The sequence below is a fragment of the Petaurus breviceps genome, unplaced genomic scaffold, assembly GCF_028583685.1.
Source record: "Petaurus breviceps papuanus isolate PSGF00001 unplaced genomic scaffold, PetGlider_PUasm1.0 90769, whole genome shotgun sequence".
Lineage (NCBI taxonomy): Eukaryota > Metazoa > Chordata > Mammalia > Diprotodontia > Petauridae > Petaurus > Petaurus breviceps.
Genome location: NW_027187341.1, coordinates 13,138,336 through 13,282,514, shown reverse-complemented (window position 1 = coordinate 13,282,514; position 144,179 = coordinate 13,138,336). Strand labels below are relative to the sequence as shown.

The window sequence follows — 144,179 nt, the reverse complement described above, 5'->3', positions numbered from 1 at the left end:
AGTGCAGCCACTTTGGTGTCTTAGAAAACACAGATAGAGTTAGTCACCCTCTTTCCTTGAAGGCTGTAGGACTCATTCAAATGCAGAGAATAAGCTACAGTGTTGGGGGAGGGGGGTTGTTTGTTTGGGGATCACAAAGATACTGAACCTATTTCCAAAATATTTAATACAGAAGGTAAAGAATTGATGGAACAAAGAAACAAACAACTCAATTACAGCAATAATATTTTATTGAAAAACCAGCAGAGAAACTGTCAAAAGCGAATAAAAACTATTGAAGGAGGGGGCAACAGATAACAAATAGCCTAGGAAAAGATGGAAATTCCACCAAAAAATTCTGGTCATATGAAAACATTACAATAAGTTCAATGATGCCCCATAAATGATGATGGAAAAAACTATTAAGACCTTCTACATTGGTTCAGAGGAGCAATAAAAGAATTAAGTGAACGTTCATCAAAGGGAAAAAGAGAAAGTGGTGATTTCATGGAAGAAATCATAGTGGATAGTTCAGGACTTGGAGTCAGGAAAATATGAGTTGAAATCTGGCTACACTAATTATGTGACCCAGTCACCCTTAATTAAGTCAGTATCTCCCTGTGTCTCTTCCTCCTCTGTACAATAAAGGTGTTGAACTGATGACCCCTGAGGACCCCTCTAGCTCTAAATCTGGGATTGTGTAAGTCTGATAAAAAAGCAAAGAAATTAGAATGACACACTCACCCAAAACACTATATTTAGTGAAAAACAGAACAAAATTGTAACCACAAAACAAAAATATAGAGCCTGGAGAATTAAGTGGAAGAAAGCAAAAGAACAAACCTGAAAGAACACATCAGAAATATACAAAATAAGGCTACTAAATGTGAAGGTAGGATATGAAGAGATAATCTGATCTAGGGATTATGCATTCATCCTACTGTTAAAACAAGATTAAAAAAAAATCTTTGGAAAATAATATGAGGCTACTGCCCAGAAATAATGGAAGCTGATGGTAAGAAACACACAAATTGAGAGGAGACCATAAACAGAAAGAATTGTCAAGTTTAATTCCCCCAAGAAATGTTGGTGTCAAATATCAGGATTGCAATAAAAAAACAACAAATATTACAGACATTTAAGGGAGAAAAAAATTTTCCAAGACAGTCACTCAGATAATGCAGGAACTTTCCTCACTTGTGAGAAATCAAAGAAAAATTTGAAATGTGATATTTCACAAAGCAGAGATTAATTTGCTCCCCAGAGTAGTATATACAGCAAAATTTAGCCTAATTATCAATGAAAACATCTTGCATATTCATCAAAATAGAAGAATTATTATCATTCCTCTTAAAGTATAGGTGGTAGGATATTCAATATGAAAAACGTAAAAAAGTAAGCAGATTCAGATAGTGAATAATGGAAAAAAGAAGAGACTATTTTCATATGTCTAGGGGTAGGCATGGCCATGAGTGTTGGAGTTCAGTTGTTTGTTTATTTTTAATATCCTTAAAAATTATTTTCACATTGTCTTTAGACATTGAGAAAATGGAAAGTACCTGTAGGCAAATGATTATAAAAAGCAAAAGACATAAGGTGGTTAAATAAAAGGAAAAGCATAGTAAATAAATACCTTTGTTGTTGGGAAAATACAAAAGAATTCTAACAAAACAGAGTGTGGAGGAACAGGAAGGGGGGAAGATAAGGGAAGAATCAAATCTTTCCAGTGGAGGAAGGATGCGTATTCAGTTTGACAAAGGGAGAAGATGGAAGGGACCAGAGGTCCTGCGGGCAAACTTCGTTTGGGGGTTGGAACACTTAAACAAAAATGCTTCTCCAAGCACGGCTTGTGCTATCTCCTGAGTGGGGAGAGGGAGGAATGGTTGGAACCCTTGAAGAATATGGCTTCACGGAACAGGGTCTAGGTATCCTGAGAACTTAACAAGTTCCTGGCTCTAGGTGGGAGCTTAACAAATGCTTGTTGATTGACTGAAGGAGGATATTTAACACAAAAATGGACCAATGATGATACAATGAATGGGAAAGGGACAGAAGCCATCTATCCTTGACTTGGGTTATAGAGCACTCCTCACCGAATCCCTCTGCTTCCTTTAATATACTTGGGAAAGGGGGCAGCTAGGTGTCACAGTGAATAGATTGCCAGCCCTGGAATCAGGAGGACCTGAGTTCAAATCTGGCCTCAGGCACTTAACACAGAAACTAGTCATGTGACCTTGGGCAAGTCACATAACACCAATTGCCCTGCCTTCCCTCCTCCAAAAAGACACACACACACACACACACACACACACACACACACACACACACACACACACAAAGAATGGAGTCACAAGGAAGAATTGCTGCTCCTAATCTGATGTGGGCAAGACAAGGGTGGAAGATTAATAAATTCAAAAACTGATATGCAAGCTGACTACAACAGGTGACATAAAAACAAAATTAGGGAATAACAGAAAGAGAAACATTTCATAGAAACACAGAAAGATTCAAATAAAATAATTTTGTGAAGTAAGCAAAATCAGAAGAACAATATGCATAGTGACTATAATAATATAAATGAAATGAACATTGAAAGGAATTCAAATTCTGGGTAGTTGTAATAACTAATCTTTGTCCCAGAAAGTCAATAATGAAACATATCTTACTTCTCTTATAGGGAGATGGGGAACTGTGGAATATAGTAATTATGGACCCTAAGAACCATTCTGCAGCTAATATTATACTTCTTGAAAATAGATGATCTGCCTTTCAGTCAGTCAGAGCAGGCAAAATTGAAAAATATCAAATAGGATGTTGGCGTCTGACTCAAGAAGGTTGCAGACTGCCAAGGTTAAAAAAAAAAAAAGCAGAGATAGTGGGGCACCAAGTGGTTGGAATCCAGATGTTTATAAGATTAATTTATTTTATTAATAATTTATTAATATTATATATCATTATATTGTATGACCCAGTCACAATTAAGTATCTCCCTGAGTGTATATATAGTAAATATATATTACACAATAATATATTGTAATTTATATTAATTTATGATTCAGTATTATCAAAAATGAAAATCAGTCCCAGGCATGCCAATCTCATGAACAAGTCAATGGTGCAGGACACAATTAGATGGAGCAGAGATAAACATAGTTTGAGCATATTACTAGAATGAGACAATATAATGCAAAATATGCAAATGTGCAAAATAAATATAAGGTGACTTTTAAAAACTTATTTTGACCAAGGCAAAAATGATTTTATCCTTATTTAAACTGAGAAGCTAATATTCTTTTACTTGGTAGAGAACATTTGCTTCTCTTCTTCTCTTCTTTGCTTCTCTTCTAATGTGTTCCAAACAGCTCCACTGTTGGTCAGGCTTCTTTGAGTCTATACAGGGCCACTCTGCTGCTAAGCTGGGTGTAATGGAAATGTAAATTTTAAAGATCTTCCCTGCCCCTAGGCTAATGTGCACCTGAAGCCTGGGGTGGGAGGCTTGTTTTTCAGTAGATACTTCTTGATTGGCCAGTGAGTCAATAAGGTTGTTACATTCTCTGAGCCAGGAGAAGGCTATATAAGCCCTGATGTGTAGCTTTGTTTTGGGACTCACTTTGAGAAGTGTTTTATGATTTGATCTGAATTCTGGGAAGCCGTTGTTGAGAGTCCCCCGGCTTTGAAAAACCCAGAATGTGGAAACCCAGATGTTGACTGGGTATGGATGTAATGGTTGGACAGTTTGGAAATCTGTCTACTTGATGTTTCTGTCTTGATAATTATGCCTGTATACTTTGAGGTTCAGGGTGCTGACCTTTTCTCCTGAACAAGGTAAACGATATATGTCTGACTGATTAAAGTAAGCTTGTTAACCCATTTTGAGTTGCTTTCCTTTAACAAAGCAGATCCAAGAACCTGTGTGAGCAGGCACCCTGCTGCAGGGCAACTCTGATCCTTTGTTGGGCTGGCCCTATACTATCAGGTAGTGCTGTGCTTTTCCATGAAGGACAGAGTCCTTTAGCCTGGGACTTGCAGACACTTCTCTAGTTCCAGTCTCTTAGCTTGACTTGAGCAGGGTTTTTACCTTCCAGGAAGCAGGTGATTATACTGAGAGGTATAGCCTTCTTTTTCTCCAGACTCAGGTCTTTTCTTTGTTCAGGGCTGAACAAAATCAGGGCTGAATTCCCTCAGTGAGAGATCTCACTCTAACTTACAGTGAACAACCAGTCCCTTCAATAAATCTTTAACTGTATAGGCTAGCCAAAATGAAGTGATTGCCATTTGTCCATCATAAAATAGTTCTGGGGCTCAGGGTTACCATTTAAAGCCAAGCACCAGCAACTTTCCAGATAAATACTATTGTGAACAGCTTTTAAGGTTTTGATTACATAGTATAGTGAACACTCTATTCCATAACAAATCAGAGCGAAAACATTCACAGTAAATCAAGGTACAGCATTCACAATGCTATAACTTATCACAGAAAATCAAAATACAGCATTCACCCCAACTTATCACAGAAAATGGCCACATAGTTTTTACCACAGAGGTCACAAAGTTTTGAACAAAGAACAATCATTTAGTAACTCAATCATTCAATCATCCTTAAGGAGGTTTGCCTCCTTAAGGGACACAAAGTACAATAGTCAAAATTCTCCATTCATGGGGCACACTAAGTTAACCCAATCAGTCACTTATTCAGTCACTTATTTACTATTCAATCATCAGAAAATACAAAAGTTTTCCACCCCTAGGTCACTAGTAAATTACAATTTCTCAGTCAGTATACAGTATCCAAGTAAAGTCTTCTTTCAGCTTGACTCAGTGTGGTCTCTCTCAGATTCCTTGGATCCCCTTCCATGGTCCCAGATCCTACCTGGATTCACCAAACTGTCACCTTAGGCAGCTCTGGCTGGCCCTTGGACTCAGCAGAAGTTTCAGCTGGTTCCCAGAATCAAAATCACTTCACCCAGATTCCCAAAATCAAAATCATTCTCTCCAGCCTGGGGGGGGGGGGGGCGTTCCCATTATGTGCTAGGCACTGCTCTAAACACTTTTTACAAATATTATCATATTGGATCTAATATAAGTTCTAAATGGAGGCAGCTAGGTGGTGCAGTGGATAGACTGCTAAAGTCAGAAAGACCTGAGTTCAAATCTAGCCCTCAGATAATTACCTATGTGACCCTAGACAAGTAACTTAACCCTCTTTGCCTCAGTTTCTTCATCTGTAAAATGAGCTTGAGAAGGAAATGGCAAACGATTCTAGTATCTTTACCAGGAAAACCCAAAAAGGGGCCACAAAGAGTCAGATATGACTGAAAATAGATAAACAACAAGGTCTAAGTATGGTCCAATTTAAGGGCTACAGACTTAACACTAAAGCATATGAAAAATACTGATAATTTTTTTTAAGTTTAAGTATTTGGGAGAGTTTGAAAATAAAGAGTTAGGCCTCAAAGGAAACAACAAGAAAAAGTAATTGAAATCCTTTGAGGTTTCCTAACTGACAACTATAAAATAACTTTAATTTTGAATGTGGATGTTCATTGGTTCAATGAATACACACACACACACACACACACACACATATATAAATATGTCAACAGTAAGTGAACTCTAGACAAAATATATACAGTATAAAAATGGAATGTTTATTCAGCATAGTCAAGATATAAATAGTAAAGCCTCACTTGTTCAGAGGTTACCAATCCAATTATCTCAACTATTTGAAATACCACCCAGAAGCTGAAAGTCAGCATTAAAAGGACTCCGAGCAGCCAAAATAGATGTCACAAAGTTCCTGAGCTGAAATTCATGTATTTTATTCAGAGGAGAACCCCCAAGGCCTTCATTCTGAACCCATTGTCTTGTACTTTACATATCATTCTAAGGAGCTTGTGTAGCCTTTCTGCTATTTTAATTAGTCAATCAATAAACATTTATTAAATGTCTACTATGTTTCAGGCACTGTGCTAAGCTATAGGAATAAAAATATAATTATAAAAAAGATTCCCCACCCTTAAGGAGCTTACATTCTAATGGAACCTAGCTTTTTTTTTAATGTAAATAGTAATTTTTTTCCAATTACACGTAAAGACAATTTTCAACATTCATTTTTAATAAAATTTTAAGTTCCAAATTTTTCTCCTTCCTCTCTCCCCTCCCCTTTCTCCAAGATGGCAAGCAGTTTGATATACATTCTACATGTACAATCATGCAAAATGTGTTTCCACATTAGTCATGTTGTGAAAGAAAATAGAACAGGAGGCCCAGACAGCAACAAGTTGTGGAGAGGCCTGGAGGAGGCCCAGTCAATGTGGCAGCAAGTTGATCCACTAACCTCAAGGGCCATTCCCAGGACTATCACTGCAGGGCTGGGATCTAATAGAGCTGGGTAAGAGACAAATGCAGGGTCCATGGCAGTGACAGCAGATACTCCTGGGACTACCAAACCACAACCTTGGTCCAGGGACCAAGATGACAAAGTGAACCCTGGCTGCTCCAATCCCCTCCTCTGACCCTGCAAACACAGTAATTATTGCCCAAGAGCAAAACTTTAAAGAGTAAGGGCATGGGAACCCTTGAGGAAGGGCGTGGCTAAGGCCCTGCTTCAAAATGGGAAAAAAAAACAGAATGCAAAGACAAAGACTCTAGAACCCTATTATTATGAGAGGGAGGAACCAAATTCAGAAGGAGACAGTATTAACTCCACAGCCAAAGCTGAAGCCTTAATAGGGAATATGAACTGGTCTCAAGCACAGAAAGCATTCTTAAATGACCTCAAAAAGAACTTTGAAAACCAAATTAGAGAGGTAGAAGATAAAATGAACAATTCTTTTAAAATCAAAATTGTGAAATTAGAAAAACATTACAATGAAGAAAACAGCTCCTTAAAAAGAAAAATATGTGAACTAAAAATGATATCTGAACATATGGAAAAGGAGCTTCAAAAATTATCTGAGGAAAATAATTTGCTAAAAATTAGAATAAACCAAACTGAAGCTAATGACTCCATGAGGCACCAAGAATAAATTAAACAAAACATCAAGAATGAAAAATTAGAAAAAAGAGGTAAAATATCTCAATGGAAAAAATAACTGACCTGGAAAACAGATCCAGGAGAGACAATCTGAGAATTATTGGTCTACCAAAAAATGATGATGAAAAAATGAGCCTGGACAACATCTTCCAAGAGCTCATCAAGGAAAATTGCCCTGAGATCCTAGAACAAGAGGATAAAATAGAAATCGAGAGAATACACAGGTCCTGAAAGAGATCCCAAATTGAAAAGGGCTATATATAAGTACATACTCTTTGACCCAGCAATACCACTTCTAGGGTTATATCCCAAAGAGATCAGAGAAGTGGGAGGAGGACCTGTATGTACAAAAATATTTGTAGTGGCTCTTTTTGTTGTGGCAAAGAAATGGAAATCCAGGGGATGCTCATCAATTGGGAATGACTGAACAAGTTGTGGTATATGAATGTAATGGAATACTACTGTGTTATAAGAAATGAGGAGCAGACTGACTTCAAAGTAACCTGGAGAGACATATAAACTGATGCTGAGTGAGAAGAGCAGAACCAGAAGAAATCTGTACACAATCCCAGACACAACGTATGTGTGACGACTAACTTCAATAGACTGGGCTCCTCTCAGCAATGTAAGGGTATAAGATAACTCCAAAAAACTCATGGTCAAAAGAGCTATCGTATCCACATCCAGAGAAAGAGATGTGGAGTCTGACTGCAGATTGAAACTAACTACTTGCTGTGTTTTTCTTGCTTTGTTTTGTTTCCTCTTTCCCATGGATCATTCCATCAGTTATAATCCTTCTTTACAACTTGACTAATGATTAATGTGAAAATATTTGTAGATCCTGTATTTGAGTGCATGTTGACATGATGGGGGGGTGGAGAGGGAGGGGAAGAAATTTTGAAACTCAAGGGACTGTGGAATTGAATGTTGTAAACTAAAAGTAAATAAACAAATCAATTTTTAAAAATAGAAGAAACAGAACAAAAGGAAAAAAATAAAACAGAAATATGGATAGCATTTTCCATCATGAATCCTTTGGAATTGTCTTGGATCATTGTCTTCCTTAGAAGAACTAAGTCAATCATAGTTCACCATTGAACAATGCTGCTGTTCCTGTGTTCTCCTGGTTCTGCTCACTTCACTCCGCATCAGTTCATTTAAGTCTTTCCAGGTTTTTCTGAAACCATCCTGAGGAACCTACCTTCTAATGAAAGAAGATAACATATTCAGGGAAGTTGGAAATTAATGGTGAACTGGAGCAGAAGGGTACCAAAGCAGGGCAAGGTTGTTGGGAAGAAGATTGAAAAGTCTGGGTAGTGGAGCTAACAATGAATGAACTGGGACCCTTGTGAAATGATGACTCACTACCTGCCAATCAGACGAGAGGGCTACAGTTGTGAACCCATCTCTAGGGTTCCATATCTGTATATTACAAACCATTTATTCTTTCTCCCTTCTGCAGCCCTCTCCCCCATTGGAAAATCAAGTGGCTCAGAGCAATATCTGTTACAGTTAGAGGATTTTATCTAGCTAGGAGAAAATCAAACAACTCAAAGAAAAATTGGGAAGAAACTTCACTAACAGAATAAGCTTTTGAAATCAATTTCTGTCCCTCTCAGAAAGGCAAAGAGGATGGGGAAATGTCAAACACTTCAGCATGATCTTCTATGGCTAGGAGAAAATTCCCACCACCAGATTGCTCCATTGTTCACGTGAATAGAGGTGGCAGTCACAGAGTTCACGGGGATGCCGGGGTGGGGGGGTGAGGGGGTAGTAAATCAGTATCTCAGATGCCTTGCTCATGATTTCTAGTCTCTAGCCCAAACTTCCATTCCATCTCCTTCTTGTTTTAATTTTTTTGTTGTTGTTTTGGAGGGCAATTGGGGTTAAGTGACTTGCCCAAGGTCACACGGCTAGTTTTTGTGTTAAGTGTCTGCCACCTAGCTACCCCTCCATCCCTTTCTTCATTCAAAATTAAGTGAATCCCCATGGTCTCCTCTCAATCCTTTATGTCTTTGCACAGTTGCCATTAGGATAGTTTCATCTCTGCCTGCCCTGGAACTACATCTCCCAGAAAGCCAGACAACCAGACTGAAAACTTCCCTTCTACCCACAGAATCTACCTCCAAAAGCTCCTTACTGGCATATGCTGGTTGTTCCACTTTACAGTGGATAGAAAGCACCAATCACTAAAAGCTAATTTAGGCAAAGAAAGGCTGTTAGGCAAAAACATGGAAAGTAGAAATAAGAGAAAAGCTAAAGAAAAAAAAGGCTGACAGTAAGGAAAGAGAAAGAAAAATAACTACATAAAACAACCTAACTAAATGGGTCCATTTAGTGCAACAATAAACAGTACTATATATTTGAGGACATATTCATGTCTATGAGAACATAGTTGCATCACAACATGAAATAATTTATTGGTATTTTTAATGATGATCCTGAGTCATCAAAAATAAGCCAAATTATTTCCAAATCTATAATTTTAGTTATGTTTAAACAGACCCTGTTTAAACAGTCAGTAAAGTCTGTGATATATTTTTGAAAGGTTCCCCTCAAAAATGGTTTAAATAAAATTTTGTCACTTAAAGGGTAAGGCTTCAATTATCTGGAAAATTTAATTATGTGGAATATCTCCTTTCTGGCAGTGTTAGATAAATGAGGTGTCATTGGAACTATTTTCCCTACACCATTGTTCATTAGCTATTTATTCACTTTTCTACAATCATAGCACTGTGGTATTTCTATTGCGTTTGGGTTATGTTTAGCAACAGCATTCTGCAAAATTGTGAAGTCAGCAATGTTTTTCTTCAGGGTCTCTCATTTCCCATTTTATTCGGCTCCATCCCCTTTCTAAATGCCTTTCCCTTCAGCACTGAGTGCCCTTATGCACCTGGTCCATTCAGCCAAGAGAAAATGGTCAAACAAATGCATTCACAACACAGTATGGAGACTGAATGTGTTACCTTGCATGGGAGTGTTTGGATTTTTTAAAGAAATGCTCCATAAAGAGTAATGCACAATCGTCTGTTAAACTCCAGTGTTAACCACTCCAAGAGGGTAAAGCCAGTCCCAATGTACCTAACCCAAAGTAAAGGGAAGAGCTGACACCTGAATACTTTAAGCTGTGTAGAGAAATAGATGATTTACAAGCCAGAAAAGCCACCTCAATCACTACTCGTTGACAAATGCATTAACTGAATAATTGTTAAATCCCTCCTTTACTTTGTACAGTGTAGACATTATTTTAACCTCAGATATGCTAAGGCCATGAAATTACCAGCTTCCTCCCACTCTTTCAGACACACTGAACTGCTTTATAAAGAGGAAATAGAGCTGAGGAATGTTTTCAGTTAGAATTTCTAGCCTCACGGGAAGATTAAAAAAACAAAGAAATGGACCTAAAACGAAGCCACCGGGAGTCTGAGCAGAAGGAAATCCAGCCAAACAAGATCGTGTTTTCATTTTTTTTTTTTAATCTTTAACATGTATTTTCAACTGACTGCCTGCCAAACCATTGGCAAGCTTGCATTGGCCTGTGACAAAGGCAGTAAAGGAAAAACTCTTCATGGTGGTGTCCACTGTCTAATCGTGGGAAATGGGTCTTCTACATCATGTAGATTTGTCTAATGGCCACCCAGAGCAACATCTGCAGCTCAGGTGCCAGCTAGAGATAATCCCATGAAAGAAAAGCTGGCAATGCCACACACCCGGTCCCTTCTAAAGCCAATTTACATTTTGTGCTTTTGTCATCCTGAGCCAAAACAAAATGAACAGTGCCAAACCTGGTTTTCTGATTATTTTCAGGCTGATTGAATCTGGCACATGACATGGGTTTATCTAATTAACCCACATGTGGTACAAAACAAAACAAATTTAAAATGGAAAGCTCTTTCTGCCTTTATTGAAAGACTGAGGGGGAATATATAATTATTTTGTCCTCTTCTCCTGGCCAGATTTATAGTTGGTAGAGGGAGGTCTCTTAATAGCAGATAGAAAAACAACTCCTATACTATTACCTCCATAATATTATTATAATTAAAATTTATTACAGGTTATCCATTTTCCCATATCGATTCTCCCTCCCTCTCCTCTCCTCTTGTTTTTCTTTCTCTCTCTCCTTCCTCTCTCCTCTCTTCTCCCCTCTCTTTCTCTCTCTTCCCCCTTTCTCTCCCACTCTCCTCCTCTCTCTGTCTCTTTCCCAACCTCACCCCCATAAGGCAAGGCTAAATGCCAAAAAGCCATATTTCTAATAAGCCCATTAGCTGTTTGACAAAGTTTGTGGGACAAAATGTGCTGCTACCCAGCTCAAGACGTGAATAATCAGACTTTTAGAACTATTTGGACACTTAGGAGCGCAGCTCCCCTCCTGGGGTAACTAGCTATTCTTTTATGGCAGCTGTTAGCGTCCCTAGGTCTCTCTGGGAGCCACAACAGTTAGGTGACTTCTAGACTCTCAGGATTTCTGCACCACACCCAGGACAGTGGGATGGAGTTGGTTACATTCGATAAGATTCTTCTTATTCACAATGCCAATGCTGTTAAGAGTGGGAAGGAGCACATGTGATGAAAGGAAGGAAACTTCTTTGGATTGACCTTTAAAAAAAAAAAAAGCCCTAGTTTTGTTGCCAATAGCATCAGGATTTTCTCTTTATGAAATTTTCAGATCCAGAATTTTTTTTTGTTTGTTTTGCTTTTTGGAGGGAAATTGGGGTTAAGTGATTTGCTCAACATCACACGGCTAGTTTTTGTGTTAAGTGTCTGAGGCTGGATTTGAACTCAGGTCCTCCTGACTCCAGGGCCGGTGCTAGATCCAGAATTTTTGAGGAAAAAAAAAGAGAAGCAATTTGTACTGGAATGTACTACTGCGTATACCTCAGACAGTTTCTAATAGGACTTAACATCTATTTCTAGTCTGACCCCTGTCTCCTGGAGGCTTACTTCCTTTGGTCTGACTTTTTTTTTTTTTTTTTTACCAATCGGGGTTAAGTAACTTGCTCAAGGTTACACGGCCAGTTATTTCTGGGTGTGGTGCTGAGTGTCTGAGCCCAGGATTCGATCTCCAGGTCTTCTGGACACTGGAGCTGGTGCTCTTACTTGCTGTGCTACCTGGCCGCCCCTGGTCTGACTTTCACTACTATGGGTAGGCCCTCCAGAGGTGCAGATCATAACCCATCAAGGCCATCTCATCTTGTGCCACTCTTGTCTATGTTCTCCCATAAATTCTCCTCAGGGGGTCCATCCAGCATAACGGGATGGGGGAAGGTCTTGCTTTAAGTCTCTTAACACAGTACATATACCAACACATCACATAGACTATTAACCTTCATCCTTTCTGCATAATCTGGACACCTTCTTTTCTAGTCCATTATTTCTATACATTTATGTCATTGGATTCTGTGTGCACAGTTGGCCATTGGTAGCATGCTTGCTATGAGTCTCCCCATTTCCCTTTTTTTGTGTGTCTTAATAGTTTTGTTTTTCTGTGATTAATGTCCACATACCATGCCCAGAAGCCATAAAGCATCACTGGTAGCTTATATAATGACAGTTTACACAAATATAGACCTTCAAAGTGTATTTTACTCATAATTATTCCATGAGGACATGACATCATGGGATTTAGAAATGGAACTGGAAAGAGTCATAGAAACAATCCATTCCAACCTTCTATTTATTTTTAATTAAAAAAAAATGATTGCTATCTTTTTTTGTTAAACCACTTTCACTTCCAAATATGTTCCTCCTCTCTCCCTTGCCCAGTGAGCCATTTTAACAAAGAATAAAAAGAGACTAAAAGCAGTCCAGCTAAGCCAAGCAACACATCAACCAAATCTGGCAGGATAGGTAATATTCTACATCCATAGTTCCCAGCCCTTGCAAAGAAAGAAGGGGGACATGCTTTTTCAGCACATCTTCATAACCAAGCTTGGTCATTAATTATAACTGCAGTGTTCTTTTCCCCCCTTTTTTTGTCATTCTTAACATTTGAATTGTTGTAGTCATCGTATATGTTGTTTTGTTCTTTACTCTGCTCAAATTCCTGTAAGTCTGCCCATGTATCTCTGAATTCATCAGAGAACTCATGGAGGCAGCTAGTGCAGTGGACAGAGGGTTGGATGTGGAGTCAGGAAGGCCTGGGTTCAAAGGTGACCTCACATACTTACCAGGTGTGTGATCCTGGACAAGTCATTTAATTTCTGTCTGCCTCAGTTTCTCTATTTGTAAAATGGAGATAATAATAGTACCTACCTTTAGGATTGTTATGAGGATAAAATGAGACAATATTTTCAAAGCACTTTGCAAACCAGGAAGCACTGTATGAATGCTAGATATTATTGTTTTATCTAGCATTTCTTATGGCATAATAATATTCCATTAATTAATGTTCCAATATAGTCATTCCCAAATCAATGGGCACCTACTTTGTTTTCAGTTCTTTACTACAACAAAAACTCCTGCTACAAATATTTTGGAACATATGAGATATTTCTTTCGTTGACCTCTTTAGAGTATGTGACTAGCAGTAGGCTCCAGAATTGGATTGCTTTCCAGAATGGTTGGACCAATTCACAGTGCCAGTAAAAGTGTTTTAGTACTACTATCTTCCTGATGGCTCTCCAACATGGACTATTTAAATCTTTTCTCATTTTCTGCCTGAGTTAAAACCTCATCTTTTAAAAAATGTGCCTTCCTTTTAATATTAGTGTTTCGGATTGATTTTTCATTTGTTATAAAACTTATTTATTCATTTTGCTTTTTTTTGGAGGGCAAGTGGGGTTAAGTGACTTGCCCAAAGTCACATGGCTAGCAAGTATGTCAAATGTCTGAGGTCAGATTTGAACTCAGGTCCTCCTGACTCCAGGGCCTGTGCTCTTTCACCAGACCACCTAGCCAACCCATAAAAATTGTTTTTAATTCTTTTGAGAACAGTCTATTTATGGCTTTTGACCAGCTATCCTTTGGAAATTGTTCTATATGTTTGTTTTTACTTGACTTTTTGAAAACATTCTTTAGTTTTGTTGCCAGTAATCAGGCTTTTCTCTTTATGAGACTGACTTTTTTGAGGAAAAAAAGAAGCATCTTGTAGTAAAGTGAACTACTTGGTGAGCTTCAAACAATTTTTTTGTAATACATCTATTACCTATATCTGCATCTACAACTATATATCATCTGTATCTGTCTTTTCTATGTCAGACTCTTATCAAACATAGTTGATTCAAAAAATGTCCCAATTGGCAGATGCCTTTCTTATCTTAGCTATGTTGATTTTGTTTGTGCAAACGCTTTTCAATTGTATGCAGTCAAAATCATCTGTTTAACCTTTTCTGATCTCTCCGTGTTTGGGGAGCCATAACTGTCAAATGTGCCTGCAACCTTACTGTTTTAACAGATGAAGAAACAGACACAAGGTCAGACAGAAAGTAAGTGGCAGATTTCCATTATATAGGTCTTATAAATACTATCACCCTTCTCTTATGGAAGAAGAAACAAACTTAGAAAAGAGGGCGAGTTGTCCATAGTCCCACACCTGGTAATTATCAGAATTAGGTTTTTCTTTTTTACTCCAAGTTCTGTCCTCTTTCTCCCATATCAGAGCTACAAGTCACAAAACAATAATTGTTCAAATCTATACAGAACCTTAAGGTTTACAAAGCATTTTTCTTAAAAAAAACTGTGGGAGATGAAGCATATACACTTTGTCTGCCATATTACATATGAATAAATTGAGACTTAGAAAGATTAAATGACTAGTAAAGTCAGAACTCACACCCAGAACCCCTGGCTGTAAGTTTAGTATTCTTTTTTCACTGTCTGATTTTATTTTTATATTTTTTCAATCCGTGACCTCTTCTGGAGATTTTCTATTTCTTAAAATGATAATATTTGAAAAGGTAAAACTGATGTCTTCATCTATCCTCAGATACTAACAATGTATGAAAGTAAAATCAGATGTTATTTTCTTTATGCTTTAACTGTAGATAGTTTATAGTGTTTCCTTTTCCAGCCCTATTAAGTCAGCAACTCAGAACCTTCTGACTATATAAATACCTAAATTATGCAAAAGTTTATCAATGAAACTCAGCAGTATAATGGATGCATTGCACAGGAAAATAAAAGACACTAGCCATGTGTAGCAACAGACACCAATTAAACACTTGAAGAATATTATTGGATCTATTTTTATAACAAATATTAAAGAGTTGTTCAGTTTCAGTACCTTGCCTCTGGTTTTTTTTTAATCCTTATCTCTACATTTTCTAGCTGTAATTAAATATTTCCTGCCATCAAAAGATCTCTGAATCCAAACAAGAATAATTAAAGTAACACTTCACCTTTATTCTGCAGTTTTCCCTCTAGGGACCAGTGAAATTTCATTTCTTTGGCATCATGATTTCTTAAAAAACATTGCTGTCAGCCCTTTCAAGCATTCTTTCACCACAACAAGGCATTCCTGATGGAATACAGCATCTTGTTTGAAGGATAGACTGCCAATGATACCCACGAACCAATCAATCCATCACAAGTAATGACAGGACACGTTTGATGGGTCCATTTACTCCCCATGTGGGTTATAAGCTCAGGTTTAGCATCCCATAATTTCAAAGAGATTTTCTTGGATTAAAATATGAAAAAGAATAATAACTTTAGGATCTAAGGCTTTAAACTAGAGAAAAATAATGGAGAAGTTCAGCCATTGAAGAATAAAAAGTATTTGTATATTCATGTGGGTTAAAATTTTGCCTTTAGTTTTAACTGAGTTAATTGGTGATGCACATGTTTTGAAGAATGTGAAGTAGTTATGACAAAAGTTGCCATCTGTGTAGCAGCAAGCACTCCAAGCATCCTCAGGGTTCGATGCCAATACAGGTTCTTGGATATGCTTTGATAAAGGAAAGCAACTCAAAATGGGTTAACAAGCTTACTTTAATCAGTCAAACATGTATCGTTTACCTAGTTCAGGGGAAAGAGGTCAGCACCCGGAACTTCAGAATATACAGACAGAATTATCAAGACAGAAACAGATCAAGTAGACAGATTTCCAAACTGTCCAACCATTACATCCATACCAAACAACATCTAGGTTTCAACATCTGGGTTTCAAAGGGGGGGGGCGCATTCTGGACAACAGCTTTCCAGAATCCAGATCAAATCACAGAACACTTCTCAAAGTGAGCCCCCAAAACAAAGCTACACATCAGGGCTTATATAGCTTTCTCCTGGCTCAGAGAATGTAACAACCTTATTGACTCACTGGCCAATCAAGAAGTATCTACTGAAAAACAAGCCTCCCACCCGAGGCTCCAGGTGCACTTTAGCCTAAGGGCAGGGAAGATCTTCAAAATTTACATTCCCATTACAATCTGTAGGATCATCTTAACCTGATCTTTGTCTTGGTCTGATAATTAAATGCCTGGTACATGCTGTCCTTCTTGTCTAGATTTTCATTTTGTTATTTATACCTCTTAGCAAAAGATAACCAGGGAACAAAATCCGTGTGTGTGTGTGTGTGTGTGTGTGTGTGTATTACAATACCCAGTTTCTAGTTTCATGCCTTAGATGTCACTGAGATTAGAACACTGAGATATTCTTGGGAGCATCTATATGCTTTAAAAACAACAATAACAAGGGGTTGCCAGGTAGCACAGTGAATAAGAGCAGGGGCCCCAGAGTCGGGATAACCTGGGATCGAATCAGAAACTTAGCACCCACCCAGAAACACCTGGCTGTGCAACCTTAAGCAAGTTACTTAACCCCAATTGTTTAAAAAAAAAAACAACAATAACAAAAACAGGACCACAGTCTCAAGAATAAGCAGTCTGCCGATGCACTGCACAATGGATGTGAGCCTTTTACATCATCAAAGATGCTTTCTCAAAGTATTGTTGTTTTAAGAAACTGCCCTTTCATTTGGAGTACCTTATGCTAAAAAGGAGAGAAAAGGTACTTTTTGATAAACAAAAAGTTAAATCTACTTGTAAAGGATATAAAATATATCTCTTTCATAGATGAGATTTGATGCCTGAAAGGTATAGGAAAAGAACTTTGTTTTAATAAAAACTGCTAAAATATGTGTAAAGAAATAATTTTCTCCTGGGATTTGAACAGTTTGGGGTGATAAATGAACTGCTGCTTAAATATAGAGACTTAAATCATCTTGTAGAGGATGTAGGATAATGCTTTATATGTGAACAAGATTTAAAAAGATAGAGAAAGAACTTTTATTTATTAAAAGAAAACTGATAAAATGTAAGTATAAAGGAACACATTTTTTATGGACAGAGATTGAGATGGAAGAACATTTTGAGAACTGAGCGTGGCAGAGCTTCATTGTCACCCAGCTCATTTGCATATAATTATTTTAAGACATAAGAAGGTAAATTTCACAAAGTGGAAAATAATACCTATTAGAGTCTGAGGGATAATTATATAAGGGGAAGAGTAATTGATTTCAGAGGAGAAATTTGGCGATTTGTTACATAAGTGGAAGGTGAATCATTGAGTATCAAGGGGCTCTGATTTAATTTATTTAGGCCAGAGGCTGGGATAGAGATTCAAGTATAAGTGGTAAAGAGATTGAAAAGCTTGGTACCTGATTGAAAAGGAGGCCAGCTTTGTCAGAGCTGATTGAAGAAGCCAGCAGTAGGAACAGTTAGCTATTATCAAGACTTTAGTTGTTAGTTCCTGATTAGTTGATTATTATTAATAGCTCATTAAAACTGGGGCTGGAAAACTACAGCCTCTGGGCCAAATCCAGTCCACTACCTGTTTCTCACTCATGAGCTAAGAATGTTGTTTTGTTTTTACTTTTTTTTTTTTTGGAGGGGGGAAGGGATTAAGTGACTTGCCCAAAGTCACATGGCTAGTAAAGTGTTAAGTATCTGAGGTCAAATTTGAACTCAGGTCCTCCTGACTCCAGAGCTGGTGCTCTATAACCGCCTTACATTTTTAAATACAATTAGATTTTATGTAAAAAATGTAAAAACCATTCTCAGCTTACACAAAAACAAGCAATGGAATGGATTTGGCTTGTAGGTCTTAGTTTGCTGGCCTCACACTTGTGGGTGGTTGCTGCTGAACAGAATAGACTAGAGACGGGAGAGTCAGGAATAAAACAGAAGTTTAATTTTAATGTAATTGAAGAAGTTTAATTTCAAAGTGAGGGAAATGGCTTGCAAGCAAGGACATGTGCCAGGGTTCCACCCCTAGTGGGGGTGATGAGGTATGGGCTCTGGGAGCCCCCTAGAGCTCTTCTTGAGTCTTTGAGGTACAGGCTCTGGGAACCTCCCTTGAACTCTTGATTAAATCATCCCATTTGAGGAGGCATTTGCATGAGGCAATAAGCCTTACTTTGTGGCTGGGCCCAGACCTCTAGCCTAGTTACTAACTACTAACTCTAGCCTAGTTACTAGCCTATCCCTTCATTGTTCATCTACTTCTCTCCCTTGAGTCTAGCAAAATGTCAGTATACCCTTGAACTGGCCTAGCCCACCATTGTCTGTAGCCTCCAGCTACTTCCTAACCTTAATTGACCTCATTAACTCCTCCTGAAGACCCTCCCCAAACTCCTCCCCTACACCACCCCTAGATTCCTCCCACAACTTTCTGTATATAAGACCCCATCCTGTCTTCATGTTTATGAGATTGCCATAGAATGCCATGTGGGTGAGAGCGCCATGGAAGAGTGAGAATGCCATAGAATGCCATATAATACATGAGAGCACCATAGAATGACCTAGCACAGACTTCCTCTGTGTCTAATACAAGCAAACTTTTAATAAACTTTACTTTTCTTTGGCTGAGAAGACTTTAGTCAATTTCATTAGGCAGGACCAGGTGGTTCTTCACACTCAGGTCCTGGTTCTGCACTGAAAGCTCCTTTACTGCCAAGCAAAGACGCTCCAAGGCATTTTCCCTCCTTTTTTAATATATAAAAATTTTTATTTATATAATTTTTATATTTAATTTATATTTTTATTATTTATTATATTTTAAATTTATATTAATTTAATAAAATATATTTATATAATATATTATATATAAATCTATATATATAAATTTTAAAATATGTATTATATATGTATAAATACCCTCCTCGTATTTTGGGGTCTCCAGAGCAGCCCTAATCCTCTTAGTGGGTACCCTCTTCAGGGGGATCTGAGGCAGTGTGGGGAGATCTCAAAACTTAGACCAATGGTTGTGAAGTGAGCTGTAGCTGTGACAATGAGGGGTAACAGCAACAACAAGACAAGTTTGATTCATACCAGGGATCATGACTGAAACATGGGTGCTTGTCTGAGCTCAGAGAACACCTGGTACAGGTCAAAGCAATTCAATAATTATGTGGTTTTACTAGAGGGTGAGATCATCCAGAGGTTGAGCATAAAGGATCATGGTTATGCTAAGCTCAGGGTCCAGCTTGCTTCCTGGGTCTTAGCTCTGGAAAATAGGGTGTCTCCTAATATCTTCACATATTTAAAATTTAGAATTGTTAGTGACTGACAAATGAAACCTTATGGGGGAAATCAAGAACTAGCATAGTGAGTAGGGGGATTATATCCTGCCATATCAGGATGATGTTTAGGACTTTGCAATTTTGAGTATAACCTTGTTGAAGCTGGCCTTTCCTTGGGAACTTAGACATGAGTGTGAGAACAGGTTGGAGTTAATGATTCAGTCCAGAGAGTGAGTAGGTGTCCATACATCCATATACAAGGTGTAAGACACAAGGTTTAGTGTCTTCTGTTGTGTTTCCTACAATAGAAATTAGTTTTTCCTAAATACAACCAAGTTATTCCTGGGAAATGATTGATCCCTGCCTCCCTTGATGCAACTTGGTTATCTAAAGGAATCGGGGCCTACTTGGGTGTCTTGTCATCTGCTCTGAGCTCCCATGAGTTTCTCTGTCTCTTTCTCTTCCTCTTCCTCTTTCTCTCTCTCTCTCCCTCCCTCTCTCTCCCTCCTCACACCACACCCACATCTTGAAATCTTGGGTTGTTTTTTTTTTTTTTTATTATTTTTGCCCTGGGAACAATAATCAAACCAATTCTCTTTATAGAGGAAAAGGCATGACAATCACCTGTCCTATGCCTCCACTCACAATCTGACTCCTCACACCAAAACTCCCTTCCCTGCCAGCACTCCCTATTTAATCTGTCCCTGTTAGACTGTAAATACCTCAAGGGCAGGGATTATTTCACTTTTGTGTCTGTATCTCCATTGCCCACCATGTACTTGGGACCTAGGAGGCACTAAACAAATTATTTTTATATTCATTCATTCATTGCTACTCTGCAAGGAAGGACTTCCAGGGGATCAACATCTTTATTCTAGTACTAGATGGAGACTAAAAACAGGTGCTAGGGATAGACTATTGGTTGTGGTATGTCTGATGAAAACTGTCAACATTGCCTTATTTTTCTACTTGCAGGGGATGGATAAAACTCCATCATTTCTGTAATGTCAGAGTATTCAAAGGCCCAGAGCAGCTGCACCCGAAGTTAGAGGCTGGACCTTTCCAGGACACATTTCAGTGTGGTTAGACTGTGTCCATGGAACATACCTGTAAATAGGGCTAATGGTATTTCCTGAACTAGAAAACTAGAAAGAGTGACTTTGGTGATTAAATATTCAGGTAGGGTACTGTTGAAAGGAAAATTTGAAGAATTTTCCTTTCAAAAGTACCACCAAAGTGGGAAGACTGTGGAAAGTCTGAAATATCACTGCTCCTTGAAGAAATTTACCTGACTATGGGGAAGGCTGTCCCAGGAGAAACCCTTTTGGTGATCCCCTTACCACTTATCAGGCCTTTAGGAGTTCCCCTAGAGGTCGGGGACATTCCTTCTACCTTTCAGCCAGAACAAGGCCAGCAACAATTTAAAAGAATGAGTGAGTCGCCTTCAAACAATGATAGGACTGAGAAGTCCTGGCCTGACTTTATCCAGAGGATTTTAATTAACAAAGGAGGAACTTCAGCTCCCTTTGTGGAGTTGGGAAATGTCAGCAGAATATTTTCAATATTCCTCTTGTTTGGAAGGCTCAGATCTGGCAGTCAGGAACACCTCCTTATCTTTCAATTCCTAAATAGAACCTTCTATTATTTTAACATTTGAAAAATAAAATGCCTTTTAAAAAATCCATATAAAACTTGCATATGAGAGACAGAGTAGATATGGCTTAAACATCAGGAAGACTTGAGTTTCTCCTCCTTCTTGACCTCTGAAGCCTTTTGACACTGCTGATCACCCTCTTTTCCTTGATATTCTCTTTGCTTTTGTTTTTTTGAGGCATTGATCTCTTCTTGTCTTCCTCCAAGCTGTCTGACCATTCCTTTTCAGTCTTCTTTGCTGGTTCTTCATCCAGATTTTGTGGGGCAGCTATGGATAGAGCACCAGGTCTGGATTCAGAAAGATCTGGATTTAAATCTGGCCTCAGACACTTACTAACTGTGTGACCCTGGGTAAGTCATCCCCTGTTTGCCTCAGTTCTGTATCTGTAAAATGGGAAAGAAATGGCAAACCACTCCAGTATCTTTGCCAAGACTTTGTCCATGAGGACATGTGTGAATGGCAATGAAAACATCTAGGATATGCCTGCTAACTGTGGGGGTCCACTGAAGATCCATCCTGGGTTCTTTCCTCTTCCCCCACATAATTTTTTTTCTTGGGAAATCTCATCAGCTCCCATGGATTCAATTATAACCTCTATGTAGATGAACTTTGAATCTATTCATGAATCCCTAAAACCTCTCTCCAGTCTTGCAGCTCCAACTGTCTATTGGATACCTAGAGCCTGATGTTCCTTAAACAGAAAAAACTCTAGATCTAAAGGAAACTGAATTCTTTATCTTCTTTTTTTTCCCCAAGCCCTCTCTTCTTCCTAACTTTCCTATTATTGAAGAGAGGTTCCTATAGGTCCCATCTTCCTAGTTATCATCCTTGACTTTTCACTCTCTCATCTCTCCATAGCCTATCATACACTCCCTGTTATGTCCTTTGGTATTTCCATTTTCCTACTGCAGGAGAATTATGTCATGCTTGGACTAATGCCTTAGCCTTCTGATGGTTCTCTCTGCCCCATATCTCTAACCTCTCCAGTTCATCCTCCATCGAGCTCTCACACAAAATGATCTTCTTAGAGCCCAGGTCTGAGCATATTTCTTCCCACCAGCCCTTTTCAATCCCTTTAAACTCTAGTGACTCCCTATTGCTTTTAGGATTAAATATAAAATCCTCCCTTTAGTTTTTAAAGCCCTTCATAATCTGGTCTCTCACTAAGTTCCCAGACTCTTTACCTTTCATTCCTCTTCATGTATTCTGCGATCTAGTAACAGTGACTTCCTTGCTGTTTTTGCACAAAACATTACATTTCCTCCCATTTCTGGGCATTTACCATGGCTGTCTCCGACACCTAGAATGCCCTCCCTCCTAGTCTCTGCCTCCTAGCTTCTCCGGCTTTTCTCAAATCTCTGCTAAAATTTCACATTTTGCAATATTTTTCCAGTTCCCTTTAATACTATTGCTTTCCCGCTGAGATAACCTTCAAGAAATCATTTTTTGTAGTTGTTCAGATATGTCTAACTCAGTGACCCCATTTGTTTTTTTTTTTTTTGGCAAAGATACTAGAATGTTTTGCCATTTCCTTCTCCAGCTCATTTTATAGATGAGGAAACAGAGGCAAACAGGGCTAAGTGACTTGCCCAAAGTCACACAGCTAGTGTCTAAAATCAGATTTGAACTAGTTTTCCTGACTCTAGGCCCACTGTGCACTATAGTGCCACCTAGTGCTCACATTATCCTTTATATATTTTGTTTGTACATAGCTGTTTACACGTATCTCCCATTAGACTGTAAGCTTCTTGGGGGCAGAGACTGTATTTTGCTTTTCTCTATAAAAACAGTAAGTATTTAATAAATGCTTGTTGATTTGAATTCAAGTTCCACTTCTGTCTCATGCTGTGTTACCCTCATTAAGTCATTCTGTTTCCCAGGCATGTCTCCAAGAATTCAAGTCTGAGCACAGCACTTTAGAACAAGATGAAATCACAGCTTGGGTTAAAAAAAAAAGAATATTCTTTATATTGATACAATCAATCAATTAACACTGTATTCTAGTACTAATCTAAGTGCTAGAGATACAAAGAAAAGACAAACCACCACATTGAGAAGTTGCATAATTCATTTTTACAACAGAGACCAATTGATCACAATGATATGTCACAATATCAGGTAAGTGTTTTGTTAGCTGTTATTGTCAAAACAGAAAAAAAAAAAAAACACTTTTAGAATCTTTTTCTTATTCCTGGATCTATTATTTCATCTTTGAAGGGAATTCTTAGGAAACTCCCTCTACCCTTGCAGAGATGCTTCTTTGCCCTATTTATGGGCTTAGAAAGGGTCTCTCCCCGCCCCCACAGAGGCTTAAGGGATTTAGTGAAGTCACTCAGCCAGTATGTGGCACAGCTGAGACCTGAACCCAGCTTTGCCTTACCCTGAGGCCAGTTCTGCATTCACTATGCCACACCAGATTGAGGATGAGGAAATAATATTTAGCATCACGTTAGGAAATAATGATATATTGAAAAAATTCCAAATTTAAATTCTTGCCTTCTTTCAAACAAAAGATACTTGAACTATTTCAAAAGAATGCTTGGGAAATTGCAAAATGCTATTCTGCTTATGTTAGCAGCTTGATGACTGAGTGGATAGAATGCTGGACTTCAGGAAGATCTAAGTTCAAATAGGACCTCAGACACTTACTAACTGTGTGACCCTGGGCAAATCACTTAACCCTGTTTGCTTCAGTTTCCTCATCCATAAAATGAGCTACAGAAGAAAATGGCAAACCATTTCAGTCTCTGCCAAGAAAACCTCAAATGTGGTTAAGAAGAAAATTCAGGTATGACTGAACAACAACAATCTGCCTACATAGGGAACATCTGAAAACACAGCAAAGATAAGAATGGGACTTTACATAACTTTTATGGCTAAAGAAAAAAAAGTAAAATAGATTTTACAAATTATTTTAATTAATTTTATTATTATTCCTTTTTCTGTTATAGAATCAACTCATACAGAAACCTGGTCAATCTAATTAAGCCAATTCACACTAAGATGTAGATGATTAATGGTTTGCCCAAGGGTATTTGGATTTTAAAAGAGCATTAATAAGCCCTTTTCCCCCAAATCCATAATTAGTATAATTTCAGGCAAAGGGAAGTGAGGGTTGTTGACCTTTTAAATCAAAGACTCAGCCTGCTGGCTGTAATATTCTTAAGTGTATTGGGGGGAGGGGAGAAAGAGGAGGGAGGAACCAGATTAAAATGTAATTGGGAAATATTTACAAAAAATATTAATCAACATAGATACTACATGTTTTTCTAAGTCAATATATGCATCTTTTAAGGATCCTTATAGTTTAGTTTCTATTTGAGTTTGACACTGTCTTCAATCATAAAGTAAGGAAATTAATGATCTGGTTATAAATTGGATTACATATGTGCATACGCATACAAACATTTATGACATTCATTGTTTATTAGGATTGATTCTACTCTTGAAAAACTGGCAATCTACTTGGTATTATAAAAGAGCGTGAAATGAGTGACAGTACAAAGTCTACTCCCGATGACAAGGGTTGTCTCATAAGACAGTGAGCTCTCTGTCTCTGGAAATGTGTTCAAATGAAGGCTAGATGAGCCCTTACCAGGTATATTGTAGAGGGGATTCCTGCATTGGGTGCAATTATTTGAACTCAAAGATATCTTCTCCCTCTAAGATTCAACAATTCAATAAAAATTGAGGGGATACCCATCAACTGGGGAATGACTGAACAAGTTGTGATATATGAATGTAATGGAATACTATTGTGCTCTAAAAATGAGGAGCAAGCAGATTTCAGAAAAAAAAACTTGGAAAGACTTACATGAACTGATGTTTAGTGAAGTGAGTACAACGAGGAGAACATTGTACACGGTAACTGCAACATTTTGCAAGGATCAACTATGGTTGCCTTAGTTCTTCTCAGCAAGACAATGATCCAAAACAATTCTAGAAGATTCATGATGGAAAATGCTAGAACTATGGAGTCTGAATACAGATCAAAGTATACTATTTTCACTTTTTGGGGTATTTTGTAGCTTTTCCCTTTTGTTCTGTTTCTTCTTTCACAATATGACTAAGGTGGAAATATGTTTACATGATTGTACACCTATAAGCTATATCAGATTTCTTGCCATCTCGGGGAGGGAGGAAATTGGTAGGGAGGCATCAAAAAATTTGAAACTCAAAATTTTATGAAAAAATGAATTTCAAAAATTATCTTCACATGTAATTAGAAAAATATTATTTCCCCCCCAAATTCTACAATTTGATCTGATCTGGAGTTGGTTGAAATTATCTCCTATAGTAAGTTGAGTTTATTGAGGGCCAACTGTGTGGCAACAATGTGGTAAGCACTGGGGAGATAAAGAAAGGCCAAAGACAGTACCACCTGTTCTCCAGGAGTTCACAGGCTAATGATGCCTAGGAAGCCACATCAGAATCAGAGGGCGCTAAGGGTCAGACCAATCACAAGAACTACAGATTTGTTGTTGTTGCTTTAGTTCCTTTTATTTATTTATAAGATGAAGTGCTACTAAAACTAAATTCAGGAACATCTGTGAAGCATTTGCTACATTCAAGACACTATTTACATTGCAAACTAAGTTTGTTCCTGAAAAATGCTTTTAGATGTTTAACTACCTGTTTAGAATTGGTTTTCCCCTAACTTTCTCTGAGAGTCTTAAGCTGTAACTCATTACTAAAATCTTTGAAACAAAAGTCCCTCTAATATGTTTTTGGGGCTTTTCTAAATAAAGGAGATATTGAATAGGTAGGTCCCAGAGAAAGATTTGTGATACCATGTCTGGGGAACTAATAGGGGCTGCTTGCTCCCTCTTGGAATAAGCTTTGGTCTTGAAAAATAAGTGAAAGTTACTGAAACAGGCCATGTGAGAGGGTTGAAATAGAATATAATGCAACCTCTCCAGTTCTGTAAAAGATTGTCCCAAACAGGGGAGAGATTGCATGCTTAGATGAACTCCAAATCCTCCTTCCTTAAGGCTTTATTTTCCAATAAACTGAAAGTGTGGTCTGGCTCTGAGACTTAACTCCATCTGCCAATAACCCTTACACAGATCGAAGGTTAAAATAACCTCAAGGACTTGGATGGATTTGTCTGGTTTTTCAAAATGCTGTCACTAAGCCTGTCCAGTGTCTCTAGTGGACAAACTCAGAGACAGTAGGCTCTTGGAATTACAGAATTTGGAAGAGAACTCAGAGGTCATCTAGTTCAATTGGACCTGGAAAAGAATCCCACCCCAACACACCCAATAATTAGTCATCCAACCTTTGCTTAAAGACTTTAGCAAAGAGGAGCTCAGTAATTCCCAAGGAAGTCCACTTTGGGGTAGTGACAATTGTTTTTTTCAATTCACTCAGTATGATAGGGAGTTATGCTAAAGCAAAGTCAGTCCCTGCCCACAAGGAGTTTACATCCTTTTTTTTTTTTTTTTTGAGGGGGGAAGATAGGGCAATTGAAGTTAAGTGACTTGCCCAAGGTCACATAGCTAGGTTTTGTGTTAAGTGTCTGAGGAAAGATTTGACCTTAGGTCCTCCTGATTCCAGAACTGGTGCTCTGGAAGAGGTGAAGCTGGAGGGGTGAAAAAGGTACCTGCAATCAACTTTCAACAAAATGTGGGTGAAGCTAAAACACAAGTGTTCTGGGTGGACCCCCAATAAGATCTGGGTGGGGTTTAAACATTCCCAGCCAGAGATCCCCACTTCCCCTGGAAGGTCCTTAAGGTTTGAATGACCCATACCTCACAATGTGGGTCAAACTATATCCAACTATACAAACCTCGGTTTAAACCGTATCAATAAATGATAAAGTATTGTCCCCATAAGGTCAAGTGACTATAGTACAGAGTCACACAGGGGGCTCTGGGTAAATGACAAAGCCTGTGTTCTAACCTAGGTCCTCTGATTCCAAATCCAATTCTCTTTCTACAGCACCTTTGTAATAACTTGAGGATGATCCCCCTGGAGACCTGGAGTGGCAAATACCTCACAGGGGTCTTGATCCCTAACTATTATTTTCCTTCTAGCTTTACAGACTTGACAGACTTGAGCTTGTATACACACACACACACACACACACACACACACACACACACACACACTCCAAGTTTTAATTCCGAGATTTTTTTTTCATTGTATTGTTATTTAATTGATTCTTATTTAGCCCCACTCGGCTGAGATGGGACTGGGTTCCTGCCCTCAAAGCACTTACAGCATATATGAGGATAAGGCATATACAAATAGCTATAATACAAAATTGTTCACAAGAAAATTTATGGTTTCATGGAAATGATGCATCTACACTGTGGTCTAGAGCTCAAAAACTCTGATCAGCACAGTCACCATTATTCCAGTGGTCCCATAATGACACTTCCAGATCAAGTGACAAACTCAGTGTACACAATGAGATATACAGTTTGGAGCATAACCAAAATGGGAATTTGCTTTTGCTGACTATGCAGATTTGTGGTTTTTTTTCCTTTTTCAGTGGGTGTGAGATAAGAGATGGGTGGGAAGGACAGAAAAAAAATTCCATTAATTGAAAAAATTAAATTAAATTAAATTTAAAAAACCCAAGACTTTGGGATCAGAGGACCTGGGTTTGAATCTGCCCTTTGTTAATCACTCCATATGTGACCTTGGAGAAATTTGGGCCTCAGCTTCTGCATCTTCTAAATGAGAGGGTTAGGGGGAGATCCCTTCCAGTCACTAGAAAAATGAAGAGCAATTACTACAAGGTTATTAGCAGATAATAATAAGATAACATTTCTATAGTACTTTAAAATCTGCTAAGCACTTTACATAGATTGTCTTTCTTTGTCTTCACCACAACCTAGGGACCAGGGCACAGTTATTATCTCCATTTTTGAGTTGAGGAACTGAGGCAGATGAGGTTAAGTTATTTCAGTTCTCAGACAAATAAAACTCTTGGTTTCCTGATTTCGAGTGTAGAGCTCTAGACAGAAGGAAAACCCCAAAATGAAATCAGAAAACAAAGAAAACTTTAAACATTGTGAGTCCTTGAAAATGAATCCTGGTGGCATCCCTAATCTCATTGAGAGGATTTCTTTGCCATCTCTGTGTCCCTCTTAGGTTTTGTGTTATATAGAATATAATTTTTTTTCTGTCTCCCTCTTGTTTTGTGTGAATATATATGTATATATATATAATTTTTTTCTACTTTTGTCCAAAAAGAGAGCTCCATGAAGTAAGCCGGCACTTAAAAAAGCAAGGGATAAAAAGTAAGGCAGTATTTTAAATGATTGCAATTTCGAGTCTAGAATCCTTTCTCTTAAAGGTTTATCTTTTCTGTGGCCTAATGGTTCATTATGTTTCTAGGTAGCCTGAACTTCTAAAATTAGGGCTGGGCGGTCTAACTAACTAACTAAAACTAACTAACCAACCAACCCTTTTTCTCTTTCCTTTCTTTGCCCCCCTCACCTTCCCCAATTAATCTTCCTTCTTCCTACTATTAAGGACCACCGTGTGCCCCACGGTGGGGAGTGGGAGTGAGGCTGTCAGTCGGTGTGGCTAGACACCCGTGAATGTTTGACTCTACAGGTGAATGTTTTTTTGGCAATAACAATGACCATTTGAGAACTGGATCTCTGCGGTGAGGTACTTTTGAGATATGCCCTGGACAATCTGAGTACTTAAGGCAGGTGGAATCGATCAGTTAGAGGTTAGTTAGTTTGTTGCCACAGGCAGCCCTCAACAGAAGCTCGGGGAGGTTCACACCTGGAGGAAGGGGGCGGGAGGAAGCTGTTGCCTGGTCCCTGGTCCAGAGTCCGGGGGTTGGGGGCAGCGCCTCTGGTAGGGAGAGCGGAAGAAAATCAGGAGCGCTGAGTAAGCCTTTGGGGTGTGAAGTGGCGGTGGAGAAATAGAAACTTAAGAGTGGGGTTTTCCCGGACACTTTCGTTTTTCCTCGAGACCCGAGAGCCCCTCGAGAGCCAGCGGCCAGCTGCCTCGGAGACCTGCTCGCCGACAGCTGCATGTGCTGCGCGCCTGAGCGTTGCGCCCCTGCCCTCCACGGACACCCACTGACCATGTACAGCCGAACCAGGGCTCCTTTCTCTTCTCCTGCTGCTTGGGATTCAGCTGGGAGGCGGCCGGAGCCGGGCTTGCTGCCAGTCCGGAGGCCGGGTCCTGGGGCTTCCCATGAAGACCAGTCGCTGGAGAGCTCCCGACCGGGACACCGGACCCAAGCGCAGTAAGTCTTAAGTGAGCTGGGTCCACTGCCCGCGGCACCTCCTCTCTGCTTAGGTTTTACCTCATAGGTGACTGTCCACATCTGGGCAGTCTAATCTTTAAAAATACCGGTGTGAATCCTCATGAGGTCCAAGTTCTTTTCAAGTCCCTGAACCTTCTTGGTGCTCAGTTTACAAAATGAAGGAGTTGCACCGGATGTCCTTTGATGATCCCAGACAGCTCTTGCTGTAAGGGCCTGCAGGATCACAAAACTTAATAGAACACTCTCTTTACACTGCTCCTTCCCCTTTCCAGTTGAGGGAGCATCTCTCCTCCCTAACTCAGTTCTTTAAAAAGAAACTGAACTTGACCTCAGGTGAACAGCCAGACACCTGTGAAAGGCCAGGGGTGTAGGCGGGTGGCTTTATAAAGGATTTTCTGTGCCCATAGAGGCTATGTGCCATAGCCAAAGCTGAAACCTAAACTGAAGGGCAAAATAGAGTGAAACTTTTTTTTTTTAGCAACATCTCAAAGTACTTTGTACATAGTAGGCATTTTATGAGTTTGCCCTGTAGGGACAAACTGAAAGGCGGGAGTTAGGGAGAGAAGAAAGAAATAGTATATGAGGGTCTAGGACCCCCAAATCGGTTGAAAGTGACCTTTCCCTCAAATTTCTTATAGCTCCGGCCTTTATCTCTCTTCAGTCTTTCTGAATCTTTCTGTCCCCTTCCTGAGAGTGGACTCTGATGTTGCTTAGCATTTAGTTAAGTACTTAACTGAATGGAAAGCCTAACCTCGAGAAATCTTTTACAGACCAACTAGACTGCTAAGTAAGGGGCTTTCAAATACTTAAAGGGCTGGTATGGAAGAGTTTGCCTTCTTTTGTATGGCACCAGAGGGCAAAACCTAGACCAACCCAAGGAAAAAATTTGGGATCAATCAGTCTTTATCTGAATAGAAAGAAGGATCTGCCAACAATTAGAATGAGTTTTTGGGTTTCCTGAACCCCAGGTGTTCAAGGAGAGGTTTCACAACTAGCTTTTTTCTTAGTAGCAATAAAATAGCGTGGTCCAACAGGATAGAGAAAACTAGACACTTATTTTAGAATCTCAGATTCTGTTTTGCCTCATCTTGACTTTTCTGTCTTTATATTAGAGGCAGCAGTGTGGAGTGGTGGGTAGAGAGGTAGCCAGAAAGACTTAGATTCAAATCCTTCCTGACACACATTGGCTATGGGACCATGGGGAAGTCACTTAACTTCCCTGTGCTTTAGGGAGTTTTCTCACACTATAAAGTGCAGAAAAGGTGTTTACCTGTATGGGTACAGAAGTTTCCAGTACCACTCGAATCACAGTCCTGTCTCTATTTCTTCTAGGGGATAAATGAACTCTTTTGAGTGAGGTGATGTGCAGTTTAATCAAAAGCAGAAACCTGGGTAGATTTAACTGCTAATGCTTATTAGGTATTCTTGAATAAAAGGCTAAGAGCTTTTTTTAGAAGAAAAATTACATGTAATATGCATTCATATAATGAATATTCAGCCATAGGCCTGTGACCTGTTAGGACTAAGTGCTGAGGAATCTAGATTTGTGGGTTACTGAAAATTAATGAGGTCTTACTGTTGCATGACTTCTATTATCCTGAAGACAAGAGAAATGTAGAAATCCCTATTTGAAGTTACCCAGATCACCCTTCCAAGGGAATCCTAAACTGGATAATTTTCAAAGTTGGGTGTGTGTACATTCCTTCAGAAAGCACAGGATGAAATCAAACAGACTTTACTGGCCACCAGGTGCGTGTGTGTTTCTTAGCAACCTGTCTTCAGCTTTCAAGTATTTAGAAGTTTCTGATGGTAGGGAAAAGTGAAAATGAAACTATTTGTAAGGGTTTTTAAATTACATCCACCTTTTGGAAAGCAAGAACAACAGTACAATGCATACTATTGTCATTTAAAGCCTACTTCCAACCGGTGGGAGGGGAGGATTGATGTCACTTCCCCATGGTGTAAATTATACTGCTCTGATAATGCGGGCCCACATACCTGAGGGCCCATTAACCCCAAATGGCCAATGTTTGTGGTCACTCCACCCTTTCGGCTCCATCCCCTCTTTCTGGTCCTGATCTTCAAGTACCGGAAGGCATGTGGCATGTTGACCCTAAGATTCATTCTGACTTCCATTAGTAAGTACTGAGTGAGGTTGGCTGATTAGGTGATTAGAAGATTCAAGGTCAGTGATTTGTGTCAATACATGTCTCATTGACTGTTCTGTTGTGCTGCTATGAATCCATCAAGTTTGATGAGTTGTGGCAGTAACTTCACTATTTACTTGGGACACCTTAAGAAGAGGTAGGTGACGGTTTGTTCCCATCTGAAAGTTCGACTTTACCAATGAAACCCTAGCATTTCACTTTGTACTTTACTATCCTGTGGAATTTGGCCTTTTGTTTGTGGTTGCTATAAAAATCTAAGTTCTGACAGTCTATTAGTTAGTAGAGGAAACTGTGCCCTTTAGTTCTTTTTCCCCACTCCCATCCCCAGAATTTAGTCAAAACTAGCTTTTAGCTTCAAGTGGGAACACTATAGTTCAGGTTCCTGAGACAGAAAGACTGACTCTGGGAAGAGGCTGACCTATAGAGAAACCAGTAAGACTTAGGGGAATTTCCCTTTGAGTGATATTGGGGATTTTCATTCTTCTGACTGAGCTATTTTCTTCCCTGTGAAATAACACATTGATCTTGTATATTGTCAGTATATTCTTATTGGTATAATTTATCTGATTTCTCTTTGCTATCAGCTTGGATAAACATTTTTTAAAGAACTTAATAAATTTGTCTGTGATAGATTCATACCAAACAAGCAGAGGATGCTGGTTTTCTTTCGTAGAATGTATGTATATTCCAGGTACTAGGTAGTGTAGTGGTTAGAGTGCTGGGCCTGAACTCATCTTCCTAAGTTCAAATCTGACCGCTGAGATTTATTTAGTTGGGTGACCTTGTCCAAGTCACTTAACCCTATTTGCCTCAGTTTCCTCATCTGTAAAATGAGCTAGAGTAGGAATTAGTAAATTACTCCAAGATCTTTGCCAAAAAACTTCCAAATTCTCACAGATGATTAGATGTGACTGAAAAATGACTCAACAACAAATGTGTTTTATGTCATCCCCAATAGAATATAAACTCCTTGAGGGCAGGGATTTTTCATTTGTCTCTGAATCCCCAACGCCTGTTGCAATAAATGCTTGTTTATTAAAATTATGTTTGTCAGTTGGATTTGGGTCAAGTGGAATCTCAATTGTTTTTAAGATCTATTTTTCTCATTTTTTTTCACATACTGGCTTTTCACCTTTCAAGAATTGTCTATTTCATCAAGAATTGCCTATCTTTTAACCAACTATCCATTAGGTAATTGCTCTTTTTCTGAAATTTGTGTCAGTTCCTTATATTCTTTAGCTGTCACACTTTTATTTGACAAATAGAATCCACTTTTCAAATTTCTTTCCTCATTCTGGATGAATTGTTTTTTGTTGTGCTATTTTTATCTCCTATAATTGTCTCTGGTCAAAAGATAAATTCTTAAAACTATGATTTGGAGGAAATTTATCTATCCCCTCTTCATCATTGTGAATGTAATAAATTATTCATTTTGTTACATATGCATATTAATATATCTAGATAGTCGATCCATTTGGAACTTATTTTGATTTGTTTCCGTTATTTTGTCAGGGTGTTACCTAGCCTGCACAACAATTATTTTGGAATGGGTGTTTTATAATTTTAGGTTTAGCAAACGCCAGACTACTAGGCAATGTTTCCCTCTCCGTCTTTTTTTTTTAACTTTCCCTTGATATTCTTGACCTTTTGTTATTTTGTATGAATTTTATTTTTCTAGTTCTATGGAATATGCCATTGACTTTTGATCTGTACAATCAAACCCAGAATTAATTTGAGAAGTATTATCTTTGCTTGTGGCAGCTAGTGGACCCCCACAAAAGATATGCTAAGTTCAAGACACTTGGAGTTAGCACCCACTCCTCCCACTGGTGTTTACTTTTACCTGTCCACCATCTGAGAAATTAATTTATGCAACAAACACTGTAGCAAATAAAGTGATAAAAGATTTCATACACATGTGGGACGTTTCCTCACAGGTTAACATACCACCATTGAGAGGGTACATCTGCAAAGAATACATATAACCAGGACACATTCTTAGAAGGCACATACATGGAAGAACATATATGACCAGAATTCACGAATAATCATAAAAGCTAACATTTGGAGTGTGCTTTAAGATTTGCTAGCAACCTTGGGAGGTGAAACTGAGGTAGTTATGTGATTTGCCCAGGGTTACAAAGCAAGTGTCTGATAGTGGATTCAAATTTGGATCTTTCTGACTGCCTCCTATAATCCCTCCCCTGTGCTGTCTAGTTGCCTATGTGAAAAGATTCACATCATCTACTGTATTGGCAAGCATCCCAGCGTCCCCCAGGGTAGCTGCCAATACAGGTTCTTGGATCTGCTTTGATAAAGGAAAGCAACTGAAATTTGGTTAACAAGCTTACTTTAATCAGTCAAACATACATAGTTTGCCTAGTTCAGGGGAAAAAAGTCAGCACCCCAAACTTCAGAGTATACAGACAGAATTATCAAGACAGAGAAACAGATCAAGCAGACAGGTTTCCAAACTGTCCAACCATTACATCCATACCAAATCACAGTTTCCATCAACATCTGGGTTTTTCAAAGCTGGGGGGGTGGGTGGGAGTGGCTCTCAGCCACGCTTCCCAGAGTCTCATCTGATCAAATCACTGCACTTCTCAAAGTGAGCCTCAAAACAAAGCCTCAAATCAGGGCTTATATAAGCTTCTCCTGGTTCAGAGAATGTAGCAACCTTCTTAACCCACTGCCCAATCAAAAAATATCTACTGAAAAACAAGCCTCCCACCACAGGTTCCAGGTGCACTTTAGCCTAGGGGCAGGGAAGATCTTAAAAATTTACATTCCCATCACATCTACCCACTTAGAAAGGATACAAAAACAGGGGAAAATGTGGCCTGGGCAAAACTGCAATTCTAATATTGCTCCTTTGACCACTAATCAATTGGAAAATGGCTTTGATGAATTTGTATCAATTCCTTTTATATTCTAGAAATCTACATTTATCCATACTTACTAAAAGTGTTCAAAGTGAACATGGTCTCAATTTTTCCATCATTTGTAATACTGGCTCTTTCCTTTAAGTAAATTATTTTTATCATGTAAAATAAGACTATATTCCATTCTTTACTTTTTAATAACACAAAATACCATTTCAAAAAAATCATCCTTTTTTGCATGTTTATATGAACTCATGACTCCTATTTTTAATATGAATTTGAAAATTTTAGCTCTTTTCCTAAAACTGAACAACTACTCTTGCAGTCCTAGTTTCCCCCCTTGTAACCTTTCGATTTATTGCTGTGTTTTATTTGCCAGTATATCATTAATATGAATAATCATTATTGACCTATAGTTCTTTCTTTGCCATAGGATTATAAATCTAGACCTAGAAGGAACCACAGAAGTCTAGTCTGACTCCCTCATTTCAGAGATGAGGAACCTCAAGTCTAGAGAATCTAAATGACTAGTCTAAGAGTCACTTCTGACCCTCAACCAGCAGTCTTGCTTTTTCCTTCCTTGGTTGGGGATCAGACTCAAAAAATTTTGCAGAGTGCAAGCTTTTTTTTTTTTTTTTTAAAGTTTACATATTTAGGGGATGATTTGTTTCTTTCTTTTTTTCTATAACCCTGAACTCTAGGCCTGCCTTGACTGTATAGTGACCATCTCCAGATAAATGTCCCCTAGGCATCTCAAACTCAGCGGATCCTAAAACTGAACTCATTATTTTTGACCCTCCCAAGCTTTCCTTTTTTTTTTTTCTAACTTCTCCATTCCTGTGGAATAAAGAACCACCATCCTTCCAGTTACCAGATGCACAGCCTTGATGTCGTCTCACTTTTATGCCTTCATCAGCCAGATTTGTCGTGTCGTGTTCTATGTGATGTTCATGTCAAGACTTTTCTTTTTATTGATACAGCTACTACCCTAGTTCAGATGTTTATCACTTCCTGCCTCAACTACTACGATAATTTACTAATAGGTCTCCCGGACACCAATCCATCCTCCACAAAGTTGCCAAACTAATACCATGAAAACTCACTCGGGGCTATGCTGCTTGTTTGTTCAAGAAACCCAAGAGGTTTCCTCTCGAAATTTCTTTGCACTTAAGAGCCATGTCCCTGTTCTGTCTCCAAGTTACCTTTCCAGGTTTATTGCTTTCTAAATTCCAGACAGGCTAGTATGCTTGTTATAGGTCCTTCCATTTCCATTTTGTGTGCCTTTATTCGAGGTATAACTTCTATCTTCTCTCTTCATTTCTACCTCATAGAATTCCTAACTTTCTTAATTACCTTTTTTTTTTGGTAGGCAAATGGATTAAGTGACTTGCCCAAGGTCACAAGTGTCTGAGGCCAGATTTGCACTCAGGTCCTCCAGACTCTAGGGTCAGTGCTTTATCTACTTTGCTACCATGGGTCTCCCATTGCATCCTGGGCCATCTCCAATCATCCTCATGAATATCTGGCTATTGGATCCAGATGGCTCTGGAGGAGAAAGTACAGCTGGTGACCTTGCACAACCTTCCCTCACTCAGATCAAAGTCAACTGCAAGTCATGTCATCATCTCCCTGATGCCATGGTCCTCTTCCAGAAGGACAAACACACCCAACTTCACCTCCCTCCTAACTTTTTTTAAAAGCTCAAATCATATTCCATCTCCTCTCTTGATTTACTGACTTCTCCTCAAAAAGAACATTGTACAAATTTTGTATTTAATTTTCTGTGTAGGTGTTTTTTCTCCCTGGTAGAATATTGGGGCAGCAACTTCCATTTTTGTTTTTCTAGCAACCTAAAAGAGGGCCTAGCATGTAGTAGGTGCTTAATAAATGCTTATTGTTGACTTGAATTATCTCCCTTAATAGTTCCATCGAAGTTTACTTTGACATTGACCTTATCGTGATTCCACCTCCTAATTTTCTAGAGTCAAGCAAAGCATATTTTTTCTCCTAACTTCTCACTTTAAGCCTATAAATATCTTCCTTTCTTAGCTGCATTTCTTTTAAGCAAAATATTGTTGGGTCTTATCACTATACATTTTGTAACCTTTTTATTTGTAGGTAAATTCAACCATTAATATCCAGAGTTATAATTTAATAGATACTAGTTATTAATTTCTCTTTTTGATCTTATTGGACACTCTGCCAATAAGTCTCTCGGTTCAGTTTTGCTTATGAAACTTCCCTTTCCTCTTTTTGTGTTTGTACTATAATTTTTATTACTATATATATTTATTGTGGTTGTATTTTTAAGCTTTTTTGACAAATTCTTTTCCTTTTTTATGCATTATTCTTTTCCTTGTCAATATGTTTTTATTCTTGGTTCTTTTATTTTTGACATATTTGCAGCAATTTTTGAAGGGATATAATAGAGCTTGGGTCATTCATTTTCACTCTACCATCGTTTAGAAAGGTCCCAGTTAATCTTCCTTTCTCCAGGCCCATTTTTTGCTTTTTTTTGTGTGTGTTCTCAATTTTTTGTTTAACTAGTCATAATTGTGAAAGACAACTTCATTTTTTTTTTTTAAAACAGGGCATTTTATAACATCCTCCAATTTTTAACATGACTTGGCTTTTTTATTTGTCAAGGTGTCCATTTGGAACTCATAGTGTAATGTGAGCAATGGGTCTAAACCTATTTGCTGCCTTCTAAGTTCCCCATCTGTCCTTGTCAAATAGTTCTTCTCTAAGTGGTTAGTTTTAAACTTTATTAAACACTAAAGCTGTTGAGCCTGTTTCTGATTCTTATTTATCTAATTGAATCCCCTGTCTTTTCTATTTATAATGTGTACCAAAAAATTTTGGTGATTAATGATTTATAATTTGGGATCTAGCAATTCTATTTTACTTTTATTCCTACTTTTCCCATAATTTCTTTTGAAATTCTAGACCTTTTGTTCTTCTAAACAAATTATTATTTTGGCTAGCTCTATAGAGCTGGCCTCAGAGCCAGGATGATCTGGGTTCAAATCTTGCCTATGACATAAGTTGACCATATGACTCTCTGTAAATCACATAATCTTTGCGTGCATCAGACATTTCTTTCTTTCTTTTTTTTTTTTTTTTGCTTTTTGGGGAGGGCAATTGGGGTTAAGTGACTTGCCCAAGGTCACACGGTTAGTTTTTGTGTTAAGTGTCTGAGGCCAGATTTGAACTCAGGTCTTTCTGACTCCAGGGCTGGTGCTCTATTCACTGTGCCACCTAGCTGCCACGGAGACATTTCTTTAAGATTATAAGTTGCAGAGAAGGTGACTTGCATAAGAGAGTTTTCTCATCTGGGACTTCTCTGCACCAATGAAATCACAAGTTCAGTCATTATCCTGACCTATAAATCCCTCCCTTGGTAATTTTGCCTGGCATTAAATCCATAAAATAATTTAGGCAAGTATTTTATTGTGAGACCCAGATAAAAAATCATGAACAATAATGTTCCTTTAATTATTTGTCTTTCTTTATTTAAAGACTGCTTTGTAATTGCATTCCTATAAGTTATAAACTTGTCTTAGTAGAATGATTTCAAAATGCTCTGAACATTTTGTGGTTACCTTGAATGTGATGTCTTTTTGTATAATTTCTTTCTGATTTTTGCAATTGCTATGTAGAAATGCTGACAATTTGAAAATATTTGCATCCTGTTACTTGTATTTTTTGTTGTGGAGTTGTTATTAGTCATGTCTGACTCTTTGACCCTATTTGGGGTTTTCTTGGCAAAGAACTGGAGGGGTTTTCTATTTCCTTCTCCAGCTCATTTTGTTATTGTTGTTTGTTTGTTTCTTCATTCTGGAAGAGGACCGCAACGTCAGGAAGATGATGCCATGACTTGCAAGTGAATTGGTTTTAAGTAAGGGAGGGCTGTGTGCATGGTCACCAGCCTCACTTTCTCCTCTGGAACCATTTAGGTCCAGTGGGAAGATATAGATCAGGATAACTGGACGTGGCCCCCAGCCCATTTTACAGATGAGGAACTGAGGCAGAGAGGATGAAGAGACTTGCCCATGGTCACACAGCTAGTAAGTGTCTGAGGCTGGATTTGAACTCAGGAAGATGAGTCTTCCTCACTCCAGGTCCATCACTCTGTGCACTCTGGCGCCACCTAGCTGTTCTTACCATAGTTATGTTTTTTGTTTGGTTGGTTTTTTCCCCCTTGAGATGGACCAAGAGTCCGCTAAAGGGTTAGGGTTCCTGCAGTCACTCATGAACTAATCTGTTCCTCATGAAAAAGAACTCATTTCCCCCTTTTTAACTTGGTCTTATTAATAGACTGTTAAGAATGCATTCTATGAACAGGGTTGAAAGGTAACAGTACTGATAAAGATGGCAGTTAATATAATTTGGAGTCACCCAGGGTTTCCAGGGAAGCATATGTACCTATAAACTGAAGGACAAATTCCAACCTATCACTTCCCTTTTAGCTATTTATTCCCAACCTAGGAGTACCCAAAGACCTGAAATTAGAGGGGGCTATCTACCCACAGGCTAATATTACTCAATCTAATTTAAACACAATCTAATTTAAGAATTTTGACCTTGAAATATATTTGTAGAACCCATAAACACTAGTTTTGTGAGAGGCATTACTGAATATGGGAAATCTTGGGATAACATGAGAAATTAAACCTATTTTTAAAACTGAAAATTCACTATCATTTTAGATACACATATTTTATACCAATAGTTTCACATTACACATTCAGCAGAGAAAATATAAGCATTAATATTTTCTCACAAAACATGTCTTCAGATCCTACGATATGCTAAGTTTTTGTAGAAAGACTGTTCTAGGGTATTCCCAATCATACCTTGAATGCTGGAGTATTTTGCCTATTGGCTTAAAAGATCCTGGCATCCCATGGCAACGTCTATTGAGTAAGGGAAAGGTGACTATGGCAACTTCTTTGCTGCCCCACTCATTCTCCTGTGCCCTCACAGAAATAAGGAAATGAAGACATGGTCCAGCATTTACAAAAGATGACCAGTTTCTAATATGTGAAAAAGGTACTTCAAGAAAAATTAATGCTGGGAAAACACTGCTCTGGGGATAGAATGCACCCCAACCTATAGCCTGGTTAAGTTTTATACCTGATTCCTTGTTTAAATCTTTGAACCTATTAAATGCATCTGAGGAGTAGTGAGGTGTCTTTTAATAGATAGAAGGAGGAATAGAAAAAAATTAATTAAATTCATTCCTAATTTACTCTGTTTACAAGTACTGAATTGTATGAGTGGACTAGTTATGTATCTTCTGGTAGATGGGGGGGAGTCAGACCACTCTGAGGTCCTTGTCAGCTCTGAAATAGTACCTCAGTATCCTGAAAGAAAAGAGATTTTCTTTTTGTGTGATGGAGGAGGTATTGCTAGTGAGAATGAGTGATTGGGGGAACCCTAGTCCTTTGATGATGGGAAAAAGTTAAAATACCTTAGACCTCCTTTCTAGAGGATCAGTAAAAATAATTCTTTACATTTAACAACTAAGTTGTGTGATTCAATGAGTTAAAAAGGATGCAGAGTATTGATATTAACTCTGAGATCAGTTTGGTGCCCTGGTTTATAGAGTTCTGGACTTGGAATTAGGAAGACCTGAATCCTACCTTGGATACTTATTAGTTGGGTGACCCTGAGCAAGTCACAGACCTTTTTTTTTTTTTTTTGCCTCAATTTTATCATCTGTAAAATGGGGATGATAATAGCATATACCCCCCAGGGTTAGGGTGAGGATCTAACAGGGTAACATGTCAAATGTTTTGCAAGCCTTGAAATGCTATATAAATGCTAGCTGCTATAATATCATAATCATTTATTATTGTTATTATAATATGAATGATTCTTTTCCTGCTCTATTCTTCACATGGAGATGTGGTAAACTAATGAGATATGAGGGTAAATGAGGAAGTACTATAGTTGGTGAAATAGATTAGTTAATATTGTGGTTCTTCGGGACCTGCAGATAACCTGGAAAGGGGGCTGGATTTGGAATCAGAGGGAATCACTACCAAATCTTACATTTACCTTGTGCAAGTCACTTAACTTTATTTTTCTTTTTGGAGGGGGGAAGGCAGGGCAGTTGGGCTTAAGTGACTTGTTCAAGGTCATACGGCTAGTAAATGTTAAGTGTCTGAAGTTGGATTTGAATTCAGGTCCACCTGACTCTAGGGTCAGTGCTCTATTCACTGCATCACCTAGCTGCCCCCCAAATCACAACTTTTCTGGGACTCATTTCCTTATCTGAAAAATGATGGGACTGGACTAAGTGACCTTTACGTTTCTTTCTAGTTTAAGTCTGTGTTTCTAAGCCATATCCCTCAGAGATTAAAACTAGATAAGGGGGCTTACCTGTTTTTGTACCATTTGAGAAAGTAGAAATTCTTTAGTATATTGAAATAAGTGATACTGAAAGAATAAAATACTACTGGTATTGACATATCTCAGAACACCTATTCCCATTTTATGTGATATGTATTTATGTGGCTTAATTAAAAAAAAAACCCTGGGGAGTTATTACTCAAATTATTTTTCTAGAACAGTATGGCGAAGGTTCTATAGTGAGAATCCACTTAGAAATAATGGTGGACAGACTGCTTGGTACATTCTTATTGTCTTTAGCTCTGTATAGCCTTAATAGCCAAAGGAATTAAGTGACAGATTTCTGGGAGGGGAGCATTATCAATCAGCTTTCTATTATATTCTATTAAATCCATAAGCCCCATATGGGGGGAGGGGCAGAATATCTTTCCTATTTGGAGTGAAGTTTTAGCATTTTCCGACATTTCATTTCAATAGTAGGGCTTACAGTTGTGCTCATCCAAGATTCCAGGAGCAATCATTTCAGTTCAAATACAATATCAAAGAAAATGAGTGGGCATTTTATTTTTGAGAAGTCAGTGACAGCTGAAACAGTAAAACAATAAATCAACGGGATGATGAAAGCCTGAAAACGCTTAATACCTATAATAATCAGTTGAGGCCTACCAGAATTGAGAAGGGGGAAAAACTTAGTTCAATTACACAGTGAGGTTACTTACTGAAAAGTCTGTAGAGTATTGTAAGGTTATATGCATTGTTAAGGTTAATTGCATCTATTCAGAATGTATTTGAATCTGAAACAAGAGATTAAAGTAGGAAAAAAAGAATCCAAAGGAGTCGGCTGACAGTGAAGGCACTGGCTGTATCTGGGAATCGCCTGCCCATGGGTGCTTTGTTCAGTCTGGGGCTCTTGTTTTTAATTTTAATTTGAGAAGGATTAAAAGACTTTAATAGAAAGTCCTGTGGTATGACTGTAGAAACTATAATCATAAAAATTCAAGGGCAAACTTACTCTATACCATGTTATGGAAAGTGAAGTCCCAGTCTCTCCAATTTGGAAAGGAAATGTCTTAGCGGTCTGCATTCAGAAGTCTTATTTTTTTTAGGTGTAGTTTATTTGTTCATCTTACTTTGTCTCTTCAGAATAAATAAGAAAGCTTTAGAACTGCAATGATCTTTAGTCTCCCCAAAAATGTTAGTTGTAGAAATGAGTTACTTTATGCTTCTAATCTGTGATTTTTCTTTAAAGAAATGTTATTTGACACTTTCATGTATAGCTAAATTTGATTTGTGAAAAACAATAAATGCATTGAGAGAAGTTGGTCAATGTTCCTCCAAAATGGATTTCAGAAAGTTGATTTTTTTGGGGGGGTGTAGCAGCAAGCACCCCAAGCGTCCTCAGGGTTTGCAGCTACCACAGGTTCTTGGATCTGCTTTGCTAAAGGAAAGCAACTCAAAATGGGTTAACAAGCTTACTTTAATCAGTCAGACATATATCATTTACCTTGTTCAGGGGAAAAAGGTCAGCACCCCGAACTTCAAAGCATACAGGCAGAATTATCAAGACAGAAACAGATCAAGTAGACAGATTTCCAAACTATCCAACCATTACATCCATACCCAGTCAACATCTGGGTTTCCACATCTGGGTTTTTCAAAGCCGGGGGACTCTCAACAACGGCTTCCCAGAATTCAGATCAAATCACAGAACACTTCTCAAAGTGAGTCCCAAAACAAAGCTACACATCAGGGCTTATATAGCCTTCTCCTGGCTCAGAGAATGTAACAACCTTATTGACCCACTGGCCAATCAAAAAGTATCTACTGAAAAACAAGCCTCCCACCCCAGGCTCCAGGTGCACGTTAGCCTAGGGGCAGGGAAGATCTTTAAATCTGCATTTCCATTACAGGGGGGGAGGGGATTGGTGGAGACAGAGAGTGGGTAAGAAGAACTAAAGGAGAATGTAAAAGAAGGATAATAATAGCATTTATACAATGCTTTAAGGTTTGCCGAGCACTTTACATATGTTATATCACTTAATTTTCACTATCACTTTGTTTGACCGATACAGGAAACTGAGACTGAGACATTAAATGATTTAACCAAGGTGACATAGTAAGTGGGTATGGGTGTTTGTAACTGGATTTGAACTCAATCTTCCTGACTCCAAGTGTAGCCTTCTCATTATCCACTGTTCCATTTAACTGCCTCTAAGAAGGATAGATTCAAAAATGCATTATTGCTTCTAAAGAAGAAAATCTGGTAGGTTGATTTTTATTAGTAAAGCCCCAGTTCCTTCAAGGGGTCTTATCACATATAGACTAAGAGGAAGAATCCAGAATTAGAGGACATATCATGGTAGCAGAGATAAGTAGAATTTGGAGGGAATGAATAAAAGGGACAGGAGTCCAGTTGTATTTAAAGGTGAGATTTTTTAAAATGGAGGGTACAACTGGCCACATCATTAAAACAAAAATGTATTTCGAGAATGAGTAAGGGAAAAAAGACATGCAAAATAAAATTGTTGTTTAATGAAATTGAAATCTATTTTAAAATTCCGTCTCATTAAAAAAGTCCTAGGGAGGAGCCAAGTTGAGGCCTAGTTCATTCAGTAAGTGTGGTAGAACATGTGGGTTTAGAGTCAGAGGTGTTGGGTTGAAATTCCAGCTTGATTGATGCTTGCCATCTTCGACTTAGGGTTAATAGTCTCCTTACTCTGTTTATCTGTAAATGAGCGTTCTGGATTTATGCGCCTGTGATTTCTTTTTGCAATAAATACTATTTTAAGTGTCAGCGGCTATTTTTTCCTCTGTTAAGCCTTTATCTAGGATGTTGGTAGAATGCTAGAATGCTGCCTCTTTCATGGAACCAAAGATTTAGAGTTAGGAGGGACCTTGGGGCCTTCCAGTTCAATCATCTATCTGTACCGATGAAGAAACAGGTTCAGATGTGGCTAAATGTGGCCCAAGGCCGCACAGCAAGGGAGGGAGGCAGGGAATAAACCCACGGTCTCTGATGCCAAATCTAGTCCTGCTTACATTGCACCATGTTCTAAGTGGTGCTGTGGAGGGTCCTAGGAGTGTCTGTATCTTACTTTGATTGTATGTTCCCTAAGGGTAGAGGTTAAGGGATGCTATGACATGCATCAATTTGAGGCCATTAAAATGTTAGGTAAAAACTCATGGTTTATATGTATTATGTTTATTGAGAGTCAGAATGACAATGGGCAAGGAATGCCAATGTTCCAACTCTGCATTTCTTTTATGGAGAATGAAATTGGTAATACTTTCCTGGAGTTGTTTTGAGGAAAGCAGTATGTAAATTTTAAATGGTTTTGTAAAGATGAAAAATGATTATAACTATGTTGTTTTCTCTATAGTCATCTTTGAGAAGGGTGTCCATTCTAGTGGTGACCACATCCTTAAGAGTATACAAATGTCAGGGGTGGCCAGGTGGCTCAGCGAGTAAGAACATAGGCTCCAGTGTCGGGATGACCTGGAGATCGAATCCCGGGCTCAGATACTCAGCACCGCAGCCAGAAATAACTGGCCATGTAACCTTGAGCAAGTTACTTAACCCCGATTGCTTAAAAAAAAAAAAAGATAACAAAGAGTGTACAAATGTCTTAAAATGGCTTATTGCAATTGAATGACCCACTTGTTTGAGATTTATTCCTTTACTGTCCAAAAAAGATTTAAAGTAGCAAGCACCCTGATAGTTTTAAACTTCTGCCGAGTCTTCACCCATCCTTTTGTTGTCGTACAGTACTTTTTAAAGTTGTGTCCAGCTCTTCATGACCCCATTTGGGTTTTTTTTTAGCAGAGATACTAGAGTGGTTTGCCATTTTCTTCTCCAGCTCATTTTACAGATGAGAAAACTGAGGTAAAAAAAGGTGAAGTGACTTGCCCAGCATCACACGGTTAGTGTCTGAGGCTGGATTTGAAAACAGGAACACGAGTCTTCCTCACTAGAGACCTTATACTCTATCCACTGTGCTACCTAGCTGCCCCTTCACCCATCCTAGCCCCTTGTAATTTAAACCCACTTGTGATCTGTCTTCATTGTCTGTCTCTTTAAACAGTTGCTATGAATTTTATTTAATATGAATGTGTACTGTGATAGGAGCTTTTTTTTTTCCCCAACCAATGAACATTTTTATGGGCTAGCACAAGAAGACAAGGATGAAATCAGTTCTTGCCCTTGGGGCACTTATAGTTTAGCTATGTAGACATGTACATACGAAGTGATTTGGGGAGGAGGGATCAGGAAAGTCTTCATGTATCAAGAGACATGAGCTGAGCCTTCAAGAAAACCAAGGATTCTAAGAGATAGGGTGAGTAGGGGGTGAATACCAAGTATGGGGGAGAGCTGGTGAAGAGGATCAGGAGTGGGAGCTAGAGTTCTGCATATGAGGAATAATGAGGACAGTTTTTATGGATGGTGTATGTAGCAGGGAAATAATATATATAATATGGCTGGAAAGCTAGTTTGGAGCCAGATTGTGAAGGGCTTTTAATGCCAAATGGAGGATTTTATTTTTTATCCTAGAGGCACAGTAGGGAATTACTGGAGTTTTGTTTTGTAGTGGAATGACCTAGTTAGACTTGTACTTTAGGAACATTGGTCTGACAGTTGTATGGGATCTGGATGGGAAAACAAAGAAGCTTGAGGTAGGGAGATCAATTAGGAGGCTAATTGAATAGTTAAAGGGAGAGGAGATGAAGGTCTGAACTGAGGTGATGGATGTGTATGTACGTGGAGAGAAAAGGACATATGAGAGAAATCTTGAGGCAGCTGAGTGGCTAGGTGGGGTGAGACTGAGGATTGGAGCATTGATGCCAAGGATGAACCTGGGTGGTTGGGATGGTCACGGTACTAATGACAGAACTAAGGAAGTTCATAAGAGGGTTTTTCTGTAAAGTCGACAAGCATTTATTGAACATTTACTTTGTGCCAGACACTGTGCCATTCACTTGGGGATTCAAAGAAGGGCATGGGATGCGTCATGAAAATCATTGTAGGAAATGATATTGATTTAAATTGGATAATGACTTGGGGGAAATTGATCACCAGCCTGACATATGAGGCACGATCAAATAATGTACAGTGGAGCATTTCAACAATCCACATATCTGTGGAAATTCATTACCTGTTGGAATCCTTTCTTTGGGAAAAATAGAAACAACAAAGTTCTTGGCCTCCCTACATGATCATTTAATTCTTAGCCAGTGTCTTGATCAAGCATGATTGAGATCACTAAAGCAGAACTGGTTGGTAAAGTAGAAATGATTTAAAACTTGGGTAACAGCGAACATAACATTTTAGGCAAGGAGGAGAAAGATTGTTATAAACTTATGTATTGCTTAAATTTAGAAAAAGATTTCAATGGGTTCAGAAAGATGAAAGCCTGTAATTCTTACAGGGAAGGTAGCTTAAACTTGAGATACTTTCAAGAATGAAATTTTAGGGGCGGCTAGGTGGCTCAGTGAATAGAGAGCACTGGCCCTGGAGTCAGGAGGACCCGAGTTCAAATTTGACCTCAGACACTTACTAGCTGTGTGACCCTGGGCCAGTCATTTAACCCTGTTTGCCTCAGCTTCCTCATCTGTAAAATGAACTGGAGAAGGAAATGGAAAATCATTCCAATATCTCTGCCAAGAAAACCCCAAATGGGGCCACAAAGCGTCAGGCATGACTGAAACATGACTTACCAACAAGATTATTATCGTCACCATTATTCTTATATTATTATTGTCACTGTTACTGCTAAGGGTCACGCAATTAAATGTTAGAGCCAGGATTTGCATCAGAATGTTAGAGTTGGGGCCTCAGAAATCAACACGTGTACAGGGTGTTGCCAAAGTCTTAGTGTGGTTTTAAGCCTAACCTGAAACTGCACTGAAGCTTTGGGGATGCCCTGTGTATCTGAGTGAGAATACTTTCCTTCTACAATACTCCCTCCTCCAGCAAGTGGTTATTCAGCCTTTGCTTGAAGATCTGAAATGAGTGGCAGCTCAGCTACCTACCTCATCCTCTTTCCCTTCTGACCAGTCCCAAATTGTTAGGAAGCTTTTCCTTGCACCAAAAAGAATTATGCCTCTGCAAATTCCATCCATTGTTCCCAGTTCTGTCAATGGGGTTCAAGTAAGACAAGTTTAATCCCTTTTCCATGTAACAGCCTTCCAGTAACTGCTATGGAGTTTTACCCCAAGTCTTCTCTTCATGAAGATAAACATTCTCAGTCTTCTTGACTTCAAGTCCAATGTGTGTTTTTTCCCGTGTTCCTGTGAGACAGTGATGTGAATGCATGAGAAACTTTAGCAACTAACTTAAATGAAAAAGGAAAGAAAATCCCTTCTGAAATATGGAAGCAATGAGGCTATCAGAAATGAACATAAGAAGTGGCATTGTCAGAAGTGTCAGGGACACTGACACTCAGAATCAGCTCAAGTTGGCCGTGTGCTCTGAAGACCCCAACAAAGGACTTTTACACATCTTATGTGGTAAGAAAGAGGGGAGCAAGATCAAAAAAGGGTTGGAGTCTTACTTTTGGGGCAGGTAGATAGTCAGAAACCATTGAGGCAAGAGATTAGTAGAGACAAGGCAGAGCTACCCGTTTTGTTTCTGGACAGATCTTCAGACTGGGAAGGAAATGACAAAGAAGGATAATGGTGTCAGGACCTATTAGAAGAGAGCTCTGGAATAAGCTCACCTAGCCCAGTCACATTCCATCCTAGGGTAGTTAAAGGACTTGGCTGTAGGATTGCCATGTGGTCAACGATCTTTGATAAATTGTAGAGAATAGGAGAAATTCTGTAGGAATGGATATGCGCAAATGTACTGATTTTCAAATAAGAGAGCAGATTCTATAAAAGATAGGCCTGTGAGCCTAACCTTGACCCTAAGAAAATGATAGAACATACTATTAAATGATGGTTTGTGAGTGCTGATAACTCACATTTTATGCAGTGCTTTAGGATTTGTGAAACACTTTGCTTACCATCTTCCATTGAGGGTATGGAGTGCAATTATGACCTCTACTCCACAGAAAACTATGGACTGAAATTGAGGCTCATTCATGGGAAATCCAAATGGAAAAATCTTGCCTTGGCGATTGCTAAGTGTATGACTATGGGTAGCTGAACCTCTGAGTCAGGAGCTTTTTGCTGTACCACATATCTCACTAGGCTAAGAGCCAACATGTTTCAAGAATGTCAAGTGAGAAGAGATCCATTTCTTTTCTTGTCAAGGTTAATAGATTAGTAATTCAATGGAATGCTTTAGACAGAGTATGCTTGGGCATCAGAAGGCACCTGACAAAAAGACTCCCAAGATTATTAGTTGGAGAGACATGTCCTAGATGATAGTAGATTGGCAAAATGATCAGACCCAAAGGATAGATTACTCTCAGCCTAGAGGGATGTCTTCCAGGGCCCTTTGGCCATGTTTTCTTTAATATTTTTTTATCAATGATGAGGTTGAAGGCATGCTTATCAAATCTGCAAATAAAACCAAAGTGGGAGAGCTAGTTGACCTGTTGAATGATCATGGAATTATGGTCTAATAAAATATCATCAGCCTTGAATGATGACCAAATTCGTTATAGGGATAACTGTAAGGCCTTAAGCTTGGGGTTCAAAATGTCAACTTTGCAAGTCCAAGGTGGGGACTTCTGTTGGTAGACAGAAGCTTTTCTGAAAAGGACCTGGGTTGAGGTGAAGGGACAGTGTTAGTGGTTTGAGTGCTCATTAGGAGACAATGGTATGGCTAATTTGTGTGGTCATAGTCTTCACTGAGAGCAGGATAGGGTCTAAGATACTTTGCTCTGGTCATACTACATCTTCAATGCTGTGTTCAGTTCTGGGTGCCACTTTTTATCAAAAATACCAGTTAACTAGACAATATTCAGAAGAGGGAAGCCTGCATGATGCCATGTGAACATCTGCATGTTAAAGGTACTAGAAGTATTTAGCCTAGAAGGCCTGAAGGGCAGAAACAGGATACAAGTTGTGAGGTAGGTTTTATGTTACAGAAGGAAAAACATCATAGCAGAGCTGTCTAAAGAGAGAATGATCTGCTCTGGGGGGTAGTGAACTGAATGAACATCAGTGCTTTTCAAGTGGAGTTCAGATGGACATGTGTCAAGAATGTTTTAGAGGGGATTACTGCTTTAGGAGTGGGTTGGTCTAGATTGTATCTGACATCCTTCCAACACTGAGATTCTAGGAACTAAATTCCCACCCAAGGGGAGAATTTCCTGGGATGGTGAGGGCCTCAAAGTATTTGAATTTTAAAAAAATTTCTAAATTTAATGAACACTAAAAGGGAGAGAGAGAGACAGAGACAGAGAGAGACAGAGAGAGAGAGAGACAGAGAGAGACAGACGGATGGACAGAGAGGGAGAGAGACTGACTGACTTCCCATGTAGAAAGTAAAATGGAAAGGGAAGATTATGTGAAACTGAATTTTTATGTACAGCTTCTTTTTTCAGAGCATATAATAAATTCATTATATTATTTTCAGAGGTGTCCTGCTTGTCTTTTTCCCTCTGCACTGTCTTCTGTTCCCCTTTGTGCATTTTTAAGACACTTCACTATTGTTTGTTTGTTTTCAGTCACATCCAACTCTTTATGATTCCATTTGGAGTTATCTTGGTGGAGATACTGCAGTGGTTTGCCATTTCCTTCTCCAATTCATTTCACAGATGAGGAAATTGAGGCAAACAGGGTTAAGTGACTTGCTCAGGGTTACATAGCTAATAAGTGTTTGAGGTCAGATTTGAACTCGGGAAGATGTCTTCCTTCCTCAAGAATTGACACTCTATTCATTTCGGCACATAGCTGCTCTAATAATAAGATGTTCCAATAATCCTCTTTGTTTTTTATTATTTTTGCAACACTATAAATACTACTCTCTCCCCCCACAAAAAAGGGAAAAACACAATCCTTGTAACAAGCATAGTCGAGCAAAACAAATCTATGTATTTGCCATGTCTAAAAATGTGTCTCTCTTCCCCTTGGGTCCCAAACTATTTTTTAAAAGAAATTTATACTGAATGCATACCTCTTCTTTTGAATTCTCCTTTCCTACAGATGAATATTTAATCCTTCTTCTCCTATTTTGTTGGATATTTGCTTTTGATAGGCCAGTGTTTTTCCTAATTAGGAATTTAAATAGCATCTGGTACTGCATGCTCACACAGGGGAGTATGTTTATGTAATACTTGGAGCCTGTCAAGATGTTTTTCACCACTACCACAGAAAATTTTTCCTAGATACCCTATTCATGACAAGTTCTGAAAATCATACAAAAATTTCTCTGAAGGAAACCAATCTCCATGGCCCAGGGAGACCTCCAAGAGTATATTAAAAAGAAAAATCTCTCTTTTGGGGTGGGGAAGGTGGTATTCTTTTGGGGAGAGAGAAACGTTGAACAACAGAAAACTTGTCTCCTTTCATAAAGTCTTCCTTAGTTAATCTCATTGATGTGTGCTATTGGGAAGTTAAAATAATCTTCCAAATTGGGATATTTCATTAAATTTCAATGAGGTAATTAAGGAAACTCATTTTCAAAGATACACATTTATTTCGGTAGCTTGGATTTTGCTTAATCAGGAAACTGACTGGAATGCTAAGTATAGCTATATTGGGCTTTTTGGGATCAGAAGCTTTGTGAGAGGTTGTTGAAATGGATGATATGTGGGTTAAAACAACAGAGGCCACTTAACTGTGGGTAAGAACTAATTGGCTGAAAAACATGAATAAGTAACATTGGTATTCATGTCAAGAGATAGCCAAGATAGAAGAGATGGAAATATACAGAGACATTATCCTGTACACTGCACAATATTGTTAGAAATGGAAGGCAGCTCCTTAGATTTAAATTACACTCTTAGAACAGGCTAGAAGAATACAAACTGAATTACGTAGGAGCGTATTTTCTTCCTGATCATATGGAATATCTTAGATTTAGTTCTTATTGATGGTAAAATATTGCTGATGATGGTTGTCCCACAGATTTCTGAACCTATAATATGCTATTGCTGATGACTGCCCCTGCTCCTTTCTCTGTCCCTGAATCTAGAGGTTAACAGTGCTTGCAACTGAGTACCCAGAAATGATTGTTTGTTACATTTTTGAAGACTGCAGAACTGAGTTGTCACCTCCTTGTCTTCTCTTCTGTTTCCTATCATTTTCATACAGTCTAACCATCTAACAGTTTAACCACCAGTATAACTGGTTACAGTTATAACCATCATATTGGTTATAACCTAGGTTGAACCTATTTCCTAAAATAAAAATATTTATATTTTGATAGGCCTCAACTTTTTATTAGCTAAGCAATAACTTTCTTCTTAAAAATATTTTTTTTATTTCATTTTGAGTTTCAAGTTGTCTTCATCCCTCCCAACCCCGTGTTAGAGGAGGTTAACGTTTGATATAGATGTGGAACCATACAATACATACTTTTGTATATCAGTTCTTTCTCTGGAGGTAGATAGCATTTCCCTTCATAAATTCTTTGTACTTGATTTGAATGTCCATACTACTCAAAATAGCTTGACCATTTGCAGTTAATCTTCAAAAACATTGCTGTTACTGTATACAATGTTCTCTTGGTTCTGCTGGTTTTCACTCTACATTACTTCATGGAAGTCTTTCCATGGTTTTCTAACCTGCTTATCATTTCTTAAAGCACAATAATATTTCATTACAATCATGTGCCCCAAGTTATTCAGCCACTTACCAATTGATGGGCATCTTCCCTCTTTCTAGTTCTTTGCCATCACAAAGAGAGCTGCTATTAATATTTTAGAACATACAGTTTCTTTCCCCTTTTTCACTTCTCATCTTGGGTAACAGACCTAATAGTGGTATTGTTGGATCCAAGAGTATAACTAACCCCTGGAACAATTTAAGCAACAACTTTCAAAAATGGTAAATGTAATCATTGATCCTTTAAAAAAATCATTATGCATCATGGATTTTAAAATTGAAGAAACCTTAGAGACCAGTAAGATCAATTCCTTCATTTGACAGATGAAGAAATTGAGACCTTAGAGTGGTTAAGTGACTTACCCAAGGTCACAAACACACTGAGAATTTAAGCCCAGATGCTCTGACTTCAAATCCAGGGATCTTTTTATTTTATTAGGCTGTCTCTCAAACTGCTACTTATGTAAATCAAAGGCATACAATGAAATTGGAGAATAGGTGCATTTCTATACTAGAATCTGAGTCCAAATGCATCCATGAAACTGAAAATTCATGAATAGCACCTCCACAGTATAGCTTTGAAGCATGGCTAATCTACTACCATAAGAAAGACTTGTTTGGGTCATGCTTGTCTTGAATTGTGGGCTATGCAAGGCCAAGGGAGTTCTGGCAGAGGTATTGTGTTAATATGTCTGCTTCTTCAATTCAACAAATATATACTGCCTACTCTACTCAAGTTGCTGTGCTAGGCATTATTCCTACTCCTAAGGAGCATGCAATATAATAAGATAATGAGACACAAATTCAAAACAAAATTATACTGTAAGTTAGGAGATGATTCAGTACATAGGAAAGGGAAAGCCAGGGCAGGGGGCATTGAGGGAAGGATCATCTCTATCTGGGTGGGGTGATGTCAGGAGTGGTAACAGGGATGAGGTGTTAACCTTCAAGCTGGGTCTTAGAGAGGAAGGATATTGGATGGAGATGGGGAGCTGATGAAATCAATATCAAACATGGGAGAAGGAAGAAATGATATGTGTAAAGAAGGGGTATAGAATCAGGAAAGGCTAAGATGAGATCTGAGCACTGAAACTGCAGGTTAAATACTTCGGCCACATGATGACAAGACAGGACTCATTGGAAGAGACTCTGCTGGGAAAAATTTGAAGGCAAAAGGAGAAGGGGATGGCAGAGGATGTGATGGGTGAATAGTGTCATCGAAGCATCAAACATGAACTTGGACAGATATTGGGAAATAGTGGAGGACAGAAGGGCTTGGTGTGTTGTAGTCCATGGGATCCCAAAGAGTTAGATACAGTTGAACAACAATAAGATAAGATCAGGAGATGATGAATAACCCAGATTAGCTCAGACATAGGATGGACAAAGGGGAATATGGTGGAATAAGACTGGAAAAATAGAATGAAACCTGATTGTGGACGATCTCAAATTTCAGTCTAGAGTTTTAATTTTGATAAGCAATGTAGTGCCATTGAAGTCTTTTTTTATTTTGTTTTTTGATGACAGGAGGGATCTGAGCAAACCTACATATACATTAGGTTACTTTGGCTGTATTATCAAGGATGATTTTGAAACGGGGAGAGACTAGGGACAACTTGTGCTTCTTTGTATGCCTGACTTGTCTTCATCTTCTCCGATTCATACTTCCTAGTGTTGTGGTGGAAGTAGATGAAGAAAGGAAGGGATGGATAGAAGGGATACTTCAGAGGAAAATCTGTAGGTCAAACCTCAGTCATGAGCTCCTGGAGAGTCTTTGTCATGCTTAATATTTTCTAGACACTGTGTGTCCTTGGGCAAGTCACTTAACCCTATTTGTCTCAGTTTCCTCATATGTAAAATGAGCTGGAGAAAGAAATGACAAACCACTCCAGTGTCTTTGCCAAGAAAACCCCAACTGGCATCATAAAGAGTCGGACATGACTGAAAACAACTGAACCACATTTCTTAAGACTGCCTATCTAACTTTGTGCTGAGATGATAATATACAAATGTGTTAGATTAACTGGCATCCTTTCACCATGTGTAATGGGAATGCAAATTTGGAAGATCTTCCCTGCCCCTAGGCTAAAATGCACCTGAAGCCTGGGGAGGGAGGCTTGTTTTTCAGTAGATACTTCTCGATTGGCCAGTGAGTCAATAAGGTTGTTACATTCTCTGAGCCAGGAGAAGGCTATGTAAGCCCTGATGTGTAGCTTTGTTTTGGGACTCACTTTGAGAAGTGTTCTGTGATTTGATCTGAATTTTGGGAAGCCGTTGTTGAGAGTCCCCCGGCTTTGAAAAACCCAGATGTGGAAACCCAGATGTTGACTGGGTATGGATGTAATGGTTGGACAGTTTGGAAATCTGTCTACTTGATCTGTTTCTGTCTTGATAATTCTGCCTGTATGCTTTGAAGTTCGGGGCGCTGACCTTTTTCCCCTGAACAAGGTAAACGATATATGTCTGACTGATTAAAGTAAGCTTGTTAACCCATTTTGAGTTGCTTTCCTTTAACAAAGCAGATCCAAGAACCTGTGGTAGCTGCAAACCCTGAGGACGCTTGGGGTGCTTGCTGCTACACCATGCCAGAGCAGAAGGACAAAGGTGAAACCCGTAGGATGGGTTTTCCTATTCTAGTGAAAGCTCCAATATAAATCACTACGTGCCAGGAAAATGAGATGATCTCCGGGATGCCATAGCAGTACTTCACGGGAGTTGGTCACAAGAACTGCTAAGTGTGGCAGAAGACAAAGGTTCTTGTTTCTAGGAAGTATGGAGTGCAGAGAGAATTTTGCAGTGACCTCCAAAGGCATGAAATTTGTCTTTCTGACATGTTTAGTAATCATTACCCGTGCATACAATGTCAACTGGTCTTCCTCCTAGAAGAAAGACTTTGAGTAGCATGTACCTCCCTACTCCTCAGGCTATCAAGAAAGAAGAAAGGAAATAAGCTTGAATTGAGCACCTTCTGGGTGCCAGACACTGTGCTAAGTGCTTTACAAATATAATCTTCATTTGTTCCTCATTAATAACGCTGGGAAATAGATGTTATTATTATACCCATTTTACATTTGAGGAAACTGAGCCAGATAGTGATTAAGTGGCTTCCCCAGGGTCTCACAGCTAGTAAGTATATGAGGCCACATTTGAATTCTGGTCTTTTTGATTCCCGGCTGTAAGGGTTATGGGATTTAAAGATCTTCCATGCCCCATTGGACTTGCTGACGTAGCAGGAAGGGGTGGAGCAAGAGGAAGCGGAAGCCAAGCTATAGTTCCTGTGGTAGCTAGCAGTGGCAGCAATGGAGGCAGCAGTAGCAGAGGCTGTGGCAGCGGAAGTGCGAACGCCTTCTTGAGTCAGCCAGAATTTCTGCTCAGGACTCCTGCTGAGGACTGCCAGGGGCCGGAGCTGCAGGGAGCACGCTTCCTGGACGCTGGGTGGTTGCTGTGAGTGGGGAGAGGAGGACCTTTGCCTGAGGTAGCCTGTTCTGTTTTAAAGGCTTGAGAATGTGGGTGCTTTCTACTTTATCTACCTGTGCCAATTTCATAACTACTCTGATGGCTTTGACTTTCTGGTTTTGGGACTCAATCTTTTGGTATTTTAATAAATGTTCTCTCTTTATCACCCATATAGAAAGCCTGATATATTTTGTGATTGATACTACATCAGCATATCTGTAATTGTTGTAGGCATTGTGAATATTACATTGCTGATATACTGGTCTATCCTGTTTCTACTGTGTTTGGTTGCTTCCCTGTTGGAGAGGAATCTAGTTCTAAAAATAAACATGCAAAAAAAAAAAAACTTAAAAAACACAACAACACCAAACCAGCAACCAAGAAAAAGTCTGTACTGTCAAAACAAAGAAGAAAAATTATGTGAAGAGGCAGAGGGGAATCCTGTACCATTTTTAGGAGGTGGGAAAATTGTCACACATAGGTGAAAAGGGAATAAGGATGATTGAATACTTGGACCTAAGTAGCAGATACTGTGTGAGTTTCTTCCTCAAGAGGCTAGAACTGGACCCTTTGAGAGGGAAGCAGCTAAATATGTCCTTCAAAGAATGATGATATAGACTCAGAAGTGCCTTCAGATGACAGATCTCCTTGTTAGGGTCAGGGAAAGAAGAGAATGGTGGTGGTTGATTCCCTGCTGAGAGTTACAGCTGAAGCATCAATTTGTGGACTTGGTAACAGAGAAGTCTGTCTTCCCAGGGTGCACATATGCAGGACAGAGAACCTCCTCAAACTTGTCAGACAGAAGAAGGAAATGAAAAACTCATTAGACGATAAGTGTCTGATAAGGGAATTTGGATTTCTGAGGCACAGCTCAGTATATAAGGATAATGGACTCTTGGCCTGTGATGGAGTATACCTCACAAGGGCTGGTAAAAATGTATTTGCCGTGTCTTGCAAATCTAATTCTAAAGGTTTTAAAGTGGAGAGGAAGGGGGAGGGAGAAAGTTTTTTCTCTCTCCATCTAGCTAGGATTTATATCTGCCAAGATCTCCTATCCATATTCACTCTTCTACACACTTTGGGTACACACACACCCACACACCCAGCATATGGGTAACAAGCAAGATGAACTTGAAAGTCTTTTTTTTTTTTTTTTTTAAGCAATTGGGATTAAGTAACTTGCTCAAGGTTACATGGCCAGTTATTATTTCTGGGTGTGGTGCTGAGTATCTGAGCCCGGATTTGATCCAGGTCATCCTGACACTGGGGGCTGGTGCTCTTACTCGCTGAGCCACCTGGCCGCCCCTAAGCAATTGGGGTTAAGTAACTTGCTCAAGGTTACACGGCTAGGTGTTTCTGGGTGGGTGCTAAGTGTCTGAGCCCGGGATTCGATCTCCAGGTGTTCTCAACACTGGAGCCGGTGCTCTTACTCGCGCTGTGCTACCTGGCCGCCCCGAACTTGAAAGTCTTAATGTAAGAAGGAAAACTTAACTCTTTATAGCTGATATTGAAACTTAATAGAGAAAGGACCCATGACTACAATATTATTCTAAAGGGGTATGCCTTTTTTTCTCAAAATAAATAGGTAGGTAAAGGGAGAGACTGGTACAGAGTATTATTAATTTTAAGATAAAACCTTTTTAAGAAATCCAGAAATGGGGGATAGAGGTGGGAGAAGGGCATCAATAGTAGAGACCATTTGGATTAAGCAATGGAAGCTAATACTGAAGCAATACATTAGAGAATACTATAGACCATCTAGAGGGGCAGATAGGTGGTACAGTGGATAGAGTGCCTGGAGTCAGGCATGTTCATCTTCCTGAGTTCAAATCTGACTTCAGACACCTGATAGCTGTGTGTCCTTGGGCAAGTCACTTAGCCCTGTTTGCCTCAGTTTCCTCATCTATAAAATGAGCTGGAGAAGTAAATGGCAAACAACTCCAGTATCTTTACCAAGAAACCCCCAGTGGGGTCACAAAGAGTCAGACATGACTGAGACCAACTAAACAACAACAATAATAACATCAACAAAATAGACAGCCTAAACAGAAGGAAGAAGTGGATGAGGAAGCATTCAGAAACAGATCACAAGTTTTGTAAGGACTCATGATATAATACTGACTTCAGTCTTCTTGACCTCGGCTGGAGTTTTCTCTCTGCTCCAAGTAGAGCAGCTAATAATTTCTTTATTTCATCCCTCCAAATATACCAGAACCAGGTAGGGCATATTCTAGGTCCAAATCTCTTGGTGGTAGTGGTGGAGGGGGAGAGGGGAGACAGCCATTCCTTGTTAGCATTTGTGATGGAGGAGAGGAAAGCTGAGTGTAGTCTGACGTGGACCTTGGTTTTGGGAAAGCATATTTTGAAGGGTTCAATTAGAACTTCATAGACTAAAACTCTGCAGGGGAGATCAGAGTAGGAAGGATGGGAAGCTCTCAGGAATGAAATTCTGAAGACATGAAAGGAGGACCAGGAAGAGAATGAGGTATCTAAAGAAGTGAATGTGGATATACAGGAACTTAAAAAAAGTATAGAAGATGAAAGCAAAGTCAAGGAGACTAAATACAAAATTCCATTAAGGTCTCAAAGAATAATGGCAGGAATGCTAGAGCTCAGTATGAGCTGAGGCTGACAAAGAAATATGAAGACAGAGAAGAGGGTTGCTCTCTTTCTTTCTTTTCCTTTCCTTTCCCATCCTCCTCTACCTCCCTCTCTTTCTCTTTTCTCTCCCTTCTTTCTTTCTTCCTTTCCTCCTTTTTCCCCCAGTCCCTTCCCTCCTTCCTTTTACTCCCTCCTTTTCTACTTTTCTCCTTTCTTCCTTCCTTCTTTCCTTCCCTCCCTCCATTGGAGAAAAGGAGATCAAAGAACGGATTGTTGCTTTGCTTGACAGGTCAATAATGGACACAAAAGAGAGAAGACAGAGCCATTCTAGTGTGATATTGCTTTTGTTTTTCCTGACAAGGAAAATAATATTTAGGTTTAGAGGGACAGAACAAAAAATAGCTAATAGGAAGGTGATACCCCAAAGAAATACAGAGGTAGTTGATCTTCATGAGTTTACCTGGTCAAGGTGGACTACATTCTTGGATTCTGAAAGGATTTGTGGATATTGATCACTGAATTTCTGTTGATTTTCTTTGAAAGATCATGGAGAAGGGGAACAGGTGTACCAGGACTAGAAAAGGTTCTCCCAACTTTCCAAAAAGGAGAAGAGAGTAGAGTCTGCAAAGTGTAGGCCAGTGAATTAGACTTTGATTCCTGATAAATTATAGAATCTATTGAGAAAAGAAATATTAGTGAATTTCTAGAAAAAGAAATATTGATTATAAGGAACCAGTGTGGTTTCATCAAGGATATGTCATGCAGACTAATGTTATGGGTTTTTTTTTTGACTTTGTGTTTTTTTTTTTTTTTGACAGGATTACTAGAGTTGTAAATCAGGAGAACATTTGATATGGTTTACCTATATTTTAAAAAAGCAGTGTTTCCTGTGCTATGCCCATGGAAAATGGGATTAAAAAATAGTATCATTTTGTAGTGTCAGAACTATGTTCCTGGGCCCAAAATATAGCCATTAGTCATTCGATTTAAATTTTAAAAGAGGGGCTCTAGTGAAGTATGCCAGGGATCTTTGTCCATATATTATTGGAAGGTTTGGATAAAAGCATAGATGATATGCTTATCTGATGTTAGATAGCAGGAATTAAAAGATCTTGACAAGCTAATATATTGGGCCGAATCTAAAAGATATAATTTAATAGGGATAAATATAAAGCATTACATTTAGGTTTTTAGAAAATTAGATACAAGATGGAATAAGTAAGGCCAGATTGCAGTTTATCTGAAAAAGGGAGTTTTAGGGCAATATAAGTTCAACATGGGTCAACAGGATACTATAATGTAAGTCTTGAAAAAAAAGAAATACCATTAGTCTGCATGATATTCTCGATGAACCCAAACTGACTCCTTATAATCAATGTTTCTTTTTTTTATTAGTAGATTCTAGAATTTATCAGGGATCAAAGTCAAATTTGCTGGTTTATACTTTGCAGACTCTTCTCTTTTTTATAAAGTTGGGTGAACCTTTTCTAGCTTTCATTAAACATTTGCTACCTGCCAAGTTCTAGGCCAAGTGCAGGGGATATAAATAACAAAACTGAGATAGTCTGTGCCCTCAAGGAACTTTTATTCTAATGGGAGACACTATGATGATATATGCGTGCAAGTGTGTGTATCTGTGCTTCTAATCTCCATATACATCTGGGAATGGTGGCCAAGAAGGGGCGTTATGGATTGGTAAGTCAAAAAGATGACCAGTGGAATGATAAAACAGTTCTTTTAGTACATCCTTTCCAGAGGCAATGGAAAGGGTGTGTGTGTGTGTGTGTGTGTGTGTGTGTAGTGTAGTATAGTGTGTGTAGTGTAGTAATGGTGGTGGGACCTGCAGGGTACATAATGGGTCAAAGTGAAGATGAGGAGGTCTAGCCTTAGAAAGTGTGGAGTTCAATGGCTTAGCTCCCAGGAACATGGCCTCTGGTGGTCAGATTTAGAGGGAGGAGCTTAATTTGCATGTGTGTTGGTTTTATTTAGGCCGCATTTGGAGACTTTATCTTTTCAATGCCCATCCTAAAATAGAATTCCCAGAACTGGAGGGCAAACAGGCTAGTGAAGGGCCTTGAAATCATGAATCTGGGCCAGAGAAGAGAAAGAAGCCTCGGAGACATTAGGATAACGATGTTCAAGTGTTCAAGTTGTCATGTGGAAAAGGAATTAAACGTCTGCTCTTGGCCCCAAAGCTTTAACCAGAAGCAGTAGAGTAGAAGTTGAAAAGATGCACATTTGGGCACTATCAGGGAAAAATTTCCTAATAATAATGTTATAATAATTAAAAATAATAATAAATGGCTAACATTTTATAGTTTTTTAAAGTTTATAAAGTGCTTTACAAACACAATTTCATTTGATCCTCAACTATCCTGGGAAGTAGGTGTTACTATTATCCCCATTTTATACTTAAAGAAACTGAGGCAAACAGAGGGTAAAGGACTTACCCAGGGTCATACTGCTAGTAATTGTCTGAGGCTGGATTTTCCATTGGGCAATGTCACAGCTATCTACAAGTGGAATGTGTTACTTTAGATCTTTGTGGCTTTCTCCTAGGACACTAGATATCTTCTGACAAAAGCTGGATGATCACTTTTCAGTATGTTATTGAGACAGCCAATAGGGCAGTGGACAACCTACTAGGCCTGGAGTCAGGAAGATCTGAGTTCAAATCCACCTCAGACACTAATTAGTTGTGTGACCCTAGGCAAGTCACTTTGTTTGTCTCTGCTTCCTCATCTGTTAAAAAAAGAAGAATAAGAATAGCATCTATCTACCAGGGTTGTTGTAAGGATCAAATGAGATCATTTTGTAAAATACTTAGCACAGTACCTGGTATACAGTGGGCACTATATAAATGCTTATTCCCTTCTCTGCTCTCCTTCTCCCTCGCCATCTTATTATGTTGGAGTTAGAGTTTCTCTGAGGTCTCTTCCTCCTCACACAGTCCCTTAATTTGTGATACTGAAATATTTGGGCCTAGAGCAAAGTACCTAATTCATAATAACTGCTTAAAAATTCTTTCTGACTTTACTAGATTTGGAAGCTCATGCAGTATTAGGAAAGGACCTGCCATGTCTTGACTCTTCAAACCAGAGCCTGCATCTTTGTCTGATTGGGTCCTATGGTGTTTGACCATATTCAGGACTTTAAGCTTTCTAGTCAAAATTGCAGCAGCCAAGATCTTCTGAAGTCGTGGCAATCGAGGAATGAAAAATCTTCCTTCTGAGTGAACAAAGACTGTAATGGACAAGGGATTAATTTTCAGCAACAGCTTCCTAATTTTGTATTCATAACCCTGGGTGCACACTGGGCTTCACGTGCACCTTCTGCTGATGTATGTTGGGTAATTGGGTCTCCAGCAGCCCAATTTGCATGCAGCGGTGGTTGTCTACCTAACATTCACGTGCCTAAAATTACAGGCTGGTTTGAAGTTGGCTGAAACCTTGCTGCTAGGTAAGTAATGAGATAAGGAAGAAATGGTTTCTGTTAATCAACCCTTTTGGCCTCTGCTGTTCAACCTTTGCTAATTTGTTCTTTGAAGCGACACATTTCCTTGTTGAATAAAGAGTCGTCTAAAGAGTAATTAGTGGTTTAAAAATCCATATGTGCAAACCGTGATTGTGTTGATCCACAGTATTTTCCTTGTATCCCACATACTCATGAGATCCAATCTGTTTCTGTATGTTTTCTTGGTTCTGTTTGGTGTCAAATACCTAGATTCTTCTGCAAAGGTCTTCATAATCATATTTGAAATTTTTTTATCCATCAATAAGCTTTTTTTTCTCCCTCCATCCCCACTGAGAAAGGGAAAAAGAAAAACAGAACCTTTATAATGAGTATAGTCAAGCCAGATAAATTCTAACATTGACCATGTCAAAGATGTATGTCTCATTGTGCGTAATGCATCCATCTTTGATGTCAAGTGGTACGTAGCATTCTTCCTCAGTCTGGTGCATGCAGTTGTGGGTGATGGTTATTGCATAGATCATAGTTTTTAAGCCCATTTCAAAACTGGTGGTTGTTGTTTTTACACTTCTTTCTCCTCATTCTGTTTCTCAAGTGTGTATTTGTTTGGGGGTTGTTTTCTGCCCCCCCCCTTGTGATTTATTGAGTGTTGGGAAGTCTTGGTGGGGGTGGATTTTTTATTGATACAGATCCTAACTCATTTATCCCAGAGCTTTCTGTGTGTGTGGGGGGGGTACTGAACAGTTAAGTGACTTGTTCGTGGTTATACAGATCATAAATAAAGTCAAAAGCAGAACTAGAACACAGCTTTTCCTAGTTCCAAGTCCAGCCCTCTTTCTACTATATACTCCCTAACTCTTAAATTTGCCATGTGGTGGCTGATAGAAAAACAGTTCAAAGCATACACCCTACTGACTGTTTCAGTCAAGAGGCCCATTTAAAATCCCTTCCCATCTCTTCTGCTTTTGAGCTGGCATAGCTATCATCAGGAACCACTCCTTTAGCAATCATCATACGCCATCACTTTTTCATGTATATATGCTCCATCTCCTCAGTCAGCCAGTTTACACTGGGGGTTAGGGCCATTTTGTATATTTGTTTCTTTCCTTTAGAGATCCTAGAAGAATGTTTGTGCACAGAAGCTGCTCAGTGAATATTGTTGATCAAAATGATGGATAGACATTCTCAAGAGGAAGCAATTCCAAATGATTTTTAAAATAAATGATTACTTTTGCATGGCAATGTAATGGAGGCTATCCCCGGAAGCATGTCCTTACATAATGTTTTTTCCCTCTATTTTAGCATGGCTGGGTTTACTGTGATAGCTCCAGATCAAATCCGAAGAGACAAGATAACAAGCAGTATGTATATTCAGTTATTCTGTGCTCTTGGCTTTGCTTTGATTCTGGGGGTTTTCTGGTGTGTGGGTGTACTTCATAGATCTAATGAGTATCACTGGCTTTTGATGCTTTTATTGTTTTTAACCATTTCTTTTAAAAAAAATTGTTCCACTAAGAAGAGTTGTAAATAATTGATCTATATTAAAAGACATGCTGTTGGTATGTACTTAGAACCTTATCATAAGCTAGAATTCCCATAAAACTGAAATATTTTTATGTATACCACCAGGGAAAACACTTCCCACCCACCCCATCTCCCTGCCTAAAATCTTCATGGAGTTTTCTTTTTTTCTTTTTTCTTTTTTTTGCTTCATGGGTGTCTGCTTTTACTTTTATATAAATGTACAGTATTTCCCCCCAACAGACTGTAAGCTCTTTGGGGGCAGGGAATGTTTTGTCCTTTATATCCCTGGTGCTTACCATAGTGTCTCTCCCATAGACATGTCTTAATAAATATATGGCTGTTGATTGACATTTTTCCCCCGTGTTGTTAGGCCAAATTCTTTAAAATGATGATGGGATGTCATTTAGGAAACTCTACACAGATTCAGGGTTTAATGTTATCTACCCACGGGAATATCTAAAGAATTTATCTTTTCACTGGCCATTCTCCATGTCCATGGCCAACTTCAGCAGGTAGACTTCTCCTGCATTCATGCCTCCATGGTAGTTGTAATGAGAAGACACTTAAAACCCTAAGTTTCATCCTTCAGGGAATTTTATGATGTTAACATGTACATGGAAGACCCCTTATTGGAAAATAGTCTTTAAGGGGGGGCATTTGGCTCTATTGAGTCAGCATATTTATAGGAAAAAAATAAGCTTGATGGTGTTTTATATTCTCTGAACCATTAGTAATTACAGTAGGCTAGAATTTATATAAGCACTTCAAGGTTTGCAGAGTGCTTTACACAGGTTATCTCATTTGATCCCTACAAGAACCCTGGGAGGCAAGTGTTATTATTATCTCCATTTTGGAGATGAGGAAAGTATGACTGATAAAAGTTAAGTTTGCCCAGGGTCACATAATTAGAAATTGTCTGAAGGATCATTTGGATTAGGGGCTTCCTGACTCCAAGTCCAACATTCTATTCACAGTACCACTTAGATGGCTAGTAAATTGGGTCATTTAGATGAGTAAATTGGGTAATTCAGTAAATTGGGTAATTAAGATTTGAGCTACCATAGAATGCTATTTGTGAAAGTTTGTTTCTTTTTATAACTTAATTCAGGTATGCATCTGAAGATTATTGTCATGCAGATTTTATAGAGATGGGGGTAAAAAGGGCACTCTGCTACTTACTAATATTTCCTCAAGGACCTTTTTTCTTTAATATTGTCTACACTTTTCTAAACCTCTGACATCCTTCCCTTTTGCAAGTATCTTAAGGATTCATTTCCCAAGGTGAGTTGCTTTTTGTATAAATGTCTTTTGTGTATATGTTGTCTGGTTGTACCCTTCTTCCCTTCCTTTTTTTCCTTCACTATCAATTCTTCTATCCCATACTGTCAATCATGGACTATATGACAGTCAAATCTAGGTGATTTCACTACCACTGATAGAGGAAGAGTTCATTATAGAAACCTGAACAGATCTTTTCCATTTTTGTTGTCTTCTCTTCTAGATATATTATTAAATGTGCGTTAGGTGAGTTGACTTGAATCTCCTAGCAAGATTTCTTGTTTTTCCCTCCTCTATTTCTTGCTATTTTGGGGGACCTCACAAATCCTTCATAAATCTGTAAGATTAAAATCTCACACATTTTTCTCTCTAAAATTTGACAAATGATCTGATATCACAAATCAGGATATCATTTTTTCCAACTTGCATAAAGTTCAAGCTTCTCAATTTCTCTGTTATGATGATGGATTTAAATCTATTCAATTAGAAAATGGTGGGTGGGTAGGTGGCGCAGTGAATAAAGTGCCCGCCTTGGAGTCAGGAGAAGCTGAGTTTGGTTCCAGCCTCAGACACTTAACACTCACACAAAAAAACTAGCCGTGTAACCTCTGGCAAGTTACTTAACCCCAATTGCCCTCCAAAAGGCAAAAAAAAAGAAGGAAAATAGTGACTTTTAAATCCAATTCTCATTTTAAAAAAATATCAATAGCTTATTTTCATAGGTCATATTGGAGTTGCCTCAATTGCATGCCATATCCCCTTATTTTTATTTTTCTAATTTGGTTTTAATTTTGATCTCTTTTCTATTGTTTCCCTGATACTACACAGACAGCTGATTCAGAAATGACTCTCACATTGGTAACCAGTAATAGCTTTTTCTTTAAAATAGATTTCTTTTTTGTGTATTGCTATTTGGTATCATTAATGTTCCAGAACCTCCCAGTATTTTTTTTTACAAGAATAAAGTCTTTATGATATTTAGGCATGAGGCTTCTGTATAGTTTACAACAGTGGTCTCAAAGTCAAATGTAAACTGGAGAGACCACTAAAACCTACTTAAGAATCCCTCTGGGTTGCATATTGACTTAGCAACCTGCATGTTAGCATTTTCTTCTGTTATGTTTTTATATATTTTGTTAAATATTTCCCAATTACATTTTAATCTGGTTCCTGTTGTACTGGGGAATGTTGCAGCCTTAGTGGGCTATGTGTTTGATACCTATTTTACAAGCCTTTGGTCTCTCATTTCCTACTCCTGATTTATGCTAGTCATCATCTTTTTTCCCCCATTCTCCCCATGCCTACTTTTATATTAAAGTCACAAAATGTTGTAGTCAGTGTAATTTGATTTGGAAAACCTTAAATTCTTCTCAGACCTGCTCTACCTCTTCAACCCCACCAACCAATCTTGGTACCTAGGCTGCAATTATCTTGATCATGGTTTGTTTGTAACTGCTTATTTTAGGTGCTGCAATATAGAATGACCAGGAGTTCCAAGAAATGTCTTTTTGTTCCTTTTGTATGCACAATAAAGCCAACTTTTACCTCCTTCCTTAGCCTCTTCATGGAGAGTTTGTGTCATCATTTAAATACAACTTCCATTTGTTACTGGGTTTATTTATAGCACAAATACCAAATCAATATGATTTAATTTTTTCCAGTAGTATGCCCCTTGGTTGGTCACTGGATAAGGATCTCTTATTTAGAATGATGGTAGCTTTTAATATATATAGATAAACTAGGGTGTGATTCTTGGCAACCTCTGCCACCATCACTAAAAAAAAAAAAGCATGATGGAACTTCACAGGACCAAGGACCATTTTGTAATTTTTGATTTATCTGTTGTCATGATTGAGAAACTTACCAGTTGGCACAGCCTGTCCACAATCCATTTCTCTGTACTTAGGCCAGCCCTTAGTATGACTCCATTCTTCGTCTTTCTAGTGTGGTAGTCCCTGACAGAGTTTGTGCTCCACTGATTGAACCTTCAAGAACTCAGAATTACTTCTACATTGTGTGTCTCTTCTGAGACATTAGAGCATGACTTTTTGAACCATTAAAAACTGGGAAGAAATAATTTCAAAAGAAATTATATTAAAAATAAAAAAAACCACAATCTTTAGCAGGTTTTAAATACCTACAATATTTTAAAAACATCATTTTAAGTCTATTTGGAATGCATTTATTAAAAATACAATTCTCCTAATTTTTTCTGTTGATTCTGTAATCGACTTTTGAGGGTTGATAAATTTAGGAGGAAAAACTAAGTTCCTGCATTTCAGTTAATGAAGCAAAATGTGGTTATTTAATTTGTTCCTCTTAAAATGGGACTCATATTGAAACTGTGATGCCAGAGTGACTGTGAGTTTCAGGTTCATTCCGGGGCATGAACAAGAATTAGAAGCTAGACCCTCCCTTGTTATATTCTTTACTACCTCATACACTTAGAAATCACTGCCTTCAATTTTTTTCTTGGTGTTCAGAAATAACTTATTTTTTCCCTTTAACTTCCATTAATTTCTTTCATCTTTCCCATCTGGCTTAGTTGCTAAGAAAGAATTGGAAGATTTGGAGAAATGGAAACAGCAACAACGATCTAGGCCAATCCACACAAAGCCAAATAAACTAGGTAAGAAAATAGAACAATTAAGAGAGGGAAAACAGAAGAGTTCTTCCTCTAATGGCTTCAGCTGAAACCCTACCCACCTAAAGACCAACAGGCTCCTCTTCCCTAACAGTGTCCCCTGAGGATCCTTGAATCTTGCTATTGGTCTCTCCCTTGATATCTAAGGTGTTTTCTGTACCCTCTGCTGTTCAACTTTCCAGTGTTTGTGGTCTCTCCCAATTAGAATGTGAGCTTTCTGAGAGTAGGCATATTCCTATTGCCTTGAACATCCCCATGTAGAAAGGACTTTTAAATGTCTTTCCATTCCATTCCAGAGGTGGTCTTAACATTGCTTTCAGTTAATTCTTTAACTGCCTGCTGTGTGCAGAGTATTGTTCTACTGTGAGAGATATAAAGATGAAATAACACTGTGACCTCCTTGAAGGCAGGGTCTGTTTAGTGAAGTAGTCCTTAAGCTTTTTTTGTGGGTGTGTCATGGATCCTTTTGGCAATCTGATGAAGACTACAAATCCCTTCTTAGAATATGATTCTTTTATAAATAATTTAAGGAAATACTAAATTTCAGTTAGAGGTTAGTGAAAATAAAGATGTAATTTTTTTCTTATCCCAGATCCCCTGAAATCTATCTACAGATTCCCTTGGGGGTCTCTGGACCCAGGTTTATTGGAAGAGATAATATAGACATATGTACAATAGAGAAGCTGAGAATGGATAAAGAGATTAAAAAAACTGTAAAAGAGTCAAAGTGGGAGTAATAACTTTTTTTTCCCTGAGGGAATTGAAGAAGGTTTCGTGTACTACATGGCACTTGAAGTGGACCTTGAAGAATGAAAATAGCTAGGGTTGTGACCCTAAGCAATGGAAGTTTATGAGTTTTCCTAGCTAAGTACCTTTTATTGGTCTCCCTTAGGAGCACTCACTGTGGGTAGTCCATCTTTGTAACGTCTGAGATGGAGTATGGTTTTAAGTAAACACATTTCTTGTCTCAGTAGAAATCTCTCAGTTACTTTACCCAAAGCATCGAATGGATGATGCCGTGGTTGTCTAGTGAACGCCAGGGTACTTTTAAGTTGCCAGGGAATGGAATGGAGGCTTAATCATCAAAGCATTTAGACCCCTCCATAAATGATTGCACTCTGAAGAAAAGAGCCTACCTGGGGAACAAGAGTGACTCCCTGGTAGCACAAGTCAAGTTGTGAGCGAAAGACTCTGAGCATTTTAATCACAGGAGGGGAATACTAATCTGTGTGGAAATGAAGGCAGAGGAGATTGTGAATGTGAAGTGAAGGTGAGCCAGTGACACAGGGGTAGGTGTGAAGAGAAATGTCATCTCTGTTTTCATGGCTAAGGAGAGAGACCTTTGATCCTCAGGAGGGCATGCTGCCAGGGTGATGAATTGCCTTGTCCTAGCTCTTCTGAGAGCCTGAATCATTCAAAAGGGAGGCCACTTAATGTGAATCTTTTAAATCATCTTTCCTTCCCATCTGGTGTGAGAACAGAAAGGAAGGGACACACACTGTTGTCTTAGACCTGGTTAATACAGAGGAATCTAGAGGAAATAAACTTCAAATTAAAGTGGCAATTTTGGAAGAAAATATCCCCTTCCCTTTACCCTGTCCCCCAGGAGGTGGAAGATAAACCTAATTTGGAAAAAAAAATAGTTTGTAAGTAGAAGTAATGTGAAGATTGCATAAGAAGGCTAATGAAAGTCAACAAATGGGAGAACTTTCCATTCCACTGTCAAAGTGGTTAGACCAAGCATAAGAAAGACAAATTATTAGAATATGTAGAATTAAACTTTGGGAAAGTTTTGGTGGAAAACCTCACTAATACTAGACCAGTACCTGTCACTTCTACGCGCCCCCCCCAACACTGTATTAGAATAATTTTTCTCCTTTCCATAAAATGGGAGCAACTTTAGATCAGAATCTTCAAGTTACTTTTTCTCCCCATCATCTCTCTTCTCCCACTTCCCCACCCTCTTTTACAGTGTGTGTCCCTTCCTCCCACCCCCCCAAAAAAGGACAGGGAGAAGTCCAAGTGATATCTTTAGTAGCTTAATTATAGAAGCTCCCCAGAATACTAATTGTTTTATGCTTTTTTTGTGAGAGTGAATCTTTCAGAGAACTGAAATTTCTTTCAGAAATCTTTCAGTGCTGGGCCTGAAGTCAGGAAGACTCATCTTCCCAAGTTCAAATCTGGACCCAGACACTTAACAAGCTGCATGACTCTGGACAAGTCATTTAGCCCTGTTTGCCCTAGTTTCACGTCTGTAAGATGAGTTGGAGAAGGAAATGGAAAACCACTAGTATTTTTGCCAAGAAAACCCCAAATGGGGTCATGAAGAGGTGGACAGGACTGAAATGACTGACCAATAACAGCATGCTATGCAAACCAAGATCGAATAAACATTGAGAATCTCAAATCGCCAGTTCTTAAAACAATTATTGGGCAGTCAGAGTTTTTTGGTACTAAATTATTTTTGTGTACAGCTAAGAGCTAGCAAATAATCTGACTTCCATGTTTCTTGACTAACAGGGGGAAAGAACATCAAATTGTGCGGGTTTATAAGGAATAAATCTTGCTGGAAAATTTCCTTTGCTTTTATTTATATCCACATAAAATGAATTGAACTTTGGGATTTGAGAGTTTCCCATTTTAATACAGGGTAGTAGGATGCACAAAAGAGAGAAGAAAGCAGTAGTTACTCCCCAACAGAGATGTATTGGGTCACAGAAAATCTAGGAGGAAGAGGTGTTTTAGAATTTAAGTTCCTGGAAGACAGGAACTGAATATTTATTATTGAGTATAGGCACTCAGATATTATTTGATGGTGGATAGAAACTAGAAGATCTGAATAATTAAAATTAGAGCAAAATGTTAGAAATCTATTTAAGTAGAATAGCTTAGTCAGGAATCTTAAAACACATAGAAACCCTTATTCTTTAATGTCTTATTAAGGAATTCAGTTTTATTTTAATGTCCATGAGCATTAAACCATTAATAAGTAAAACCTTGTTGCAAACTATGCCTTAACTCTCTTTGATGGCTGACATTTGAGTTAAACATTCCTAGTTTTATTTATTGGTTCCTTGTCTCTAACTCTCGTTTTTTTTTTAAGGTGGAAACCAATCAGAGGCTGAAGCTAGGAAGAAACAACAATGTCAACTCTTACAGTCTAAATACCAGCAAAAGGTCAGAAAGAACCCATCCTATCTAGTTAATTTTATCAAGGAATTTTTTTTTTGCTTTTGAATATCAGTGCTTTTAATGAATGATGAAAAAATCATGCAATTGCTTTATCAATGTCATGAAGTTTCAAATTAATTCCAAGTCAAAATTAGAGAACTAAAAAAATGGAATGTCAGCAAATATCCCTATCCAATTTGAATAGAAATCTATGGGATATTACATTCTGGGAATATTACCTTGGCCAGTCTCTTAAAAGGCCTCTCTGATGCTACTTTAAAATGCCTCTGGTCCAGAGACCCAGCTAAGCCTATTTCATCCTACACTACTTTGTGGAAATAGGAAATACTTTCCATAAAATGGTCAGTGTTTGAGGGAGATGCCTCAGCTGTTCTTTGCTTTCTAAGGAACTTGGGATAACAACTGCTGATCATGTTGAGGCTTAGTACAAATTATACTGTAATTTGGCTTTTTTCATAATTCTGCATTTGAGGTTGACTAAAAAAAACCTAACTTTTTTTTAAACTGTCCTCCCAAAATTGATTTAGCTAAAAAGACAAGAATGTATTAGACTCCAGAAGGAAGTGGAAGAAGCAAAGCTCCAAGCCACAAAGGCAACTCAGAGAGAAAAGGTGAGATAAAGTTTCAATGCAGAAACAGGACAGTGTGGTACAATGGTAAGAGGAAGGCTTGGGGCTTAGAGGACCTGAATTTAAAGCCCTCATCCGAAGCTTGTTCTTGCTGTAGTGGTTCTTGTTTGTCCTTTGTTCTCAAAGGGAACCATGACATCAGGAAAGTGATGCCATGACTTGCAAATGAATTGGATTCAAGTGAGGCAGGGCTGTGCAAAGTCACCCACCTCACTTTATCCTCTGGATCCATGTGGGTCCAGTGGCAAGACACAGATCAGAACGACTGGAGCTGGCCTTGGATGTGGTGGGGGACCGTGGCCTGTTAAGCCAACATCTTTCCCAGGTCTCTGAAGCTTAGCACTTATGTAAATGGCGGCAAGTCCCTGAACTTTCCTGTCCCTTCAGCTTCCTCATCTGTGTCCCTGCTGGCTTTAAATCAGTAATCCTATGACCAGAAGACATTAACCTAAACATTGTAGTTTTCAGGCAGTAGTGATAGGTTCAGGTTTTCATTGTTTCCCACTTGGGTTATTGCAAGCACCTTCTGGCTGGTCTTCCTTCCTCAAGTCTCTCTCCTCCAGTCCATTCTTCACTCAGGTGCCAAATGATTTACCTAAGGTACAGATCTAAATGTGTCACTCCTCCGTTTAACACATTCCAATGGCTCCCTGTTACCTATAGAATCGAATATAGAATCCTCTGTTTGCCTTTAAAATCCCTTCCTGCCTTCTCCAGTTTTCTTACACTTCTCCCCTCCCCCCATATACCCTCTAATTCAGTTTTCTTCCTATATAATACTCCTAATCTGGTGCTTTTGAATTAGCTTCTATCCTTGGAGTAAATGGTTTATATCCTTCGTGATTCTGCTCAAATTCCATCTTCTGCAAGACACCTTTCCCAGTCCCCCGTCCCTTCTGAGATTATCTCCCACTTATACTGCCTTTGTCTTGCAAGGTACAAGGTTAGTTATGCATGTATTTGTGTGTGACCTCTTGAGAGCAGGGACCATCCTTCTGCCCTTCTTTTTTATTCCTAGTGCTTAGCGCAGCACCCAGCACCTCTATGGGCAGTGCTTAATAAAAGCTCATTGTTGTAGTCCAGCTTCTTACTCCAACTTCTCTGTTTAAATTACTCTGTCATCAGTGACTACTTAATTAATCCAATGCCCTTTTCTCAGTCCTCTCTGCAGTTTTTGACAATAGTGAACAGCACTTCCTATTGGAAAATACTGTTTGTTTCATGTGACAGTTGTCCTGCCTGGGTACCTCTGAATTTATTTTCATTTTCTGGTATGTGATTTTCTTTTGTTATACTGATGCTTTTTCTTTTCTTTCTTTTTTTTTTTTTGCATCTCTATCATCTTCCAATAACTTCTCTCTCATAATAATTCATTATACTGACACAAGTTAAATGAATGCGTTGGCCATATCTGAGGTCATATGATGTCTCATTCTGCACTTCTAGTCTCAGTCTTCTGAAATCATGGTTGACCACTGTGTTAATGAAAATTCTGAAACCTTTCAAAGGGTTGGTTTTTTGTTTTGATTTTTTTTGCTTCATTGGAATTTATTGGTTCTAGTTACTAATTTTACTTTCCATGTTCATGAATCTTCCCAAGTTTCTCTGAATTCTTCATAGTCATTACTATTTTTACAATGAAATAATATTATGTTACGTTCATATGCTACAATTTGTTCAGCAGTTTCTTCAATTGATAGCCACCAAACTTTGTTTCCAGGTTTTTGCTACAACAATAACAACAAACCACTGTTAGTTCTTACTCTTGAGCATAAATTGTGCTGACTGGCTCTGTAAGTTTGGGGAGAGGATCTTGGAAGACCTTGTCTTGGTGGGGTAGAAGCATAGGTCTATAGTCTTTCCTTTCCCCAAGCCATAAGACATATATTCCACTTTGGCTTTCTGTTTCTGTTCTGCTGTCCCTGACTGCCAGAGCATCTGTGTATAGCACCTGCTGGAGATTTAAATGGAGAAGAAAACAAAATTTTATTCTCTGAGGATGTCTTTCTTTTCCTCCTCCCTCCCTTTTTTCATTTTAAGTAATTTATTTTTGGGCAGAACCTAGCCCTGGCTACCAAGCAACAGATATGTTTTTATAGGAAAATGTAAATGTAGCCAAAAGCTAGACTAATTGCTTATGGTACCTATGAAATATTCACAAGATATTTGTGCTTTCTCTTGTAATATTTTTAGTTTCAATGAATCAGTTTCCATTTGATGTTGGTCACTGTGTATTCTTTAGATGATTTTAGTGAGAGCTTCTAAAATTCTTTTTCTTCATTTGTTGTTCCCTTTTTCCTTTATGGGGAGGAGGGTGCACCTTCCTGCCTCTCATTTCATTGGCAGGTGGGCCCAGTGCCATCAGGAACACTTGACCTGGTAGGTATCCTTTTGGACATAGCCTCTTAATTTTGTCAAACAAAGCCACAGCAAGACCCCCATCTGTGGTCAGCTAGAGACCAGCTAAAGTCACCATCTCTTTTCCTTTAGTCAATTTAATTAACATCAAACATCTATAATAAACCACACTGTTGTCCACTCTTAGACTGTTTCTTCAGGGGCCATGAGCCTCTGAATCTGTTTTATGTTTAACATTTGTAGTAAATACAAAATGGGAAGGAGCTTTTCTTTGCCTTTCCACCCCTTTGATTCATGTATCACAATCCTTAGCATATGGTAGTAGGTACTTAATATATGCTTATCAATTAAATTCTACCTTCAGATTTGAGAGTGACCGTTGCTGAGTGTGAGGGGTGGGGGCGGGGTTGCATAACCTGGTATCAAGTTTCCCTTTACTCACAGGGAAAATTGCTGTTTCTTCCTCCCTGGCAGATGAGTTTAAAACCAGGAGATTATCTACCTACCTATCGTGTTTCCCCGATAATAAGACCTATCCCGAAAATAAGCCCTCCCCTTACTGTGTAAGATTCCTCTAAAATAAGCCCTCCCCAAAAAATAAGCCCTATTGAGATTGCTATTGTAGTGAACGTGATCCCCTGCTCTACATGCTACATTACGGTACCGTCACCCCCCCTCCGTGAAACGCACGCTGCGCTCCGAGCTGCATCCAATCAGAGCTGCAGCAGTGAGCGTGTCATCCTGTTCTTCCCCAGTGATTTGCTTATTGAATAAAGGTACATTTTTTTTGTTCACATTTACCTGTTTGTTAAAATTGCTGTCAATGTTCATTAAAATAAGCCCTCCCCTGAAAATAAGCCCTCTGGTGTTTTTCTGTCCAAAAAAAATAATAAGACAGTGTCTTATTATCGGGGAAACACGGTACCTACCTACCTACCTACCTACCTGTTTGTCTGTCTCCTGGTTTTATATAATTTATGTGTGTGTGTGTATGTATGTATGTATATGTGTATATATGTAGGTATATAGAAAATATATTTATAGATTATATTAATTGTTATATTTTATTATATTTAATGTTATATAGAAATGATACATATTTTACACATGATTATGTAATTTATAGTATATTTATATATAAACACATATGTATGTATACATACACATATATGTATGCACAAATATATTGATATATGTGCATGTATATGTGTATATATAATATGTATGTAAAGTATTATCATATATATTCAATATATTATATACATATACTTTGTCCCTAGGTGTCATTGGGACTGTTTTATATCCCTTCCTCTATGGCTTTTAAAAAAAAAAAATCACACATAATGGAAATGGGTAAATATGTGGGTAGGTTGTGACAGATTGGAGAACAGTTGACATGCCAAGTGTGAAAATGGCTCCTATAAATGAGGGGTTTTGTTTTGCCAGTTTGAATATGTCTGCATCGGGTCCTAACGGCTGTGCTTATAGAGCACTCATCCTTTTAAGTGCAAGATGGACATAGATGTGCACTGATGGCAGTGTGCGGAGTCTGCTAAACCAGAGAGGAGTTGACCATCCTTCTGTTTGGCTGAGAACCAAATAAAATCCAGGCAGGTCAGGCCCTGGGCTACCATCCGTGACTGCCTCTGCAGAGCAGTGCAAAGAATATCATTTCCTTCCTTCAGTGAACTGAGATCTCCTTAATCACATCTTCTCTTCCAGTTTCCTATGTCAGAAGACTGTCACCAGAGGTCACCAGCCCAATGTTATTAGTTGTCCTCTGGTATTTGATGCAGAAAGCTGAGAAATTGATTTCTGGTGTACGTTTAATTATCAGGAAACTCCGGAGGGGGCCAGGCCCCCCCCCCAGCTTAATATCCTTCTCTATACAGATGTAGGCTGAGGAGGGGAAATACACCAATCTTGCATATCCATTGCGAGGTCTAGGAGGAGACCAACTTATGCCTTGAAGAACTTTTGCCAAAGAACATAATCTTAGAGCAGAAGGCAGTTTAAGTCACATTTGAAACAGGAGATCCAAGTAGTGGAGAGGGGAAGGAGACAGGTAGGTGACACAGTAGATGGAACACTGGGCCTGGAGTCAGGAAGACCTGAGTTCCAATCCAGCCTCAGACACTCATTTGGGCAAGTCACTTTACCTTGTTTGCCTTAGTTTCCTTATCTGTAAAATGAGCTAGAGATGGAAATGGTGAACTACTTTGCCACAGAAATCCCAAATGGGGTCACGAAGAGTCAGATATGACTGAAACAACTGAACAGAGAGGTATAATCCCAAATCAGAATCAAAAGTAACCTCACAGAACATCTATGCCAACCTGTCCCTGAGCATGAATCTCTTCTCTAATATACCTCCAGATCAGTCATCCAGACTCTGATTGGAGACCTTCAAGGAAGGGAGATCACCCTTCCTCGTAGTAGATGGAAGTTCATTCTACTTTTGGTCAGCTCTAACCATTTGTTTTCCCGATGACAAGCCCCAAGGGGTGACTGAGAGAATATTCCCCCACCCCTTCCATTCCAAAACCTCAGAAAGATTAGGACTATAAAAGAACAAAGCCCCTGTGATCAATTTTGAGATAATACTTGTCTGTCTGCTCTATCATTAAAAACAGATGATTACCCGTAGTGTAATAATGGTGAGCTAACATTTCCTACATGTGGTGCTCTATAAAGCAGAGAAAATTTGACTGAGATATTAAAGCTTCAGATTGAAAGGAGAAGGCGAAAAGGCACTGTACGATATTAGTGGATGCAAATAACCTTAATACTATTCTCTGTTTCGGAATAATGAGGCCCATTTTCAGAAATCCCTTTTAAACCTCAAGACTTTCTTCTAAATTCAATTAAAGAAAGAAATGCATTTAGATGCAAACAAGCTTTTTACATTTTGATTGGAGCTGTAAGTTCCAACTGGACCTTGCTCAGTTTTTATAATATCCTCACACCTGATAGAGAGTTAAAAACTTCTACTTTCATGAGTAAAGTTCTGGTATGTTATACATCAGTGGAACACTGGGTCAAATTATATCTCCTTTGCAAAAAAGAAAAGTGATATATGAGACATTAAGACTCTGGATAGTCAGAGGTATGGAAATGGAGTAGGATCCCTGCTGCTGCTAATGGCAGGGGATACAGACAAATACCTCATTGCATCATGGAAAGCCTGTAACGTGGGTGGCTGATTCTCTTCCCTGGCATTACTATTTTAATGGAACCCTGTTGTATTTGAATGCCTAGTGCCCCATAGAGATTTCTTGTAGGTTTATGAGTAGAATTTTTTGAAGAATTGCATAATTTGAGTTAAAGGGCACCTCAACCTCTATCTAGGCATGAAAATTATCCCAATTATAACATATCCCCCCCCCCAAAGTCATCTAGACATTGTTTGAAGACCTCCAAGGAACTCCCTCCCCCTACTTCTCAAGGCAGGCTATTCCATTTCTGGACAGCCCTGTGCTAGGAAATTTATCCTGACATGGAGTATCATTTGGTCTCTTTGTAAATTACCAGCACTCTATTCACTGTGCCACCTAGCTGCCCAATAATAATTGTTCAGTCATGCTTGACTCTTGATGATCCTATCTGGGGTTTTCTTGGCAAAGATACTGGAGTGGTTTGCCATTTCCTTCTCATTTTACAGATGAGGAAACTGGGGCAAATGGGGCTAAGTGACTTGACCAGGCTTACAAAGCTACTAAGTGTCTGAGGCTGGATTTGAACTCGGATCTTCCTGACTCCAGGCCCAGTGCTCTATCCATTGAGCCACCCAGCTGCTTATTTACTTACTGTGTCATTTGTCACCCCAAACTTTGTTGATGAACATGCCATCTATGCTTTATGAGAGTCATTGATAAGTGTGTTAGCACGGTCCAAGCCCAGTTTCCCTAGCCTGTTTTGCATATGCCCCCTTCTCTTCTCTGACACTGCCACCATCTTGATATAGTCCCTTACCACCTCATGCCTGGACTATAAGACTTCTGGTTGCTTTCCCTGCCTGAAGTCTCTCCCTATACCAGTGAGTTTCCCCCACTTTATTAGCAGAGTGATCTTTCTCTAAGTGCAGGTCTGATCATGTCATCCATCTATTCAATAAAATTCCCTATTGCCTTCAAGATCAACTTGTAAAACCCCCTTATTGGCTTTTAAAGCCTTTCATCTCCTGACCTCTTCCTACCTTTCCAGTCTTCCCACACTCTAATTTCCCCTTATGCATTCTATAATCTAGTGATGCTAACTAACCCCCTTGCTGTTCCTCACACATGATACTCTATTTCCTAACTAAATATTTTCACGAAGTATTCCTGAAGCCTGGAATATTTTACTTTTCATCTCCATCTTCTGACTTCCCTGCTTTCCTTCAAGTCTCAGCAAAAGTCCCATCTTCTTTAAGAAGCATTTCCCCTCTTAAGATTTAACTTAATTTATATTTATTTTTAAAAAAATTATATTTATTTAAAATCTATATTTATTTGATATTTATTTTAATGCTATTTCCTTTCCTCAGAGAGTCTTTCCAGTTTACCCTATGTATCTTGGATGTACATAGGTGTGCAGATACCATCTTCCTCATTGGAATGTTGAACTCCTTAAGAACAGAAACTCATTTTGCCTTTTTTTCTTTTTCTTAAATGCTTAACACAGGGTCTGGCATACAGTAGGCACTTAACAAGTGCTTATTGACATAAGTTGACTACTACATTATAACTTTAGCTACATCTTCTTCACCATGAAAGCTTTTCTGGTTTCTTCTCCCCTCACTCCCATCTCCTAATTCTCATACTTCCCTCTCAAACTACCTAATATTTGACCATAATCTGCTGCAGCTTTACAATAGGAGAGGAGAAAGAGAAACTGGAGAGGGTCATAAAGAGTTGGACATAACGAAATGACTAAACAACAAACTTTTATGGGGCAGCTACATGGTGTATTGGATAGAGCACTGGGCCTGGAGTCAGGAATATATGAGTTCAAATTTGACTTCAGACACTAGCTATGTGATTGTGGGCAAGTCAGTTAACCTCTACTCGTCTCAGTTCCTTATCTGTAAAATAGGGATGCATTGAAGAAGAGAATGACAAACTACTTCAGTATCGTTGCCAAGAAAATCCAATGGGCAAAGTCCATGAGGTTATATAGAGTAAGACATGACTGAATGACTGAGCAGCAACTATAATAATGCATTAACAAGGAGGGAGGTTAGTAGCTCACTTTTCATAATAGTTTAAAACTTATAAAATTATTTTCTCCCAACTCTATGATATATGGGAGTGGAAACAGTGGTAGCCCATTATACAGATGAGTAAGTTGAGATTCAGAGAAAGTGAGTGAATTTACCACATTCACATTACTAGTAAGTTACAGGGTAAGGATTAGAACTCAGAGTTTCTTATTCCTAGTTCACTGTTCTGTTTTATCACCCTGGCCTCTTTAGCATCTATGAGTAGAAGTATTGTTAATTTACCTCCTCCCTCTCCAGATTCTCTTTCCTCTCCTATTGGAAATCTGTAGCCAGATTATGGTCAGAAGTTCTAACTTTGGTTATTCTTCTCTCTCCCACTTCCCTGCTGGGCAAATCCAGGGCTTCACATCACAGCAAATACTACTGCTTACTTTGTCATTGCCATTCATTTAAAACTTCATGCCTTTCTTGTCTTGGAGAACTTGTCTAAACCCTCTCTTGTGTTTGTGGCTCAAATGTTCAATCTGTCTTTCATAAGAAAATTTCCAAGCAACTGCTGCATCATAATAGTTGGTCAATATTATCCATGGTTGTCCTATGTTGGGTTTAGAATCTGCCAGACTGTATGATGACAACAGGATTTGTGTAAATATGAATTCCTTTATCTCTGGGATGTCTTTGTAACCAACTCTTGAAAAACACACTTTTTTTGTAGATAAGTTAATAACTTGCTTTATGGCATGTTCTGTTAAATCTCTTAACTGATGTAAGTATTAGATTTTAAGACAAAGGTCAATTAAGTCTTTTTTTTTGAAAGTCATCCCTTCTTTCGTGATGGGTTTTCTTTTTTTGGTTTATTGCCTACATGAAATGACAGGGCCAGTGAGGAAAGGAAAACAAGGTAGCATTTCCTTAATATGCTCTTAGATATGTAATCTCAATGGTGTGAGTTCTTTCCCCCCAACTCTACCCCATATGTCATTGACCATTTGATGTCACTTGTTCACATTCTTTTGTAAATCCATCATGAGGAGTTGATTGACTGTGCTGCAGGAGGTAACAGGAGAGGGGTTGATGGTGGTGGTTCCTTCTGCATTTTTGACATTTTGTGCCCACGAAAGGAGCTTATAGCATATCCATTGACCATCTCTTGCTATGTGGGGGTCTGATCTTTTCCAATCATCTATTATCTTTCATCTAACTTCCTCTGAACAGTTCCTTGTTTGCAATGTGATTTAGCCTGCCAGCACTCACCATGTCCCTCTCTTTTACCCTTTAAATGATCCCCAGCTTAATTCCTCAGAGTAGTATTTTATGATTTCTATTTCTATTATTAAAAAATCATTAAATACTGGTATGAAAACCTTTTTTTTCTGGAAGAATTTTCAGGATATTTTTAAAACACACACACACAGAGCAAAAATTTCTACAAGTAATACAACCTGTTCTCCTCTTTCAATTCTGGGTCCAGCTTCAAGCTTAATGTTCATTTGAAGGCTCTTTCGTGTGTGTGTGTGTGTGTGTGTGTGTGTGTGTGTGTGTGTGTGTGTGTACATATGCTAGTGGACAAGCCCTATGACTGATTATTCAGTTACATATCATAAGCTGGACAAAAAAAGGCATTATTCATCCATTTGGTTTTTCCTGTTAGGCTGAACTATTTTGATTTTATATAGAAGATTTCCTACTACATTCACTATAAATTATTTGACTTAATCAATCAGAAACTTTTTTTTTCTTTTTGAGGGTTTTAGAAATACTTGCTTAGTAGAATATAGTAGTATTATCATTTCTGTCTTAAAGCTGGAATAGCTGAAATACTGATGGAGTCTGTGATTTACCCAAAGCAAGCCAAGAAGGTGAAGGTGCAAAGTGGTTATTGTATATTTGGCCTGGCATGCCAGGCATGAGGTATGGTAGTTTTGCTTAGCTCTGAGCAGGAGTCCATGCCAAAGCATGTTCTGAGACATTCTGTGTGAACTAAATTGGGCTCCAAAGGTCCATCTGTATGTTGTGTCTTAGGTAATTGTGCAATTATTCTTTTTTTGTCTAAAGTATGCCTAGTAGATTGATTTTGGGTATGTTTGAAACTTCAGAGCAATAAATTGGAGGAAAAAAGAAGGCTTCAAGAGAAGCAAAGGAGAGAAGCATTTAATGATCAACCTCCCTGGTAAGTTAAAGTTGAGTATTTGTAAGAGTTCACATGAAAATCAAATTGCTTTTCAGTCAATCAACAAGCATTTATCAAATATTTACTGTGTTCTGGGCACTGAGAATACTTTGGTTTGTGGAAAGTTGGTCATTTCCTCATTATATTTCCCGGATGATGAGGGACTCAGAATAGGCTTACCAAAATGGGATCTGGTGTTTTGAACTGAAGACTGCCATACATTGGTTCTGAAATGGAACTTTGATGTGGCCATAACTAGGGTAAGACCACTGGAGCTTTGATCCAGGTGCAGCAAAGAAGTTGGTCCTTTCACTTGACTGAATTTATCCTTATTACATCTTGTATTATTTTCACGTCACTATTTCTAAAGTTGAATTGAGGACACATTTTGGGCAGCCTGCTCTGGGTACCAAAATTGCTGGTTATGGCTTTGAACTCTGGCATAATCAAGTCTGACTGTCTGAAGTTATCTGTTCTAGTATTCTAAGTGATACATCTTTACTCTTGTACAGTCCTTAAGATTCTATGTTCTTCCTCTGAATCATCTCTGGCAGAAGACCACCTATATTTCTAAAAAACTACCATGGAAGGGGTAGAGGGAGGGAGGTAAGTAACTGAAACCAACTAGTATAAAATTATGAAAGTACTTGGTGGGATAGTAGATAGAGCACCGGGCCTGGAGTCAGGAAGACCTGAGTTCTAATATAGCCTCTGACATTTACTAACCATATGATTCTGCACAAGTGACTTAACTTCTGCTGCCTCACTTTCCTGAACTGTAAATAAGGATAGTAACAGCATCTACCTCACGGAGTTGTTGTGAAGATCAGATGAGTTAGTGTATGCAGAAAAAAAACCACAACACTTAGCACAGTATCTGGCAAATGGTAGGTATTATATAGATGCTTAGTTCCCTTGCCCTCATGAATAAGCAGGATTTGTTATCCCAAAGGACTAGGGAATTAGCCTGATGGACTTCAGGTGGGGTAGGTTGTATATACTTCTCATACTTTTTGCGTAAACTCTAGAGTGGAGTTCAAAACTTCCCTGCTGTCCCTTGGGGAATTCCTGGCTAGTTTGGCTTCGTGAGATTTTGCCTGGTATGTGCTGAATTATTTACACATCCCCTGTACAGGCTCCATATCAAGGATAATGCCCAGCCCCCACATTATCAACCTAGTGTTTTAACAAAGTATTTAGTTTCAGACAACAAACCCATTGACCTCCTGAGTCAGCTTCCGGACATCACAGTACCCATGCACCTAATGTAGTCATGATCTTTGCAAGAAGATTGAGAAGCACATTACATAGGAAAAAGAGTTCTGGAGCTTATCATGGTGCCTGACACACAGTAGGTCCTTAATAAATGAATGTGGACTGACTAACTGGAACTAAGAGTCAGGAGACCTGCATGACCTTGGGCAAACCACTTTCTTTCCCTGTTTTTCCTCATCTGTAAAGTGCGGATAATCATGTTTGAGCTACTTTGCCAGGTTTTGTTTTGGAGTAAAGTTTGGTATGTTGTAAAACACTGTGGACATAAATGTGAGCTGCTGCTGTGAATGTGGGAGGAGTCACCCCTCATGAAGTGACTTGAGATTCTCCTGACATGCTGCATACCTGAAAGGGAAGACAGTCCCTGTTTTAGCTAATAGGGAGACAGCCTTATCACAAAAGACCAAGCTCCCTCAGCCCTATGTCAATACATGTGTTTGATTGGAAACAAGAAGGGACAACTTTGCACAAACTCAGAGATAACCCTGGTCATAAGTGTGTAAAGTCTATTGTCAGGCAAATGACAACCACTCTGGACCATAGCCTCATCTGTAAAATGAGGGTGTTGGATTAAATGGTCTCTAAAGGTCCCTTCCATCAGAAACATATTTGAATCCGATTGTTCTTAGCTTGACTAGATTTTTCCAAAGCCTGCCACATGGAGAAAAGCAAAACAAATGTAAACCAATTTTTTTTAGATTAGTCAATGGCTCCTGTCTTGGCAGTACCCGTCCCCAGCATCTATAATGTGTGGTTTCCCGGCAAGTTAGTAACACATTGCCTTTTCTTTAGGGAAAGGCATCCCCAGCTCTGTGTTTGCTTAAGAAAGTACTCAGAGTTGCTGAGTGGGGCCACAACTGTGCATCCTCGTCTATACACTCTCGACACCATGTTCCTGACTTTGTTCATTTGCTTCTGATTATTTTTAGTGTTGTCAATTATTTAGCTAACAGGCAGAAAACTAGGCTTTTATTGACATCCAAAGGGACTCTCCTGAGTGTAATAACAGAGGCAGTTTATTGAATGCCTGTGAGGTTGCTTTCTAATTGTACACATTAATCTGCCCATGCAAGCTGGCTGAAAATACACAAGCAGATTGCACATGCAGATGGAGCACACAGGACGGTTTTTATGAAAAGACCTCTGGAATGCACTTCTGCAGTATGGCCGTTTCCTTTAAAGACAACAGCAAAGTGGATAGCAGTGACAGTTTCAATGGGAAGCTGGGAGCAGGCCAGGCTTATGGTCTGTCAAGCTTAGAGTCCTGCCTTGGTTGGGGACAGACCTTAAATCTCATCATGGAGAGTTACTTGGTGTTGGGATGCTGAGCAATGACATGAAGATCGAGAGGCATGGCGGGCAACAGATGTAAACCCAATCTTGGTACTTCTGAAGGTTATATTTAGTCCCTAAATCATCCCAGCCCTTTTCAAGTCCAAATGTGATCTTTTTCAGGATGGCTTTATGTAGCAGTGAATTTCACTGCAGAGATACTACCGCACAAAATAACAATATTGTCTTAATATCCCTTCTAAAGGGAAAGAAGCAGTATAGATTATTGAGATTAGTAAGCATGACTTTTTAAAATCTTAAGTGTAGGAGTGGCTAGGTGGCACAGTGAATATAGCACAGGCCCTGGAGTCAGGAGGACCCGAGTTCAAATCTGGCCTCAGACACTTAACACTTACTAGCCATGTGACCTTGGGCAAGTCACTTAACCCCAATTGCCCTGCCTTCCCCCTTCCAAAAAAGAAAAAAAAAAGTCAAGTGTATTATGGATCTTTGGAGGTGCCCATATATGTACACATGTAGATATGTAAGTGCCTACACACATAGATATGTTTACATGTACATATTTTAGATATAGCTACAAATCTAGATATATATATACCACCACATGAATATGCAGATATGATTACACATTATCTGTATTTATTTTCATGTGTATATGCATATATTTACACACATTTACAAATATATACATATGTGTATATGGACTTAGAAATTTCAAACTAGTTTTAAAAACGTTCCTAGGGAAATTTTAAGATAGAGACAGTGAAACAAGAAGTCCAACAACCTGTTTAGCCCAGGAAGGGGCTATTCTTGAATTAAACCTTTGTAACTATGCCCAAAGGGCTATTTAACTGTGCATACCCTTTGATACAGCAATACCATTGCTAGGTCAATATCCTAAAGACATAAAAAAGGGAAAAGGACCTATTTGTACAAAAATATTTATAGAGGCTCTTTTTGTGATCTCAAAGAATTGGAAATGGATGGGATGCCTATCAGCTGGGAAATGGATATGCAGACTGTGGTATATGATTATAATGGAATATTATTGTGCTATAAGAAATGATGAGTAGGCAGATTTCAGAAAAACCTGGAAACACTTACATGAACTGATGCAAAGTGAACAGAACCAGGAGAACATTGTACACAGTAACAGCAATATTGTTCAATGAAGAACTGTGAATAACTTGGATCGTCATATTGGGAAGAATATTTAAGACAATCCTAAAGGACTCATGATGAGGCATACTATCCACCTCCATAGAAAAAACTGATATTGTTTGAAAACAGACTGAAGCATGTTATTTTTCTCTTTCTTTCACTTTTTTCTTTTATTCAAGTTTTCTTGTACAAAATGACTAATATAGAAATGTTTTACATGATTGTGCAAGAATAATCTATATTGCATTGCTTATCATCTCAGGGAGGGGGGAAAGTAGGAGAGGGAGGGAAGAATAGAGTTTGGAATTCAAAACTTTAAAAAATCCCAAATGTCAAAAAATTGTTTTAATGTAATTGGGGGAACATAAATGTATAAATGTGCATGTGTGTATACACATATATATGTATGAATATAATAATATAATGTGATATACATATTAAAAATTTGTTATAGATGACTGAGAATTGGCAACCTAAAGGAATGGAAATATGCTGGTCTTCAAGTCATAAGACCCATACCAAAATTCTATATAAGCCACTTACTGTCTAACTTCACTGAATCTTAATTTCCTCATTATGTAATAATAATGATTATTTTTCCTGCCTCCACAGTATTGATGGAAGCATCAAATGAGTCAGTAGAAGCAAAAGTGCCCTTTATAAACTTTAAAAGTACCATGAAAAATGTTTTTTTAAATAAAATTTTCCCCTATCTAGACCTATGATTTAATTGGGGTTGAAACTCCCTTTACTGATAAAGATCCTTGACTAATCTATAATTTATCCTTAGAGAATTTCCTAGATCCAGTAAGAGATTAAGTGACTTGTTCATGTTTACCCAACTAATATGTGTCAATCAAGACCTGAACTGAGGTCTGCCTGAGGTTGAGGTAGGTTTCCTTTATCTTCTCACCATATTACCTCTCCTAAATAAGTGTATGGCAGTATTGTTATTTTTTTTTTAAATGATTGAATGTTACTTGTAATCAGTAACCCATATTTTGGGAGTTTGCTAACAGGGATTTATAGGGTTTTTAGTATCCTCCAAAATGTCAAATATCCTTTTGACTAGATAAGCTTAGTTCTTACAACTTTTTCCCTTGTATGATATAGCAAATACAGCCACCTCTTAATAGTCTGTGTCTAGCTTATTTGCAGGCAGGTGGGGAGGTCCCACCTGGGTTGCAAGCTAGTATTGTGAAATCACAAATAACAGAAATTTGACAGCATATAAATAGCCTAATCATCCATCTGTGGATCTTTTTCAATCTCCTTTTGGGAAAAGGTGATCATGGCTGCACATGGGACTCCCAGCAAGGGTTGAGAACGTTCTTATCAATTTAAAATAGAATTGGGGGTCTCTTCTAACTTTTCATGCAGGGCTGAGCAGTGTAGCTACTCTGGAGACATCCTCTTGTTGAGTAATAAATGACCTTTTTCCCAAGCCTGGGCTTAATTCTCTCATTTGATCAGATAACTTGTAACTAAGTAGGAAAGAAAGTCACACAAGTAAGATCAAAATTAATTTTTTTCATTTTCTTAATCTTTCCTGAATAAAAATGATTGATATGGAATACTTGGGAAGAATTTTTTTTTTGGTGAAGGACACTACAAACTTATGATTTCATCAGTGTCAGGAACTTAGAGACACCATAATGGATATACTCAAATGGATCTCAGTGGTTTGGGAGTTCCGTACAATGATACAGATCACTTGATAACCCATCTATGCCTGCTTTTCCTTTGTTACTCTTTTTTTTTTTTTTGAGGGGGGAAGGCAGGGCAGCTGGGGTTAAGTTGCTTGCCCAAGGTCACACAGCTAGTTAAGTGTTAAGTGTTAAGTGTCTGAGGCCACATTTGAACTCAGGTCCTCCTGACTCCAGAGCCGGTGCTCTATTCATTGCTCCACCTAGTTGCCCCTCCTTTTGTTACCCTTGTCCATATCCTTCCCTAACTTTGCCATAGGAGGTCCTTCCTACATTCTAGAGAACTTGCTTACTTTCTCCTGGTATTTCAGGGGGACCAGTGGAATACTTTGACTCTTTGCCTGACATGTCCCTATCTGTTGCCCTCTGTGAAATTTTTTAATTCTTTCATGCCAGTTGTATTCTACATCTCATGCCTGATAGCAACGCTTGTAGAATGTTAGTTTTAAAAGGTGTCCTTTTGCTTTCATGCGAAACTTGTTGTTTGTAAGAGAACTTTGCTATTTCCCTAAATAATCTAGCCTGTTTTCTTCCTCCTTCTGGACCCAACTCACTGCCATCTGTACTGTTTGTCCCATATATACTTGTAGAAAGAGTTGGAGCATGCATAGTAATGGGTCTGTAGAAGCCATTCCAGGGAGCACGTACCAGAGGTCCCCTGGGAACTTCTAGAGATTTCAGGGACACATATGACTCAATGCTAAAGAGTTGCTTGCTTTTCAGTTATGAAGTAATCCCTGAATTGACCACTTGAGCAAAAAGAACAAATGATACAGTGAAAATGACCCCTGACCCATGCTCTGTAGGAAGCTAGGAATTCAATGAGGCAGAGGTGAGGAAAAAGAACATTCCAGACACAATGGGGACCACCTGTGCCGAGCCAGGAAATGGAATGTTGTCTTTATATGGCCAGTCTGCCTAGGACAGTGAGTTTATGAAGGGGAGTGCTGATTCTGCTGATTCATTTCATATATCTCTTACATATAATCATGTTGTCTCTAATAATAGAGGGTGTGTGATTAGGGATTTCTTTTTAAAGAGGCCGGTTTTTCTAGTGGGGATGGACAAGCAAAACTCTTTTGAATCATGTGAGATTCTTGCAGGAGGCTTTGTTGTATTCTGGGCTTGCGGCAGTCAGTACAATGTCACCTGCAAATAGGAGCAAATGGAGGACCTCTTCAGCTACTTTGACGCGGTGCTGATTCTCTTCCATCTCAGTGGCAAATACCTTTGGCAAGCATACATCTCCTTATTTTATGACTTGCTTGATGTCTGCTATCAGGGTCATTGAACAGGGTTATTTCTGTCATATTTTCTAAGGAATATTGAATGATCTTATATATGGATGAGAAACATGGCATTTTCTTCTGCTGAAGCAAATGCTTTTCTATAATCTACTAACATCTATTATAGTATTTTATGTTCTTTATATTTTTCAGTTAATGATAAACTGATCACATGGTATGGTACATAGAGTGAAATAATCGTAAATGGATATAAAATAAATATTGCAGCATTTAATGTACCATTTATAACATTTTTTTTCCTTGTGGAAAAAATGTGTTGAGTCCCCAGCAACTGATTTACAAATGAATTTTTGGAACATACTATTGGACTTGGGTGTGAGGCTGATCTGAATTTAAACACTGCCTTAAATACCACTCACTGTATCACTTAACTGACAGCTAGCTGTATCATTTAACTGCTCTGGGCCTGTTTTCTTATCTGCAAAGTGGGGCTAATAGTATCTCAAACACTTACACACCCCCACACTGAAGGATGCGATCTCTGGGCTGTTCATCTGTGTCATAATCTGGACAACAGGCATCCTTTATCAACTTGTTTTTTCCTGTGTAGATGGTTAGGCCAAACTCTACTGAGGGGTCATCAATCTTTTCCAGGAGGCTCTATGGTGTCTGGGGGCTTGATCCGATCATCTTGGTGTTGTCCAAAACTGAGAACATCTGGAAAACCTCAAGATCTGTAGATAATTCCTCTTCAACTTGAATTTTTTTCCAGTAGGTTCTATAGTGTCTGGTTTGATCTAGCTAACCTGATGTTGAAAAATGAGAATATTGGAGGACCTCAAAATCTATAAATATTCCCTTTTCAACTTGAATCCTGCAGTGGATTCCCCTATTACAGTGGTGAACACCTTTGGGGAGCATAAGTTTCTGAGTTTTATTGCTCGCCTGCTGTCAATGATATGTTATAACTTTCAAGGAATCTTGAATAATTTTGCTACGTGTGTGGGAGAAACCTTATTGGAAGAGAGCTTTTAAAGTGATGTTTTGCTCTACTGAACTAGTCTATTTTTTTTGCCTTTTTTTTTTTGGAGGGCAATTGGGGTTAAGTAACTTGCCCAAAGTCACATGGCTAGTAAGCGTGTTAAGTGTCTGAGGTCGGATTTGAATTCAGGTCCTCCTGACTTCAGGGCGGGTGCTCTATTCACTGCATCACCTAGCCACCTCTGAACCAGTCTATTTTTGTATCAAGTGAATCAGTTCAGTGGGAGCTTGATTTACCTCTTTTGATTGATTTGTGTGATGGCAAAGGTGTGATCCTGTTCCCACTAATACCCTCGTGAAGGATACTCTCAATGCATATGTGGAACTTATGGGGGCATATATGGAATTGATGGCATAAACAAGAGTTTCCTAAAACTTTTTTTATGGACAGAAAATGGGTCTAAGTAAAGACTCATCCTTCTCCCATTATGTATGGCTCAGAAGGCAATGGAGAGTGGTGTGGTGGCTGTTATGCATAACAAAGAAAGAACTATTAAAAACTAGAATAAAGGAAGGATGTTGTCGAAGAGATGCATGAACACAAAAGATGGGCTGCCCATTGGGTAAGAGTGAGGATAGTGGGTTACCCAAGTACTCCACTGGTATCCTGGAGATGACAAGGGAAATCAAAGGATGCTGCTAGCACCTTGGGTAGACCCATTGTGGTGAGCTCATGAGAAGGCATGGGTAGCACAGAAATGAATGGGTTGTGATATGCATTGTTGGCAGAAGCATCCATATGTGAGTCCACAGGTCCATTTAAGTATTATTTTTATTTTGTCTGGACCAGTTATTTCATCATTATAGGAACTCCCAGTGTGAAAACTACCTCCACCATTAGAGAATGGTAACTCATCTGTAACTTAGGCTCTTAGAGAGTTGTCTAGGGGCACTGAAAGATTATGACTTGTCTGTGGTCACATTCCTAGTGTATTTCAGAAACAAGACTTGAACCTAGGTCTTTCTAAGCCCAAGGTTAGGCCCTATTGCTTTTGCCATGCCATGTATCATGATGACAAAAGTTATTAGTATTGCAAGTATATGATTGCTAGCATTTTCTTGGTGTAGAGATGGTTGTATTAGGGTTGTCGAGTTGTCTAACCCCTCAAACAAGGCTTCCTTTTCACTCATGTAGGTTGATAGCACTTGCTGAAACTTTCTCCATGTCAGTTGTCTTTGCTGAGCAAGTCCCCTTTATTTCCATTTGAATAATTAGATGATTAGCTTAGATCAGGTTCTCATCTATTTTGGTTTCCTTGAACTCTTGAGTCCAGCAAGTTCTGCTGAATATGCATAGTGGTTGCCAAATTTTGTCTTCAGATATGCTCACAAAACTTATATTACCCTTCATGGGAGCTTCCTGAAAGTACTTAAGGGCTAAATTGATCCCTTATCCATATGTTAAGCTTGAATCCAATCTCACATTTTATAATTCTCAGAAATAAGGTGAGTGGAAAGTCAGACTATTTATAACTTTCTCTACTCTGCTAATGAAACCACTGACCTCTTTTATGTTTCACTCAGAGTGGTTTTATTGAGAACACCTCTGCACCTCCCATAAGAAAAATGGGTCCAGGGACTTAAATCTCAATCTCAGCAGCCCGCATGCTGACATGTTGATGTTCTTAGCCAAATTGTCCAACCTTGCTAATTCTGCCTTCTAAAGGTCTCTGGAATATTTGCATCTCCACTGTCCTCACCCTAGTATAGGTTCTTACTGCCTCCTACATAGATTATTACAGAGACCATCTAATTCAATTTTTAATGTTTTAAGCCATCCCATCTGCAGGGTCTTGTGCTATGTATGTGAGTTAAAACACAGCTATTGTCCTCAAGTTTACATTCTTGCTCTCCTTACTTTGGTCTGTGCTTTTGACATGGTCTTCTTTCTGAACTTATTGCCTCCACGATCTACCCCTCACTGCCAGATTCATCTTCCCTAAAGTGGCACTTTTCATTCTCTGCACAGAAACCTTCAATGGCTCCCCATTACTTATAAGTGACAGTCTCCTAAGTCTGTCATTCAAGGTCTACCATAATGAAGTTTGGAGTCCTCAAGGTGGCTTTCAAGGCCTTTCAGTATCAGACACCACCTTACCTTGTCTCTTTGTCTTATAAGCATAAACCTTCTGAATCAGTCAAAGGAGCCTCTTTCCATGAAACGCAACTTTTGCATCCTCATGCCAATACTTTTGTCCTTTCCATACCTAGAATGTTCTAGCTTTTGCTCTTGGAGCTCTATTCAGCTTCATACTGTTTGTCTTTGTAGCCTGCCTTATAACTCCACTATATGAAGCCTTTTTGGGGCAGCTAGTTGGCACAGTGGATAGAGTGCTGCTTCGGAAGTCATCTTCCTAAGTTCAAATCTGGCCTCAGACCCTTATTAGCTGTGTGAACCTGAGCAAGTCACTTAACCTTGTTTGCCTCAGTTTCCTCATCTGTAAAATGAGCCAGAGAAGGAAGGCAAACCACTCCAGTATCTCTGCCAAAAAAATCCCAGATGAAGAGGTGGACATGATTGAATACCAACAGCACTAAGCTTTTGCTTTCATTGTTCCCTCTTACCTGGAATGACCCTTTTCTCCTCTTGATCAATAACAATACCTTTCAAGTATATGGTGTAGCTCCCTGATTGAAGAGAACTATCTTCACCACCCCCTTGTGAATATATGGCATAAATATAATTATCCCCATTTTATAGGTGAGGCTTCCAGAGGGTAAATACACTCTGACAATCCAGAATGTCAGAATGGAGACTTGAACGCAGATCACCTGACTCAGACCAGTGGCACTTTCCTAATGCCACAGTTTCCCTAAGCAAAACCCAGCCATCCTTCAGGCCCCAACTCTGATCTCTCCCTTCCTCTATGAAGTCTTCCTCGACTACTTCACCCTTCAATGATCTCAATACTGTTTTAACACTTAGGGCCAGCCCTACTTAATAATATCTTACTTGTACTGTTATTGTATGTTTGTATTTTGTGAGGTTTGGATTCAGTCAAAGGGCTGCACTATCAATCCACAGATTCCCCAACCCTGTTCTAGAGGGTGGGGACCATTTCACAGATTACTCTTCAGTCTTCCTGTCAGGGAACATTCTTTGCCTTGGTGGTAGTTATCTGTATGCCCTTTTTCTTGATCCTAAAAAAACTACTGCAAAGAGGAAAAAAAAAGTAATAATATGACTATTGGAAAGCATCATTCCCTTGGGGATAGTTGAGTCAATGAGGTCCTTTGTAGCTAAGGAAATGAATGGGTCTTTTACCTTGAACATAGGCAGGCATATGTGAGTTTTTTTTAATATATTATTTTTGATGAATGATGTTTACCTTTGCTTTGTGGAGTTGTTGGAAAGCAGAAGAGCTAAGCGATGTTGGATTCTGTATTTGAAGAAAGTACATTTTAAAATGGCATCACAAGAACCTTCTTTTGGCTTCAGAAAATGACCATTGTGGATAATCGGATGCAGACTGCCTACCACCTAATGGACTGGTCTGAGGGGTAGCATGGAAAGAACCCTGGGTTGGAAATCAGAAGGTTAAATCTGCATTGGGTTCAAACTTCATTGCCATTTACCACCTGGGTGACTTTGGGCAAGTCATGTCAACTCTGTGGGCCTCATTTTACTCTTCTGGAAACTAAAAAGGGCAAGGTTGGACTTGACCTCTTATTCCTCTTCTAGCTCAAAGAATCTATGATCTAGTGAGGGCTCTGCTAGTTACTATACTTCTAAGTCTTGTTTTCCACTTGATAATTCTTCCTTCAATACCTTACAATCCAAGGTCCAGTGTTTTGTCTTTTTTTGTTGAATAGAGAATATTCAGTATCTGTCTGGAGTTCTGTGCTGCTTGACCAAGGAAGCATCTTATCCTTGGGCTTCAGGAGTTCATTTTTCACAAGCATTTTTTTTTCCTAACAGCTGATTTTTTTCTGTTGATTTATCTCAGTTAAGGCATGATGATTTAGTGCAAAAAGAGGAGCCTATCAGGAAGATCTGGATATACAGCCTTGGCTGTATACATGCATACATGCCTACATACATACATACCAGCTCTGTGACTATGGGCAAGTCATGCAATTCATGTTGCTGCTCTGAACTGATGAAATGTGTTTCCATGTTAGGAGTTCCCTACTTTGCTGAAATCCTAAGTTTAGACCAAAAAACAGACCAAAACGAAATCATGAAGTAACCCCAAATAAATTTCAAGTGAAAGATAAAAATCATTCCTATTCTGATATTAAGATCATCTTTCACTTGATTTCTCTAAGCGTTTCTAAGCTATTTTCTCAAGAACTCTTACAAGGTCATTTTGTTGTTTTTCAGTTGTGTCCAACTCTTCATGACCCTGTTTGGGGTTTTCTTAGCATAAATAGTTCAGTGGTTGCCATTTCTTTCTGCAGCTCATTTTATAGATGAGGGAACTGAGACAAACAGGGCTCAATGATTTGCCCAGGGTCACATAGATAGTTAGTGTCTGAGGCCAGATTTGAGCTTGGGAGGGTCAGTCTTCCTGACTCCAGCCTGGCACTGTATCCACTGTGCCACCTAGCTACTCTCTGAAAAAGGCATATCTGCTATATTAGGTACCCCCAAATAACATGCTAATTTTAGGGAAAAAGCCCTAACTTTGAGTATCTCAGGGTGTTACTTATAACTGCAGCTCCTGTTTGTGAAATGATCAGAATGCACGTGTTTCTTCAGAGCTCACGATGTTGCTTGCTTGGATAGCACCTGGGCCCCCTAAAATAGCAACCTCATTTTCAAGGTATTATTTTCCCATTTACTCAAAACAATAGTTCACAGAACCCCACTGACTTGTTTATGCTATTTTTTTTCCTCATAAGGCGGAGGCTTGATTTAACCCTTTCTGATAGTTAAAAAGCAAAGTCATTTGTTGAAATAGGAAAGAGTCAACTTCTCTACAAAATAATTCTTCCCACAAGCCCTATGACATATTCATCCACAAATATTCCTGTCATCAGAGAGGTGAGTGACTCAGCATGGGAGTGGGGGAGGAGGTGCACCTAGAGAATACATGCAGAGGGTCAACACATACCTCCCATGCTATAAGACCTGGTGTGTCATCTTCTCCTCTTCCTGGGACAGCTCCCCATTGGGAATGTTTTTCCACTGGGCTTTATTGGTCTCATTGTGTAGTCTCCATTGGTCCTTTGTTCCTCTGGCACTGGATTCATCTCTCTTGCACCACCTGAACCATCTCAGCTCCAGTTTGCATGGATCTCATGGCTAGAACCTCTCCCCAATATGGGCAGGTTCATGGCTCTTTAGTCAAAACCACCACATCCAACCAAGAAAAGCTAGGCACAGTGTCTTCAGACTAACAGTAGGACTCTTACTTTTGATCTCCATATCTGGATGTTACTCAAAGGCCAAGTGTTAGATGCTTTTTAGATATTCTCTCTGGGATGGAGAACTGGGCCTGAATTTTAACTAAAACAAAAGATAGACTTGTAGGACGCCAGGTAGGTGTTATCTATCTACTCAGTCTACATTCCTGTCTTTATTATGTATATGTGTGCATTGATCAGAGTTCTAGTCTTTCAGAGTTGATTTTCTTTATAATGTTTTTATTGTAAGAATTGCTTTCCTACTTATTCTTACTTCACTCTCGTTAGCTCAGAGAGGGCTTCTCATTTTCCTCTGGAATGCTTCATTTTTGCCATTTCTTATTGTGCAATAATATTCCACTCCATCCACATACCACAATTTGTTTGGCCATTCCCCAATGGGTGACTATTCCTTAGGTTTACAGTTTTTTTTTCTACCAAACTAGAGCTACTATGAAAATTTGTTTTCCTTTTTTCTTTGACATCTTTGAGTATGTAACCTTAATAGTACTATCACTGGATAAAAGAAGATGAAGAATATATTGACTTTTGAAGCATAGTTTAAAATCACTTTCCAAAATGACAGAGCCAATTCACAGCCTCACTAATAACACACTAATAATGTGCCTGCTTTCCCACAAACCCTCCAATACCTGTTATTTTTTTTCTTTTATCTTTGCCAATCTGAGTTGCTTTAATTTTCATTTCACTAATCATTAGTGATTTGGAGCATTTTCATATGGTTATTGGTAACTTAGATTTCTTCCTTTGAAAATTGCTTTCTTATATCTTTTGATCATTTATCTGTTTGTGACCCCACCCACCTTTTCTACCTCCATATTTCCAGAGGAGAATTGGGACACTTGTATTGAGACCATTGCACCAGCTAACCCACCTATTAGAAGGTAGTGTGGAGAGGCGGCTAGGTGATGCAGTGAATAGAACACAGGCCCTGGAGTCAGGAGGACCTGAGTTCAAATCCGGCTTCAGACACTTAACACAAAATTAGCCGTGTGACCTTGGGCAAATCACTTAACCCCAATTGCCCTACCTTCTCCCCTCCAATAAGCAAAAAAAAAAAAAATCTACAAAAAAAAGGTAGTGTGGAGCCTGCTTACGTGCTACCTTATAGTAATTTCCCTTCAGCCTTACAGGTTCAAGCTTTTACCCAGTGTTTCTCATGGGATTACAGTCATCCTGAAATTCAGCAGTATGGCCCAGGGCAGTGTCATTAGAGCAAACACTAAAGGTTCTCTACCCATTCAGTGGCTTCTCAGTAGCAAAAAAATCCTTGTCCCAGGGGGTTGCTGGGATGTTTGACTTGGTCTGGGGTTCCTTTCTTGATTATTATTGAATTTCTTCCCTATTATTTTCTCTCTTGGTCTGTACTGAACTAAGGACAGTCAGTCAACAATCTCATTGCAAAGCTCTTTGAAGAAAAAAAAAATCAAACCAAAAAAAGCTTTTGAATGATGACTTCATAAAATCCTAGACAGTGGGGCAGCTTCCTGACTCCGAAACTCCATTTGTCTCCTTGTCTATCCTGGATGAGATAAGTAATCATAGACAAACGGAAAGGCTGCTGGTCTCAGCCGACTTATCCTTATGTTCTTCACAGACATGTACTTCCTTTCACTATTAGTTCCCCCCATAGCTCAATCCTTTTACCTTGTTTGAATGTCACCTTCCCGTTAATTATTTGGACTGATGCTGGCACTTCATTTTATTTCTAATTTCTCGTTTGCTTTTAACAAGCTATTTTGTGCTTGTTTTTGGATTTTTTTTCTTTTATCACTTGAGAGGGTAAGACCTTTATATTAGTCTGCAACATTAAAGAGGAAAAAAAGGAAGAATGAAACCTAGGAAGCTGATAAGGAACAGGTTGGAGCAGCTTGAACACAAGATGAAGAATGCATGGATATAGGAATTGAAGAATGGGGTGAATTCATGGATGATAAATCCTATTGCCTCTGCTTTTCTTTCTGTTAGTGATAAAGAATGATAATAATAGTGATGATGATGTTAGTAGCTGTCATTTATATAGTGCTTTAAGGGTTATAAAGTTTCTTTGTATTATCTCATTTAATTCCCATGGCAATCCTATGAAATAAGTGCTATTATCACCATTTTATAGATGAGGAGACTAAAACTGACTTTAAAAATATGTTTAACTTTAAAATTACTTGTGCAGAATCACATAGTTAACAAATCCTGAGGCAGGATTTGAACTCTTGTCTTAATAATAATTCAGATTCAGCGCTCTTACCCACTCTGTTGTTTAAGGAAGTGGAATCGGGGGCTTGAAGTAACAACTAGAAGCCCATTTCATTTGACTTGACAAAATAAGGGAAATGAGAGAGTGAAAAGGCAATGAGTGTGGAGAGAAAGAACAGGTCTCCTAAACCAATTGTAATCCAATTCAACAAATGTTCAAGTGCCTTTTCTGTGCAGAGGCCTTTTAGTATGAAAGAAAGAGTCATCAGTGTATATCCTAAAGAGATCATACAAACGGGAAAAGGAAGTACATCTACAAAAATATTTATAGCAGTTCTTTTTATGGTGGCCAAGAATTGGAGACTGAGGGGATGCCCATCAATTGGGGAATGGCTGAACAAGTTGTGGTGTGTGAATGTACTGGAATACTATTGTGCTGTAAGAAATGATGAGTAGGCAGACTTCAGAAAAACCTGGAAAAACTTATAGCAACTGATGCTGAGTGAAGTGAGCAGAACCAGGAGAACTTTGTACACAGTTACAGCCACATTGTGCGATGACTAACTTTCTTCTTTCTTGTGGTTCATTCCACTGTCTATAATTCTTTACAACACGACCAATGTGAAAATATGTTTAATAGGAAATTTATATAGAGAGCCTATATCAGATTTTACCCTGTCTTGGGGAAGGGATGAGAAGGGAGGAGGAGAAAATTTAAAATTCAAACTTATTCAAATATTGGAAACTAAAAATAAATAAATTTGAGAAAGAGGCAGAGACAGCCTCAGAATCAGGAAGGCCTGAATTAAATTCTCCTTTCTGACACATCCTGGCTCTTTAACCATGGGCAAGTCACTTCTTTGTGCCCTTGGCAATTATGTAAGACCGTAAATTGAGAAAGTGAAAATCTGCTTTGGAGGGTACAGTTCTTATCTCCTAGTCTGCCATGTTCAAGGCACTGCCAGGTCCTAGGGATAAAAAGATGAAATAAGACAATGCTTCCTGTCCTATATTTTAGGGGGAGAAGGGAGATAAGGTAGGAAAAATCTGATTTGTAAACAGGTAAGTAGATGTGTATAGTAATTTGAGGAATGAGAGAATAATAAAGAGCTTATTAAAACTGAGGATACTCAGGGGTGAACCTGCGGACTTCAAGGCCACATGTGGCCCTCTACGCCCTCGGCTGTGGCCCTGTGACTGAATCCAAATTTTGAAGAACAAATCCCCTTAATAAAAGGATTTGTTCTGTGAAACTTGAACTCGGTCAGAAAGCCTCACGCAAGGACCTAGAAGGCCACATGTGTCCTTGAGGTCACGGATTCCCCACCCCTGCAAATGGAAGTATGAAAGATAGAAAATTATGCTCTTACAATGGTAATAGGTGGGTCTGTAGAACAATAATAGATATCCTGACAACAGAGCTAGCTATTCCTGCTTTGGATAGGGGTTGGATACTTAACCTTTTACTTTACTTTTTACTTTACCTTTTATTTTACTTTATAATTTCCTTTACCTTCTTCTTCTCCTTTCCTTTACCTTTCTTTTCCCTTTCCCTTCCCCTTTACTTTACATTTTACTTTACTTTTACTTTACCTTTACTTTACATTTTACTTTGCCTTCTCCTTTTCCTTTCCCTTTTACTTTATTTTACATTTTACTTTCCTTTACCTTTTCCTTTACTTTAACTTTACATTTTACTTTACTTTTTTCCTTTACCTTCTCCTTTTCCTTTTCCCTTCCTTTTCTTTTCCCTTTCCCTTTCCCTTACCTTTTATTTTACTTTACCTTTTCCTTTACTTAAACATTTCAACACTGAGAGGCAGAGGTGAAATACCATAGGAGGAAAAGTGGCCCCAGGCAGGTAACATGATGCTTACTAGAAAACCTGAGTTGGAATAGTAGATTCATCTCTCTCTCCAGATGACATGGAAGTCTGAGTGCCTGGTTTTGTGTGCATATAGGAAATCAGGTACCATGATGAGGAGAACCAGAAAGAATGTTAATCTCCACATCAGCAACACAAAATTGAAGATACTGGAATAATCATAGGTTCACAAATCACTAAACAAGCACTGGAAATTTCAAACTAAGCATCCTCAAGAACAACTTATGATCACAACATTGCCATGTTTTGATTTTCTATTTTACTCTGTTCTCAGCATAACCTTTTTTCCTGCCTGTGATATTTCTCTTTTTTTAGTCACCACTCAATAAAAGTTCAGGCTGAGATCCAAAGGTATAATAAAAATGTGTTGGTGTTTTCTCTTTCCCTCCCCTTAAAAGAACTAACAAATCCATTTATATTGTCAGCAAATCCTCTGAATTCTTGAGTAACCTGGAACCAAAGGGCCCTACCAGAAGCTCCCATCAAACTTCTTGTCTTGACACACAATACACAACATGGGTAAGTGGGTTGTAGCATCACAGGCAAGTGAGTCTGTGCTGATTAGGGATCGTTCCCTGGTTGAACTGTGGAGAGGCAGGATGCTTGGCTTTGAGCGTTGGAGGACTTAGGTAGGATGTTGGATGATGAGGTCTTAAACTGGAATCCTCAAGGAATTTTATTTTCTCTGTTTCTTCCCTTACAAATTGGGCTTCAAAATACCTCACTGATATTTGTGGTCAATTTGCAGTAACTGTAAAGTACCCTAAGTTTACTTTTTGGAAATAGCTTTTAGTTGGGTGTGATTCTGGGCAGGTCTTGTACTGAATCCCAAAGTGCCACCCTCATAACTGGAGAGTGAAATGATCTTTTGGAGAATTCATTTCCTAGTTAAGTAGCCTTCTGACCTGTCACTTTGTTTTGGTCATGATATACTGAAAGCAACAACCTTTTTGGTGCTAGAGCCCCCAAGAGAATATTTCTGGTCTCTAATGATACAGTTGTTATCAACAGTTCCATGGCCATGGCTGAGATTGACTGGTCTATCCATAGAGACATGATTTTAGCAGTAAGCCTGTCAAGTGGCTTAGAGACCGAAGATGAGATACCCTTTTGAGATTTACAGTTGCCAAGCTAATACTTGGAGTGGGTCTGTATGCCCACCCCATTCCGCTTGCAGGTCTAGTTGTTATGATGACAGAGATAGTGATAGCCTCCACGTTGTGGCTCCCAGTGGATGGACAGTATTGAGAGCTTGGGAGTTGAATCACAGTGAAAGCTCCATTTCTGCTAGAGCTCAAACTTGGGTGACTTTCACTTCCTCTAGAGGAAAAGTGAACTTTAGGCAGGCAAAATCTGAATGAGCCCTTTATAAGCATTGATTATTGGCGATAGAAAAAGGTTGATCTCTGTTTTATGATGCCTCATGTATCATTAAAGTGAACTTGGGCTATTAATTGAAGAATTCATAAGAGGGAAGAATTTCAAGAGATTTTTTTGGGGGGACAGTGGGGGTAAAAAGTACATGGGCATGTATTTGTATGTTTACTAATTTTCAGGGGGATTATTTGTAGATTTGTACCTTTATGAGTACATGAAAGACCCTTTTCAAACATCGACCGTGCAGCTTGGTTCTTTTTTTCTTGGCGGACTGAACTCCTTTAGGAGCTAAGAAAAAGCACATTTTCTAATATCTTTTATATGATGGATGGTTATGCTAAAATTTAAGGGATAACAAAATTGAACAGAAAAAAAGCCCAAAGTTTTCTTTTTCTTTTTTTAAACTTTGGAGTGATCCTGTTCAAGGCAAGAAAGCAGCTCCTCATTCTATGAGATGTTTCCTCAGAGTTGAAGATGAGCTCCTAAAAAGTATGCCATCTTCTTATTACTGTATTCATTTTTGATTTTTATTTTTGAGTCAGTGTAGTTATTCTGGGTTGAGCTTGACTTCTGGAAGTTCAAGTTTGATATTTGAAAGAAATAAGACTCACAGCTAACAAAGGAAATTTGCTTAACCATAGCAGAAAAAGAATAGCCAATAAGAATATAGATTGAGGATCTCCCAAGCTGATATAGCTGAACCAAGCTCCCCTGCCCCTTGCACTTCATCAGCTAAACATCTGAAAGTATTCAGAGCTCAACATGTCCCTTTTGCACCTGGATAAAAAAAAGAAGTGATATCAATAACTGGAGCCTTTAGTCCCCTGAGCCAATTAAGTCTCAAGGATAGTTTCAATACCTTTTAAGGAAAAACTAGCCTTACTTAGGGGCAGGGGTGCCTACTACAATGTTTAAACTAAACAGGCCATTTGGAATCTCCCTTAGAAGGTGGGCACCATTCATCTTCAGCATCCCCCAGGACAATTGTTCAATGTAGTATATATGAGTTGCCAGTGTAAATGTCCCAGGTGGCTCCCTGAATCCACTTTTTGTAAAATCTTTCCTATCTACAGGTCTTTGGGAGAAAGGGCTAGGTAAATGGGGGGAACTGGGAGGAAATCAATGACATAAATCTTCTCCTGAGATCTTTCCCAATGACCCTATAGGCCTGGGCATGGGAGTAAGGGAGCAGAAGCTCAAGAGATTACCATTTGGAATTGTGGGCAACTGTGAAGATGCTTGAGGCATGTTTGTTTTTTGGGCCACTTGGCACATCTAACCATTCTTTGTGTTCTTTATTCCTTTTGGCTCATTTCTCCAATTTAATGAGATCATCCTGAATTTTAGTCCTGTCTTCCAAGGTATTAGCAATCCTTCCCTGAGCTGCATTTCTCATGGCAGGTTGATTAGTGTATGAGCCACACAATCTTCCATGTTAATAGAAATCATGGAGCTGTATTGGGCACAAACTGGCTTCTTATGAACTCCATCTTGCCTCTAAACCATAAATAATTAGTTTGTGCTCAATACTGTTAACTGACTGTGTATCCATATTTGACTGCATTGGTTTTGTCTAATCCATATGCATGGTACTCCTCTGGGGATGCTGTCCTGGACTATTTTGCATACTTTAGCGGACTATTTGCTATGTTTAGTCAATGTATACTCTATTTCCTTGATGTCCTCTGTGTTTTACTGAAAGCAGAAATATTAGCTTGTAGATAAAATATGTAGAAGTTTTGAGTATTATTAGCTAGGTTGTTTATATGGGAAATAGACTAGTTGCTTCTAAGTCTTGGAAGCATTTAGCCCTGACTTCAACTATCCAGTACAATTTTCCCAAGAGAAAAGCTGTCTTTGCAATGTGTTTTTAAAGTATCACTGTTATGTGTGTGTGTGTGTGTGTGTGTGTGTGTGAAGAATCTATTATATATCAATGAATGATATATGTTAATAGTGACAGGAATTGTGGGAGGTAGACAGCCCTAGGTGCCATGCAAAAAAGTATGCTGACAAATGTGTGCTTGTTTTGTTTCTTTGGACATGAAAAGAATGGTAATTTAAAATTCCCTTTTTTGGGGGAGTGGAGGAAAGGCAGAGAGAAGTAGGAAAGGGGTGGAAATTAAGATGTTCTTTTTGAATGGAAGATCTTCAGGATAATTTACCCATTGGGACTGCCTTTGTTTCTATGTTGCTTACTGTTTATGGGAGTGCAAGTAAGTAAAAGTGTCAGTGGCATGTTTCTAGGGCTTAGGACTGAGGGAGAATTTTAAACTTTTTTTTCCCCTTATTTTTGTACAGAAACTCCCTGCCCTGCCTAAGGACCGTAACTTGGTAAGCAAGCTTTGGGATTACATGTAGCTTTCCATAAAGCTCTCCTTGGGCTCTTCACAGCTAAGGCAACATTCAAATTGTATAATTGCTCATGGAACCATGTAAAGGGGGCTATGCTTATGGGTATCATCTTGTTAAGGCACTGAAGCTATCCCTCTTGACTTATTCCATACGAATCCCCTTCCCATACCCTACATCTAGCTAAATTGGCCTGCTCTATAAACACCACCAGTGGACAGACTACTTAACAGGACAGAAATGACAGGATAATCAGTTCCTCAACAAAATATCCACCATTTTCACCACGCCTGCCTCTGATATTGACTGATCCTCAGGCTAGGGGTTCATGAGCAAAGTGCTTAACCTCTCTATGCCTCTGATTTTTATGTGTAGAATGAATAAACATCGATTTATCTCTGAGGGGATATTTTTAAAGCTTAATTAAATGAACTCTGAAATCACCCACTGAAGCAAGGCTACGTGAGTTCATGGAGAATGTTGTCCTTTGTTAGTGCTCCTAAACGCGCTGTTCATATGCTGATCCGGTAATTGAAGCGTGTTTATTAAGAGTCCGCCATATTCCCAGTAAGATTGCTCAGTGTTTTCTCCCGTGTTTGGCATGTGATACTAATGTCCTGCTTTACAAATTGCAGGCCAGAAATGAAGTGCTTAAGAACACCCTTAAAGAGCAAGAAAATGAGAAACTTCATAAGATGAAGGATGAACAAGGCAAAAAGGTATATACAAGTAGTGGTGAAAGGTGTATGCAGTACATAGACTGGATCTTATAGGGCAGGTAAGAAATTGCAAATGGCTGAAGGACTAGAGGATGTTATTTTAAAATCAGGCTGGAGAATTTCTATCCCTCTCCAGTACAAATAGAGCTCTAACTTGGGTGGGTGTGGCCAAGGGACTTTGCCCCAAAATACTTATTAGTACTTTCAGTTCTTCTGTAGCATAGACATAACAACTCTTAATATTTAGCAAGTATAATGAATTAAAATAGGAAACTCACACATGACAATCAGGAGAGTATTCTTCCCTTCCATGGTAGTGTCATTATGGTGGTTCTGGGAGGTTTGACTTTGTATAAGGGTGTAATGTTCTGGGTCTCTTCTACCCTCTTTTCCCCAATTGAGGACAATTTCATGCCATTTGCCCCAAACATAGTTTGTGATATTTGCCTTAGGAATAAAAATTCTAAGCTATGGTTTGGAGTATGCATACAGAAAAGATATGGTTGACCAAAGGTTGACTACTGGCTGACACTGGTGGGGGTGGGGGAGGGGTGGGGGGGTGAACCTGGGGCCTCAAGGCCATATGTGGCTCTTTAGGTCCTCAAGTGTGGCACTTTGACTGAATCCAACTGAGACCTTAATAAAAGGATTCATTCCCTTTTTCCTACCTCCTTTCCCTTCTTCCTTTCCCTTCCCCCTTTTCCCTTCTCCTCTTCCCTTTCCCCTTCCCTTCCCCATTTTCCTTCCCTCTTTTCCTTTTCCCTTCCTCTCCCCACCCCCCATAGTTCTCCGTCTTGTTTTCTCAAAGCTTCATCCTTACTGGGTTTGCTTGGTTTCACTCTGTACTGCCCTTAAAGTCAGACTTCTGAAAGCTATTATGTGGATCTTCCCCATGGCAAACTTTCTATTAAATCTGGACCTATCATCCTCCTTTCATAGTCTTGTATCATCTTTCCTTTGATACCCCTTTGCTCACTTGTTCTCTTATTCATTATCTGTCCTCTTCCATAAACAAAATTCATTTTTGAGCTCTCCCATTTATTTCTTCTAGCCTCTAAGTGAAATAAAAATTAATCTCTCCATAGGTTGTATCTACCAAGAGGTCCCTACATAGAAAATTAAATCCTCTAAGTGCCATGAGGAATGTCAGTTTTTGTTTCTGTGTTTTTACATTTGCATAGTTCTTTGTGGAGTTATTGAATACCTGTACCCCTTCATTCCAGTTATTGGCTACTTTCAAAAAATTTCATAGAACAAGGCAGAAAGATTCTTAGTGTTGGATATAACATTGCAATTGAAAGCCTCCGATAAATTTGAAAAGAAGCAAGATTTCATGACTTCAGGTACTTTTCTCATGGAGGTCAGAACTCTTCTGCATTTTGGTAGATGACTTAATGAAATGCTAAGGCAAACAAAAAAATTAAACAAATGAATGAATAAAATAAAAATCATTTGTTCAAGGCTTGAGAATGTGTCTCCTCTGTACTTAACTAGACAGTTCCTTGGAACTCACTGAACCCCTACTCGACTGTTTCCAGATTGGTAGGAAACATCAGAAATTGTACTCTCAAGTACTCAGCTGGCACTCCCCTATAGGGAGACATCAGAATAGAATTTTAAAGAGTTTCAGTACCTTGTGGCCAACTTCCTGGTCGTGAACCTGGCTGTACTTACGCAGATTCCTGAACAAGAAGGAGACAATTATCAGGACTCATTTCTACCAGTTTGACAGATTTCATCAGAGTTTATTGCTATGGTGGCAGCTTTTGAGAACCTAGGGTCATTGCTGTTATTATGAGGGATTGAAGTAGAATTTTATTAGAATTTTACTTTCCCTTAAAAATTATTCTATTTTTTTTACTAGCCGTGTGACCTTGGGCAAGTCATTTAACTCCAATTGCCCTGCCCCCCCTTCCAAAAAACAAAACAAACAAACCAATCAACCAAACAAACAACAATTATTCTGTTTTTATTGATATATTTTATTTTAACAATCCATTGGCAATAAATAGGCACCCTGGTTCCCATAATAAGAACAATTAAATAAAATCATCTAATAATAGTAGTTGTGATTGAAAGGATTGAAAGACTGAACACCTTTCAGTTTTTATAGTTTACCGTTTCTTAACAGAAAGGAAGAAAGTGTTTTAGCTAGGGCTTCTGGAGCCAACACTGGCCATTATTTATTGTTGTTGTTCATTTGTTTCAGTCATGTTTAATGCTTTATTATCCCTTTTGGAATTTCTTGGCAAAGACACTGGAATGGTTTGCCATGTCCTTCTCCAGCTTATTTTACAGATGAGGAACTGAGGCATACGGAGTTAAATGATTTACCCAGGGTCACACAGTAAGTGTCTGAGGCTAGATTTGAACTCAACTATATGAAAGACCACCTTTAAGTTGGTTTTTGCCAGCCTAAGAAGGTTCCCAATGCTTGTGAACATCAGTCCATAGAGGCCTATTTCTCAGGCTGGTGAAAGAGAGTGATATTTGCCCTGACCTCTCCATATAAAGATTAGGGTGGACGGACAAAGCTTTCTAATGCATAGTTATCTGCTATACAGTCTGAAATGTTTTTATCTAAATAAATTATTTCTCTCAAATCATGAAAAAAAATAGGCCTGGTGCTCTATCCACTGTGCCTTTTAGTTGCCCACTGGCCATTACATTGGACCTTAAATCTCTGATATTTTAGCATCGTCTTTGTTAACATTATTGTCATTGTATATATTGTTCTTTTGGCTCTCCTCTCTTTGCTCTGTACCAGTTCATTTATCTTACCATATTTTTTTTATTTCTCCATATTTGCCATTTCCCATACATAGCACAAGAATATTCCATTTCATTTATATACCACTGTCATTCCCCAATAAGTAGACATACATTTTGTTTCCAGCAAATAGTTCTGTTTTGAATATTTTGGTATTAATGGGACATTTTTATCATTGATTGACATCCTTGAGAGTATAAATTCAGCACTAAGATCATTCAGTCGAAAGGTTTAATAACTTTTCCTGCATAATTCAGTAGATTTTATGTTCAGTTTTATTCTTTATTTTCAAATTTTTCTTTTGTGCTTATTTTGAGGTTAATTGATTTTTCTATTTTAAAAGTGCACGGTCAATTTATTAGCCTTCTCTTTATTTCATTAATGTTTTCAGAAAGATAAATTTCTCTGAGAACTATTTAACTAAGTCCTGTTTATTTTGGATCTTGTCTCATTGTTATGATCCTCTTTAAAATTAGTTTATATTTTTTCTTGACTTATTCATTATTTAAACTTTTCTTAGTTTCCATTTAGATTGCTTGTTTATATTTCCTCTATGGGTTATAATTTTTTATTGTGTTGTAGTTGGTAAATATATTTAATAATTTTGCCTTTCTAAATTTATTTTTGATTTATTTGTATCTTAACACATAATCAGTTTTGGTAAAGATACCATGTGATGCTGAATATATGCATATACATATATGTACATATGCAATCCATATACATATATGTGCAATATGCATGTACACACATATGTATACAATACATATCTCCGGCCCCCCCCCGCCCCCAGTTCCTATGTACTATTTCCTTATTTAAAAAGATTTCATGTGGTTACTCCCAGAAATGTTAACTTAAAAATTATGGAGCCTGAGTTTATGGAGAGAGTACTAAATTTGGGGTGAGTAGTTCTGTGCTAAATTTAACCTCTACTTTTTACTTTCTGTGTATCCTGCCACTCTGGATCCCATATCACCCACTGGAAAAATGACACTTTTGTTCCAGACACTCTTCATTGCTCTTCTCCATGTCAATGAGTCTATTGACTTTTATTCCCACCCAAGTTTTATATAGTCTCAAAGATAATTCTTTCTTCAGTTTCATTAGCCTTAACCATAAATGATATCTTTGTTCTCAGATAAGGTGAGACTTATAAATGGGAATTCCCTTGTCTCGTTCTTTACTTGTCTTTACCATTAGTATGTTTCTGGATTCCCCACACTTTTTTTTTTCTCATTTATTCACCTATTTATTTGGGTCTCTTCCATTTGTGTCACATGGTTACAAGAAATAATGATTTAACCCTTTTTTCTACACCTTTACTTCTTTCCTCTTGGATGCTTTTTTTAATGTCTCCCCCTCCCTCTCCCAAGCTCTTAATGAATTCCACTCAGGACCTCTTTAATTTTTCTCTCTCTGGTCCCCAGAAAAGGTTAATATATATGTATGTATATATGTGTATATTTGGCTTAGATTTACATTGACTTAACAATCTAATCTTGCTTGCTACATGGCTTTATTTTACCCTAAGATATTTTTAATAATTAATGGATTTGCATGTCATCTGAGTTATTCAGAAGAGATTATTCAAATTCCTCCCATTTGCTGAAAGTTCATCTTTTTTCATTGATGATTAAGCTTCACTTCTCAGGATATGTTATTTGTGGTAAAAACTGACCGTATGCTTTTTTGGACTATCACATTCTAATATATTCTTTCATTTCTTCTGGATAAGGAATATTTTTCTGTGATTTTTACTCTTTTGTAATTAGTTTATAAAGGATTTCTTCCAGGAAACTTGCAGGGTTTGTTTAATGTTGAAGTTCTAGAGCAGGCCCGAACAACTTTTAGCCTGGCCTGTGAAAGGATTCCAGTAGCTTGGAAAAATGTAGAGTGTGTAAAACAGACCTGTACAACATACTGCCCGAGGGCTGCTTTTCCAGGCTGAAACCTGCCTGCAGGCCATATGTTGAGCAGGACTGTTCTAGAACTTGACCATGATATTTCTAGTGAGTTAAACTTGGAGTTTCTCAGTTAATGATCCATAAATTCTAGCTAAACTTTGACTTCTAGTCAATTTTCTTGTATGATTTTGAGAAATATGCTAGTCAGAATTTTAATTTTTTTTTCCCCTGGGAGATCAATAGTTCTTGTAATATTTGGTGCATTCCAACTTGAAAGGTAAGTTACCATGGTTTTTAGAGATATTAGGTGTTTTTTCCAGCATTTTTTCTTTTTTTTTTTTAAATAGCAATCTGTGACATTCCCCCACCCCTTCTTCATTTTTTCAGTTTCACATAGGCCAGTCTCTTGAAGAAGGCAGCATGTCATAGTGAAGAGTACTGTACCTGTAGTCAGAGGACCTGAATTCAAGTTCTGCCTTTAACACCTATGTGAATTGGAAAAATAATTTAATCTTCTTGAGGTTCAGTTTCTGAACTATAAAAGAGTAGGTAAGGCTAGATAGCCTTTGAGATTTCTTCCCATTCTGATTCTCCTGTTCTGGAGTATTCTTAATTACTTTTTAAAGTTAGCCCTTTTCTTTTAAAATCCTTTTTACTTTTCTGAAAGCACAAATTTCCATATTTATTTCTTTTTTGATCTTTTGAACTACTTTAGAGATTCTCACAGTTGTTCATTCATAATTTTTATAGTGGTGGTGTTTTTCCATCTATTTTGTTTTAAATTTAAATTTCTTTTGTTCCATAGTATTTAGTCAGTATATTGAATCATCTTTTTAGTATTTTTAGCTTGTATGCTGATTTTTTCCCCTTGTCCTTTTATTTTCCTGCTTTATTGGTTGTTATTTTCTGTATATTTTTTTTGCTACTTTGAGACAGTGGAGGGGAGAGCTATATTTAAACCTAACCTCATCTCAGCCATTTTAGCAGAAGCCCTTCCAACTAGCTGATTTTCATTGATTATACTGGTGTCTTTAATATTGCATAATTTTGTGGTCCATGCTGATTCTTTAGGTGAATCCATTTAATAATGAGGCTCTTTAATGCCAGCCAATGACAATGAATTAATGTTTGAATACCTACTATATTTGAGGGAAGAAAAACACACGGTGTTTAGTTACTTGATATGACATGATAATAACATGACAAGACAATAAGAATTTGAGATTTGGATGCAATAGAATATAGAGGATCAAGAGATCACTTTGGGCTATTCTGTTCAGCAAGGACTTTACAGAAAAGATGACTGAAGAAGCATTGTAGTATAGTAGAAAGTGCATTGGTTCTTGAGTAAGAGGGCCTGATTTCATATCCTTCTATATGTGTAATCTTGGACTAGTCACTTAATTTCTCTGGGTTTCGGTTTCTCAGTGTAAAATGTAGATTTTGGACTAGGTGGTCTTTGAGTTCCCAGCTAGCTCTATGTATGTGATCCTATGGGAGTAGAGCAAATCATACTGGTTGCATAGGAATATGGATGTGGGGTCATTTGAGTGTGTAAGTGAGACTATTCATGAAGTGTACAATCATTCATTCAAGTGCACTATTCATTCATGAGGTATGCAGTCTACTCATGGTTTTTGATATGTTTGGAGTCAATGAATAGTTTGGTTTATAAAGGACCCTAAATTCTAGTAAGAAAAAGAAATTTTGGTCTATCTTCTGGGATGTAGGGAGTCAGGAGTTGCTTTTCCTTACTAGCACTTTGATTTTGTATGGCAGACTCACCTTTAAGTTTAATTTTATTTCATTCTGTTCTAGTGAAATTCTAGTATTTATTGTATAGAAATTAAACCTAATATGTGGCACCTAATGGTGCGCTTATGGGTTTTGTCAATTAAGACAAGTATCCTGAAAGAGTTAATACTCTTCCCTATGGGCCCAACTTAATAAGAGGCAGTGAGCTAAGTAATAACTTAGACACTGAGGAAAAACAGAATCCATACTGAATAGTCTGTGATATGATTTTGATTTAAATCTTTTTCCAGTGGGTTTTAAGCACAGCATTTTATACAGTTTGGTGTATATATTTAGAAGATCTGGTTATTGCTGAGGTTTAATGAAAGCCATTAAAAGTAGAACATTTCACAAAGAGAAGGCTCAACAGATTAGAAAATCAGACACTGGGTTTTAATTTTCAGGTTGAACAGTTATTTAAAACAGTGAAAATTAAGCTTTTTATTTCTTAATAAATCTTGTTTTTTTTTCCTTCTGAGGCTAGACAAATATTGATACATACATATTTTCCAGTTATTGATCGAACATATTATTTATTACATAGCCATGCACATAAACTGGTTATTTTATTTCATTTTACAGAGTCTTTAGTTACTGAAGCACTGCTTTTCGGCAATTTATCCTCAGTGGTCTTCAATTGACCTGGAAAATATGAAGGGATTGCTTCTCATTTCCCTTAATATTTTCTGCTTCCATTTTCAATATTTAGTGCCTATTACCTTCAACGTATGAAATATTAAAGCTGATTGTACTTTGGAAGGGTGCAATCCAATCTGCCAAGACCTCCCTTAGGATGAGTCAAGTTAGTTGTTACTCAGTAGTATGCACTGACATTAACCCTAAAAAAATAAGTAGGGCCATACCAAACATAAAAGACAATGCAAAGATTCCCAACATTATAGGTGAGAAGTCAGCTATAAAGCAGCTCATATGGAAAAAGTCCTGGGGCAGGGGTGGGGAACCTGCAGCCTTGAGGCCACATGTGGCCTTCTAAGTCCTCCAGTGAGGCCTTTTGACTGAGTTCAAGTTTTACAGAACAAATCCTTTTATTAAGGAGATTTGTTCTGTGAATTTTGGATTGAATCAAAGGGCCGTACTTGAGGACCTAGAGGGTCACGTATGACTCGAGGACACACAGGGGAACACCCCTGGCCTTAGGGGGTAGTTAATGAACTGCAAGGTCAGTATGAGTCAACAGCCTAAGGAAAGTTAATCAGATTTTAGGCTACATTAATATAATGCTCTGTCAGTATCTGAACATAAGTAGGTGATAGTCTTCTTTTCTCCTTGTATTGTGTCCAACTAGATCACTTTGGGCTCATATCCAGTCCTTTCTCTCTACTCATATGTGTACCCTCTCTTCAGGCCCTTCTCACTTCTCACCTGGAGTATCTCAACAGCCTTCAATTTTCTCTCTGCTTCTCTAATTCATCCTTCAGACAGCTGCCAGAGTGATTATCCTAAAGAAAAAGGTCTACTGTCAGTTCCCTACTTAGTAAGCTCCAAAGGCCTTCTATTAGTTCTGTGAACACATACAAATTCCTCAGTTTGGGCTTTAGAATCCTTCGTAACTTAGTTGTGGTTTGTCCTTCCTGTCTTATTATAATGTACACTCCTTTATGTACTCTATGATATAGCACCAGGAGTGGGGAACCTGCAGCCACATGTGGCGTTCTAGATCCTTAAGTGTGACTTTTTTTTTTTTTACTGAATCCAAATTAATTCCAGCTGACAAACGAGGAACTTTTTCCTACTCCTCATGTTCTTGATTTCCTAGGCATTTGACACTGATCATTCCCTCCTTAAAACTCTCTTCCCTCCATTTCTAGGATCTGAACTATTCTGGTTCTTATAATATTTCTCTGATCCTTTTATTGTTTACTTTGCTACTTCCTATTCGTCTTTCTGACATCACAACACAGGCAGTTCTCTTAGGTTTGACAGTTTCAGTCTGTAAATATTTACTCCTTTCAGAGTCTCCTCTGGCTTCAACTTTTGTCTTTATGCAATGATGCAGATTAAGATCTCATTATTTTTTCTGGTAGTCCTACATTGACTCATCTGAACTTTCAATCAACTGAAATCTTCCAAGTCTTTTTTTTTTTGTCTCATTTTTTATTGATACATTTTGGTTTTATATCACATTTGTTTATGAATTTTCTCCACTTCATGATGTGAGTCATCCCTTTTTAAACAAAGAAAGGACAAAAGCAGCTTGGTAAAACCAAGCAAATTAACCATGTTGGACAGTATAAGCAGTTTCCCATATCCCTAGTTCCCTACCTCTGCAATTAAGGAGCAATTAAGGAAAAGGGGATATATTTTCTGAACGCTTCATTAGGCCAATTATATGGTCATTACAAATGAAGAATTTCAATTTATTATTTTGTTTCTTTGTTCATACTAGTGACATTGTTGTCATTGTGTATATACTTTCCCCCTGGTTCTGCTTGCTTCCCTCTGCATCAATTCATTTAAATCTTCCCAGGCTTCTCTGAATTCTTGTTCATTTTTTCTTATTGGGCAGTAGTTCCATTCATGTGCCACAATTTGTTCAAAATTTCACTAACTGACCAACACTTACTTTTTGTTTCTAGTTCTTTGCCACCCCAAAAGATGTTGTTTAAATATTTTAGTGCATATAGTATCTATCTTTCTCTTGTCATCCTCTCCCCAAATATCTTTTCATAGGAACTGCCCTCTAGCTGTCTTTCCTTCCCATCCTTCTTATACTATAGTATTTGACTTTTCTACTTGGACCCTCAATGGTTTGCTCTTGTCAACTAAAGTTCAGATTCTTTAATTTGGCATTCAAAGTCTTCTGCATGCTGGCCCCATCTACCTTGTCTGGCTTATTTATTTATTTATTGCTTGCTTGCTTGCTTTTTGGAGGGCAATTGGGGTTAAGTGACTTGCCCAAGGTCACACAGCTAGTTTTAGTGTTAAGTGTCTGAGGTCAGATTTGAACTCGGGTCCTCCTGACTCCAGGGGCGGTGTTCTATTCACTGTGCCACCTAGCTGCTCCTGATTGTCTGGTTTATTTTTGATAAAAATAAAAATAATAATAATGATAAAAATTGCTCACATTTACACTTACTAGGTACCAGGCACTTTGCTAAGCACTTTACAATTTTTATCTCAGTATCATTATCACAGTAATCCTGTGAGAAGATTAAAGTGGATCCAACTTCATTTATTTATTTATTGATCTTATTTACAAGTAATTGATTTTGTTCTGTAACTTCTTTTGTCCTGTAATTGTTTAAATTAAGTCCTAGCTCTTTGCTTCTGAACTTGGTTTCAGAGATTCAGCAGGCCTGCCATGGGTTATGTTTAAAAATCCAGCTCTTCTTGCCTCAAGAAATTTCACTGACCTTAGGAAATGTGTGTGAACAGTCAGGCCTAATATCTTTACTCCATCAGGCTATCCTTCAAGGATGTCTGGTTTGCTGTCTCAAAAGTCTGGGATGCTATCTTGAAAATCGACTCAAACAATGAGTACTTCTTAGTCTCGTGAGAGAAGAAGATGGGGGGTTATTGCCAGCCCCCATTACTCACCTTCCAACCAATAACGTTGTTCTCTGTACCTCAGCTTTGAAACCAATCATGTTGTCTTTAATTCCATGATGTCATCTAACCTGTTCTTTGTTCTCTACTCCCCAAAACCTATCGAAAGACAACTGCTCTCTTGCTCAAGGTCTTTGGCATAAATGGAAGCATTCTATTGACCATTTATTGGCAGGCAGCATGGCCCCATTAATAAATGTTATCTTGCATGGGGATTTGCCTCAGTTTACCTTTTTGTCAAATTTCACTCATGATACCTGGGAGGTAGATGCTATTACTATCCCCTTTTCCCCTTTAACAGAGGAAACTTTAGCAAGTAGATGTTAAGCGACTTATTCAGGGTCTCACAGTAAGTGTCTGAGGCCAGATTTCAACCCATGTCTTTCTGACTCCAGGCTAGTACTCTATCCACTGAACCACCCAGCTACCTTATACATACTCTGAACTCCTTTAAACTATACTAGTTTATCATTCTCCCAATACAATATTCTCTATCCTTTCCTCCTTTTATGCCTTTATTAATTTGGTTAAATTGGATATGCATTCTGTTTTGGTTAACATCAGTAAATAATACACTTCGTATTTTTCATTGTTTCATTGGTTGCTGGTGTCAAGTAACCATCTAGTAACAAGTTTATTCTGCTGACCTTCTTTGCATTTACTATGTTGATCTTTAAAGAGAAGATGTAGTTTACTGCTGTGACTTGAAGCTCTTCTAGTATGGTAGTCAACCTTCACAGGATTGGGGTTGGGTTTTTTCTCTTTTAAGCAACTGGTACAGAAAATTTTAGTATTGATGATGTTGTTCAGTCGTTTCAGTCATGTCTGACTCTTTGTGACCCTATTTGGGCTTTTCTTGGCAAAGAACCTGAGTGGCTTGCTATTTCCTTCTCTAGCTCATTTTACAGATGAGGAAACCAAGGCAAACAGGGCTAAGTGATTTGTCCAGCATCACACAGCTAGTAAGTGTCTGAGGCTGGATTTGAACTTAGAAAGAGGAGTCTTCCTGACTCTAGGCCTGGAGCTCTATCTGCTGTGCCAACTAAAAAAGAAAGATGATAATTCAGCATTAGTTTAACTCCTATGCTGTGACTTTGATCTGACTTAGCTTTTTTTTTCTGTATTGATATCCAGAAAGGAGGTAGTAATGTGAATGATGTTCAGAAGATTCTCTGACTCACTAGTTGTCAGACTCCCAGACCATAAATGTCATGGGGTTAGGGAGTGGACCTTACTGACCCCCTTCATCTCCCTGTCCCCTTTTCCCAGACCCCATCCCAGGGCCATTCCATGGTACCTTCCCACAGAAAATCCTTCATAATTGTTTGAGTGTGTGAAAGGTCATTCTTTAGCCATGCCACAGAAAACTTGTTATGCTCATCAGCCTGTTCCTAGTCATGTCATAGCACGTACTGATTGCTTATTCTTATAAAATTGAAACTCTTTATCTAATCCTTCTTTGATTTGACACAGATAATGCATTGGGAAAGTGGAACACTGTTTAGATGGTGTTCAGACAGGCTGCAGAACAAAGATGTTTATGGAAAGAAATGGTTCCTGTGAGGACAAAATGAAAGTTTGCTTCTCACACTAAAACCCTGGCAATATAAACTTGGTAGATGATGCCTGGATAAAAGGAATAGTCTTTGATTTTCTGTTGGAAAAAAAAGAAGAAGAAATAGATGGTTTTTCTGCTTCAATCCATTATCTCTTATAATGCAGCGAGAAGGGCAAAATCAATCACTAAGGACGTTACATAATTAAATCAAAAGACTTGGGAACAAGTGGTAAAGGTGCTATTGGTGGTGGTTTGTCCTTGGTCAAGTTTAAAAATTTTTCTCATTCTCAGTTTCCTCATCTGTGAAGTGGGAATAATAACCCCTGCACTAACTTACTTCCAAGATTATTTGGAGGACCACATGAGACAATGTATGTAATGTATTAAAAAAAAAAAACAAACACTCAAGTTCTATAGAAATGTCAGTTACTGTTAATAATTATAAAACAACCGGCAATGAAAAGTAAATGCCCTGAATATTTTTCCTTCATCCTTTCTATAGGTTATCACCTCTTAAAATGTTTTTTGACTCTGAATTTTTTCCCTTTTCCTTTAGCCAAGGATTTCTCTAGCCATCAGAGCAAGGGAATTAGTTGGAATTGAGGAATTACTCTGAAGCAATGGCTGAGAAACTTCCCATGCAGAAATCTTCTCTTGGTGGCTTATTATTATTTAAAAAAAAAAAACTTCCACTAGAGTTTAAAGACATCCTAGGAACTGTGATTTCATAGTTCAGAGAATCCTTGTTGAAGAGACTGTACCAGAACATATCTATCTTTTCTCTAACTATATAGTCTTAGAAATTTGTGCTGAGACTCTAGGTAGATGTGTCAAACATGAGGCCTACTTGTTGGCAGGCAGCCCGCAAAACTCTCAAGTGGGTCCAGATTAATGTAATTGGAAAATATTTAACAAAAAACACAATAAAATATAGAAAATATCACATTTTAAAATTTAATAACATTATGCATGCAGGGATTCTCATATATAATTTAATAGTTCCTATTTGTTTTTTGCCTTTTTTTTCGGAGGGGGGAAGGTAGGACAATTAGGGTTAAGTGACTTGCCCAAGGTCACACAGTTAGTAAGTGTTAAGTGTCTGAGGCTGGATTTGAACTCAGGTCCTCCTGACTCCAGGACTGGTGCTCTATTCACTGTGCCACCTAGATGCCCCAATAGTTCCTATTTCTATTTGAGTTTGATACCACTGGCCTAGAGATTGTGGCTTGTCCTATCTCATTCATCCAGGATGTGTCAGAGGCAAGGTCTGGACCCGGCTTTCTTGGCTTCAAGGGGAGCCCTATCCTCTGTGTCCCTCTCGGTATGTAAGTGCACCCAAGAACCAACTACTTCCTTATTTCCAAACTTCTCCCTTGTAAGATGGCTGTCTTCATTAAATCAATCAAGCCAAGCCACATTTCACTGTGTACCTTGGGGAGTCAAACATAATTTTTAAATGCTGCAAGCTGATGTTTTCAATTAGAGTATTTAAAACTTTGCCCTTGTAGGATTACTCTTTTGGGGTTAGTCACGCACTAGAGGCATTGAGTGTTCAAGTATTCCTTCCTGGTGAATACGTGGGTTGCTTTGTCATCTCCTGGTACACTGACATGCCAAGAGCCTGTGTTTATCACAGAAGGATGGCCCCCTGATACTCATGGTAGGATGTAGCCCAGGCATGACCTCTCCAGTCCTGTTGGACTGGGATTTCTTTGCCCTACCATAGCCCAGTTGGTGGATAGGACCTTTCACACACTGAAACCATACATCTCTGGGGGAGCAACAGCAAAGCAGATATACGTGGTAGCTTTTAGGGTTGTGGGACCATGCCCATTGCAAGGACTGTGCCCACAGAAACCACCATGCCAGCCCATAACTTTGTCCCAACATTGTTGAGGAACTTTTGACTGTTCCCAAAGTTGTGCAATGACCACAACCTGAGGAAAATCCTTTAGGTATATACTAGGAATGCCTACTGTGAGTTGGATGGATTGTTAGTTAGTCAGTATGCAGCAATTTTATGAGAAGTAAAATGTCAGAGTTGTGGGCAGCAACTTCAAGGTGTGGTTATTAATTTAATTTTAGTTTTCAGCATTTACTTCCATAAGACTTTGAGTTCCAAATTTCCTCCCCATCTCTCTCCTTCCCCCACCCCAAGACAATGTGCAATTTGATATAGGCTCTGCATATACATTCATATTGAACCTTTAAGGTGTGGTTATGAAATGGTTTTTCATTGTGGTGGCTTTCTTCTCCCACCTACCCCACCAGCATGCCAAAATATAATTTAAATGCAGACAAAATAAATGATGCACTATATAGAGAACCACATGATGTTATTTACCTAAAGCATTTTGGAGAAATTCCTCTTTTGGAAATTTCTTCAGAGGCATTTCATATGCTTTCCTTACTTTAGGTCTTTAGTCACTTCTCATTTTTTATACCAAACAGTAATTACCGGGCCTGGCCACGCACATGCTTCCTCTTCACCTACAGCTCTTGGAATCTCTCTCTCCTTTCATTCAAGGCTCAGCTGAAATGGCAACTCCTAATCAAAGTGTTTCCAGGTGCTAAGAAGCTATTGGTGCCTCCCACACTGAGAATTCTTTCTGTATTTACTGGCTCTTTGCTAGTGTAGTGACCACATCTGTAGTCCTTCCTCTGGGAGAGGCTGAGGCTGGCGGATCACATGAGTTCAGGAGTTCTGAGCTGCAATGGGGTTGAAATTGAGCAGGTATCAGTAGTGCCTGGCACAGATATAAGCTTCCAAGATTGGAGGGCCACCAGGCAGTCTAAAGAGGATTGAATTGGCTCAGGTGGGAAGTAGAACAGGTTAAATTTCCTGTGTTAATCAGATATGGGCATGTCAGTAGCTGCTGCACTTCCAGCCTGGGTAAGATAGGGAGAACCAGTCTCCCCTGCAAAATGAAATAAATAAATAAAATGTAAGGTTCTTGGGAGCTGGAACTATTTTTATTTTTTTGTCTTTGATTCTCAGCACCAAGCACAATGCCTCTCATATAGAGTAGGGACTTAATAAATGGTTGCTGAATTAAATTAAATTACTTTAAAAACTTGGTTCTGAATAACTATTGACTATTTCAGGAATCCAATCTCTCCTCAAATGTTTGTCACTGAGGATAATAAAAAGATTTTGCTGGAAGCTCTAAAAGGAATTCCCAAAGAAGAGCTTCTGAGATATTTTTAGCAGTGCTAGGATCGATGAGAGTGAGCAAATAGTACAACTTAGGTAATTTCTTAGAAGGAGCTTAAATCATTTGAACATATAATATTCTAAGCTTTTTGTCTAAAAGAAAACATCTGTGGATGCCTTGTGCCTTTCCTCATGCTTGGAATACCACTGCTCTCATGTTTCTGTTGACATCTTACCCATTATTCAAGTTCCAACTCAAATGCCATTTCTTTTGGTCAAATTTCAACTTGATCTCACCAATTTAAAATTATCCTTATTTTGTCCTGGCTGCGTTCAGGTTTATAGGGAATGGTGTGTAGTGTGAACAACACTGCTCATATTGGTGTGGTCAGCCACAGTCAGACACACTGTAACTTGACTCTAACATAGTGATGTCATTTTGGTTGTCTTTGAGAACAAAGGACAACAGCAGACCAACCCTCTGTTAGGGGTTAGTATTTAGCCTTATCTGAGTTCGAACAACGCTGAATTTTGGAGATCTGGGTTCAAAAATGAGGTCCGACACTGTAATTCTCTAACCGTGGGCAAGTTATTTAATCTCTCTGTATTTAATTTTCTCTTCTGTAAAATGAAGTGAAAACCTGGTTAGCCAAGGACTGCTAAGCTGAAGCCACAGGGGTTGATGAACTTTATGAGTCCCCAATTTCTATCTGTCCTTTCTATTTGCCCTGGGTTCATTACTTTGGGGTTGTCTGCCTTGTCAATAGGGAAACTAGGCTTGGTGCTTCAATTTCATCCACTCCCGAGATTCCTGAGCAACATTCCTATTTTGGGCTTTAGTCTAAGGGGTCCCCTCAGAAAAGGTGGAGGAAGTAAAATGGTATTTAAGAGTACAAACGTGAATTAGGTATGGAGTAAGTAGTCTTGTTCCCACAAAGAAAGGGGAAAGCTAAGTGATAAAGAACCATGGGATGATAAGTCAGTTGAGGTACCTGCAGTATTGTTAGATGTTCTCTCTCAAGCACAAAAAAGGAAGCCAGTGAAAGTTTCTGACTGCTCAAAGCTTAAATTGTTTCTAATATGCAGGCATGTTGGGACATTTGTAGAAAGACTGCTCACTCATTATTTTAGAATATACCTATACTGAGTAATTTCCTGTAAGTGCCAAGTAGATTCTTCTTTCCGGTGGTTTCTTTTGGGGATCTTTTTCAAGAGGTGATAGGTGAATTCTTTCAATTTCTATTTTGCCCACTGGTTCTAGAATATCAGGACAATTTTCCTGAAGAATTTCTTGAAGGATGATTTCTAGGTTCTTTTTTTGATCATGGCTTTCATGTAGTCCAATAATTTTTAAATTATCTCTCTTGAATCTATTTTCCAGGTCAGTAGTTTTTCCAATGAGATGTTTCACATTACCTCCTTTTTTTTCATTTGTTTGGATCTGTTTTATAGTATCTTGATTCCTCATAAAGTCATTAGCTTCAAATTGCTCTAATCTAATTTGGAAGGAATTATTCTCTTCAGTGAGTTTTTGAAATTCCTTTTCCATCTGGCAAATTCAGCTTTTTAAGGCATTCTTCTCCTCATTAGCTCTTTTGGCCTCTTTTGCCATTTGAGTTAGTCTACTTTTTTGTTTTTGTTTTTTTGGTAGTCTACTTTTTAAGGTGTTATTTTCTTCAGAATTTTTTTGGGTCTCCTTTAGCAAGTTGTTGACTCACTTTTCATGATTTTCTTACATCATTCTCATTTCTCTTCCCAGTTTTTTTTTCCACTTCTCTTACTTGATTTTCCAAATCCTTCTTGAGCTCCTCCATGGCCTGTGAACAATTCATGTTTTTCTTAGAAGCTTTTGATGCAGGGGTTCTGACTTCATTGTCCTCCTCCAGTTCCATGCTTTGATCCTTTTTGTCCCCCAAAGGGATTGTATGGTCTGATTGCGCTTCCTCATCTTACCAATTACTTGACTTTTGAGCTCTTTGCCACAGTAGAACCCTGCTTACAGAATGGAGAGAACTTTGTCCCAAATTGCTGAGGTTTTACCCTCTCTACAACCCCCACAAACTCTGACTCACTGGCCACACACCCCAGGACCATCTCCAAAGACCATGATCCAGATCCAGGCAGGTCAAAGCAAGAATGATTACCCTTGAATGGTCACTTGGTCCCCCTAAGATCCTCAGGCCAGGAGCTCTGAAAGCAGCCACATGGCACTGCCATGACTTTGCCACTTCTTGCCCCGCAGGCAGGGGCCAGACCACACTTTTCCTTCACCCTTACAAGAGAGTTCCTGACTCACCTTTTATTTTTTCTTTGGTGTTTATGTATTGAGAAGTCTGGAAACAGCCACAGCGGCTGGTGATTCACTCTCCTGAAGTCAGCTCTGGCCAGTCTGGACATTGGTCAAGGCCACCCTGGGGCCGGAACTTCGGCTCACTGGGTACTGCACTCGGCTCCCAGTGTGCTGCAGTAGATCTTTCCTGTCAGCCTCCCAGGCTGCCTTCGGTGGGAGATTTGTTTCTCTCTATCTCTTTGTGGGTTCTGTAGCTTTAAAATGTGTTTAGAGTCATTTTTTTTTTTTACAGGTATTAGAGATGGTTGAAGCCAGAGCCCACGCCAAGTTTGTGCTTTTATTCCACCATCTTGGCTCCTCTCTAATAAAGCCCTTCCAGTGGTTTCTCTCTCTGTGGGTGACTTTCCTCCTTTGACCACTCTGCTCCCACCTCTGCTTTTTCTCTTGCTACTTCAGTAGCCAATAGCCAGCTGCTTGGGTGACTAGAGAGGGGGGAGATCCCAGTGACCTTTTGAGAACTAATAAGATCCTGTACCAAAGGAAAGGAGATACAGAGATGAGGTGCCTTTATCCCACACATGTTTGCCCCAGGCAAGCTATGAGCTGCAGGCTAGGGCAGCCTAGTGGGAGCAGAGGAAGGAAGGGCATACTCCCTAACAATTCTAGTGTCCTTATACCTCTAGGCCATCAGAAAGAAGCCTGAGGGGCTAAAATTTAGTGTATTCAGGTCCAGCTAAGCAGCTGATTAAGGATAGACCTGGCTCCATGACTGATCAGAAGCAGTCAGAGGATATCTGCACCTGCTCTAAAGTTGGGAAAGACCCTTCCCCAATGTGCTATGTTTAAATTGCCCACTTACCTATATTGTTGTGACAAAAAGGCTTTGTAAATCTTAGACATTTATAAATAGGCATTAGAATTTTTAAAAATCCTTTGTATCCTTCCCCTTATGGAATGTGAGCTTGGTAAGGATAAAGTGGGCTTTTTTTTTTTATCTTGGTATTTCTGCTACCCGCCCAATACCTAACAAAGCATTCTTGGATATAGCAGAACATGAATGAATATGTGAATGAAATTCAATGTTTGCTGCAAATTAAAATGTTTTTCACCAAATTATCTTAAAGGTGATATTTTAATTATATCTGTTCTGGTCCTCCTTTGTGCAGAATACTGTGAGTTGCATGAAGCTTGTCTAAGATTCAGATTTGTGTCCATAGAAACAATTTAAACTTTTAACAGTCAGAAACTTTCACTAGATTCCTCTCTTGTGCTTGAGAGAGAACATTCAACAATAAGGCAGGCACCTCAAATACTTATGCTTACGATCCCTCCTGACTCAAAGGGTATTTACTTTTTTTTTCTTAAAGCTTGAGCTTTTGAACAAAGGACCCTATTATACATCTGACCAAATCGATGCTGCATGTCTGTATGTGTTAGCAGTGTGAGTCCAGTAGGTGCGGTTCATCAGGTGTATGGCCATACTGCTGCCTGAAACAGCCATCAGTGCAGCAGGACAGATTAATTTGTTGCGGGCGTGCTCTTGGGTACCACAGGGAAACCAGTCTTTTTCCTAGTAAACACACTTTTCTGGTTATCGAATAATCATCGGGAAAGCATCCATGCACAAAGCCTTGCTTTCAGCCCCTCTGCCCTGTGGAGTCCTGCACAAGATGCCTCATTAGTTTTCCTCCTCTCTTCTCTCTCTGCCCTCTTGTCCCTCTAATAGGATGAATGTGCACTGCCCCTCCCTTCTCCCTCCCTCCCTTCCCCTCTCTACTCTCATAAGGTGCTTTATGTTAGAAAGTCCTGTCTTTGCAGTCTTATGTTTCATGACTACAGGGTAAGGTGTGCTGGATTTGGAGCTCAGTTTAAATCTGGTCTCTTACTCCTTCTGCAGACTTGGGAAACTTACTTTCTGAGCCTCAATTTTCTCATATGTAAAATGGGAGGGGGAGGTGAATTAGCCTTAGAGATCACTTCCAGCTCTAAATTAATGATTTGCTGATGTGATGTGATACATTTGCTCTCTTATTTGAGTTCCTGTCATAGGATTCTAGGATACATTAGTTTTGTACTATGGTAAAGCTATTTTTCCTCACCTTCGTACTATCGTCATCGTCAACACATCAATCTCAGAGTTTTAGGGAGAAGGGATTGGGTTTTGGCATTCCCTATGTTAGAGGTGGGCCCAGTGCTGGCACTCTTAGCTCAAGTTCAATACTGGGACAAAACGAGGCCCTTGTAAGTTATCAGACACTTAAGCAAAAGAAGGTTTACTTTGCCCTAAAACAAGGATGTGCAGCAATGATATGGTGGCATCCCTGGACGTGGCTCCCCAGTTCTCCACATGGAATGCATCTGGTTGTCAGGGTAGGATATTGTGAATGACTTGTGTGGTCTTCAGGACTTTGTGCTTTTAAGCGATCAGGAAGCTGTGTCAAGGGAGGAAACCAAGTCCCAGGGACAGCTTTGTCCCACTGAGGGGAAAATAGTGCACACAGATAAAGCCATTCAAAGAGAAAAAAAGGTGCTGTCTATTTTAGCTCTGTATAACATGTTTAATTTAAAAAGTATTTAGATTTAAGAATTCATGAATTTTCTACGGATGTGTCTGAGAACTGCTGGCACAAGAGAATCTGTGGTTGATGTTCCCAATGTAGCATTTTTTTTCCTGATATACAATGAAGTGTTCAAAGGTCACCCTTAGGCTTAGATGCCACCATTTAGGATACAAACTGCCAGATTGGGACTGGGAATCAGGAGGCATGGATTTTAGTCCTGTAAAAGGAATTTATGATTCAAATGGCATTGTGAGGAGCTGGCAAGGACCCAAGAGACCATCTTGTTCCATCTCATTTTACTCAGGTGAGTGACTTGCCCAAGGTCACGTAGGCAGTGACAGAGCAGGATTTAAACCTAGGTCATCCAGCTCCAAATCCAGCACTCTTGGACAGAATGACCTTCTCAGGCTTTCTGTTAGATAATTCTGCCATAGCATGGGATCTCAAAATTGGAAGAAACCTCAGGCACCTTATGGTCCAAGGGCTCTTAGCCTGGAGTCTGTGAACCTTTTTTTTTTTGTTAACTGATACTAGAATGCTTAATTCTGAAATATCTTAATGTATTATATAGGTTAAGGATATGTCTTATTCTTTTTTTTCTTTTAAATTTTTTTATTTTAGACATACTAAAACTTAAATACATAATGAAAGAGAAAAAATGGTATAAACATATATAAAATAAGAAAAGAAAAACATATCATTTGCACAGAAGGACACAGGAAAGGATTCAAAATATATAGCAATAACTTATTTTAAGAACACCTATATATTAAATACTGTGTAAAGTTGAAAGCTGTTCATGTTATCTTTGCTTCCTTGTAGGTTTTCTCTTGTTCTCTGCTGTATGCTTTTTACTTTGTTCTTTCCCCCCCATCTTTCCCCCTATCCATTACCCCAAGGCTACAATTGAGCATGGATATATTTATATAAATATAGGTGTTGATATATACATACATGTATACATATACATACATACATATATAAACATATACTTTCCCTAAGAGATTCTACTCCTAATCTTGTTTTTATTTCTGTTGTGTACCTCTTATTTCCTATCTCTCTAATTCCTCTACTTTACTTCTGTCTGCTACCTTGCCTTCCTATTACTTGACCAACTCCCACTCTAGCAATCCCCCCTTACCCTCCCATTCCCCTAAATCTAAACACCCTTCTATACCCCCCCTTTTAACCTATTCCCTCCCCGCTTTTGACCTATTCCCTCACCGTCTCCTCTAAAGTTCCCTCCTTTATCCTCTCCCCACTCCTAATCCCCTTAGAGTTTTATTTCTTTTTTTTTAATTTGGAAGATCTTTATGCTCTTCTAGATGTATATGTATTTTCCCCCCTTCAAACCCTTTCCCGATGAAAGTAGGTTTCCAGAACTAACAGCCTCCCTCCCTTATCTAATTCCTCTGTACTGGTTCTTTTTTTTGCACCTCATTTGTATAGGAGGATTACTCTTTTAGCTGTTCTTGAACGGTTTTACTTTTTAAAGTCATATGATACTGAGGTCTACCCCAATCTTCCTTATAAGCTACCTAATTACTAGTAACAATCTTAGACATAGTCTTATATTTTCCATGCATAAAAGGTAAACATTCTATCCTTATTGAGTCCCTTGCAATTGGTCACTGGTATGTACCTTATATGTCTCTTGGCTCTTGTATGTCAAATCTTCTGTTGAGTTCAGGGTTTTTTTTTTAAACAGAGTCCTGAAAGTCTGACAGTTGATCAAAGATTAATTTTTTTCCATTCAAAATTATGCTTAGCTTTGGTGGGTATGATTTTTTGACTGGAGGTCCAGTTCTTTTGCTTTTCAATATATGGTGTTCCAAGACATGTGATCTTTTAGTGTTGCCAACACTGGGTCTTGTGGGATTCTAATTGTGGCACCACCATATTTGAATTGTTTTTTTTCTTGTTGCTCATAATATTTTATCCTTGAGCTGGGGGTTTCAGAATTTGACTATAATATTCTTATGAGTTTTCCTTGTAGGATCTCCTTCAGGTGGTGATTGATGTTTTTTTTTCTTTTCTATTTCTACTTTTCCCCTCTTGCTCTAATGCTTCAATTATTTTCAATTATATATAATGCTTTAATTATTTCTTGTATTATTGTATCAAGATTCTTTTTTCGATTAGAACTTCCAGGCAATCCAATTATTTTGATGTTTTCTCTTCTTGATCTGTTCTCTAGACTTGTTGTTTTCCTTATGAGAGGTTTCACATTCTCTTCTATTTTTTCATTCTTATATATATATATATATATATATCTTATAACTTTGCTAGCTTCCCCTTGCCCAGTTCTGATTTTCAAGGAGTCATTTTCTTTTTTTTGCCTTTTGGAGGGCAATTGGGGTTAAGTAACTTGCCCAAGGTTACACATCTAGTTTTTTGTGTGGGTGTTAAGTGTCTGAGGCTGGAACTGAACTCAGGTCCTCCTGACTCCGGGGTCAGTGCTTTTCTCACTGTGTCACCTAGCCGCCCCCCTCAAGGAGTAATTTTCTTAAGATTCTGGATCTCCTTTTCTAACTGGTTCACTTTCTTGTCATAATCTTCTTGTTTTTCTTTTTAATTTTTCTTCAACCTCCCTCATTTGATTTTTAGTCTTTTCTAAGTTCTTCAATGAATTCTTTTTGGGCAACTGACCATTTGACATTTCTCTTTGGGGTAGAAGTGGATTTCTTTGCTTTGGCATCTTCCTCTGAAGACAAATCCTGCTCTTCTATATTCCCAAAGTGGCTCTCTATGGTTGGATTTTTTTTTCCTTTGCCTGTACATTTAAAAAATAATAATTTTTATAATTACCTCTAGTCCTGGGGAATGGAGCATGGTGCCTTTGGCCTCGATCCGACCTTGAACTTAAACCAAGACCTCCAGCCTCCTGTAAATGCCCATAGTCAGCGGCTTCCATGCCACATTGCTTCTACACTCACTGGGTTGTGTGCTGATACCTTCTTGCCCCCACTGCTCTCCACAGCACAGGTGGGTCTGGCATTCCTTGTCAGCAGAGGTTTCCTAAATCTTTCCCACATCAGATGCCTAACTGTCCTCACTGTCCTGGGAGTAAAAGTTCCTGTGGCGGGCAAAGGCAGGCTCTCAAACCAACTAACCCTAGGGCTTGCCACTTGTTGTATGAGCGGCTTGCTGCTGGTTGTTAAAGTGGACCCGAGGCTGGAGGTGTTTACTCTTCACCTGGAGGAAATCTAGTCCTGGGATTTTTCTTCAGGTCTCCTCTGATTGTCCCAAGAGGGCCCTTGTTCTGTCCCTACTCTTATTTGTTTTCAGGGCTCTGTGTTTGCCCAGAAGAACTATTTTATCTCTTTTGTGGAAGAAAATCTTGAGAGCTTGAAATTTTCTGACCTACTCTGTTTTCTTCCCAGAATCTTCTCCTGAACTTTTTTTAAAAAATAGTTTGATAACTCTCTCAATATAATTGGTTTCCTTTGTAATCCTTTGTATTTTATTTTACGTATTTGAAACATTCTTTTAAGAAATCCACTGGCTTCAGCAGACTACCAAAGGGAGATCCATGAAACCAATGAGGTTGAGAATCCTCTTGAGTCTAGTCCAACTCATACTAACCATGCGACCTTGGATAAATGACTCAACTTTTTTGTTTCCTTATCCCCCTTCATTGGGGGATGGGCAGTACCTGGCTCTTTACTTCACAGCTATCATAAGAATCAAGGATGCTGTGTTTGTGGAAGTACTTTGAAAGCTACTAAGCATAATATAAATGTACAATGATATTATTAGAATTCCAGTTTTCCAAAACAGATAAATTGCTTATCTTCTCCTAGGGCTCTGTCATTCCTAGTTGTAGGTAAATGATTAAATACATTGATCGCTTGGGGTTTTGTTGGGGTAGAGATAGAATATATGTAGTACAGCAGGAAGAAAAATTAGAATTTTTAAAGTTGATTTGATTTGATAATCACATAGTTGATTAACCTTTTGAGCAATGGATTTTAAATCCATTGGAATTTATGTACACACATACATTGGATCAAGGATCTTGTCAATTTGAAAGTTCCCTCAAATGATTCAGACATCATCCATCTATGTCTGCTCATCCCACATGACTCTGGGCCATGTCCTATCAAGTTGCCTTGGGATAGTCCACCCACCATGTTGGAACCATTCTCATTTGTCTTGAGATCAAGACATTAACAGTAGAACTCTCTGCCTCAGCACAAGAGTAGTCCATCTTGTCTTCCTATCCTAGAATTTCTTGAAGAAATATATATCTTTCATCAAATGAATCCCATGTGCCTTTGGGATACAAGGTTATGTTTATCATTTGACTCTTTAGCATTCATTCCAAAAGAGAAGCTACTGCTGATATCTTGCTCTGCCACTGATTTGGCCTGCAACTTTGTCCAAATAATTTTCTGGATCCCTTCCCTCCTGTGAAATGGGGATAATGCACAATGTCTTCCTCACAGAATTGCTGTGGGGATTAATAAGATCTCAGACCTGGTTCTAGGGTGGAATAAGGTAAGTGAAATAGTTCTCTTGGAAGTTAAATGCTCACCTGTCTAAGATAAATTGCTCCTTCCAAGAAGTCAACCAGCCTGCCTAGAGCAAGTAATTTAGTTCTAGTCAAGTTTGGCCATATTTGCAACAAATTACCTCTCCAAGGAGCCTAGAGCTCTGTCTGAAAGAAGTATCTTACCTGAAATAGGTGACTCCTTATTTTCAAAGGGGAATATATTTTACTCACTTTGGTTCACTATGAAATCTGGCCTAACATTTGTGAGTTCATCAGGAGAAAAGTGAAAGAAAAATGCCAAGTCAAGTTATTTGGGGTCACACCTGGAGAGGCTAATTAGACCCTGCAAGCCTTATAATGTATGTCCTTTACGTTCATTCTCTGAGATGAGAAAAAAGTGACTTTTAGTTTAGTCTGCAGATGTTTCTTTCTTATATAGATGGCACCTCGTGCCCAAGCGTCTAGACACTTTGTGCTTTGTTGAACAGGATTCATTAGCTTTATATCTCACATTTTGGAAGTCACACCGTGGTGCTATTTTTGACTGAAACATAATTATTTTGGCTGCTGCTTTATTACGTAAGAAATTAATTTCTCACGGAAACCAAAGTTAAGTAAAAGTTTCTAAAATGAAATATTGTACCAGTTAAGGTTAAATATGTAATTAATTTGGTTGTCTCCTGAACAACGATGTTAATTAGAAACCATTTGTTTGTTTTTTTTTTCCTCTCCCCCAACTTTATTGTTCCCAGGGTGAATTACTAGAACTTAAACGACAGTGGCAAGAGGAAGAAAGAACAAAGGCTCACCAACGTGAACAGAGGAGGTATAATTGGCTAATAAAGCAGACCTTCTTGGCAAAGTTAACTGCCTATAAAGTTTCCTTAATGCTCTAGGAAAATACCACAATAGGATGAAGCATGTTTGGGGATTTTGTCTTGGTTTTTTATATTCTACATCATTGATTTTTGTATGTGTGAGCAATACCCATCTGCAGACCTATTGTGATTGTAGGCCATAGTCAGTTTTCCAAGGTGTAGGTAGCCTGAGCTGAACCCTGGAGGGTGTATGTGTCTGTGTGTCTGTGTCTCCAGATAATATTTCACTGGAATGCCTTGTCTTCTAGGACACACACTTTCTCTCCATGAGACCTTTTGGGAAATAGCAATTCCCACTGTGTTACACATTCTACTTCACTATGATTAATTTAACCCCAGAACCTGGGGACTCCAAATTCCAATGATAAATAAAACCCACTCATTCCTAGTTTGACAAAGACCAAGTAAAAAGACTTAAGTGGATATCTCAAATTTCAACAAGTTTTTTATTCTTCTTCCTTATGAGGAAGGCATGCCATCAGTTTTTAAGAGGCAATGTGGTGTTTTGTAGTGGATGGAGAACTGACCTTGGGGTTAAATGGACCTGGGTTCGATTCCTGCCTCAGACATATACTGACTGAGTGACCTGGGAAAGTTTTTTAATTTCTTAATGATTCAGGCAGCATATTACTTCTGTCTTATGACTGTAATTTGCAGAGCAGGTGCTGGTCTTCATTGGTAAATGAAGTTGACTCACCAAGACTTACTAAACCAATGAAATCACAGATAAAATTTTAGAATAAATTTTAAAATATATATACTTTAGAAAAGAAAAAATAAGAGAGAGAAATATATGCTTTATTCTGGTTTTGTTAAACATTAGCACTTGGCCTGGTTTAATTATCGCACCACAGAACCCCAGTGCCCAGACAAGTCACCTCAGCTCTAGGCCAACAATGTTCTCTGGAAGTGGTCTGCTTAACCACAGGGCCATTTTCTGGAGCAGTTTTGGCACTTTCAGTTCATCAGGACCTACTTCATGTTGTAACAAAATGTGGCTTTCATGGTTGGAAAGAGTGAATGTCTACAGAAATAGACTAATGAGTGGCAAGGCTTATCTCATTAACCTTCTTATGGTCACTGAAGTGGAGAAGGTAGAGAAAGGGGAAGAATGAGGGGCTGATTTAATTTTACCAATGGAAATTTCAAAAGCTGCTAAATGACCTTTTTGTGGTGGCTATTGACAACACTGTGAGGCAACACCATGTGATGGTTTGTGCACTGGACAGTGAGGCAGAAAAGTGGGTTAAAAATCCTGTCTCTGTGGGATTTTAAGAACCCTGAAGATTCTTAGTATCTGTGTGATCCTGGGCAAATAAGTTACCTCCTTTTGGTCTCAGTTTTGCCATCTATAAAATGGGACAATATCTAGATTATTTCAGAGTTGTTCTGAAAATCAAATGAGATAGTGTTAGGTAAAATGTTTTGCAAACCTTAAAACAAAAGATTATTATGGTTGTGATTATAATTAGGACTGGATTCTCATTTCCCTCCTCCCTCCTCCCTTCTTCCCTTCTTCCCTTCCTCCTTCCTTTCTTTTTTGGAAGAGGGGAAGTAAGGCAGTTGGGGTTAAGTGACCTACCCAAGGTTACATGGCTAGTTAAGTGTCAAATGTCTGAGACTGGATTTGAATTCAGGACTGGTGGTCTAGTCACTGTGCCACATAGCTGCCCCTCATATTCTTTCTATGAGACTAAAGGTGTCTTCCATGTGAAAATTAATAATAAAGTTATATTGTCTAATCTAAGCATAAGTGGATGTTGTCATACTGGCACCAACAATTATTCGTGAGACAGACCAATGCAATGGACTGCCTTTTAGCCCCAAACTGGACATATCAGTTCAATCAAATTTCTCTTAGCTACATTTCATTTTTTTTTTGCAAAAGGACTTTCTGTTGGGAAGCCCATTATTGTATTTCTTACATACCAGTTTCTGATAGTTCCTGTATTTCTCCTGGATGCTCTGAGAATTAATTGGATTGTGCCTGAGGGGCCTTTAAGCTCCTTAGAGAAAGTGGTCAAGCTTTTAGCAGGCGGGCTCCATTTCTATGGACCTGGCCTTCAAAGGGACACCTTATGAAAAAAAAAAATGAAATGCCTTATCAGTGGTGGGAATGCGCATCTGTGTATTTTGGTAACCCAGGCTTTGGTTCTTTTAATTCATTTTCTGTGCTGTTGAATACTCTGCCTATTGGGTCTGAGAGTGGATTTCTCTGCCCCCTCCATTCTTCTCTTTGCACTAGTTATAATTAAATCCTACATCCAAATTTAATCCACAAAGAAATCCTCCAGAATAACAAACCCAGCCACTGGTTTTCTAAACAGCTGATCCTGTCATTAAAGCATGTTTCATGCCACTGGGCCTCATTACTGGAGCTTAAGAAATTGCCACGTCTCCACTCTTTATTTCAAGAGCAAGAGCTGGATGCAGTATATCTGGGTAGGACCCAAGGGAGGTTTTCTCCTGGGGTATAATTTTTATTAGAGTCAAAAAGGACAGTTGCTGTCTCCCTGTTAGAGGCTCACATGGAAGAAACCTTAGACCCGAGTTCCAGGATAAAGACCTCCAGGGGGTTCTCCAAACCCTTTCAGAGTGAATTCCATAATGAGCTCATCTGACACCTGAGAGTGACATTCTGTGACACTGTGATTCAGAGGGAGTGGCGTACTAGTTCCAAAGAGAGAAGATGGAGCAAGGATTAGGGAGTTAGATGGAACTCACTAGGAACCAAGGTGAAATCTATTAATTTCCCAAATCTTCAAAAGTGCCCAAAGGTTATTTATTTATTTTTTTACTGAACTATATACAAAAAATGAGGAAACCAATGTGAACTATGACTGTGCTTATGTATTTTTTAACAGTTTTAAAATAAATCTCCATTGAAGTCTTCCTCTGATGTATTATGGAAGTAAACTCAAATTCTCCTTCTCCTCCCTTCTCTTTTGACAGGCCCAACTTTCTAAGGGAGATATTTGAATTTTATTGTTTTTAATTTTGTACTTTTTTTAATGGAAAAAAGATATATTTTCTCTCGCTCCCCAACTCTCCCTCCCTCCCAATGGAAAAGAAAAAAAAAATGATGCCCTTATAACAAAAATATGTAGTCGAGTAAGACAAATTTCTGCATTGGCAGTGTTCAAAATATGTCTATATCTGCACCTAGAGTGCATTACCTCTCTGTGAAGAGGAGCATGCTTCATCATCAGCCCTCTGGAAACATTGGTCATTGTGTTGATCAGAGTTCTTAGTATTTTTCATATCAACTATCTTCCTGGTTCTAATTACTTCATTCTACCTCTGTTCACAGTCTTGTTTCTAGACTTCTCTGAAATGGTCCTTTTCAGCATTTCTTATAGCAAATTAGTATTGCATTACATTTATATCATAATTTATTCAACCATTCCCCAATTGATGAGCATCTCTTAGTTTCTAGTACAGACTATGAAAAATTATTTAAATGTTCACCATTTTAGCTAAATTATGCTCACTAAAATGATAATGAGTTTTAGGAGGTTCTAAAAAATAGAGTTTTCTAATACTAAGAATCCAAATCACCATGGTATCATTAAACATCAGAAATCTATGAATGGATAGCTGTAATCCAGAGAGAAAAGAGCCATTTGCAAATGAACTATGGTCCAGGGACTGGTCAGCACAGCTCTAATCATTTATTTTCTTCAGTAGGGTCTTCATTGTTCTGAAAAATGATTTGGACATTGATTCAGCCACCATAAAGTTATTTGGCTCAAAGCTCCCAAATCTTCATGGAGGCAATGGCATTGACATCCACTTTGACAAACATTTCATTTAAAACAACTGATGTATTTATATGTATGTAGATACATATGCATATATACACATGATAACATGTACATAAATCTATACATAAATTTTTGATATCTGTATATCTTTATATATCTATAAATTATATATTAACGTATATTAATACATCTTTGTGTATATATAATCTTTAAAGTTTGCAGAACACTTCATTTTTTCTTCTCATTTGAACCTCACAACAACCCTATGATTTAGGTGCTATTATTATCCCCATTTTAGAGATGGGGAAACTGAAGCTGACAGGTTGGTTGACTTGCCCAGGGTCACACAACTTATAAGTGTCTGAGGCTGGATTCATACTCAGGCCTTCCTTTTAATCCTATAGTCTACCTCCCAGCTGCCTGTTTTCCTTATATGTTTGAGAATGATGCTGGTGACCAGTTCCTTTTATTGACTTTTCCTATAAAGCTTTTGTATCCTCAGGTCCCTATTAAAAATGCCTTTTTAAAATCAGTATCCCTCTTCCTCTTCCTCCCTTCTTTATCTTTACTTGGCTATAAAGATATAATCCAGAAATAACCCACATCATTTTCCTTTGGAAATTCCTATACTACTTTGAACAAAATGGTTAGCTAACATAAACTTCCTTCTGAAGGTCTCCAATAGTCATGAGAACTCAAAATGACTGTCAGGTAGTTGGTGATATAAAATTCTGGCCATATTAAGAGTTAAAGATATAGACTGTACCTACTAAGAGTAATGCTTTGAAGATGATCTGTTCCCATCATGCACTTTTTTAAAAATAAAATTTCTTTTGCAAACAAGGAAATAAAATTTACTGAAGTTAGACTTTTTGATAGAAAAAGTTTATCAATGAACTAGTAGATTTTTAAAAGAAAGAGGTTCTGGCATGAAGTTACCTCGACTTTATGACAGCCCTACACATTTGGGATCACAAAGTCCTACTATCTTGAAAATCAAATCATATTATAGAGTTGTTCCATTTCCAGCTGCTGACTTGAGGATCTCACAATAAGAATGATAATAGTTGGCATTTATATAACACTTTGAAGTTTACAAAGCACTTTGGTATGTTATCTCATTTGTAGGGATAGGTAGGTGCTATTATTATACCCATTTTTCATATGAGGAAACTGAGACACACAAGTGAAATGTCCAAGATCACAAAGCTAGTATTCGAGAGAGGATTCAAACTCATATCTTCTTAACATCAAGTTCAAACTCTATGTACTTTGCCCACCTCACTGCTTTGTGTCAATTAAAAGCACCCTATTACAGAGGATTGGATTAAAGAATATTAAGATCCTGCATACTGCTTTCATTTCCTTGGTCCCATGCGTTACTTGAGTAAGGCATAGCATGATATTGGCTTTAAATTCTGAAATGTCTTATGTAGTCTGGGGACAAACAGCTGGGAAGGCTGATGTTTCTTTGTTCTACAGCCATTCTTAGGCTTCTCCTCTCCCTTCTTATGCTTCCCTTTCCCATTTCTCATCAGAGCCCTTCTCCTCCAGGACTACTTCTGAAGGCACTACTGACTTGGGGCCAAAGGAGGAGTGTCTCTCTCTCTCTGTCACCCTACTGAGACACCCCCCCCCTCACCCCAAAGTTGTTTTGCTGAGTACTTCTCAGTTCAGTTTCTACTCTCCTTCCAACTTTTGGTCTCTGCCAAAACCAAGGACGACCCCATCTGTTGCCTCCTGTCCTCAGACAACCCCTGGGGTTCCCACTTGGCAATGCAGTGTCCCCCGAGGGGTGGCATGTAGCTGTCTCTGCAGCATTATTGCTGTGCTGGAGTTGGGGGTGGGGATGCCACAAGCTGGCTGGAGTGTAAAACTCGGCATTTGTGCCCTGGTGCTCTGAGCCAAGGTTGGCACCAATTCCAGTGTATGGGTCTGTTATCAGCATGTCAGGATGGTTTATGAGGAAAAAAGGTTGCCACAGATTTCTCCTAAGCTAGGGGGAAAAAGCAATCTGTACGGGCGGTTCACATAGCACGTTAGGATTTCAAAAATCTCCCAAGCCTGCAGCAGGCTTTCCACTAACTTGCATTTTTCATTGTTTTTAAGGGTAAATAATGCTTTCCTGGACCGAATACAAGGCAAAAGTCAACCAAGTGGCCTCTACCAATTTGGAGGCTTTGGAAATATGAATTGTGGTAGAGATTGGGTGAGTTTTTTCTTTTACCTCTTCCCTCCCCCCCCCCCCAATTCATCTTTCACCTCTGAGAGAAAACAATGAGAATTTGTTTTAAAAAAAATTTAGTCTTCTCCCTAGATATTACTCACTCTGCATTCTGTGATGGGCAGTCAGCCAATGTAAAGTGTGATTACTATAAATTCCACAATAGCTTCTAAGGGAGAAGAGGAGGGATAAAAGGGCCTGTTTTCAGCAGTGGCTTATCAAAATGAAAAATGACACCTGCCCCTCATTCTCAGCTTGATTGCCTTGAATACAAGATCCTTTTCTTTTCCCATTACCCAGTGTCCAGACCTAAAACAAAAATAAATGAACTTTTTAAAGGATATTCCAAAAAATTTTCATCCAAGGATAGCTGGCCAAATAGAATGATCGAGAAACAGTCTTTTAGGGAAAATGAACATTGGAGGGAATAGTTATTTCATTGTTTTTTAAAACAAGAAACTGCTATTGAGAACCCTCCTACCATATGTAATTAAAAAAAAAAGAAATTCTCAAAGATTTCAGGAAAGAAAAGCCTGGAGTCTTTGTCACAATATATGTTTCACTTATAGGTGGCAGGAAGAATGAAGGCATTGAAGTTCCAGTATAAGACTTGGTAGTAGATGTGAATCTGGTTAGTACTTTGCACTTAGGCCCAAGCATACTTGGAAAATTTAAATGAACCCTTAAGTTAACAAATATATTTGCTCAAAGGATGGTATTGAGGAAATAGAAATCTGCAAAAAGATGGGAGATTATAAAGTTGTTGCAGGGTTAGATGAACTGGGAAATTGAGAGAAAAATCAAACTTAAATGAATATTTGAAGGAGGAAAGTCATTATATTGAGACAGCTTTATCTATTAGAAATGAATGTGACCTTGAAGGAATGAGAATGTGTCTTATAGGTTTATGGATTATGTTAAAAGTATGCTGATTTAGGGAAAATTCAGGTAAGCAAAAGAAGTTTCTATGTTTTCCATGTTATTTGTGTATTCTGGCACATAAAAACATGCACATGGGGAGATTGTCATGTTACACATCCCTGTGGCCTTTAGATTGGTCAAGAAAGAGAAAGCAGGAAGCAGTTTCCTTTATGTTGTATTTTCTGTCTTACTTTTGGGGTTAGTTTTTTTTTCTTCCTTATTTATTAGGTCATTGTTTTGGTTGTTTTTTTTTTTTAAATTGGGACAATTAATTCTTTTGTCTCATGTGGTTTTCATTTTGCTGCTGTTTGTCCTTTGTTCTTAAATAGGACCATGGCATCAGAGAGGTGATACTGTTGAGGTTTGGGGTTTAGGAATGCTCGAATTCCCAAAATACCAATACGGTAGATCCTGCTGAATGACTTTGACTCAAGCCTTCTCTCAGCCAAAGTAAAACAAAGCTTATTAAAGATTTGCCCTAATGGGTAGGCTCTTAAGGAGCCTGAGTATTTGTGCTCCTTGAGAGCCTACCCATTAGGGTAGACCAAGTCTGAGTTAGATTGAATCTTGCCTTCATAGAGGCAAGATGGATCTTATGTACAGAAAGACTGTGAGGAGGGATTTGAGGAGGGTCTTGAGGATCTTGACTGGACTGAAGTCAGACTTCAGGAATAGGATGAAGGGTGGGAAATAGCTGAAGGCTATCTGGAGGTGACAGACCTTGGAGGGCTTAGGCTAGTTTAAGCATAACAGATTTGGGTATAGATATTTTGATAGGATCAAGGGTGGGAAGTAGTTGGAAAATGGAGGGCTAGGTTAGGTTAAGAGTAAGAGAGATTTGGGCCTGGTTTATGGCCTCAGGCAAGCACCTCGTCAAGTGGGAAAATTCAGGGGGGTTCCCAGAGCCTGAACCCCATCAATGCCATGACATAGCAAGTGAATTAGATTTAAGTGAGGGAGGGCTGTGCAAAGTCACCAACCTCATTCTCTTCTCCAGAAGTGGGTCCAGTGGCCAGATATGGATCAGAACCACTGGAGATGGCTCCAGCTGCAGTGCTTTTTCAGGCTAAGGTTATTGAAATATAACTTGGGAAAACTAGGCTTTGATAAAGCCCATTGGGATTCAAATGAAGCTATGCTATAAATAAAGCTATACCTCTAAACCCAAATCACTCTAGCTCTCAAAGATTGGTCAATAATATATCCCAGCCCAAGCCTCACTTGGTCATTGTTTAGATTTTGATGGCTCCCAGGGAATGTAAATAGTGATTGTTTCTATTTTGGCCAGAAACTCTAAGGGTCATTTGCTTCCCAGACTGACTCTTCTGTGAAGGCGAAGTAGGCCATCTTTTGCCTCAACTCTTACCTAGCCTTTAACTACTGAATGGGTGTTGCTGCAGACAAACCTGGACCTGGGAAAGACCTTAGCTTAAAAAAGGCCAAGGTCTCCATGTGGATCTGGGGCCATAGCCAGTTGTCTTACCACTGGACCCCAAAGACTGGAGGAAAGAGAGACTGGAACAGCTCTGCCTCACTTAAATCCGATTCACTTACAAATTAACAGATCACCCTCCTGCTGTCATTGGTCCACTTAGGGAAGGATTAGACCTCCAAGTTCCAAGCTTGTTGTTGGTCTGTCCTTCATCGGGCAAATGATGACCTGACTTGCAGGTGACTTGGATGTGAGTGAGGGAAGGCTGTGCAAGGTCCCTACCTAGCCCTATTCTTATCCACCAGAGCCATCTGGGTCCAGTGACCTGATATTCATCGGGATGACTGGAGATGGCCCAGGTTTCAATGGGAGACCCTGGCTCTTTTAGGCAAAGGCCTAAAAGTAAGGTAACACTCATTCAGTGAATATGCCTCTTTAAGAAGTGAGTCAAGGGATGGTCCCTTTAATTAGAAAAGAGAAAAAAATCAAGCTGGGAGGGAAAGACCCTCAGGCTTGCTGTTCCAAAGAGAAACCATTACCACTGATATTCATTCTAAGCACTAAGCCTGGAGAGCCCAAAATACAGCCATTAAGTAGAGCTTGGGCAGGGACCTATTGTGGTCCAAACTAAGAACTTCAAAGTGAACTGGGTTTAGGGAGGAAGGAAGGAAGGAAGGAATCTAGCTAGTAAACCCCAGGTTAAGTGGGAAGCTTCTGGTCATCAACATGTACCTTCCTTTGGAGAGGAGAGGGAAAGGGAAATCAGGGAATACTTAGGGCTGTCTGAGATTGCTAAGAAAGGCAGTTCAAACTAATATAACACCATCATCATGAAGAACCATGAGTTTTGAGTCTTGATTCGCCACTGTCTTGGCCATCTTAGCTAAGTGCCTTGTTTTCACCCACACTAAAATGGGGCAAAAGGTCTATCTGTCTCACCAGGTGAGACAGATATCTTCACCTGTGAGGAATGAGCAATCCCATCATTTGCAGGAAAAGTGCAACATAAGTCCACGGAGACTACTTTGCCAAAAAAAAAAAAATTGCTAATCGAGAAGCAATAGTTATTATAGAAGACCTCCTCTGTCAAGGCTACATGCATCACTGGATGATGGAAGCAAATGAGTAGGTGCATCATTCAAATGCAGTTCCTTGATGGTTCTGTTTTGTGTATTTTTTTGGTTAATGCATAATTGAAGTTAGGGGCTATTTTTTGTCTCTGTATCCCTAGAACTTAGTATGCTGACTAATGCATAATGGGTATTTATTAAATGCTTGTTGATTTGTTTAAAAAAAAAATAGACCAGGGGCGGCTAGGTGGCACAGTGAATAGAGCACCAGCCCTGGAGTCAGGAGGACCTGAGTTCAAATCTGGCCTCAGACACTTAACACTAAAACTAGCTGTGTGACCTTGGGCAAGTCACTTAACCCCAATTGCCTTCCAAAAAAAAAATAGACCAGATTCCCTTGTCTGTTACATCAGCCAGGGTGTTTTAGAGAAGTTGGAAGGCAGCATGATGATAGTAAGAAGACTGGATTCAAATCCTGTCTCAGTTAATGTGTGATCTTGAATAAATCACTTAATTCTCTTCTATTACCCATAATATGATGAAGTTGGGCTTAATGACATTTATGATTTCTTTTTCTAGCTCTAAATTTGTGTTCTTATGATTCTTGCATACATTTCCCATTTCCCCAAACTTGATTCCCATTCTTCTTTTAATACTTAAATAGTAAACCCCTCAAATGGCAAAAAAGCAGCTTAACTTAGTTTTTTTATGCTATCACAGTACTATTATTATGGTGAGTAATGAAGAGTAAATAAAAAGTGAGACTGTTTTGTAGAGCATTTAGATCTATAACCCCAGGAAATCCAAATGAAGGTCACTCCTCCCTGTGGTGATGTCAGGAGAAAAATTGCTGAGATTTTCTACTAAATGTTGCTGAATGACAATGATTTAAAACCCAAATCCAACAGTGTTAGAGATACATTTTACTAGCTGTCTAAAAGGGATCCTTCCCCACCCCCACTCTCATGCCAATTAATTTATGTCACAATGACTCATCTTACTGGTATACTAATCTCCAAGTTGGTGAATTTTTTTTAAGCTTTAAAAATAGCACAGAATCATAAGGTAATTATCAAGCTCTACTTTTCCCCTGTAACATGAGATATTTGAAAATGAGTATAATTAAATATGAAATTTTCTTTGTTCAATACAAATGCATTTCGTATGTTATATGCAGGATGCCATTCTAGGCACTGTAGTGGTAGAGATAGGTCTTGTTTTTCAGTTTTGTCCAACTCTTCATGATTCCATTTGAGGTGTTTTTGGCAGAGATACTGGAGTGGTTTGCCATGTCCTTTTCTAGCTCATTTTATGGAGGAGGAAACTGAGGCAAACAGGGTGAAGTGACTTATGCAGGGTCACACAGCTAGTAAGTATCTGAGGTCAGATTTTAACTCCATGAGATGATTTCTTCCTGATTTCAGACTGGGCCCTCTAGCCACTGCCCCACCTATCTGGCCAAGAAATGAGTAAAAATAGAATAAATATAAATACAAGACCTAGTCTCTCTCCTTAAGGATCTTCCAATCTATTTGGAGGAAATGGGCTATGTGCAGAAAAGGGTAGGTGATTAAATGTCACACCTCTTGGAACCCCTTCTTTCTACCCTTCCTCATGTGTCTGGCTGTCATAATTCTACCCATCCTCTAAACCTAGATATATCCTTCCTCCAGAAAGCCCTCCCAGATTTCCTCAACCAGAAGTGATCTCTCCTTAATGGTAATAATCATAGCCCTTTATATACCCTTCTTAGGAACACACCACAACCTATATTGTTCTTGGTGTTTATTGTTTTAAAGGCTATATGACAGGCTGGGTAGAGAATGCTGGCCTTGGAATCAGGAGATCTGGGTTCATACTCCTGCATCAGATACTCACTAGCTGTGTGACCTTGGGCAAATCACTCCATCTCTCTGTACCTCAGTTTCCTCGACTGTAAAATGAGAGCATTGGCCGGGAAATGTCCCTTCCAACTCCAGATCTAGGACACTATGGTCCTTCTATGAAAAGGCTGGCCTTGCAGCCAGGAAGACATGATGGGTTTAGTTCCTGCCTCTGACACAATTGATGATGATGAAGATGATGATGGCTAACATTTATATAGTGCTTACTATGTGCCAAGTGCTTTATGATTGTTTTCATTTGATCCTTACAACCCTGGGAGGGAAGGGATATAACCCCCATTTTGCAGAGAAGAAAACCAAGGGAAATAAAGGTTAAGTGACTTGCTTAGAGTAAAAGTTGGAGGTAGGATTTGAACTCGGGTCTTCCCGACTCCAGGCCCAGCACTCTGTCAGCTTTGCCACCTAGTTGTCCATATATCAGCTGGGTGACTGTGGGTAAGTCATTTCCCCTACTCCTAACAATATAAGACTCTAAGATGAGAGCAGCACAGGGAGTAGAGCACGAGGTGTCAGGAAGACCTCAGACACTTCCTGGCTGTGTGATCCTGGCTAATCCCTTCAGTTTCTTCACCTGTAAAATGGGTATTATAATACCACATACTTCCCAGAGTTGCTGTAAGGATCAACTGGGATAAGATTTGTGAAGCACTTAGCACATTGCCTGCCCCATGTTAGGCACTTCCTGAATTTCCCCTCTCTCCCACTATAAGTTGTAGTCCAGTTACCTGCATGCACAAATATGGGATTCTTTCCTACTTTTATCCTGCAGATAAAATCACAGGTCCAAACCCCTGAGCAAAAATTATTTACCTATTTGTCTTATTACCTCTATCATTTGCAACTTATTAAGTTCAAGGTCAGTGTGTTCATTCAGCAGCAGCACCCCATAACCTTACATGTTGTAGAAAGTCAGCAAACATTTCAGTTGAGCTCTCTACCTCCATTCCTATAGATCATGAGTGAGAAGCATGGGGTTAAAAGATCACATCAGGCTGCCCCCTATTTCTAGATCTCGTTCCTGAACATCACCTGGTGTGATTGTCAAAGACCAAAAAAAAAGAAACATCTGTCCAATATATTTCAGAATGTTCCCTTCTTTTGATATCATTTAAACAAAATACCTAATTATCACAACCTAATATAGTCAGGCAGTATTTTCATTTAAATTGTGCTGCTCTGTGCTGAGTATGCCAAAGTCCTCACTGTAACTGTGCAGTTGGACAACAGTATTTGTTTGGGCACACTGTTATTTATGAACCATGTTTGACTATCTGAGAACACAGCATGCCAGCTGTCACTCAATCAGCTATTAATATGTCGGCTGATAGAACATTGGGTGAATCAAATGTAACTAGACAAGAAAATTAAATCCTTTCACTGGTACTTTACATAATTAAAAATAATCATTTAAACCTGATGAAGTAAAAGGGAGATTTCAAACTTTCCCCTTTCTTTTGAGGGGTTTCCTTCACCTTGGACCACAATGGCTGTGAATTTCTTTTGCTGCTTGAGGTAATTTTCGTTCCTTTTCTTTTTTCTTTCAGGATGTTTGAGACATTCTGCACTTTCATCCAGCCTTAGTCAACTGACCTTGAAAAAGCCCTGGGGATATATTTTTTTCCTTCTAATGCAGTCTTGTTCAGCTCCATTGTGATTTTCTTTTACTGGCTTCTGCATCACCCCCACTTCAGTGAGCAATCTGCAATGACCAGTCTGTCCCTTGCATTATGTATGGGTATTTTCAGCAGTTGATTAGCAAGCTCATATTTAATCTTTAATGACAGTGAAATGTTTCATTATTTTTGTAATTTGTTTTGCCTCTTGTCAGAAGTATAATTATAGCAACCTTAGTGATCTAGAGGAATGGAAGAAAGAAAATATTTGCCCTGTTGCCAGTACCTAAAGCCACGGGGGGAGCAGGATTTTTATATATTCATAAAAACTGAGGGTCAGCTTATAGAAATTCCTAGGACTGTTGGGGTTTTATAATTCATTCTTTCTTATCTTAGCTAAAGAACTCATGCTATAGAAAATTACGCCTATTTTAATGTCCTTTTATTGAAATTTATTAATAAAATTTTAACTATCTTGGAAATAGTTTTTATAAATTTTCTTTTTCTTTATATCAGTCAATTAAATAAAAAACTTATTTTTTGTATTCCCTTATACATATCATCTAGATTAGATGTAATCCTTTTTTTCTCTAATGCTACCATCCCAACTCCTTCTTAAATTGATGAATCCATTCCTCAAAACCTTGACTACTAAATTCCCTTAGGGGTCCTTGGAGATACCCCTGAGGGATTAACGGGTTGTATTTTCTAATTGTATATATCCCATGAGCCCCCATCAGTGTGCTTTTTTCTCAAGATTATCAGTTGAAGATCAATTTTGTCAGCAAGCCTGAAGTACCTTTTAGAAAAGGGTATCTACTAACATAGTATATTTGGTAGAAAATGTCCCCCAAATAAATGTGTTACACCCTCTCTCATTAGTACATAGAGAGCCCAGATGAAAATGGGCATAATATGAAAAGCACATATGGTAAAGAGGCAACTCTGAGCTACTGGTTACTAGAAATCTTTTTTTTTTTTTTTTTGCCTCTTCAAGTTCTTTCATAAGCATTTTTTTTAAATTGGGCTTCTTGTGGGACCATGAATCTACATCCAGTCTCTGCTTGGCTCCCAGTATAGATGCTGCTATCAGCTCATTGAGGGATATCAGTAAGAACTTGGGGGAAAATCCCAAATCCTTCAAACCCTTCAAAGCTGGAAAAATCATTCTTGGGCCAAAAAGGTGAAGAGAAATGGAGGGGACAGAAACGGAAGTGGTCTATGCTCTCTTTCCTTTCCTCCTAAGTAACCCTTCAGGAGGTTTACCTGGAATGAACTCAGCTTGTTCAAATCTTACAGGAATCTAATTCTAGGATAATTCCAGTTCTCAACTAGATTGAAATTTTAGAGATGAATCCCTAGGGTGTGACCAAGTTTCTTCAACTTCCCCAAATATGATTCCTGTGAAACATTACTCCATTTCTAAGAACTTTTCATACATAGTCTAAAATCTATAGTTAATTGATTTGAAGTAAAGTGAATGGTAGAGATTCATACCATCTGGTTAAGGTCCCAAGTTATCATTTTAAATGGGCAAGGAATGATTTGATTAATGTGCTTAGTCAATTACTTAGTATATATGGACTTGACCTAGGGCTTTATTGTCATCTCTTTTTGCTTCCATTTTGATTTGGTGATATTAAATGATAATGCTGGTGGTGCCAGGGCCCATTCTGCCCCCAACCCCTCTCATTAAATCTGATTTTCAGACTAGAGTATCTAATATAGGACTTGTGTTTCAGCAGCTTAAGATGCTGTGTGGTTTGTGAATGGTCCTAGCGGTTTTAATGCTAACCTAGATAGACTTGTTTGCATGAACTCAGTCAAGCTCTCTCAATCAACTCTTAAATAGTAGACACTTAAATGGATGTTTATTGAGATTAGAGTAGACGAGTCTTCAGTTTCATAGATCTCCCATGAGAGGCAGTCTGGCATAGTAGATAGAGACCTGGCCTTGGAATCAGGAAGACCTGGTTTTGAATCCTTTTTCCAGATGTGCTAGATACATGACTGTAAGCAAGTCCTTAACCTCTTAGTGCCCAGGTAGCTTCCTAAGACTATACTGACAGGCACTTATCTGGTCGAAATTTTAAACTGGGAATTCCTCATACTGAAATCAAAGATGCAACAACAACAAAGCTTTTCCATACCCTACAGTAAGATGATTATGTAAGGCAAAATAGTACATGCCAGTCTTATGGAGGGGGTGGGCAGCTAGGTGGCACAGTGTAGAGTGCCAGGCCTGAGGTCAGGAAAACCCATCTTTCCAAGTTCAAAATATGGCCTCAGATACCTCCTAGCTATGTGACTCTGGGGGAACTACTTAACCCTATTTGCCTCCGTTTCCTCCTATGGAAAATCACTTAAGAAGGAAATGGCAAACTACTCCAGTATCTCTGCTAAGAACACCCCAAATGGCATCACAAAGAGTCGGACACAAATGAAAAATGACTCAACAACAAAAAAAATTAAAGGAAGAATAACTAGCAAGTAATGTAAGCTTCTTGAGGGCAGACCTAGTTTCATTTCTGTTTTGGCACCCCTACCTCCTAGGACAATGTATGACACAAAGTAGTTTTCTAATAAATCCTTGGTGTTTAGCTTGACCTGGAACACTCTAGAACTGTGCCTGGCAGAATGATATGACAAAGCATTGGACTTGGACATGGGTTAAAATCCTGGTTCTGTTCCTTACTATCAGGCTGTCTAACTTTTGAGCCTTGATTTCCTCATCTTTAAAATGGGGTCATAAGCATTGTCAGATTTTTGTGTTAAACACTTTGCAACTCCTTGCTCATAGCCACCCCTGCTTAAATATTTGGATTGAATTTGTACTATTCTATTAATAATTTAAGAGATCTGTGATGCCAGTCACTTTGTTGAAATAATTATTTTTTTAAAACAAGCTCTGCATGGAAAGAAATAGTACGCAGTCCTGCTAACTACGTGAGGACACAGGGACAGGAAAAGGGCAGAGTGGAAAGGGCAATGCCAAAATAATCACTGGAAGCAGAATGTATATAGGCAAACCTCTCAGAGCAAATAATGCATCTGTTCTCTCTCAGGCTCTTGTTCTCCCATTGAGGCTTTCAGCGTTGGTGTTATTGAGTCTCATGTACAACGCTGGGTCCGCTTTGAATCATTGTCATTTTCCTATTTGGTCAAAACCAGATTCCCTCTGGCTGTGTTAGAAAAGCAGGCAAACGAACTCTAAATGTGCTTCTGTGCTGGCTTTTTATTTTAGTGGCATGAAGCCGCCTTAGCTTGACACCTGCCAAGGCTGCCCACCAACTTGCTCCTTGTCCCATTGCTTTGCCCTCTGTGTTTGTTGATCCTTGACAATCAGTTTCCCCTGTAATCAGGGGGTTGTGGTATGGGGCTTAGAAGAGAAAAGGGTATCTGTGATTGCAGGCACACATGCTTGAACTCCATTAACTGTCATTGGATAACTACAGTAACAAGACCAACAGCAACAATGGGATTTGTATAACACCTATTATGTTCTAGGCACTGTGCTAAATCCTTTACAAGTAGTCTCTCATTCGGTCCTCACAGCCACTCTGGGAGGGACATAGTAGATTTAGAGCTAGAAGGTATCTATCTCAGCTGCTGTTTTGTAGAATCATAGACCTTTTGGGGGCTCAGGGCTTTCAGAAAACTTGCTCTTCCTCTGCCTTTGAACATACCTCATAAATGGGAAAGCTTTCATTCAGATATTTTACTTTAGTACAAAGAATGCTGTATTTCAGGCATACCACAGCACATTTTGATTTCAGGAGGTGTGCAAAAATGGTATGCACCATTGGGTGCTAAACTCCTCTTTTCAGTTGTATGTCTACAAAAAAGCAGAGAACTGAAGAAGGAATGAACAGGAATGTCCATGATAGGATCTGCCACTTTTCTTTCTAATCTGTCCTACTGGAGTGATTCAAATTGAGTTTGACCTGCTCTGAATTCTGGATGAGAAATCCCGAAGTATGTGTCACGCTTCTAAAAATTGCCATTTGGCCAGAGTTGAGAATATGCAAAGCAATCTCTTGTCACCTCGATTTGGCAAAATGGGGAACATGTGCTCTGCACATCTGACATGTTACCTGACACTGCTGTAAGCAGTGTTGGACAAGATCACAGAATGGCAAGCTGTAAGGGACCTAGATTGCTACCAAGTTATTATGTATACCTGAACACATAGTGTTGTTTGTTTTCCCCAGTACATGTTGGAAAATAGTGCTTTTGGTCCCGTCTTTTGGGTTGCATAGAAATCACAGTGGCTTTTTCTAAGGAAGTGTCTTTGGGAGCATTATAGAAATAGTTTGTTGAAAAATGATTGAACTGCTGTTCAGATGGTATATTTAGGAAATAAGGTGAAGTTATAGAAAATTTAGACTTGATTTCCCTCCCCCTCTGTCTGGTATTAATGAAAATGTCTATCACAAAATGAGAAGTTTGAGTTAAAATTGGGATGTTTGTGACTGAATCTAGCTGAAAGGTTTTAATTGATTTTAGAAAGCAAATTATCACATAGGATGGTGCCAAGATGGACCAGAAAGTCCTCCCTACACGCTTAATATGAACTTCTTGGATATAAAACAGATGGGACCTGTGATCTGGTCCTGCTGTTTGTTTTGGGGAGTTTAAAGGCCTGGG

The 144,179-nt window shown here is 38.7% G+C and overlaps 1 protein-coding gene across 4 annotated transcripts; it reads left to right on the top strand.

Moving 5' to 3' along the window:
* Window positions 1-28,899: 28,899 nt before the first annotated feature.
* On the top strand, window positions 28,900-140,077 carry EPSTI1 (epithelial stromal interaction 1). Of its 4 annotated transcripts, none has more exons than XM_069068683.1 (13): window positions 28,900-29,344; window positions 62,322-62,380; window positions 66,367-66,450; window positions 69,569-69,642; window positions 70,185-70,268; window positions 79,941-80,014; window positions 97,611-97,704; window positions 100,864-100,896; window positions 101,550-101,633; window positions 124,046-124,216; window positions 126,479-126,552; window positions 132,478-132,577; window positions 139,464-140,077. In XM_069068683.1, the coding sequence occupies exons 1-13, from the start codon at window positions 29,127-29,129 to the stop codon at window positions 139,470-139,472; spliced, it is 1,158 nt and encodes a 385-aa protein (XP_068924784.1). In that variant the 5' UTR covers window positions 28,900-29,126; the 3' UTR covers window positions 139,473-140,077. The 4 variants fall into 4 exon arrangements, with proteins under 4 accessions (XP_068924784.1, XP_068924785.1, XP_068924786.1 ...); XM_069068686.1 differs by lacking the exon at window positions 28,900-29,344 and adding an exon at window positions 54,745-54,966; XM_069068685.1 differs by lacking the exon at window positions 124,046-124,216 and having other exon boundaries at window positions 28,903-29,344.
* The last annotated feature ends 4,102 nt before the right edge of the window (window positions 140,078-144,179 follow it).

Coding starts and splice junctions, on each gene's coding strand:
- EPSTI1 (XM_069068683.1), top strand. CDS start 29,127: ATGTGCTGCGCGCCTGAGCGTTGCGCCCCTGCCCTCCACGGACACCCA. Junction 69,643..70,184: donor AGTCTAAATACCAGCAAAAG/GTCAGAAAGAAC, acceptor AAATTGATTTAG/CTAAAAAGACAAGAATGTAT. Junction 101,634..124,045: donor AGGATGAACAAGGCAAAAAG/GTATATACAAGT, acceptor AATTACCTCTAG/TCCTGGGGAATGGAGCATGG.